Source organism: Amborella trichopoda, chromosome 12, assembly GCF_054954075.1.
Source record: "Amborella trichopoda isolate Santa Cruz 75 chromosome 12, AtrichopodaSantaCruz75HAP2 v2.0, whole genome shotgun sequence".
NCBI lineage: Eukaryota > Viridiplantae > Streptophyta > Magnoliopsida > Amborellales > Amborellaceae > Amborella > Amborella trichopoda.
In genome coordinates this window covers 46819375-46949579 of record NC_142347.1, presented here as the reverse complement: position 1 = coordinate 46949579, position 130205 = coordinate 46819375, and the positions used below count along the sequence as shown (strand labels likewise).

General features: G+C 33.5%; 10 protein-coding genes across 30 annotated transcripts; 4 read left to right on the top strand and 6 right to left on the bottom strand.

The window, feature by feature from the left end:
• Nucleotides 1-827: 827 nt before the first annotated feature.
• On the bottom strand, nucleotides 828-7939 carry LOC18435531 ((DL)-glycerol-3-phosphatase 2). 2 transcript variants are annotated; one of them, XM_006845575.4, is made up of 6 exons: nucleotides 7534-7628; nucleotides 4980-5204; nucleotides 4047-4107; nucleotides 3143-3290; nucleotides 2471-2550; nucleotides 828-1305 (listed from the first exon to the last, which is right to left on the bottom strand). In XM_006845575.4, exons 1-6 carry the CDS (start codon nucleotides 7601-7603, stop codon nucleotides 1179-1181), a joined length of 711 nt encoding a protein of 236 aa, XP_006845638.4. In that variant the 5' UTR covers nucleotides 7604-7628; the 3' UTR covers nucleotides 828-1178. The 2 variants fall into 2 exon arrangements, with proteins under 2 accessions (XP_006845638.4, XP_088709069.1); XM_088852943.1 differs by lacking the exons at nucleotides 828-1305; nucleotides 2471-2550; nucleotides 3143-3290; nucleotides 4047-4107 and adding an exon at nucleotides 4425-4848 and having other exon boundaries at nucleotides 7534-7939.
• A 4488-nt stretch (nucleotides 7940-12427) lies between these two features.
• On the top strand, nucleotides 12428-12995 carry LOC18435530 (histone H4). The gene has a single exon (XM_006845574.4). The coding sequence runs from the start codon at nucleotides 12480-12482 to the stop codon at nucleotides 12789-12791; it is 312 nt and encodes a 103-aa protein (XP_006845637.1). The 5' UTR covers nucleotides 12428-12479; the 3' UTR covers nucleotides 12792-12995.
• A 24459-nt stretch (nucleotides 12996-37454) lies between these two features.
• LOC18435529 (pentatricopeptide repeat-containing protein At1g03100, mitochondrial) lies at nucleotides 37455-42792 on the bottom strand. Of its 2 annotated transcripts, none has more exons than XM_006845573.4 (2): nucleotides 42573-42792; nucleotides 37455-40718 (listed from the first exon to the last, which is right to left on the bottom strand). In XM_006845573.4, the coding sequence occupies exon 2, from the start codon at nucleotides 40506-40508 to the stop codon at nucleotides 38091-38093; it is 2418 nt and encodes an 805-aa protein (XP_006845636.2). In that variant the 5' UTR covers nucleotides 40509-40718; nucleotides 42573-42792; the 3' UTR covers nucleotides 37455-38090. The 2 variants fall into 2 exon arrangements, with proteins under 2 accessions (XP_006845636.2, XP_088709068.1); XM_088852942.1 differs by lacking the exon at nucleotides 42573-42792 and adding an exon at nucleotides 42409-42526.
• A 4495-nt stretch (nucleotides 42793-47287) lies between these two features.
• Nucleotides 47288-47944, top strand: LOC18435528 (histone H4). The gene has a single exon (XM_006845572.4). It carries the CDS (start codon nucleotides 47421-47423, stop codon nucleotides 47730-47732), a length of 312 nt encoding a protein of 103 aa, XP_006845635.1. The 5' UTR covers nucleotides 47288-47420; the 3' UTR covers nucleotides 47733-47944.
• Nucleotides 47945-60374: 12430 nt separating this feature from the next.
• Nucleotides 60375-62115, top strand: LOC18435527 (uncharacterized). Its single transcript, XM_006845571.4, has 2 exons — nucleotides 60375-61078; nucleotides 61394-62115. Exons 1-2 carry the CDS (start codon nucleotides 60850-60852, stop codon nucleotides 61819-61821), a joined length of 657 nt encoding a protein of 218 aa, XP_006845634.1. The 5' UTR covers nucleotides 60375-60849; the 3' UTR covers nucleotides 61822-62115.
• Nucleotides 62116-71173: 9058 nt separating this feature from the next.
• On the bottom strand, nucleotides 71174-71822 carry LOC18435526 (histone H4). The gene has a single exon (XM_006845570.4). It carries the CDS (start codon nucleotides 71753-71755, stop codon nucleotides 71444-71446), a length of 312 nt encoding a protein of 103 aa, XP_006845633.1. The 5' UTR covers nucleotides 71756-71822; the 3' UTR covers nucleotides 71174-71443.
• A 7797-nt stretch (nucleotides 71823-79619) lies between these two features.
• Nucleotides 79620-81618, bottom strand: XRCC3 (homolog of X-ray repair cross complementing 3 (XRCC3)). The gene has a single exon (XM_006845569.3). The coding sequence runs from the start codon at nucleotides 80826-80828 to the stop codon at nucleotides 79881-79883; it is 948 nt and encodes a 315-aa protein (XP_006845632.1). The 5' UTR covers nucleotides 80829-81618; the 3' UTR covers nucleotides 79620-79880.
• A 1820-nt stretch (nucleotides 81619-83438) lies between these two features.
• LOC18435524 (uncharacterized) lies at nucleotides 83439-89078 on the bottom strand. Of its 2 annotated transcripts, XM_011625532.3 has the most exons (6): nucleotides 88658-89078; nucleotides 87402-87516; nucleotides 85896-86600; nucleotides 85191-85383; nucleotides 84410-84471; nucleotides 83439-83960 (listed from the first exon to the last, which is right to left on the bottom strand). In XM_011625532.3, exons 1-5 carry the CDS (start codon nucleotides 88732-88734, stop codon nucleotides 84446-84448), a joined length of 1116 nt encoding a protein of 371 aa, XP_011623834.1. In that variant the 5' UTR covers nucleotides 88735-89078; the 3' UTR covers nucleotides 83439-83960; nucleotides 84410-84445. The 2 variants fall into 2 exon arrangements, with proteins under 2 accessions (XP_011623834.1, XP_088709066.1); XM_088852940.1 differs by lacking the exon at nucleotides 84410-84471.
• Nucleotides 89079-96530: 7452 nt separating this feature from the next.
• On the bottom strand, nucleotides 96531-106146 carry LOC18435523 (SET domain-containing protein). 18 transcript variants are annotated; one of them, XM_088852929.1, is made up of 12 exons: nucleotides 105833-106143; nucleotides 104312-104407; nucleotides 103760-103902; nucleotides 103346-103634; nucleotides 101674-101792; nucleotides 101258-101390; nucleotides 100704-100780; nucleotides 100416-100613; nucleotides 99692-99881; nucleotides 98485-98681; nucleotides 97042-97136; nucleotides 96531-96943 (listed from the first exon to the last, which is right to left on the bottom strand). In XM_088852929.1, exons 3-12 carry the CDS (start codon nucleotides 103883-103885, stop codon nucleotides 96826-96828), a joined length of 1542 nt encoding a protein of 513 aa, XP_088709055.1. In that variant the 5' UTR covers nucleotides 103886-103902; nucleotides 104312-104407; nucleotides 105833-106143; the 3' UTR covers nucleotides 96531-96825. The 18 variants fall into 18 exon arrangements, 15 of the variants coding, with proteins under 15 accessions (XP_088709055.1, XP_088709052.1, XP_088709054.1 ...); XM_088852926.1 differs by having other exon boundaries at nucleotides 103760-103888; XM_088852928.1 differs by having other exon boundaries at nucleotides 100704-100752; nucleotides 101302-101390; nucleotides 103760-103888.
• Nucleotides 106147-125692: 19546 nt separating this feature from the next.
• On the top strand, nucleotides 125693-128078 carry LOC18435522 (beta-1,3-galactosyltransferase pvg3). The gene is made up of 2 exons (XM_088854490.1): nucleotides 125693-126568; nucleotides 127447-128078. The coding sequence occupies exons 1-2, from the start codon at nucleotides 125872-125874 to the stop codon at nucleotides 127764-127766; spliced, it is 1017 nt and encodes a 338-aa protein (XP_088710616.1). The 5' UTR covers nucleotides 125693-125871; the 3' UTR covers nucleotides 127767-128078.
• Nucleotides 128079-130205: the final 2127 nt, after the last annotated feature.

Sequence of the window (130205 nt, the reverse complement as noted above, 5' to 3'; positions counted from 1 at the left end):
AATTCAATTTTTTCACTACTTCTCAACTTTATTTTGATGTATTTTGTTTAATTATGCTTTTATTTTTTAAAAAAAATAAATTTTTTAATACTTTTTGGACCAACTGGGAATGGCCCAATGAGGGCCAATTGGACCCGCCGGTTTACTGGTTACTCATACCCAATCCTTAAGCCAGTTTCAAAGCCTGGTTCGATTTTTCAAACACTAGGACAAACTACAAGGGTTTGAATGCTTGCGTGGCTTATTGATCCAGGCCCGCCAAAGGTAATAATTGGGTCATTTCAACCTAGTTGTTCACCGGATCGACCTAGCCTGAGACCAAATTCAAACCCAAAACTAGTATCCATTGATGGGTCAAGTCCAGCCCAAAACCATCTAGGTTGGGTCCAAGTCCAAGTTCAACTCTAGCTTGACGCCACATAGCCAAACCATTTTTATGTGTGTGCGCGCATGTGTATGGACTTGGGGCGTCCACCAACTTGGGTTCGGGGTCAGATCTGGGTCTGGATCTAATCTGGATCCAACCTGTTTAGAGCCCTACACCCAATAAACCCACCGAATTACCTTTTTCTCAAAGAATACAATAGTAGTAGCAATTCAAGTAACCCTACCACCAATCCCTACTGCTCAATTTTGTGATTAACGCAACATTGGTTCAACCAAACACAACGAGGGCACCCCAAATCTCATTGTTAAATATTGAGATTATCATGAACATTTCATTCTACAATACAAGGAATGGCATCGCATTTAGGTCTTTTGGGGACATATACCATATCCCATAAAAGAAACATGGTCAAATACTTAAATCCAAGAAACAAGAGACATAGTTTAAAGTCAACTGGTAATATCAGGCTCAAAATCCTGACGAAAAAGTATCAGTTTTACATCTCTTATGTGTGTGCCAAATCAGAGCAAAATTCCGCACAAGCTATACGGGCCAGTAAATCTTTCAATAGAAGGATGATACGAGTTTTTCTTTTTTCTGAAAGATTTGTGTAAAAATAAGAAATCTACAAGTTTACCCAATTTTTACCAACCCTTGTGAACCAAATTTGCGAACTGATGCGAGAATTACAAATTCTCTTGATTTTTACGTGACAAATAAAGCATGAAAGATACCAAGAATCATTACACTATGGCTTCATTATCAATATAGTCGTCTGATATTTTTAGCTTCAAGTATCCTCAAAAGGGTGTAAACCCCAGTCACTTGGTCTGAAATCCAATAGGGAGGCAAGGACCTGGTCAGCGCCCTTGTGCAAATCATTGTCCAAATTGGGGTCCGGAACCATCACTACCCACCTGCAAAACCCCACATTAACAAAAGCCAATAAAGAAGAAGAAAGACATAAGCCTCCTAGGAATCACAGAAAATTCATTAAGAAAAAAGTGAAAACCTGGTCAGTCCTGAAAATTGGATATTTGAAATATTGTATTTTTCAAGAATCAGGATTTCATTGTCATACCACTCCCCCAATCTACAATCCTTTACTTCTTTTTGAGTATGTGGGATTTGAAGATGGGACGCAGTTTTGCATAGTCAATTCCACCATAGCTATTACAAAGATGGGACAAGGTTTTGCGTAGTCAATTCCACCATAACTAATCCAGCCATCAAATCCTAACCTCTTGCCTACAAACTGGGGGTGTCTATCGCTAGGCTAAAGCAGTGTTACGTGGATACCAACCCACATGTTGGTATCTAGTATGTGTCTAAACGTCTACTACGTAAGACTAATACTAAAAATATTATTATTCTATATACAATGTAAGTTCCTATAATTGTTCAACTAAATCAAGGTGTCATTCACGTAGCGTTGGTAAACTATTTCAGACGTCCCTTGTTGAGACATTCCATGACCAAACCTTACCAAGGGGGTCTCCTAATTTATGTTTTCTATTACCTAATATATATAAAGAATGCCTATTTCGTACATCAACACCAAAGGTGCGCTTTGGTAGCGTGTTGTTTTCTGCTTTTCAAGTGGTCGAGGGATCAAGCCATGGGGGGTCAGTTTGTTGAAGGTTGCTAGCTTTTTAATGGTACAAAAAAAAAATACTCAATAAATAAATAAATAAAATGAAAGGGTGCAAGGGTAGGAATTGGAATCCCATTGCAAGGTGGGTTGATATCCACTCTACCACCTAGACCTTGAGGTGTAAGTGTTTAAAGTAAGCCAGACACTTATATCTAACGTGTCAATACATACTCGAAAACTGATGAGAACATCATCATACATATACGGCCAAGAGTCGATATCATGCTAGGCATGTGAAACCAAAGAAAATGCAAAGTGTCCATGTAAAACACTAGGCTAAAGCCTAATGGATAATTTCTACATTACCAATTACCAAAACTTGAAAGCATGTAATAAAATTACAAATACACAAAATCCAATTGTAGAATGGAAACAAACTAAAGAAAAACAAGCTTTTATGGCAACATTAATAGACAATATCTACTTACATTCCAGCAGCCTTGGCAGCTGCCACACCAGATGGTGCATCTTCGAATATCAAAATTCTATCATTATCCAAGGGAGCACCCTGAACAAACCAGACTTTTACAATCAATAATGAAAAAGGTCAAAAAATAACTATAACAGAATGGATCGAAGCTTATATTTTTCTGTTTTAAAGAAAAAAAAGAAGACATCACTAAAAACAGGAGGAAATCATGGGTAAATATTTGATAAGTATTTTATTTTCAAAAGATAAAATTTTCAATGAAAATAACAATAGTCATTTCATTATGTTGAAAAATATTGCATGTTATTCCTTTTGCAGGCACTATTTAATGACTAAAACAGAAAACCTGATATCATGGGTATTAAATTGTCGCATAAAAAGCAATTTTATTGAATAAAGTAACCCACCACCCCCCCCCCCCCCCCCCCCCCACACCTTCATATAACATAGTAGTTGGGGTCCATCAGCATTATAGCAGCCAGTTATTTTCATGTCACAAAAAATTTTGTAAACCCTATAATATATGGTAAGTTGCGACACTAGCAGTTATCGACCATGGCATGAGTCTGCCAAAGCCAGTCATAAGCTAGCCAAACCATAGAAAAACATGAAAATACTATTCATAAGAATGGATAGACGTTTACCAAATATCAAAGAATAATTTCAATACCTCAAATTTTTTAGCTGCTATAAGAAAGATATCTGGGGATGGCTTCCCTTGTTTAACTCCTGGCTCATCACCACAAACCACATGATGCATCATGGAGATTGTATCCTTATGATTTGTTGTCTTCAACTCAAAATGTCGTCTGTGAGAACTGTGAAATTCATTATTTGTAAGATTAGGGAAAACCAGAGGGATTTATTTTCTTTATTATATAAGAACCCTTCACAACAACAAGAATAGTATGTATCAAGCCCATACGCTAGGAGGAGTTTTTGCCTTTTTCCTTTTTTTTTTTTAATCTGTAATATCCCTCGTGGGTTTCACATCTATATTAGCATGAAATGGGGTTTTATGACGTTGAAACATAAGACATTAAGCATCTGAGGCGTATTAATTTGCCAGACATTCACTTGATCAAATACAAAGTGTTTGACCATTCGTTGATTCACAATCACATGAATTATGGAAAGAATGCTGGTATGTTCTGATGAATTAGGGATATATTACTAATACCTGATATATGTAGAGTTTCTGTTTCTTAGAGTCAGACATGTTACATTCTACGAACTGTCTTTTCTTGCATAGAATGATAGCTAAGAAGTCTCACATATGACGAAGTATGAACCTGACTGAATACATAATTCAAGAATTACTAAATTTCCCTAGTCTTTTTGTGTATGTATGTAGATAAATGGATAGAGAAATATTACATTTCCATCATATAAAGGCATCCGTGGGCACAAACAACACACACACAAAGTCCACTCAAAAGTATGCTTTGAATGTGGAAAATTGAAATTAAATTAACAAAAAGAAGGATCAATCCAAATTCGTGTTTATATTATTGCGACAACAACACAGTATTTACACGTAAATATACACTACACAAAATTTAAAGAACAGTTACCTTGTTGCCACACACATCGGAACCCTGTGAGCATGAAGATGATTGATCAAACGGCTCACTCCTATCATCAAAATATAGGCATTAATACATTGAATCATGCATCACAAGTTCTTAATAATAGCGTCAATGAAGGCTCTAAGCAGATCTATCTCACTATGAAATGCTACCAAAAAACAATTGCCCCTCCCTCCCTCCCTCCCCCCCTCCCCCCCCCCCCCCACAAAACCAAAAACATTGGTATGTTTCCAAGTTGTGTAGGGTAGAGAAGTTTTCAAACAATTTAAGCTACAAAGAAAGTTAGGATTATTTTATTTATTTATAATTATTCTTTTTTCTGACAAGTTTCTAGTGGAATGTATTTGGATGAAGCGAAACTAATTTTTGTGCCGAGGAAGAACAGAACTCAGGGGTAATTGGTTGACCAGATTGAGCAGTATCGGAAAAGGGTCATCCCACATAAGAAACTCGCGAAAACTTATTACATTTACTAACACTTTATGAATTTATTAGAGGAATTAATAAGTTAGAAACAAAATAGTACGAATGGATCAGTTGCCCCTCCATTACATGCCTCAAGTTAATTGAAAAACAATTTACAGTTCTCAGCTAGGCCAGTTATAAAAATAGACTTTGGATGCTGGCTGAATCAACCTGCTACAAATGTTGTTTTAAAACACACACAATATGCAGACGCAAAATATCAAATAAATACCTTAGGAAGCATCAGGGAGCCGATACTCTAAAACAATGGGAAGTTCTAATGAATCCTCTAAAAGTAAGTTTGGCAAAATAGACTTCATATCTGTTATAAATGGCCATTCATTGTAAATAATACTTTCAAATAGATAGATATATGACAACTTAATTAAACCACTCATAGAATCAGTGGTGCAGGCATGAAAATGACTATGTTTAAAACTTAAAAAAAAGTACCTGGCATCAGTTTACAAGTCGGAAATAAGCTTTTAAGCATTTCCTCTCTTTCTCTAAGAAACTCCTCAGGGGAGAGAATGCCATCTAGTCCTGTTTCTCGAACAAAAACTTGAGCAGCCTCAGTTGCCTTCAGTCCAATCAATTTTGATTTCAATGACATGTCAAAATGTTTTCCGTATCTAGACAAGATCTTTTCTTGGACAATAGTATAAAATATTTCTGTATCTGCAACCAAACCAACATAAAGAGGTAGAGCTAATGGAACATAGCAAGAAGTAACCATGTCTAGAGCACAACAACATGGCTCATCTAAACAAGCAGAGTTGAGATGAATGGCACGAGTAAATCCAAAAAGGACTTTGCATTTTCCAAGTCTCAGAGAGCTTATTTCCAAGAGCATGCAACTTAAAGGAAACATGCACTTCTAGATGCCCACCAAATGAAATAAGTTCAACTCCTATAGAAGAAGGCAAGAAAGAGGAAATTCCAAACACCTAAGAGTTAGAAACACATTACTACAACCAATTTTACATCACTTAGATTACAATTATTTTCTAAAAGAAATAACACTCCAAGCAAGGAATGGACATTTTTCGACCTAACAAAACACATAGTAATTATATTTCAAGAAATGTAAACCGAAATTGTTCTCATAAAAAAAGTAAAATTCATTCCACGTGTAACTTGAAACAAGTTTTTGAGGCTTCCATAAAATTCAATTTTGGAACAGCAACACAAGTTCTTCATTTTCTATGACCCTACCATCCAACAACACTCACGATATTTCATTTGATTGTTCATTGTCAATACAGGATTTGAATTCATTCATTTGTAGCACCCTCATTTTTACAAATATTTTAGAGAAGTATCTTGAGTTTCTTCCATGTAGATTGGGTTATGGGTTACCAATATATTCCTTATTATAATAAATTTTAAAGCTGGACTTCTTGGTGGGAATCAGTTATCAATGCCGTATCTTGTCAAAGTACATGTAAGAAGGTGAGTGATAGAAAACCCAATGGAGAATCAATAGCAAAAAGGCTTGGGGTCCTCACATTAGGGAAATTTTCGGTTAAATTCAACAGATATAAAGATCAACCCTAGATGCATTCCTCAATGGGAAATAGATGCTCTCTAGGTCTCCATCAAGCAACCAACTATGGCATTCATTTTGCAAATTGGTAACCTTTAGGCATATAAAAAAATCTATCAGCACCTTTTGTATACTAGATATTTCTCATTTTATAAAGATATAATGGAAGGCATAGGCTAGCCAATCTTGGGGTGTCAAGAGTCTCAAGACCAATATCAGATATAAGAGATATTTCTGCCTAAAATTCATCCACAACCTCACTTGACATGATCTTTTCTTTTCCTTTTAGAAATATTACTAGATACTGCAAAATTCATGGTTGTCAACCATTTGACCATAATAAAAGCTCTCCAAATATAAATAGATGCCCTTTAGCCAAAATTCATTCACTATAGATCACTCCAGGCCAATGTTAAAAAACAAAGCTCTGACTTGGAACTTGGCAGAGTCCTTTGTCTGAATCGTCCATACAGACTCAACCAAGTCTGTACAAGTCATACCACTAAAATATAGAAATAGGCCGAATTTGGCCTGTTCCTGCTCGGACTGGGCACCTTACCGAGTTGGAGGAACTAGGCAAATCCGACAGGACTCGCCCCGGTTGTAGAAAAACTGCTCCAAGCTAACCATCTCGGTAACAGTTAGACCTTTGCCCACTTCGAAAAATAACAATCTATTAATTACTTACTTCCACATAATGATAATTCAGATATAAAACATATGAGCACCCCATAAGCAAATCATTGCCCTGCTTTTGGAAACAAAGATAGCAAACCAATAAAATATATTTCATTTATCAAAAAACCCAACAATATACATTTTGAATCAATTTGATCTCAGGATAGATTTTGCAAAACAGGCCCAATAAATTAATGTAAGTTTACAAATTTGACTGGAAGTAAAGGCCTAAAGTATTATGGATTCTAACTGGTAGATCACATGAATTATACACATTTCGAATCGATTTGATCTTAGGATAGATTTTGCATAACAGAACCAATAAATTAATGTGAGGTTACAAATTTGGCTGGCAGTAAAGAACTAAAGTATTACGGATTCTAACTGGTAGATCACATGAATTATACTATTCAAACATTAAAAAATACATTGCAGAACTACTTTGCTTGCTATTGTAGTAACTTTGATGAATTCTTTTTGGTTTGATGATTTCAGAACAATGGTTACGCGCAAAAAAAATGTGACCCAAAATGAGGAGGAGCTCTTATTAAATGTCCTCTGAAATCCCACCCCAACTCATAAACACTCCCCATATAGTGCAAACCTAACCATTAAAGCTAGGTTTAACAATCACTAAATCTTTTGAATTATGAGAGAGAAAGTCCTTCCGAATAAGGAGAGAGAAAACCCAATTGTTTCAAATAAGAATTGGACCAAGCAGTAAGAAACAGCAAAACAATGTTCATCAAGGAGAGAGAGAAAATCAGAAAAAGGGGAAGTTACCAAGTAATAGCCCATCCATGTCGAACATGACGTGGGTGATGGATTTTTCAGAGAGAGAAACAGTCCCCATCTTTGCTTCCTGCTTTACGCTGCACTTTGTGGAGCGATCAGTTGAAGGAGAAAAACTGAAAAAAAATGGAGGAATCTTCCTGGTGTGTTGGAGTGAGAAAAGAAGAGGGCGCTTTAGTTTGAGGCCTGCAGAAACACAGGAGAGGGAACCAATCCCCAATTGGCTTTTTGCACCAACATTGACCCCAAACATGTTTAAAGTTTCTCTCTCTAGAACTAGGTCTTCTCTCTCTAGAACTAGGTCACAGTAAAGTTGGTGAAAATCTAATTACTTTCGATCAAATTTTGGTAAAGTTTTATCTTACACCAAAATTAGCATACATTGCTAAATTAAATCTTGATAATATTAGTATATATAAGAATACGACTATATGGGAATATTCATGGTAACTTCACAAATGACAAGAATAAATTTTTATGGGTGTGGTTTGCATTAGGTCCAAAATAATCAAAGTAAGTTGCACCTTCGATTAGTACCGAAATATGCTGAGTCACTATCAAAAATCTTTATGAAAGCCTTAAAATTTCTTAAATTTTATCCTTAATTATAAAATTTAAGAATTATAAAATAGCGAATAGTGTAGATCAAATATGTATGTGAATAGTTGAAAATCTTAAAATTTGACAGTCTAGATATTATATTACAAAAGATAAATGATCCTATAGGACTCTCTCCTACTCATGTGTGTAGGATCCTTAAAAGATCGCCATTAAAGTTGGTATAAATTTTTATAAAAGTCGAATCCCACACTCATGGGATAACTTTTTTAGATATTTATGTCAACTGTAATAACAATTTTTTGGGGTGCTACACACGTGATTAAAGAAACGTCCTATAGGATCATTGCTCATTTCAAAATGCAATATTTCTAAAACTTAAAATCTACTTTTTCTCATATCCATACATCTAGAGGTCGAGATGATCGAATTGAGACTTTTCAGCATCAAAATAACTTCTTCAAATGATTTTTTACGATGTGTTTTAATTTTTTATTGTTCCAAATTTTTTATACCCATGAGGAAGCAAAATACATGCTTGCTTCCATGGATGAAAATCTATACCCATGAGGAAGCAGAATACATGCTTGCTTCTAAGGGTGAAAATCTATACCCATGAGGAAGCATAATATATGCTTGCTTCCATGGGTGAAAATCTAATGGGGCTTCGTTGGACCTCCAAAATTTGCATATCCACTTATTATAGGAAATAAAAATAAAAATAAAGAAATGCCCCAAGAGTGAATGCAGATAATCTATTTGGAAGATCAAATAGTTGTTTTAAGAAATCAAATTTCTATACTATTTGCTTATTTAAAAACAAAAAAATGTTAAAAACATTTCTAATAGGTGAAGTATTTAATATTTTGCCCAATTGCAACTATTTCTACTCAATGCCGTATGTTCTTTTGTGGATATTTTGAAATTAAATAAAAATATGTGGGAGTATCAAACTCTTCATCTATTAGGGCAATTTAATGGATTCCCCGACAAATTTGATATATATTTTTTTATACAATGTTCATCTCATGAATCAAATTCATTTTGCAAATTAAATATTGTCAAACTACAATCGGAGAGATATGCTACGTAAACATTTCATTTCAAAAAACCTCCCAAAGCACACAAAATAGAGGGTCCTATATTGATCTAGGGGCCGGTTCTTAAATTTCAATGGTGCCTTGGTGCAACATCTGTGTTCAAAACACCAATATCTCATCGGGTGACTCATTTTCTGACGTGCTGGTGCTGATTTACTGAAATACAAATACCAATATCTCAAAAATACCAATATCGTAAAACTGAAATATCGACTTAAAAATATGAATTGCAAGTTGTTTTAGTGAGATATTGGTGTTTGAGAATATTCATACTATGATATTTGTTTAAAGAAATATGATATATGAAACACACGAGTACCTAATGGGATGTTTAGAGTGGACATCCGTTTTTGTTTAGATTATGAGTGTCTTACATAGATTATTTTTTAAAAATTTTGTTTGTTTTGACTAGTGTTCGTAAAATCAAATAAGAACGGCTAACCGGACTTGAGGATTACAGCGGTTAGAATCGGAACCAAACTTACCGCGCGGCTAATCGAACTAACCGGTTAACATAGATATAATGTATATTATGTTATTATATGCATTTATCTTAATAGTTTTTTTTTTAGATAGTCAAGGTGGATTAATTACATCTTTTCTCGAGCCTGCCATCAAATCCAAATTCCAAAGTTTAAAATTCGAGAGGGTTTCATATCTTTTTGCTTTGAAAAATAGAATGACAAGTTAAGAAAGTAATAGGTAAATGAATATTTATTTTACAATAATTCAAACTAAAGTAGCATCCTTTTAGGCCATAATCAGGATAGGATGCTGCTATTGTTCTACATTTCCATATAACAACAGTTGAACAAATAATTTTATCAAAAAAATATTTTTATTAAGCAAAATAGAAAACCACTTCCCATATTCATTAAAAAATATTATTAATAATTTTATCAAAAAATAATTTTATTAAGCAAGATAGAAAAGCACTTCCCATATTCATCAAAAAACATAATTTTATTAGAAAAACATAATTTTATCAAAATTTTAATTTTATTATGCAAAATAGAAAAACACTTCCCATGTTCATCAAAAAATATAATTTTATTAAAAAACATATTATTTATCAAAAAAATAATTTATCAAGCAAAATAGAACATCGCTTCCCATATTCATCAAAAAATATAATTTTATTAAGCAAAATAATTTTTTTTTGGAAAAATTGATTTCTCAAAACCCCCTAAAATCAACCAACATTTCAAGCAAGAAACAACCATCAATGTTCGAATAATCGAACAAATCAACACACATGAATTATAAAAGCTTTAATCATCTTTCAAATGCACTAAAATCTCGTAAAAAAATATTTGGTATTTTGGATTTAATTGATAAAATGATGGAAATTTTAGATCTATGCAATTTTCATGATATCGTGCAACAAAAAAATTCATATAAAAAAATTTACTCAATCATAAATAAAAATACCGATTTTATTCGAGATACGAAGCCTTGATGATCAAAATACACAATTAAATTTGATAAAAAAATGACAAATACATAATAAAAAATATGTTGTTTTGGATCAAACACAAGTTCTTTGTGCAACAGCTTGTTAGGCCAAAATCAACCCACTATCAGTGTTTTGAAAAATTGAAACATGAATCTGATAAATACTTCGAATATATATCAAAACCTTCAAATTTCTTCAATAGGTATTGAAGATATTATTGAAAGAATGGCGGAAATTTTCATAAACCTAAGGAAACCGCCATTTCAATCCAATAAATTCATTTTTTTTCAATGTTTAAATCCAAATTCCTTGTTTTATATTCATTATATAGTGATTTTCAGCATTAAAACATGAAAAAAAGCAAAAAATTGCTGGAAAACGAATCAAAAGTATTAATACGAAACAAAAGTATTAATACTTCACCGTTATTTCATTAAAAACCTTGTTAAATCGGCTAATCGGACCAGTTAGCAAAATATAGGCCGGTTTGACCTTAACAGATCGGTTTTTGGCCAAAATTTTTTTGAGGGCATCTCATAAGCTACTAAACACACAAAATCGGCCATAATCGAAGTTGGAACCCTAAAGTTTGCGATCTAACTGGTTGGTTCCGATTCTAATCAGCCGATTTTTCTAACACTGGTTTTGACTGGAGTACAATTTGTAAGGTGCCCCTCCTACAATTTCTAGCCCATTATTGACCTATTATGATGATATCCTCGATCTATTTTGAAATTTGGAATAAAAAAGCAGTAATTGATGTGCATGGGCTCTCTTTCCATTGTTCTTGAACACATGAGTACAGTCATTCGCTATTTACAGTTGGACCCCTCATTCAAATTGGCTAATGTGAGACTGAAAAGAATATGCAATAAAATATATGTAAAGGTGTAGCATTAGATAGTAAAAGTAGCACTAAGAGATAACAAAGATGTACTCTCTCTCTGTCTCTCTATCTATCTCTGACGTATGAAATTGTATCTATCTCTAAATCCCTCAATGTTTTGGGGATAGAATGTGCCTCTCCCTTATGAAAGCATCGCTGTTATTTTGTTATTAAAATATTTTATAATATTATTTCACATTTTAAGCATTACTTCTAAATACATTTAAGCATTATTTCTAAATACATTTATTATAAATTTTAAGCATTATTTCTAAATACATTTTAAGCATTATTTCTAAATACATTTATTTAAACATTTTATAATATATGAAAGTATATATATCTAAATTTTTTTTTTAACCTATATCACTTTATTTCTCTTTATCTTTATCACTGATCTCCAAATAATTATAAATCTGTAAAATAATAAACAATCATTTTTTTTCCAATTTTTTAACTTACCATATTTCTTCTATTCTTAAAAAACTTATTTATTATTAGAAAACAAAAAATTCCTTAAAAAAGGCTTCACAGTAATTTGGGCACAATGCCAAGAGTTAAAAGGATACAAACGTCATATAAGAAAATAGACAAGGATATTCTCGTCATCCACAGAAAACAAAAATTCAAGGTGGGGCAATTTCGTCAGTCCCACAAACCGTCACAATTGAAAACACAAAAAGCGCGAAAGGAAAAAACACAACGCGCGCTTTCATTCGATCCAAGCCAAGCGCTCTCATCCAATCAAACTTCACCATTTCTAATCCAACGATCCAAAATCGAGAACTGCCTCTCCCTCAGATCGACCCCAAATCTTACGCGTCAAATTCACCCGGAAAGGCACACCAAATAGCTATATATACCCCTCCCATCACTGCCGTTAACATCACAAAGCTTTTGAGTGGGAACCAGAATTGTAGAGAGAGAGAGAGAGAAAATGTCAGGAAGGGGAAAGGGAGGAAAGGGATTGGGAAAGGGAGGAGCGAAGAGGCACAGGAAGGTGCTTCGTGATAACATTCAAGGGATTACCAAGCCTGCAATTCGCCGTTTGGCTCGAAGGGGAGGGGTGAAGCGTATCAGTGGTCTCATTTATGAAGAAACCAGAGGTGTCCTCAAGATCTTCCTTGAAAATGTAATCAGAGATGCTGTTACCTACACTGAGCATGCTCGCAGGAAGACTGTGACCGCCATGGATGTGGTCTATGCCCTGAAGCGTCAGGGCCGAACCCTCTATGGCTTCGGTGGCTAGGGTTTGGTTTCTGGCCTCTTGGGCCTTGTGCTGTAAATTCAAGTCATCCATGGCCCTGTATTTCTCCCCTTTATCTTTTTTTTTTTTTTTGGTGATGTGCGGTGGTTTCAGATGAAATTGTTTGATTTCATCCTCTTGGTAACAGTGTAAACTGTAATGAACTTTTAAGGAAAGGATATTGGATTAGTGGGGTTTTTACTGTTTCATTTCTCTTTAGTTTCTGATTTTTTTTAATTATTAGTAAGTAATCTGGTAATTCCATCCAAGCTTTTAATACTGGAAGAAAAAAGTCCATTGTTTGTTGTGCTGTAATATACGGATTATTAATGTCCATGCTCCAGTTCCCTTCTGATAGTTATAGAGCTAATGGTTGGATGAGCAGGAAAGAAGGTGAAGACGATGGCTGGCAACAAAATTTCAATACTTCTGTGTTTGTTTGGGTAAGCCATAAGATTACTTGAAACCCAACTCTGAGGGAAACAAAAATAAAAACTTATTTCATGCATTGGATCCACTTTGATCTAGCCACATAATACGTCACGTTGAATAACTATGATCTAATTAACTACATAAGCCAAAAGAACTTCGAACTTTTCCTTCTCATATTTTCCAGTTACTCCCATGAAAAAATTGATTTGATTAGTAGGCATAGGTGGCCAGGGTGTGGATGCCACAATATGAGTCCATTCTCACCAGATCCAAATGTAATGTTTGTGGCACCCAGACTCCATTCTCATTAGATCCAACTTTTCACAGTCGAAAACTGCCTCTCCCTCAGATCGACCCCAAATCTTCCGGGTCAATGGTCCGCCCTGCCCCCATTTTGGGGACCTTTAGGGGCATATTTCAGCCCAAATTTGGCTTCGGCCTCTCCCTATACATGAAAGATATGAACTATAGAACCTGATGATAATCAATAACTTATTTCGATAGTTTCTTTATATAAACCCAAGATCTTTCCAGTTCTAAAAGCATTCTAATCCTAGTCACTTTTCTTAGATTTTTCACCTTCATGAAAAAAATATAATACTAAAAGGAGTAACTCTATCGAATAAAAGAAAATCACCACAGTCATTATATGATATAATTGTCACACCATATACAGTTTTACCCAAAGAATTAGGGAAAAAACAAGAAATAATACCTCACATTGTGGAATAAAACAATTATACTAATTTGTATATGCAGTCTCTAAGAAAATAGGCAGAATGAATAGAAAGATTTGTTTCAAAGGAAGTAACTCCTTTCCTTCCAAAGGCAGTCCTGTTTAAACTACCTTCAGAATTAAATAAAAATAAATTTCATATAAGTTAAAATAATAAAACCTTAATAGATCAACTAATGGCCAAATTAACTCAATTAGACATAAAAGGAATTCCTTCTCCCAAAATCAGTATTCCTTTACCAACTATTCTTAGTCCATTACCAAAATCTTTTGATAAAAGAAAATCCAAAATATCAGAGCATGAGACAATGATGCTCCAAGAAGAAATAGAACCAATCATAAAAGATACTATATAAAACCAAGAAAATGCTTTTATGGATACTACACTTATTGACCTAAAAAGAATAGCTTATGGTAAAACTTGAAAATCAATTTCAGCCTTACCATATCATAAACGACCTACACCTGTTGATGTTCAACTTGAAGAAGATGCTATACAACAAGTTGTGTCATATTCAGGAAGATCGATAAAAAATATTAGATTTCATGAGGCACATGACAATGTTTGCTTCTGCAAACAAAATGGCAAGCAACCCAAACCAAGAAGTTGCCAAAGCAATAATCAATGGATTCACTGGCTGGCTAAGAGGATGGTGGGATTTCTATGTAGATGATGAAACCAAGATCAGAATTCTTACCAATACAAGACAATGGACCGCCAGGAATGAACAAAATCAAGAAATAATTTATATTGAAAGTGATGCAGTAAACACCTTAATATATACCATTACACTTCATTTTGTAGGCAGTACAGCATTAGTAGCAGCAAGATCAGAAGATCTGCTCTCTAATCTTCGTTGTCCTACATTATCTCATTACAAATGGTATAAGGATGTCTTTTTTTCAAGATTATTAATAAGAGAAAACTGTCAACTAGTCCACTGGAAAGAGAAATTTATTGCTGGTCTACCTTATTTATTTGCAAAAAAAGTCAAAGATAGACTTAGAAAGAAACATAATGGAATTATAGTATATTTAGTTTATACCCTTGGAGAACTCTCAGCAGAAATATGTGCTGAAGGATTAGCTTTACGCATTGATCTTAAACTCAAAAGACAGTTAGATAAACAACAAATTACCAAGAGAAAAGAACTTGGTGATTTATGTGAACAATTTGGATATTATCTAGATAGGAAAAATATGCTTGAAAAATTATATAAGAAAAAGAAAAAATATAAAAAAGACAAATATAAATCCAAATCAAATAAAGTACATAAACAATATAAAAAATCTAAGAAAAAGTTTATAAACAAATTTTCTCCAAATACAAAGAATAAAAAGAAGCTTCCAGTATGTTATAAATGTGGAAAGGTTGGTCATTACAAACACCAATGCAAATTAAAAAAGAAAATAGAATCATTACATTTAGATGATTTAATTAAATCAAAATTATACAACATAATTAATTATGATTCCATATCTTCATATTCTACTGAATCACATATAGAACATATTCAAGATGATGACCTTTTATGGACAGAATCATCTGATTCCTCAGACTCCTCAACAGACACAGAATCATCAAATCAAATGAAAGATACTACTTGTAGTTGTCCTATACCTACACATAAGCTTCATATGCTTACTCAAGAAGATAATTTAATATTAGATATTATTGAAAAAATTACAGATCCAGAGAAAAAAATATCTGTAATCACTAAATTTATTACATTAACCAAAACAAAAGCAAAAACACCTCCAATCAATAAAACACCTGATGAATACAATTTTGCTTCTATCATAAAAAGAGTAAGTAAACAACATACTTCTCAACAAAAAGAACCTTCAATTTCAGATTTAAACCAAAAAATCAAAGAGGTCAAAAAAGAAGTATATCAATTAAAAAATAGGATCAAAACTCTAGAATTACAACAAATATCTCAACCCGAGACTGATACAGAAGAAATAGAATTTGATCAGCTCATGAGATATGAGCCAGATCCACCAGAAGATATACCAGAAACTTCAGAAGCCAAACCTCATGTGGTAACAATTCCTTCTGTTAATTTAATAGATAAAATTATGATTAAAAAATGGTTAGTTCAAGTTAAGATAATTGTAGCAAAGGATTATAGTTTCGAAACCTCAGCCTTAATAGATTCAGGGGCTGACCTTAATTGCATCAACGAAGGTTTAGTACCTTCCAAATATTTTGATAAGACAACTCAAATATTAAATACAGCAGATGGCAGTAGACTCTTTATCAATTATAAATTATCTAATGCTTCTGTCTGTAATAATCATCAATGAATTAATACACCATTTATTATGGTCAAAGGACTAAGCCAAGCAGTTATACTTGGAGTCCCATTCTTACACTTCTATATCCTTTATCAATAGATCAAATAGGAATATCTTCGAATTATCAAAATGTACCAATACACTTTGAATTCATTCATAAACCAAAACTAAAAGAAATTAATAATGTAAAAAGTCAGTTACAAAATAAAGAAAAATTTCTTTGTACTTTAAAACAAAAAGTTAAATATAAGTATATAGAAGAACAAATACAAGAACCTTTGATCCAACAAAAGATTCAATCAATTCAACAACACATAGAAACCTGTATATGTAGTTAACATCCCAATGCTTTTTGGGAAAGGAAAAAGCATAGTATTAGTCTACCATATGAACAAGGATTTGATGAAAAACAAATACCTACAAAAGCTAGACCAATACAAATGAATACTACCTTATTAGACATGTATAGAAAAGAAATAGATGAACTCCAAATAAAAAAGTTAATACGACCAAGCTCTTCACCTTGGAGTTGTGCAGCCTTTTATGTAAATAAAAATGCTGAAAAAGAACGAGGAGTTCCTCGACTCGTTATTAACTATAAACCTCTTAATAAAATTTTACGATGGATTCGATATCCTATCCCCAATAAAAAAGATTTATTAGATAGAGTAGCCAATGCTTGTATCTTTTCCAAATTTGATATGAAATCTGGATATTGGCCGATACAAATCCAAGAACAAGATAAATATAAAACAACATTTAATGTACCATTTGGACAATATGAATGGAATGTAATGCCATTCGGTTTGAAAAATGCTCCATCAGAATTTCAGAAAATAATGAATGATGTCTTCAATGCTTATTATCAATTCATGATAGTTTATATTGATGATGTCTTGATCTTCTCTGAATTAAGCGATCAACATATCAAACATATTAATACTTTTATAAATGCAATCCAGAATGCTGGATTAGTTGTATCGGCAAAAAAGATAACTTTATTTAAAACCAACATTAGGTTTTTAGGACATATGATTCACCATGGCATAATTATCCCCATAGATAGATCCATACAGTTTGCTGATAAATTCCCTGATCAGATACTTGATAAAAAAGAACTTCAAAGACTCTTAGGATGTTTAAATTATGTAAGTGATTTCTATCCTAATCTTGCCATAAATGCGAAACCTTTACATGATAGATTAAAAAAGAATCCTCCACCTTGGACAAATATTCATACTAAAGCAGTTCTACTAATTAAACAAAAGGTCAAAACGCTTGTTTGCCTTTCTTTTCCTCATCCTACTGCTTTCAAGATAATAGAATGTGATGCCTCAGAAATAAGATTGGGTGGTATTCTCAAACAATGCATCGATAATCAGGAACAACTACTCAGGTATACTTCTAAAGCCTGGAATCCAACTCAACAAAACTATTTTATGGTAAAAAAGGAATTATTAGCCATTATTCATTGTGTTACAAAATTCCAGAGTGATATTCTCAATCAACAATTTCTCATACGAACTGATTGTAAAGCTGCCAAAGATATTCTGCAAAAAGATGTTCAAAATCTAGTTTCCAAACAAATATTTGCCCGCTGGCAGGCTATCTTGTCCGCTTTTGATTTTACTATTGAAAACCTTCCCGAGTCTTCCAATTCTCTTCCTGATTTCCTTACCCGTGAATTTTTGCAGGGGGGAAACACTGACGCCAACGACGAAGAATCACCCCTTTCACAAGCACTACAGCTTTTCGAAGCTAATAGAAATATTACACTGTCACCTTCACCTAATTCCATGGGTTCTGGTAGAAATTCGCGCCACGATAAACGCCAAATGAATATATTACGCTTCGAAGGTGAATTCCCGCCTTTGGCAACCCTTTCACCTTCAAATTCCCCTATTCACCAAATAACTTATCCTGAGGCTAATACCTCTAATCCTATATATTCTCCAGCCCAATCTAAATCAAATCCAAAGCCTAATATACCCAAGTCCTCATATATTGAACGAGCCTACCTTATGGACATCACCATCGATGAACATCACATCAATACAGACCCCATCAAACTTGCTCCATTGTATTTGATAAATCATTTAAACCCAACCAATGGAGTCAAAACCAGAGAATATTATGAAGCAATTTTATGGAAACAGGATCCATATTTGTTGTCCATTACTACCAACAGAATACTCGAGTCATTGCTTACTCAAAAGTCCAAATTAAGAAATTGCTATCTTATGATGAGTGGGGTTGCAATCCCGCTCAAGGAAAGAAATTACACAACCCCGATTTTTCATACAAATATTACAAATATGCCGAATATATAGAGGCCTGGCATAAATTATTTTATTACCAAAATCTAAATAATACTCATAGCTGGTATATCCAGTTTCGGTTACCTATTTTCGAAAGATTCCCCAATTGGTTTAAAAATTGGTTTTTAGTTTGGGGATCAACAACTGCAATTTTACCCCCTGCTTTCAAAACAGTGCAGGAACAATTTGTGCAATTCAATAATAATGATAATACTATTGACACTCACCTTTACTTTATGGCTTTATACCAACTCCCATGGATCATGAAATGAGAATATACCATCTCTGTTAATAATACAGCCGACCATACTTACATTCCTAGACTGGACAAAACCATCTCAATCAAATGGTGGGATATCTTTAACATGGATCCCACTACCATAACCCCCAAAAGAATACCTCCTCAAACACCTATATATCAACCAAGCCCAAACACAGCCAATACCTCCTTTGACTTTCCTACATATCTAAGAAACATGCTCCAATCCAACCCAAGTGCTTCAAAGGAAATGTTAGAACAACAGATGAAAGAAATATTCGCCGAAGCAGGAAGAAAACCGATTTCATCAGACGAAACCATCCAATCGTCACCATTACACACCAATAGATACTTGCAACTCAGTGAAGCGGATCCAGAAGAAGAAACAGATCCCGAAGAAGAAGATCCAGATGAGTTCAATCAGAGACCCTAAAAGCTCTACAGTATCACTGATAGACAAGACAATGCTCCACCGACATAATGTCAGATACGACAAAGCTCCACCGACAAAGATGCCCTGTCATTATCACTACCGACAAACAAAAGACTATTCAAGATGCCGTTACTATGCCCATTTCCGTAAACAACAAAGAAGTCACTGTACAAAAAGCACTGTTTACTGTGGCCACCTGCATAAGAAACCAAACAAACCACTGTACAAGATGCTTTCTCTTTTGCTTTTTCTCTTTTACTTCTTGTCTTCTTCCCCTTTCAGTGTCATCACCCCTTTGCTTCATCTGTCCTCTTCCCCTTTCGATCTTATCACCCCTTTGCTTCATCATGAAGCAAACTCATCTATAAAAGGGAACTCCCTCTCATTCACTCAGCAGGTCGAAACTCAGGTCTGAGATCAACAATTTTTTGAGAGCTTCTCTGCTCTCCTTTCCTTCTATGCTCTCCCTTCCTTCTCTGCTCTCCCTTCTTTCTCTTGCTCTCGGAGATAGGTTATCATCCATCAAAGCTATCTTGACCTCATAGCTTCCTATCCATCCACCTCCAGATTCTATCTCTTCTCCTTATTTTTATATCAGCATGTGTGATTGCAATCTGAATTCTCTTCCTTCATATTGCCCCAACACTGGAAACTCTTTTCCAGTTATTGCATATGTACACTGTGAGTGTATTAATTTTTTATCAATTGTTATTGTACTGTTTTAAGTAGTTACACTTTGTAATCCTTCTCAGATTAGTCTGTAATCTTGTACACTCTGTAATAAGTTTCAGTTTGAAATAAGTTTCAGTTTGAAATAGTGTGTATCAATACAGTTTAAATTATCAGTCTGTCATGAAAAAATTTCTATAGATCGAATGCAATTTAAAATATTATTTAGTTTTAAAATAGGAGATTTCAACCACGCACAGTGGATAGTTATCGATATATCCATTATACCTCTTATTTGTATAATTCTCTTCTATTGGTTGGGAAGAAGAGGGAAGTATGATGACATCAGGAGTAGTATGACATGATTTTCTAGAAGGTATGAATGATTTTTTGTTTCTTTTCCTATTAATGTCTATATCATCCTTTACTTTAGATTGTTGGAATTTTATTTCAATATTTCCATCTGGATGTTCAATTATTCGGTTTGGAATATTATTTTTAGGTACTTCTTGAGGTTGGTTGGCATTTTGTAATGCCCATGACTGAGGTAAAATAATACCTGACCAATGAATTGTTTTAGGTACACTCGCATGTGATTTTTCTATATTTGTTTGAAATAATATAGTCTGATCTTTTTTATCCATTTGCATAATATTAGGACAGAGAGCATTCATTACTTTGTAATAAATTATATATACTATTGCTAGATTCTGAGAAGCATGCATCATGTTGAATCCATGAGTTTTTAGATTTATAGATAGTATATCTAAGATGTTTGGATTTGTTAAAAAAACAGAAAAATTTGGAAAACAATTAAAGTATATTGGTCCACTACATAGGCTGGATTCGACCATACTTAGGACTGAATCTGTGAAATTTTTGTGTCTTGTATCTCTTAGGCATACAAGCACAGAAGTGTTTAACCCTAGTCGGGTTAAAGGTTTAATGGCTATTTGAATTAACCCAATGTGTAAATATTTATAACTATTTTCTTTATGTTTTTCAATAATTTTTCTTGAGAGTAGTTGAAAGTCTTCTTGATTCTGAGTTACAGATAAACTTTCTTCTACTGTTTTTATAGCATAACCTAATTTGAATTTAAATGATCTTTTTTGATAAATATCTTTTATTGGTACCTTAGGAATATTCCAATTTTGAATATGATCTTCAATATCATTTATAATAATGTGTTCCATATTTTTTACTCTTAATGTCTGAGGTTTAGTTGCAGTATTACCTTTAAGATTCCTAATTAAATTTGCCATCTGTAAGTTGCGGATAATGACAATCTGGACGATCAAGGATCCAGCGTGTTCCCCTAAGCGGCTCTTCCTGGCCTTGGCGGGTACTTTGCCTATACTTGTCCTTTCGTCTCTTGTCTTAACTCTCGGACTAACTTTCTTAGATGTAAATTTAAGTAAGTTTCTACAGTAATATTGTAACTTTTTACTTTAACAGTTTACTGTTTTACTGTTTGGCTCTGAAACCATAACGGGCCAAGATCTTCAGTAAAATTCAGTATTTCTTTAAATCGTTTTAGATTAGATATGTGAATATTAAACTGTTATATTTGATGATTTCCTGTAGGATTTTGTTAAAGTTTAGACATCAGAGAATTATACAAATAGAAGATGATATAGAAGAAGAAATAAATATTAATAATACATATGATGATAAGTATATAGCAGCATATTTAACCGCTAAATTAGAAAGAAAAAAGAAGAAAATTAATATTGATTATTTGAAAAAAGATTATCTTTTTGAAGAAAATCAAAATATTAGGCAATGGTATTTGTCATGTGCCTCATGACATCTAATATTTTTAATTCCGATAGACCATCTATTGTCCAATTGACTATCGATCTTCCTGAATATGACACAACTTGTTGTATAGCATCTTCTTCAAGTTGAACATCAACAGGTGTAGGTCGTTTATGATATGGTAAGGCTGTAATTGGTTTCCAAGTTTACCATAAGCTATTCTATTTAGGTCAATAGGTGTGGTATCCATAAAAGCATTTTCTTGGTGTTGTATAGTATCTTCTATGATTGGTTCTATTTCTTCTTGAAGCATTATTGTCTCATGCTCTGGTATTTTGGATTTTCCTTTATCATAAGATTCTGGTAATGGACTAGAAATAGTTGGTAAAGGAATACTGATTTTGGGAGAAGGAATTCCTTTTATGTCTAATTGAGCTAATTTGGCTATTAATTGATCCATTAAGGTTTTATTATTTTCACCTATATGAAATTTATTTTATTTAATTCTGGAGCTGGTTTAAACAGGACTGCCTTTGGAAGGGAAGGAGTTACTTCCTTTCAAACGAGTCTTTCTATTCGTTCTGCCTGTTTTCCCTGAGACTGCATATACAAATTAGTATAATTGTTTTGTTCCACAATATGATGAATTAGTTCTTGTTTTTTCCCTAATTCTTTGGGTAAAACTTTATATGGTGTGGCAATTATATCATATAATGACTGTGGTGGTTCTCTTTATTTGATGGAGTTACTCCTTTGAGTATTATACTTTTGTCAGGAGCGTGTGTACTAGCAGTAGTAGTACCATCCGTGCTTATATATGTTTTTTTCATCTAGAGTTTGAAGATTATCAAATGAACGAATAATTATTTTATATTGAATACATATTTCTTTTAACCATACAAAAAATCATTTTGTTTCTCTTTTTTTTTTGAGAAATTTGTTGTATTTTTTATGCATTAATTCTATTAATCTTGGTTGAAAGGTTTGAAGATACCATTGCCTAATATTTTGATTTTCTTCAGAAAGATAATCTTTTTTCAAATAATCAATATTAATTTTCTTCTTTTTTCTTTCTAATTTAGCGGCTAAATATGCTGCTATATACTTATCATCATATGTATTATTAATATTTATTTCTTCTTCTATATCATCTTCTATTTGTAATGTAAGTAATTGGAATTCTTCTATATTGGGTTCAGGAGTATATATGGGAAGAACCACATGATCAGCCGTTCTTCTTACTCATTGTAGTTGGAAGTCTGAAAATGATATTGGTTGGGAAGAAGAGGGAAGTATGATGACATCAGGAGTAGTATGACAGAATTTTCTAGAAGGTATGAATGATTTTTTGTTTCTTTTCCTATTAATGTCTATATCATCCTTTACTTTAGATTGTTGGAATTTTATTTCAATATTTCCATCTGGATGTTCAATTTTTTGGTTTGGAATATTATTTCTAGGTACTTCCTGAGGTTGGTTGGCATGTTGTAATGCCCATGACTGAGGTAAAATAATATCTGACCAATGAATTGTTTTAGGTATAATCGCATGTGATTTTTCTATATTTGTTTGAAATAATATAGTCTGATCTTTTTTATCCATTTGCATAATATTAGGACAGAGAGTATTCATTACTTTGTAATAAATTCTATATACTATTGCTAGATTCTGAGAACCATGCATCATGTTGAATCCATGAGTTTTTAGATTTATAGATAGTATATCTAAAATATTTAGATCTGTTAAAGAAACAGAAAAATTTGGAAAATAATTAAAATATATTGGTCCACTACATAGGCTGGATTCGACCATACTTAGAAGTAAATCTGTGAAATTATTGTGTCTTGTATCTCTCAAGCATACAAGCACAGAAGTGTTTAACCCTAGTCGGGTTAAAGGTTTAATGGCTATTTGAATTAACCCAATGTGTAAATATTTATAACTATTTTCTTTATGTTTTTCAATAATTTTTCTTGAGAGTAGTTGAAAGTCTTCTTGATTATGAGTGTTACAGATAAACTTTCTTCAACTGTTTTTATAGCATAACCTAATTTGAATTTAAATGATCCTTTTTGATAAATATCTTTTATTGATACCTTTGGAATATTCCAATTTTGAATATGATCTTCAATATCATTTATAATAATGTGTTCCTTATTTTTTACTCTTAATGTCTGAGGTTTAGTTGCAGTATTACCTTTAAGATTCCTAATTAAATTTGCCATCTGTAGGTTGCGGATAATGACAATCTGGACGATCAAGGGTCCAACGTGTTCCCCTAAGCGGCTCTTCCTGGCCTTAGAAGGTACTTTGCCTACACTTGTCCTTTCATCTCTTGTCTTAACTCTCGGATCAACTTTCTTAGATGTAAATTTAAGTAGGTTTCTACATTAATATTGTAACTTTTTACTTTAACAGTTTACTGTTTTACTGTTTGGCTCTGATACCATAACGCGCCAAGATCTTCAGTAAAATTCAGTATTTCTTTAAATCGTTTTAGATTAGATATGTGAATATTAAACTGTTATATTTGATGATTTCCTGTAGGATTTTGTAAAAGTTTAGACAGAAGAGAATTATACAAATAAGAGGTATAATGGATATATCGATAACTATCCACTGTGCGTGGTTGAAATCTCTTATTTTAAAACTAAATAATATTTTAAATTGCATTCGATCTATAGAAATTTTTTCATAACAGACTGATAATTTAAACTGTATTGATACACACTATTTCAAATTGAAACTTACTTCAAACTGAAACTTATCACAGGGTGTACAAGATTACAGACTAAACTGAGAAGGATTACAAAGTGTAACTACTTAAAACAGTACAATAACAACTGATAAAAAATTAATACACTTACAGTTTACATATGCAATAACTAGAAAAGAATTTCCAGTGTTGGGGGCAATATGAAGGAAGAGAAGTCAGATTGCAATCACACATGCTGATATAAAAATAAGGAGGAGAGAGGGAACCTGGAGGTGGATGGATATGAAGCTATGAGGTCAAGATAGCTTTGATGGATGATAATCTATCTCCGAGAGTAAGAGAAAGAAGGGAGAGCAGAGAAGGAAAGGAGAGCAGAGAAGCTCTCAGAGGATTGTTGATCTCAGACTTGAGTTTCGACCTGCTGAGTGAATGAGAGGGAGTTCCCTTTTATAGATGAGTTTGCTTCATGATGAAGCAAAGGGGTGATAAGATCGAAAGGGGAAGAGGACAGATGAAGCAAAGGGGTGATGAGACTAAAAGGGGAAGAAGACAAGAAGTAAAAGAGAAAAAGCAAAAGAGAAAGCATCTTGTACAGTGGTTTGTTTGGTTTCATATGCAGGTGGCCACAGTAAAAAGTGCTTTTTGTACAGTGACTTCTTTGTTGTTTATGGAAATGGGCACAGTAACGGCATCTTGAATAGTCTTTTGTTTGTCGGTAGTGATAATGACAGGGCATCTTTGTCGGTGGAGCTTTGTCGTATCTGATATTATGTCGGTGGAGCTTTGTCTTGTCTGTCAGTGATACTGTACAGCTTTTAAGGTCTCTGACTGAACTCATCTGGATCTTCTTCTTCGGGATCTGTTTCTTCTTCTGGATCCGCTTCACTGAGTTGCAAGTATCTATTGGTGTGTAATGGTGACGATTGGACGGTTTCGTCTGATGAAACCGGTTTTCTTCCAGCTTCGGCGAATATTTCTTTCATCTGTTGTTCTAACATTTCCTTTGAAGCATTTGGGTTGGATTGGAGCATGTTTCTTAGATATGTAGGAAAGTCAAAGGAGGTATTGGCTGTGTTTGGGCTTGGTTGATATATAGGTGTTTGAGGAGGTATTCTTTTGAGGGTTATGGCAGTGGGATCCATGTTAAAGATATCCCACCATTTGACTGAGATGGTTTTGCCCAGTCTAGGAATGTAAGTATGGTCGACTGTATTATTAACAGAGATGGTATATTCCCATTTCATGATCCATGGGAGTTGGTATAAAGCCATAAAGTAAATGTGAGTGTCAATAGTATTATCATTATTATTGAATTGCACAAATTGTTCCTGCACTGTTTTGAAAGCAGGGGGTAAAATTGCAGTTGTTGATCCCCAAACTAAAAACCAGTTTTTAAACCAATTGGGGAATCTTTCGAAAATAGGTAACCGAAACTGGATATACCAGCTATGAGTATTATTTGGATTTTGGTAATAAAATAATTTATGCCAGGCCTCTATATATTCGACATATTTGTAATATTTGTATGAAAAATCGGGGTTGTGTAATTTCTTTCCTTGAGCGGGATTGCAACCCCACTCATCATAAGAGTGCAATTTCTTAATTTGGACTTTTGAGTAAGCAATGACTCGAGTATTCTGCTGGTAGTCATGGACAACAAATATGGATCCTGTTTCCATAAAAATTGCTTCATAATATTTTCTGGTTTTGACTCCATTGGTTGGGTTTAAATGATTTATCAAATACAATGGAGCAAGTTTGATGGGGTCTGTATTGATGTGATGTTCATCAATGGTGATGTCCATAAGGTAGGCTCGTTCAATATATGAGGACTTGGGTATATTAGGCCTTGGATTTGATTTAGATTGGGCTGGAGAATATATAGGATTAGAGGTATTAGCCTCAGGATAAGTTATTTGGTGAATAGGGGAATTTGAAGGTGAAAGGGTTGCCAAAGGCGGGAATTCACCTTCGAAAGGTAATATATTCATTGGGCGTTTATCGTGGCGAGAATTGCTACGAGAACCCATGGAATTAGGTGAAGGTGACAGTGTAATATTTCTATTAGCTTCGAAAATCTGTAGTACTAGTAAAAGGGGTGATTCTTCGTCGTTGGCGTCAGTGTTTTCCCCCTGCAAAAATTCACGGGTAAGAAAATCAGGAAGAGAATTGGAAGACCCGGGAAGGTGTTCAATAGTGAAATCAAAAGCGGACAGGATAGCCTGCCAGCGGGCAAATATTTGTTTGGAAACTAGTTTTTGAACACTTTTTGCAGAATATCTTTGGCAGCTTTACAATCAGTTCGTATGAGAAATTGTTGATTGAGAATATCACTCTGGAATTTTGTAACACAATGAACAACGACTAATAATTCCTTTTTGACCATAGAATAGTTTTGTTGAGTTGGATTCCAGGCTTTAGAAGTATACCTGAGTAGTTGTTCCTGATTATCGATGCGTTGTTTGAGAATACCACCCAATCCTATTTCTGAGGCATCACATTCTATTATCTTGAAAGCAGCAGAATGAGGAAGAGAAAGGCAAACAAGTGTTTTAACCTTTTGTTTAATTAGTAGAACTGCTTTAGTATGAATATTTGTCCAAGGTGGAGAATTCTTTTTTAATCTATCATGTAAAGGTTTCGCATCTATGGCAAGATTAGGATAGAAATCACTTATATAATTTAAACATCCTAAGAATCTTTGAAGTTCTTTTTTATCAAGTATCTGATAAGGGAATTTATCAACAAACTGTATGGATCTATCTATGGGGATAATTGTGTCATGGTGAATCATATGTCCTAAAAACCTAATGTTGGTTTTAAATAAAGTTATCTTTTTTGTCGATACAACTAATCCAGCATTTTGGACTGCATTTATAAAAGTATTAATATGTTTGATATGTTGATCGATTGATTCAAAGAAGATCAAGACATCATCAATATAAACTATCATGAATTAATAATAAGCATTGAAGACATCATTCATTATTTTCTGAAATTCTGATGGAGCATTTTTCAAACCGAATGGCATTACATTCCATTCATATTGTCCAAATGGTACATTAAATGTTGTTTTATATTTATCTTGTTCTTGGATTTGTATCTGCCAATATCCAGATTTCATATCAAATTTGGAAAAGATACAAGCATTGGCTACTCTATATAATAAATCTTTTTTATTGGGGATAGGATATCGAATCTATCGTAAAACTTTATTAAGAGGTTTATAGTTAATAACGAGTCGAGGAACTCCTCGTTCTTTTTCAACATTTTTATTTACATAAAAGGCTGCACAACTCCAAGGTGAAGAGCTTGATCGTATTAACTTTTTTATTTGCAGTTCATCTATTTTTTTTCTACCAATACTTTTGTATTAGTCTAGCTTTTGTAAGTATTTGTTTTTCATCAAATCCTTGTTCATATGGTAGACTAATACTATGTTTTTTCTTTTCCTAAAAAGCATTGGGATGTTCACTACATATAGAGGTTTCTATGTGTTGTTGAATTGATTGAATCTTTTGTTGGATCAAAGGTTCTTGTATTTGTTCTTCTATATACTTATATTTAATTTCTTGTTTTAAAGTACAAAGAAATTTTTCTTTATTTTGTAACTGACTTTTTACATTATTAATTTCTTTTAGTTTTGGTTTATGAATGAATTCAAAGTATATTGGTACATTTTGATAATTCGAAGATATTCCTGTTTAATTTATCGATAAAGGATATAGAAGTGTAAGAAATGGAACTCCAAGTATAACTGCTTGGCTTAGTCCTTTGACCATAATAAATGGTGTAATAATACATTGATGATTATTACAGACAGAAGCATTAGATAATTTATAATTGATAAATAGTTTACTGCCATCTGCTGTATTTAATATTTGAGTTGTCTTATCAAAATATTTGGAAGGTACTAGACCTTCGTTGATGTAATTAAGGTCAGCCCCTGAATCTATTAAGGCTGAGGTTTCGAAACTATAATCCTTTGCTACAATTATCTTGACTTGAACAAACCATTTTTGAATCATAATTTTATCTATTAAATTAACAGAAGGAATTGTTACCACATGAGGTTTGGCTTCTGAAGTTTCTGGTATATCTTCTGGTGGATCTGGCTCATATCTCATGAGCTGATCAAATTCTATTTCTTCTGTATCAGTCTCGGGTTGAGATATTTGTTGTAATTCTAGAGTTTTGATCCTATTTTTTAATTGATATACTTTTTTTTTGACATCTTTGATTTCTTGTTTTAGATCTGAAATTTAAGGTTCTTTTTGTTGAGAAGTATGTTGTTCACTTACTCTTTTCATGATAGAAGCAAAATTGTATTCATCAGGTGTTTTATTGATTGGAGGTGTTTTTGCTTTTGTTTTGGTTAATGTAATAAATTTAGTGATTACAGATCTTTTTTCCTCTGGATCTGTAATTTTTTCAATAATATCTAATATTAAATTATCTTCTTGAGTAAGCATATGAAGATTATGTGTAGGTATAGGGCAACTACAAGTAGTGTCTTTCATTTGATTTAATTGAATCATCTAAATGTAATGATCCTATTTTCTTTTTTAATTTGCATTGGTGTTTGTAATGACCAACCTTTCCACATTTATAACATACTAGAAGCTTCTTTTTATTCTTTGTATTTGGAGAAAATTTGTTTATAAACTTTTTCTTAGATTTTTTATATTGTTTATGTACTTTATTTGATTTGGATTTATATTTGTCTTTTTTATATTTTTTCTTTTTCTTATATAATTTTTCAGGCATATTTTTCCTATCTAGATAATATCCAAATTGTTCACAAAAATCACCAAGTTCTTTTTTCTTGGTAATTTGTTGTTTATCTAACTGTCTTTTAAGTTTAAGATCAGTGCATAAAGCTAATCCTTCAGCACATATTTCTGCTGAGAGTTCTCCAAAGGTATAAGCTGAATATACTATAATTCCATTATGTTTCTTTCTAAGTCTATCTTTGACTTTTTCTGCAAATAAATAAGGTAGACCAGCAATAAATTTCTCTTTCCAGTGGTCTAGTTGACAATCTTCTCTTATTAATAATCTTGAGAAAAAGACATCCTTATACCATTTGTAATGAGATAATGTAGGACAACGAAGATTAGAGAGCAGATCTTCTGATCTTGCTGCTAATAATGCTGTACTGCCTACAAAATGGCAGGCAACCCAGACCAAGAAGTTGCCAAAGCAATAGTCAATGGATTCACTGGCTGGCTAAGAGGATGGTGGGATTTCTATGTAGATGAAACCAAGAACAGAATCCTTACCCATACAAGACAATGAACCGCGAGAAATGAACAAAATCAAGAAATAATTTATACTGAAAGTGATGCAGTAAACACCTTAATACGACGAAGAATCACCCCTTTCACTAGCACTACAGCTTTTCGAAGCTAATAGAAATATTACACCGTCACTTTCACCTAAATCCATGGGTTCTCGTAGCAATTCTCGCCACGATAAACGCCCAATGAATATAATACCATTCGAATGTGAATTCCCGCCTTTGGCAACCCTTTCACCTTCAAATTCCCCTATTCACCAAATAACTTATCCTGAGGCTAATACCTCTAATCCTATATATTCTCCAGCCCAATCTAAATCAAATCCAAGGCCTAATATACCCAAGTCCTCATATATTGAACGAGCCTACCTTATGGACATCACCATCGATGAACATCACATCAATACAGACCCCATCAAACTTGCTCCATTGTATTTGATAAATCATTTAAACCCAACCAATGGAGTCAAAACCAGAGAATATTATGAAGCAATTTTATGGAAACAGGATCCATATCTGTTGTCCATTACTACCAGCAGAATACTCGAGTCATTGCTTACTCAAAAGTCCAAATTAAGAAATTGCTATCTTATGATGAGTGGGGTTGCAATCCCGCTCAAGGAAAGAAATTACACAACCCCGATTTTTCATACAAATATTACAAATATGCCGAATATATAGAGGCCTGGCATAAATTATTTTATTACCAAAATCTAAATAATACTCATAGCTGGTATATCCAGTTTCGGTTACCTATTTTCGAAAGATTCCCCAATTGGTTTAAAAATTGGTTTTTAGTTTGGGGATCAACAACTGCAATTTTACCCCCTGCTTTCAAAACAGTGCAGGAACAATTTATGCAATTCAATAATAATGATAATACTATTGACACTCACCTTTACTTTATGGCTTTATACCAACTCCCATGGATTATGAAATGGGAATATACCATATCTGTTAATAATACAGCCGACCATACTTACATTCCTAGACTGGACAAAACCATCTCAATCAAATGGTGGGATATCTTTAACATGGATCCCACTACCATAACCCCCAAAAGAATACCTCCTCAAACACCTATATATCAACCAAGCCCAAACACAGCCAATACCTCCTTTGACTTTCCTACATATCTAAGAAACATGCTCCAATCCAACCCAAATGCTTCAAAGGAAATGTTAGAACAACAGATGAAAGAAATATTCGCCGAAGCAAGAAGAAAACCGGTTTCATCACACGAAACCATCCAATCGTCACCATTACACACCAATAGATACTTGCAACTCAGTGAAGCGGATCCAGAAGAAGAAACAGATCCCGAAAAAGAAGATCCAGATGAGTTCAGTCAAATACCCTAAAAGCTCTACAGTATCACTGATAGACAAGACAAAGCTCCACCGACATAATGTCAGATACGACAAAGCTCCACCGACAAAAATGCCCTGTCATTATCACTATCAACAAACAAAAGACTATTCAAGATGCCGTTTATGTGCCCATTTCCATAAACAACAAAGAAGTCACTGTACAAAAAGCACTTTTTACTGTGGCCACCTGTATAAGAAACCAAACAAACCACTGTACAAGATGCTTTCTCTTTTGCTTTTTCTCTTTTACTTCTTGTCTTCTTCCCCTTTCAGTGTCATCACCCCTTTGCTTCATCTGTCCTCTTCTCCTTTCGATCTTATCACCCCTTTGCTTCATCATGAAGCAAACACATCTATAAAAGGGAACTCCCTCTCATTCACTCAACAGGTCGAAACTCAGGTCTGAGATCAACAATCCTCTAAGAGCTTCTCTGCTCTCCTTTCCTTCTCTGCTCTCCCTTCATTCTCTGCTCTCCCTTCCTTCTCTGCTCTCCCTTTTTTCTCTTGCTCACGGAAATAGGTTATCATCCATCAAAGCTATGTTGACCTCATAGCTTCCTATCCATCCACCTCCAGGTTCTATCTCTCCTCCTTATTTTTATATCAGCATGTGTGATTGCAATCTGAATTCTCTTCCTTCATATTGCCCCCAACACTGGAAACTCTTTTCCAGTTATTGCATATGTAAACTGTAAGTGTATTAATTTTTTATCAGTTGTTATTGTACTGTTTTAAGTAGTTACACTTTGTAATCCTTCTCAGTTTAGTCTGTAATCTTATACACCCTGTAATAAGTTTCTATTTGAAATAAGTTTCAGTTGAAATAGTGTGTATCAATACAGTTTAAATTATCAGTCTGTTATGAAAAAATTTCTATAGATCGAATGCAATTTAAAATATTATTTAGTTTTAAAATAGGAGATATCAACCACGCACAGTGGATAGTTATCGATATATCCATTATACCTCTTATTTGTATAATTCTCTTATGTCTAAACTTTTACAAAATCCTACAGGAAATCATCAAATATAACAGTTTAATATTCACATATCTAATCTAAAACGATTTAAAGAAATACTGAATTTTACTGAAGATCTTGGCGCGTTATGGTAGTTGAGCCAAACAGTAAAACAGTAAACTGTTAGAGTAAAAAGTTACAATATTACTGTAGAAACCTACTTAAATTTACATCTAAGAAAGTTGGTCCGAGAGTTAAGATAAGAGACGAAAGGACAAGTCTAGGCAAAGTACCCGCCAAGGCCAGGAAGAGCCGCTTAGGGGAACACGCTGGACCCTTGATCGTCCAGATTGTCATTATCCGCAACCTACAGATGGCAAATTTAATTAGGAATCTTAAAGGTAATACTGCAACTAAACCTCAGACATTCAGAGTAAAAAATAAGGAACACATTATTATAAATGATATTGAAGATCATATTCAAAATTGAAATATTCTTAAGGTACCAATAAAAGATATTTATAAAAAAGGATCATTTAAATTCAAATTAGGTTATGCTATAAAAACAGTAGAAGAAAGTTTATCTGTAACTCAGAATCAAGAAGACTTTCAACTACTCTCAAGAAAAATTATTGAAAAACATAAAGAAAATAGTTATAAATATTTACACATTGGGTTAATTCAAATAGCCATTAAACCTTTAATCCGACTAGGGTTAAACACTTCTATGCTTGTATGCCTAAGAGATACAAGACACAATAATTTCACAGATTCACTCCTAGGTATGGTCGAATCCAGCCTATGTAGTGGACCCATATACTTTAATTGTTTTCCAAATTTTTCTGTTTCTTTAATAGATCCAAACATCTTAGATATACTATCTATAAATCTAAAAACTCATGGATTCAACAGGATGCATGGTTCTCAGAATCTAGCAATAGTATATAGAATTTATTACAAAGTAATGAATACTCTCTGTCCTAATATTATGCAAATGGATAAAAAAGATCAGACTATATTATTTCAAACAAATATAGAAAAATCACATGCGATTGTACCTAAAACAATTCATTGGTCAGATATTATTTTACGTCAATCATGGGCATTACAACATGCCAACCAACCTCAAGAAATACCTAGAAATAATATTTCAAACCAAATAATTGAACATCCAGATGAAAATATTGAAATAAAATTCTAACAATCTAAAGTAAAGGATGATATAGACATTAATAGGAAAAGAAACAAAAAATCATTCATACCTTCTAGAAAATCCTGTCATACTACTCCTGATGTCATCATACTTCTCTCTTCTTCCCAACCAATACCATCTTCAGACTTCCAACTACAAGGAGTAAGAAGAACGGCTGATCATGTGGTTCTTCCCACATATACTCTTGAACCCAATATAGAAGAATTCCAAATACTTACATTACAAATAGAAGATGATATAGAAGAAGAAATAAATATTAATAATACTTATGATGATAAGTATATAGCAGCATATTTAGCCGCTAAATTAGAAAGAAAAACAAAGAAAACTAATATTGATTATTTGAAAAAAGATTATCTTTCTGAAGAACATCAAAATATTAGGCAATGGTATCTTCAAACCTTTCAACCAAGATTAATAGAATTAATGCATAAAAAATACAACAAATTTCTCAAAAAAGAAAGAGAAACAAAAGGATTTTTTGTATGGTTAAAAGAAATATGTATTCAATATAAAATAAATATTCCTTCACTTGATAATCTTCAAACTCTAGAAGAAAAAACATATATAAGCACGGATGGTACTACTACTGCTAGTACACACCCTCCTGAAAAAAGTATAATACTCAAAGGAGTAACTCCATCAAATAAAGGAGAACCACCACAGTCATTATATGATATAATTGCCACACCATATAAAGTTGTACCCAAAGAATTAGGGAAAAAACAAGAACTAATTCTTCATATTATGGAACAAAACAATTATACTAATTTGTATATGCAGTCTCTAGGAAAACAGGCAGAACGAATAGAAAGACTCGTTTCAAAAGAAGTAACTCCTTCCCTTCCAAAGGCAGTCCTGTTTAAACCACCTCATAAAAGTATCTTCATTGACCATTGTAACAACTGATTTATATTAGGAAAATCAAGGTTTTGAACATGATGTCTGTAAAATCATGCAAACATGACTGACTTACCAAAGAAAACAAAAACGAAAAACGAGGGAAGAATGTCCATTTAGAATAATAGTGATATGGTCTGAACTCCAAGTGGAAGTCTACCCACAACAAAACAAAACAAAGCAAAACTATGTATAAAATCTTCACATTGCCCTTTTGTTGAAACAACCCCATCAAGTCCTACATACTTGGGATGCAACTGGAGCTTCTGTGAATTCCAATCATGAAGTCTCCATGTGTCTGTAAGGACCACCCCACCCCACCCCATCCCACCCCACCCCACCCCACCCCACCTAGGTGCTCATTTTGTGACAAAAAAACTCTTTTTCTATCATTATAATTTAGGAAAACGCCTAGTCATGCAAACACAACTGGAGCGCCTAAACTACGTTCCACCTAATTTTTTTCTCACCTTCCTAATCACAACCCTTCTCCATCATTCCCTCTTAAACTAATCCAGATGGTGAAGATAACTATTATGTCTTATCTAAAATTACAAATGATAAGCATTATTTAGAATGGAGGGTCTATTGCATGAATAATGGAAATAGAACTTAAGGCTGATCAGATGAGTCATGAAACACAAAAATATATGAGGGTATTGAGAAACCTCAGACTGGAATAGGGGGGAGCTTATTATTAGTTTCCCAAATATCATTTTGCTAAGTAAAAGAAGAAAAAGAAAAACCAAATGCTCACTAGATCATAAACTACTTGAGCATCCTTTTACCAAAATTAAAGAAGATCCCATTTCCATTTGTGATCAAGCTATCAACGTATTACATGAAACCTGACAGTCACAAATTTCCAAGTCTAAGATATAAATTACATAAAACCATCCACTGAAGAAATGCAGAAGTTTAAGGAAACTCACTATCACGGACTTCTTCAAAGAGTGAAGTTCAAAAGAAGAAAAAAACAAGAATCTAATATCTAGAATATTCAGATATTAAGAAGTCAAAGAAGAGACCTTTAACTAGAAAAACAGAATGCCCAACAATAAGATCAGAAAACAATAAGATCAGAACAAATGCATGCACAAGCATATATATCAATGTAGAGAGAGAGAGAGAGAGAGAGAGAGAGACAACTTGATCACAAATGGAAATGGGATATAGAGAGGAGAGCATATCAATGTAGAGAGAGAGAGAGAGAGAGAGAGAGAGAGACAACTTGATCACAAATGGAAATAGGACATAGAGAGGAGAGCCTGAGAGAGGGGAATCACTGTTTAACGTATTAGAGCTAGTTTTAATGTTGAATAATAGTAAAACGACAACTTGATCACAAATGGAAATGGGAATGACAACTTGATCACGAATGTAAAGGAAAGCCCGAGAGAGGGGAATCATTGTTGAACGTACTAGAGCTAGTTTTTATGTTGGATAATAGTAAAACAAATTTCAAACAGAAAAACAAAACAGAGTGATTTTCCATAACCAATCCTGCAAGAATATTTGAAGTCCAATCTTTAATCAAGTTTAATAAGATCAGATATATATATATATATATATATATATATATATATATATATATATATATATAGAAGATACTACAAAACATCTATAGACAAAAAATGAACAGTGATTTCGTCTACCCTCATCACCACCCAAACTTCATCGTACGGTCACAGTTGTCCGGTAGTGTTTTAATTTTTCATTTTTTTTTTACTGATCGGAATGATCTGAAATTTTGATCGGAATAATCTGAAATTTAGAACGTGTGTACATCATAGTGAGGAATACCTAATAAAAATATGAAAAAAATAATTCGCAAAATATAATCGTTTGATAATGGATTGAATTTAATTTCAATTTAATCAAGGAATAGAAAGGAGTGAATAGCTTGGACCATGTATCAACCGTCCATCTCCGGTAGAAGGTTCCGTAGGAACAATTCTATATTCCAAATTTCAGGATACCTCATTCCTGAAAATAAAGAGGAAGTGTGAGTAGAAATGGCAAATTTATAGGGGTATTTTGGTCAATTTATATTTTACGAATTATTTTTTCATATTTTTATTAAATGCGTCTCACTAAGATGTATACATGCTTCAAATTTCAAGTAATTTAGATTCGTAGAAAAAAATAAAAATTGAAACACTACCGAACAACTATAACCGTGCGATAAAGTTTGAATGGTGAAGAGCTATACATGTTGGGAAGAGTTTTCCTATATATATATAGAGAGAGAGAGACCTTGGAATGACAACTTGATAATAAAGGAGAGCCTGAGAGAGGGGACTCATTGTTTAACATATTAGAGCTAGTTTTAATGTTGGATGATAATAAGACAAATTTCAAACAGAAAAACAAACAGTGAGTGATTTTCCATTATTAAATTCAAAAGAGTTTGTTTTTCCATTATTAAATTCAAAAGAGATAAGGATAGTAAGTACAATGCCACTTAGAAGGTGAAGTCCTTCCAAAGAGCCCAGCCCAATTTTCAAATTCTATCACATATTCACAAGAATATGTGATTTGTATTCCCATCTGAATCTCCTCTAACAATCCCACAGTCACTCCTAAACTGCAGCAAGATAACTCATTTACATTCAATGTACAAGGTACCCACAGGAACTCCTGTGCTATAATCGGAAACTTCACTTAAATGCAATGTACAATAATAGTTGATCCTTACAGTCCATCCTAATCTCCTATAACAGTCTCACAATTATCCTTAACTACAATTTGGAACTTCATCTAAATACAATGTATTCAGAATTCAATTACCACCGCACGACACATAGTAATCCTGAAAGACATGGCCATCCATTTATTTGAAGTCCAATCACATCTCAGCTCTATTTATAAGAGAATAAAAAACAAACACCAATATATTCTGAACACTACATGTTACTTACTTCATCCATTTCACCATATTTAGACATTTGAATTCCAAAAAACAAGAGGGCATATATTTATTAGAACAATTCACAAATAATATACTGGGAAAATCTAACATTTGAAACAAACTGGTAGAATCACGGAGATTGGTTGTTGATCATATGGACAAGGACAATAGAGAAGAACCATGCAAAGAAACGGAAACATAGAGATAGAAAATGGAGAGAGAAAGAGGTACAAAGAGAAGAGTTTTGTGTTGATTTTTTTTCTTTAAAGCTTTTGTGCAATATATATGCAGATCTTAGACTGGATGGTCTTTGTTTTTTTCTAAACGGTCTTTTTTTTTTTCAAACAGTCTTGAATTAATAACATGTAGTTGTACATGAGAACCCCACATTTGCATTATAAAACATCTCTATAAATATGCATAATAATTTTCAATAGTGTTTCTAGAATTGTTTTAAATTTCAGAGTGTAAACTCAGTATTGGAAAAGGACTTCTTAAATTCCAAGGGGTGCACTCAATACTAAAGATATATCAGAAAAATCAGAGTTACCTTACTGGTTTTTCAAAGGGAATAAAAAACTCTCCTTGTACTATATCTTTGATTTGTACAAGGTCGACCGCAACTGGTTCAAATCTCCCAACCTTTTTAACATTAATATCCATTCGATTTAAAAAATCTTCTCTATGGCATTGCTCACAGCTTTTGAATCACCGACCTGCCCTTTTAAATCGTCTAGAGGAGTATCATCATCATTGTCTGAGCCTTTTCCCAACTTTTTGGAGTCGGCTAGGAGTATCTCATGAGCAATTCACCACATTCTCCAAGCCTTTGAAAGACTTAGTTGGCGAGCTTCTGAATGGCGGGTCCAGATTCAAGCCTATGCTCAGTACTGAGGTTGGAACCATTGATTTTGTATGGTAGATCTGGACCCAGCTCAAAGCATTTTACTAGCTTTTCAGTCTCAATCCAACAAATTCTACCTTTGCCTCGCCAAATTTCTCAGTCTAACTCTGTGAAATTTCTTTCAATCCAAGCCGACCCAATTCTTAAAAGTCAGAGCTTCTTCCCTCCTCTTGTACTGAGCCTCTGTCTGAAACTTGGAACCCTTCTTGTTCTTATATAAAGTTTTGTGATACTTTAAACACAGTTGCCTATACTTGTACTTGTCAATAAACATCCCCTCTCTCTCCATCAAATTAATGACCTCATTGGCCCTTTGGAAAAAACCACCTCTAACGAAGTTATACAACAAAGAATCCAAAAGCTCCTGGTCGAATTTCAATGGAGATGAACTAGATATCACTTTCATCACACCCCAAAGTTCTGTTATCTCATGGTACTTACCTCCAATGGCTGAGTAACCAGTAACCAGAGAATGGAAAGTCTGGGCATTGGGCTTGTGGCCTAAAGCCACCATCTTTTTAAATGCCTTCTGAGCATCAGGCATCAACCCTTTCTTGCAAAAGAAATGTATCACATGGTTCCAATCGATCACACCACAATCTGCTCCTTGTTCGCTTTTGATCTCCTCCAATAACTTGGCCATGAGCTTTGGCTCCCCATTTCCCTCACACCCCTTTACTAAACTCTCAAACCCATGATGGGTGGAAGGTGAAATATTCGCTTCCTTCATCACTTTGTACAATTTGTTGGCCCCTTTTGCATCTCGCTGCAAAACCCGGGATTGTATTAGAGCTTCATAGCAGCTCGCATCTAATTGGACACCACACTTTTGGGCATCTCGTAGAAGCGAGCCAACCTCGTTGGGTCGGTTAGCTTTACAATAGGCTTTTAGCAGTGACGAGTAAACCAAAGAGCCTGTTTTGAGTCCACTAAGTCTCATCTCATCAAGAAGGTCATGGGCTTGGTCGAGGAAACCGAGAGCTATGCATGTGTTTATCACTTGAACCATAAAAGAGCTATCAGGTGAGGCTGGACCTTCTTCCATATCAGCCTCAATAAGAAGCTCAGCCAAATCAGTAATCTTTTCTACCTCCAAAAAGGCCTTCACGAGTTTGGCACACATCTTCTCAGTAGGATACAGGATACCGTCTTGGGTTCTCACCAGTTCAACTCGGTTTTGCAACTGAGCTGAGAAAGAGTCAAGAAGCTCCTTTGCCTCAGCTTGAATTCTTAAGAAATTCTGGTCCTTTATAAACTCCATGATAGATAAAGCTGGACCTTCAAATAGCCGAACAGAACTGATAACTCGATTCTCGTCATGTTCTTTAGGGAGGAGACGTTTGGGTTTCTGAGCTGCAATGGCTTCCACCACTGATTGGGCAGTGGCTAAGGAGGTCTGAGCCTTCTTGGCCCTCCGAAGAATTTCTAAAACCAACTCAGTTGCAGCACCCAAGTCCCCAAAATTCAGTAGGCATGCGAGGTAACAGTTGTAGAATTGCTGGTATTGAAAATCACCCAAGCCACAGGCCTCATTAATATGCCTCCTAAGTTTCTTAATCTCATCTATCCTCCCATTCTTTTCATATATGTGTGCAATTGTGATAAGCAAGGAGGCATCCGGCTTCACCCCAATTCGTGGAATCAGTTCAAGAAGCTGCTCAGCCTTTCTGGCAAACCCATATACAAGAGAACCCATCAAAGAAATATTAAAAGCGAAAGTATTGGGTTTCATAGAGAGAAGGATACTATTACTTTTCTTTCTGGGATCCACCCTATTGTCCTTGAAGAAGTGGCCAAGCTCAAGAACTATCTCAGCAGCAAGAAAAGCACCAGGAGCTGTTCGAGACATGTGGGCTATGACCCCAAGCCAAGCATCAACAGGTGGGTATTCCTCTACTTGTACCATTTTCCTCAAGATGGTTGATGCCTGAACTGGCAGTCCAGCCCTTGCAGCAATAAATGATAGAAATATCAAAGACTCTTTATGCAACAGTTCATGTTTACCCTCGCCGAAAGCCATTTCTACCAGACTGTAAGCTTTATCGACCCATTGCAGAACACCACTCTCTGCTAAACTAGCTATGAGCTTATTTAGCACTGATTTTCTTGGGAACCCTTCCATCTGTTTGTATCGCTTAAAAGCCTTCCAAGCATCATCAAATCTTTTTTCATCAACAGCATCAGAGAGCTCTAGAGCTAATTGAGATGGGTTTTGAGCTTGAACAAGAATGGACTCTGCCATTGTAGAGTATAGACGATGGGAAAGATGAATCTCGGTGAACCCATATTCATAAATTGAAGCACCATTTCCTTTACTTAAGATGCACATAGTGGAGGGTGCATATTGATGAGAGAAAGTGTTGGAAATCACATAAGCAAAAGATTTGTAGTAAAAAGAACTTGCAGTGATGCTGGGCTTATCACCGGGCAAGGAGAATAAGTTAGCTGAAATTCGAGAAGTGAGTTGATATCTCAGGCTTCTAATTACCGTTGAATTAAACATAAGCCAAAAAATCCAACGACCATGAAAATGGAGCATCTGAAAGAGGAGATAAAAACTGAGGCTTATGGATTCACCACTGCAATGAACAAGGCTGCAAAATATGTCATCATGACATCTACATGATGTCCCAAGCTGAGGCTTATGGATTCATCACTGCAATGAACAAGGCTGCAAAATATGTCACCCTGACATCTACGTGATGTCCCTCATTACATTTCTGTACTCTTATTGCTCCAGTAAATTTGCCTATCAAGAACAAAGGTTATCATGAAGTTAAAAATAACGGAGAAAAATTACATAGAAATGGACGTGTATCTGAAGATGAAAATTAGATAGAAATACATATGCATCTGAAAGGGAAAACGAACTGCTATTAATCCTAGAGAAGGGAATAAATTCCAATCAATACAAGACAGACATTTGTGTTTCAATAAAAAAATCTCAATCATTTGATGTAAAATAATAACTCAATGAATCAAATATGAACTGTAATTTCTCCCAATAACTAATAACTAAATGAATCAAACATGAACTCTCAGCCAAGCTCGTGAAACAGAACTTTGTGCAGAGACTAGCTATTATGAACAGGCAAAGGAAAATAACCAACTCAGCTATCATGTTAAAAAATGGGGTAGACGATGACCCTCCAAAATGTCTACTGGAACGTTTTCATTATACCCAACTAATGGAGGTGGTGAACAATATAATTTACACAGCTTTCAATAGATGATATTTGGACACATCCATCTATAAAACCAGTTAGTGGTTGAACTTTTGGTTCTCAATAAAACCACACTCTCAAGTCTCAATCTATCCTATGTTCCACCATTACTGCATCAAGTCTCTAAACTCAAACCAGACAGACATTAAAACAAACACATTTGGGTCTCCTTTAATACCCCATCAAAATACACGACTGAGAAAGATAGTTCACATGTAGAGGAATATGACACACTACATTCAACTGGTTTCTAGTAATGTGAACAAAGTTCAAATTTATGGGAGGTAAAGCAGAGCAAGTTCTTGGATAATGTTAGTGAAAAGGAAAAAAATTCCCATTTTTCATCAAATAAAAGGGAGAAATTACAGTATTTTATTCATCCAATAAGGTAAAAAAGGAAGACATTTTTTATTCATCGGATAAGGTAAAAAAGGAAGACGCAAAATTAAAGTGGGACTAAAGCTAGAAAATACTTAGCATGAGACACAAAATTACAGTGACATAATTAGCAGTGATGTTTTTAAAGAATATGCAACTTCCTCACAAGATTTCCAGACAGAAAGAAATTCAGCCATATCTTATCATCTTGAAGAATGGTGTATCAATTTTTCTGTCTTGAAATATATCAGAGAGAGAGAGAGATCCAATGCTCTGCCTCTGAAGTCTGAATACGGCAGAACCCATTAAGATGTGGAGATGGGAAATCAGAGAAAGAGAGAGAGATGCAATGCTCTGCCTCTGAAGTCTGAAAAGGGCAGAACCCATACAGATGTGGAGATGGGAAATTGATGGTGTTAATATATATATCTTTTGAAGAAGAAAGATTATGTAGAAACTAACCCTAAACCAAGTTCAAGAGTGTGGCTTTAAATTTCTGGTTTGAAGCTCACCAAATAGGATATATTCAAATCAACGAAACGAATTTTCCAAGTATTAATTTTCAAGATTGAAATCGTCTGGAAATATATACATGCGCCCATATGTATCAATCTCTAACACATGCAAGATTTTTCAACACCAAAGATAATATATACATGCGCCCCTATGTACCAATCACATGTTTGTAGTACAACTGGCAAATAGCAGTATAAAAAGCAATACCAATCCTTAAATTAAGATTTTCAAAAACAAATCAGAAGTAAAACAAAAACGGAATCGTTATATCCATGGGAAAATTGAAATGAAAAGAATATTCAAGCCACTTCAAAAACTTACAATCTCTCAACCAAGTTGCAGAAAATTAAAGGAAGAAGAACCCACAATTATTGACACAAAAGAGTAACAAAACAATAGATATCTCTCACTTAAAATAGCAGTTTGAATTCCACATAAAGCGCTGATTTTCACAATAAAATTATACAGTTCGTATAAAACCCCACCTATTTTCTTTCTCCTTTGTTGCAGGTTTAAACCACAATACCTCAGCTGAGTTACCTCTATCTTGAACCTGAGAGAAAAACAGGAAAAATCCACACTTTTGATTTTTAACGTGAGACAGAGGGACCAATCCGCGCCTAATGTTTTGAGGCCATTTACCTTTACCAATTAATCTTGACAACTTGATGGTCGCATTTATTTCATTTACCAACTCAAAAGTTCAAAAAAAACAAAACAATTTTGAATTTTATGACCCAACCATGCTATTGATTTCACATGGATAGTTGTACGTAATTGTGACATTTATGTACCAAATATAATAATCTCATTCTATAAAATCTCATTCATGTTTTTTTGGGGTGATATTCAAAAGGTTAAGAGGCTTATTTTTTTGTTTAGATATCTATATAATTATTGATTATAATAAATAATATAAAAAAAATTATATAACGTTGCAATATTCAAATGTAAAAGTAAAGATGCACTAAAAAAATCTATCGAAAAAAAGTTGTTTTTCAATTAAAAAAGTTCAACTACTTAGACTTATTTCTTTGTTTGGATGTCTACATAATCATTGATTATAATAAATAATATAAGGAAAAAGTTTATGTAATGTTGCAACATTCAGGTGTAGAAGTAAAGATGCACCTCAAAAATCTATCGAAAAAAATTGTTTTAATATTGAAAAACCCTCTAATTGATCATCTCAACATCGAAATACATGAATATCAATAAATAAATAAAATTGAGTCCAAAAAATAGTGCATATTGTAACACATTATCTAGACCGTCCATTTTCAAGATTTTCATATCTTTATTGATCTACTTGATTTTAATCATTTTTGGAGTTTAAAATTTTATAATTAGAAATGAAAATAGATTTTTAGATAATCTTAAGAATTTTTTACACCAAAATTATACGTTATGATAAAATTTAGAGGTGCGCCTTAATTGGATTGTTCAAAGTTGAAACTTTATATAAACCATACCCATACTTTTAATATTACATCAAAATGATTAAAAAATATTAATAAATCCTTCCATATTATAAGATTAAAAATAATAATACCCTTTATAAAATGAAATTAGTATCACATCAAACATGTATTAATTCTCTTTATTCATCCAAAATTATCATAAGCTAACTATAATGTTATATGATTGTCGACAACAAAGACCTTGTCCATTAGATTTCTAAATGGGTAGTTGTAAGAGTGCTATTGATTAAACATAAAGTTTCAAAACATATATTTTCAGATTTACCCCAAACCATCAAATTTGACATTTAATGAGTGGGAATAGTTTGTCACCTCATTGTACAAAAGGTATGGTCTCTTTGTAGACAGTCTCATATATTATATACTAGAATTGGAATTATTGGATTATATTTTATAATTGTTTTAGTGTATAAATAAAATAAATTTAACTTTGTCTTATAATATCATGTATTTAAAAAATATTAATTAAAAATAGCTTATAAATTTCAATGTTATAACTTATGACGTCAAAAAAATATTTAAAAAAAGTTTTTTCTCTTAAAAATAGAATATAATGATATCAAATTTTTAAAAATAATAAAATATCAAATTATACACCATATACATCAATGAACCATATCCATAAGCTCCAAATATATTAGAAAAAATTAAATTTCACAACACGATTTCCCAAAATCCCTAAAACCGCTTCACATGAATGGCCCAAACTCCATGCTCATTTATATTTCTATCCATTGCAATGGATCTGTAACATGAATACATGTTGACTACGCTCATTCTAAATCAAATTTCAATAATTTTGATTTAAATTTCTGGAAGAGCATATTTGTATGGCGGAATCCTAAAATTTGTGGTACATTTATGAAGAAAAAGAATTATGAAATGAAAAATAAATGTACCTGATTTATATGAGAATTAAATCTCTATAGATCATATATCCCACTGAAACTGGGGCAAAATTGACCCAAATCTACAACTTTTGGTCGATTATTAAAATTTCAAGAACTCTTCGATTTATTGCCTTTGGAAGCAAAATCGATTGGGAGTAGTAGTTTAATCGAACAAATTTGAACAAGAATACTATACAGCATTCAATTATCTAAAAAAAGAAACAAATTTTTAAAAATTTAATTTTCCAAATCGATGCGAAAATCTCAAGAATGCGGATTTGTTCTAAACCTTCAAAAAACCCATTTTTTCCAATCCACAAATCTCAAATTGTTAGCGATTGATTTGAGTATAGATTCTATAACCATTTTTCGTTGATTTGCTAGCAATAATTCTCTAAAAAAAGTATTGCGAGTTGATAAAAAATCTACCAAACAATGAAAACCCGTGCACAAAGTGCATTGTACACGGTTGAAAAGTGGAATCGTCAATTCCGCTATAGAGAATCGGTGATACACTACAACGGAATCGCCGATTCTAGGAAGGGTGACACGGCCTGTTCCCAATAGAATGCGGGAACCAGTTCAGGTAAGACAATTCTCGATCCAAATAATAATGGATCGGGAGACTTCGATCCAAATAAGAATGGATTGGGGGATTTCGATCCAAATCGGGGATACCTTGGTTGTATGTGTCAGGGAATGCATTCTTATACTTAGGTCCCCAAGGCATAAAACATCAATTTTTAAGAAAAATGCGAATGGGTAGTCCATACAAAAAAAATTAAAATCAATAGTTTAAATATTTACTTCATGAAGATTATTATTTTCAGTTTTTTAAATTTATTACTTTTATATGTGGAAAATGATCTAATGTAATGGTTATATAGTAGTATAATGCAATCACACATCTAGAAAACCTTATTGTTGACATTTATATGACCCAAAAATTTGCACACACAGTTTCTTCATCCTCAAAATCAATCTTATGAAAAACAAATTTCAATTTGCACCCTAGATATGGTCAAAATTAGTACCTATCCAACAATGAATCTTGACCATCGATTTGGTGAATTTGAAGATCTAGGCCTTAAAAATTCAAACTCACTTTTTTTCTTTTTTAGCATTATTAATCTAATGGTGATAACTCTATACAAAATTTTTGGGAGTAAAAAAAATCCTTTTTAAGGCTTGAATCTAACCATCTCAATAAAATGGTTGGGCTAGAATGAAAACTTTTTAGAGTATTTTTTCAAAATTTTCCTTTTTGTACTTGTTCTTCATAATGAAAAAAGTGTACATTTAAAAATTATTGTTAAACAAATATCTCTAACATGATTTTTTAAGTTGGTTGCATTATACTACTATACAACCGTTGCTTAAATCATTCCCCTACAAAGTTACCTTTGGGCAAATACACTTTAACTTAGAATAAAGATAAATAAAAAAAGACATATACTCCATTCTTTATAATTTTAACATTAAATAAACCATAACTCCAAGTTAAAAGAAAATGACATTTAATTTCCCACAGACCTTTTCATTTTTCATATTATAATATTTAAATGCTCTCCCTCTCTCTCATGTTAATTTCCTATATACTTCATTCATATTATAATATTTAAAATTTAGACATGGACAATGGTTTAATAGGGCTGCAACCTTACCAAAGTAAGTGAAGCCTCTCCTCATAACTGAGTGGAAAATGCAATTCAAGCATTGAAAAAGCTTGATATCGATCATCTCAGCTTGAACATTATGCTTGAGAAAATAAATTAGGATTTTAAACTCTAAAAATGGTGTATATTACAATAAATTATCTAGACTATCCATTCCGCTATAAAAATAAATGTTTATAGATCCACAAGATTTGTGTCATTTTTTAAGTTTCAAATGTTACTGTCAGTCTTTAAAATTGATTTTAGAGCCATCTTGGAGATTTACAACAACAAAAAATGCTTTCCAGACAAAGATTTGAGATAGGTTTTTTTTTTTTTTTTGTTCTCATAAATCCTAGGCCTTATGGAAACTTATTTTTTTAGATATCGTTGGATTTTCCATTCTAGATTGTTGATAAAGAGACCATTTATCTTTGTATGCAATTTGTATAGAACCGAGGCTCTAAACAATCAAATAAGAGCACACCTTCAAATAGTATCAAGAAATGTGTTTTTAATATTGGAAATCTCTGTGATAGCCTTAAACTATATTTTCACATCTAATTATAAATTTTAAAGCTTAAAACCTAGTGTAGATGGAGTAGATCGATGAAAAAATATTGAAAATTGATAATCTAAAAATGCATTACAGGATGTACTATTTTCAAAACTTGAAATGTATTTTTTTCGTATGTCTATGCATCTTGATGTCGAGATGATCAATTTGAAGATATTTAAACATCAAAACGATTTTTTATAGTGAAATTTTTGATGTGTGCTCTAACTTTGATTGTTTAGAGCGTCAGCTTCATATGAATTAATTTTTTTATTTTTTATTCATGGTGTGTGATCATCATTAGATATTGAATTGGATCGCTTGGTGTGAGACATAAATTCGGATAATTTTTTTAAAAACTTTGTGTAAAATCGAAAATCCTGTGGAAGCGCCCTTTCGCCATCCGCGAAAGCCAACGGATTTGAAACATTGAGAAAGCACAAGCCCGCGAAATGTAAAAAGCACACCGCGCGACCAATCAAATTTCGCCAAATCAATCCCGCGGCTTGGAATCTCCAGATCCCATTAACTCGGATTGACCCGAAATCGTCCGGCTCAAACTAACAGCGAAAGTCACAGAGGAGGTATTTATAAATGTATCCGCACGCGTTCGATTCCAGCAGTCGCGTTTCGGTGTCCGAGTGAAGGAGTTCTCGAGCGAGCGAGAGAGAGAGAGAGAGAGAGAGAGAGAGAGAGATTTGTTGGGTAAAGTTTTAGAGAGAGAAGGGTAGCATTTTTTTAGAGAGAGAAAATGTCAGGAAGAGGAAAGGGCGGAAAGGGGCTGGGCAAGGGAGGAGCGAAGAGACACAGGAAGGTGCTTCGCGATAACATTCAGGGAATCACTAAGCCTGCAATTCGCCGCTTGGCTCGAAGGGGAGGAGTGAAGCGTATCAGTGGTCTCATCTATGAAGAAACCAGAGGCGTTCTCAAGATCTTCCTTGAAAACGTTATCAGAGATGCCGTTACCTACACTGAGCATGCTCGCAGGAAGACTGTGACTGCCATGGATGTGGTCTATGCCCTAAAGCGCCAGGGCCGCACTCTCTATGGCTTTGGCGGTTAGGTTTTGGCCTTGATTCCTGGGGTTAGTGATGTAAATTTTCATGGATCATGGCCCCTTGTCTTTCTCTCATCTTTTCTTGCTTTAGGCTTTCTTTTGTGTTGGGGGTTTGGTTGTTTGAGATGAAATTGTTTTGATTCAGTCATTTTGACGATGGAAGCAAGGATTCGTGGACTTTAAGTTGAATGAATACTAGATTGGAGGGCTTCAGTAAATTCAATTCGCTCTGAATTTGTGTTACTTAATTGTTGGAAATGGCCATTGTGCTTCCATGATACTTTTGTTTTACGGGTTTTGTATTCTTTAACTTGCAATTTGCTTCTTGTGATCACGGTTTCTTTAACGTCCTTTTACTCTGTTTTTTTTGAAATGCTAATTTCCTGCTATTTTTCTTTTCTTATGTGCTTTAATCGTTTTCTCGATGACTTTAATTTCCATCCTCTTAATGGAAAATCAAGGCATCTATGTTTTCTGTTTTTCTTTTCATGTGGGATGAGGTAAGATCCAACTACGGTTACTCTCTCTCGCACTCACTTTTTGTCCTTCTGCTCTGTCGTTTTTCTCTCTATAAAATTGATATGAATATTTTCTTTTTGGAACTCCTAAATGGACGACGACTTGATCTAAAGTCATTTTATAAAAGTACATATACTATGCTCCTTGATGCCACATCACTGAAACAATTTACTTCTCACTTAGTGTGACAATGTTTTCAAGTCTCACAAGCAAATGGAAAGAAGAAGAAAGTGGAAAAGAAACTTCATTACTGTACAAACTTAAAAGTACAACCTCTACTTACTGTGCAAACTTAAAAGTGCAACCTTACTGCATCACTTATGATAAATTAACATAAAAACTAATATACTTTCAAAAAAATACACTAACATTTTTAATAGATCGGATAGCAAATTTTATAAATATTTTAAAGCATTTGATCAAATTGGACTGAACCAATTGATATTTTAGATGTTCATTGTGATTTTAACTAAACAATCTTTAATTATTATTATTATTTTGGAAAAAGTACACTATAAAATTCAACAAACCCATTCATTTCTTCCTCGTTTTTGGATGGACATTTGTCAGATAGAGTTCCAAAACCTTGTTCAAGGATCTACTAGATGCGTAAATTGGTGTCATTGGATTGAATTGTGCATCACAAAGATTTCAAGTATTGAAATCACATTTCTTGACGCTATTTGAATATGTGTTTTATTTTGATTGTTTAGAGCCTCGGTTCTATATAAACGGCACCCATAATATGATAGATTGATGGAACTGTTATAGTGAATGAATTATTATATTGATTGCAATCATGTTAACATTGCCAGTTAAAATATTTTTTTATTTTGATGTCTATATTGATAAATGATAGCAACATAATTTCTTGATGATTATGGCCTCTTATAGATCCATGTCACTGTTATTGATTACATTTTAAACTCTACTTTGACTGTCAAATCAATGTAATGTACATATTATTGTTCAAAATCATGATAATCTATAATGTAAATCTCTCAAATTGTTTTGGATACTTCAAATATAGATTTTTTAAAAAAATTTGCTATTTTGTGAAATTTTTTAAACCCGTTTTTGCACGAGTTGGCCAATTTGCTGATCTGGGTTGTCGGTTTGCCGGTTTTGATCGGTTATTGACATGGGTACGTCACCTGGTGGATTCGTTTTTTAAATCACTCATTTTAACTATACACATCCTAGGTGCTGTTGGTGTTGCAGCAGAATGGATGATTGGATCTGTTGCTTATGAATAGTATCGCAATAGATGTGGTGTACTCACTTAAGAAATTCATAATGATTTAATAACAAAAAAATTTATATAAGGTTGTAACTTTAAATTGTAGAATTAAGGTGCAAAAGTCCGTAAAAAAAGACTATTTTGATGTTGGAAAACCTTTTAAATTGATCATCTTGACAAGGGATATCTAGAAATGAAAAACACACTGATTTTGAGCTCCAAAATGGCACATTTTACAATACATACTTTCGACTGTCTATTTTCAAGATTTTCATATGTTTATAGATCTATTTGATTTGAACCATTTTTGGAGTTTAAAATTTTATAGTTAGAGATGAAAATAGATTTTCAGATCCTAAGAATTTTTGAGCCAAAATTGAAAGTATATAATGAGACAATTTTCTTTTAGTGCAAGGTGGTCACAATTAATCTTGACCATTGGATCTTAAGAATTTTTTCGAAATTTGTAACACACCCAAGCTATCAAATTGTACGTCGGATGGTTGTAACCAGTGTTTAAAAACTCGTCGAGTCGAGCTGGACTCGCCCGGTTCGATACGGGAATCGTCCGCTACCGAACTGGTTCCACGAAATAGCGAATTGCGAGTGGCAGCCTCACGGGAGCAACACGTAGCACTTAAAATTCCTCCACACGTGGTAACTTACCTCATATGTCTGCCCCCTCGCGTTTCTACATGCGCAATGGAGTGTCTATTACATAGGACTTTATAAAGAACCAAGCGACACTCATCCTTCGATGTGAGATAATTCCCACAAAAAATTATTAAAGCAAGAAAATTGAATATATATTATTATAGAAGTTACTAAAATTATATTAAGCGATGTGGCCATGTTGGTTGACAACACCGATTTTTTGGTGGACGTCTAGAGTTCGAACCCCTTAACGCACAATAATAAATTTTTTGAGTTCGAACCCCTTAGCGCACAACAAAAAAAATTTGTTGTCAAAAAAATAAACGAAGGCAGAAAATACTGTTGTAAAAAAATAGAAAAAATATAAAATAAAAGGCTTTTCAAGATAAAGATAAAAAAGACAATACAACACTTTTTTTATTTTTCTTGTATAAAAAATACAATTTGTTGTCAAAAAAATAAACAAAGGCATAAAATACTGTTGTAAAAAAATAGAAAAAATATAAAATAAAAAGCTTTTCAAGATAAAGATAAAAAATATAATACAACAGTCTTTTATTTTTCTTGTAAAAAAAATACAAGGTAATAAAACAAGTATTTCTTGCAAAAAAATAAAACAAAAGGCATAAAAAAATAAAATATACATTGACAACATCATTTTTTTATTTTTCTTATAAAATAAAATAAAAAGTAATGCAACAAGCAAAAAAAAAATGTCGTACAACATCTACTTCTTTTGTCAAAAAACGAAGAAGAAGATAATCAACAAGTATCATATTTTTCTTGTAAAAAAAAGTAAAAGATAACACAATAAGTATTTATTGTCAAAAAAATAAAAGGTATTACTTAGTACAACCTAGGAATAAATGGTCTAATTATATTTTTTATTTTTATAATATGATGGTCTTTAACATAAATTTAGTAATATTAATTTAAAGATAGGATTCATACAATGAGGCCATTTGAAATCTCTCTCTTTCTACTAACAATCTCTTCCACTAATTTATTCAGGAAACATAAATAATTAAAGAAAATTGGCATCCATTCTAATAATTTCTACATTGATAACTAAATCTTTTATTTTAATTATTAATTTTTGTATTATAAATCATGTAGTGTACTATTTTTCTTATAGTTGTCAATAATGCATCAGGAAAAACCCTTCACGATTTTTTGGACCTGAAATTTATAAGTGAAAGGTTTCTATACTTCTACTGTATACAAGACATATACTCCCTTCCCCCAATCTAGCCCTAATTTAGATCAAGTGACCATTTGATCTAGATCCAACGTGTCAATATGCTTTATTTTTTTTTTTATTTATACAAATTATATAAATATAAAATTTGGTATGTATCATCATCTCAATGAGATGCACCTAAAAAAATTATTTAAAAATTATTTTTAATAAAATACAATAACTAAAATACCCCTAAAATTTTAAGGGGCATTTTTGTCGCTTATTTTTATTGAGAATTTTTTTATATATTTTTTACACGTGCAAGTTTAAGAGAGGAGTGGACGTTCAAAATTTGGTGTCAAAATGTATTGTTTAAGAAAAATAAAATAGTATAGAGGCGTGACTTTGTGATTGGGGCCATTTCAACCGTCAATTCATAATTGATGGTTGGATAGGGGGAAGTATATAAATTTTATAAGTAGAAGAAATATAAAAAGCTTGCTAGAATTACTATACAAGTATTTTCAAAATAAAAAAGAAAATTAGATTTGAGTTCTTAATACTTATTCCAACAGTCCAAAACACGAATAATATATTTTCAATCTTATGATGTTATTTCTTTGTGGAAAATATATAAGGGGCATGAGTATTACTTTTGCTTTTTCATTTGAGGTTGGTCGATGTTGCATCCTCATATTTTGTGATTGCAAAATTATTCCTAACTAAAATTTAGCTCACGAAAGTGACTCTAGAGTGGGTGAGGTTCGTATAAGGTGTCCATCCTTAAAGATTCAAAGTTAGGTGCACCTCCGAATCTTGTTGGAAAATGCAAATTTGGTGTCGAAAATTTTACGATGGCCTCAAAATCCAATTTCATCTCTAATTATAAAATTTAAAATTTAATAAATAATATAGATTGCGCAAGTATATAAATACCTAAAAACCTTAAAAAATGGAAGCGCATTGCCTACACTTAAGCACAAACGTTGTGCCCGCGCACTGTGGAATTTGCATTGCGTTGCCCAAAACACATGTGGTCGAAGCACTACATAAGTGCACTTAGTACTTAGTCATGTGTATTGTGCACTGTGCACCACACAAATCATTCAATGTGCAAGATACATGTGCAAAACGTAACAATGTTGCCCCCACTTATGTTGAGCGTTGTGTGTCTGCACACCCTACAATTTGCACTATGTTCCCAAAGACACATACGCACAAAGCACTACATAAGTGCACTTGTTACTCAGTCTTACATGTTGTGCACCGTTCACAACAAAAATCAGTCAATATACAAAGTGTAGTCACGTTGGCTGTATGCACAACGTACAATTTACACTATGTTCCCCATAACACATGTGCAGGAAGCACTGCATAAGTACACTTAATATTAAGTCTTGTGTAGTGTTAGAGCAAACTTTTTTTTGATAAGTTTTCGAAGTGCACATCACTTCAATTCTATAAAATTAACACCTCATACAAAGTTTTTCCTTCTAAAATACGCTCCAGCTGGAATTGTTAGCCTCCAGTGGAGCATATACTAGTTTTGCCTCCATTAAATTAATCACACAGGGAGTTGGGTTTGATATGGTTTAGGTATACCATTCATATACATGCTGGACCGCAGTGGATTTTTTATTGATTATACACAGTCAAAGCGAACGGTCTATGCGACTTTGGTGTGACTAAACCCTCTTGTCCTATGGTATGATTAATTGGATATTTTTTTTATTGTAATAAATTATGTGGTTTTATGTGTTGTGTTGCCGCATACTTTTGAAACTGAAGGAGAAGTTTTGTAGTTCACAGTAAGACCGGCCATGTTTCATGAGATGGAATTTTGGATGGTCAAGAAATAACATATCTATAAGATGAATGTAGCTGAGCTTAGATTGTTTAGATGAATAAGCGGCAAGATAAGAAATGACAGAATTTGAAATAAATTCATACGAGACAACTTTGGTATAGCTTCAACAAGGGATACGATAAGGAAAAGTAAACTTAGGTGGGCTGACTATATGTATCGTGTAGTTAATGCAACACCAGTTACGGGGTGTGATTTGATTCAAATGGAAAGCTCTAGAAGAGCAAAGAGAAGGCCCTAAGGATACGGACAAAAGTATAAAGAAAAAATATGGAGACTTTTGGTCTTATTGAGTGTATGACTTTTGATAAAAAAGAATGAAGGAATATGTTTATGCAGCCGACTCCAATAATTAGTATAAAACTTGGATGATAATGATGATGTAATATATCATACGAAGAGCTCATATATTATGTTTCTCTAGGGGTGTACTTCACATCCAATCTCTAGTTAAAAGACATGCTTTGGAAAATTTTCATTATGAAATTTTGGGAACTACCTAGGAATAACTGGACTATTTTCAAAAGGAGAAATTTGAATATTGAAACGTTTTGGCACTTACATCTCGCCCTTGTCTTATTTTTTTTAATACATGGAGATTTCGAGTGGGATTTTTTTTTTCTTTTCCAAAGTCAGTCTACATTATTTTTTCTAATAGTTGGAGATTCCCAGTGGATTTTTTTTTTTCTTTCTCCAAATTAGTCTACAGGTTGATTCCCCCCCACCCCACCATGTTAGAGATTAAATGTCTTTAAAATTTAAATCCAAAAATCCATCCCAACAAAAGATTTATTAAGAGGCCGGCTGGCTTGGCTGCATAGAAATCTCGTCCTCATAATGTGACTGGAGTTTGAATAGTTACGCAACTGCATGGCTCATTCTCCATTTGACATAAGAATTATACTCGAGAACGTTCCAATTCAAGATAAAAATTCTTGAGGTTAAAGTTATCTTAGTAAATTGCTATACCGCCCTAAACTTTCTAGTTGTTGATTTAGAAATGGCCTAAACCAAAAACAAAAACAAAAACAAAAATCCCCATCCCTTAACTCCCTACTATAAATTTTATTTTATTTTTGTTTTTAATATTTTCTTGATTGTCATCTGGGACCAATCTAGATTGATGATCTTGCGATTTGACATGGATCTATAAAGTGGACGAGCCACTAAATCCACTCCCCCGATCTGGATTTTAAAGCACTGGTATAAAGAATGTACATGAGTTAATAATTACAATTCTTGTCAACAAAAAAAATAAAGGAATTAAGAATTACCATTAACAAAACACAATGGTTTCTTACAAGCTCTCTAAATGCAGACTTCTCACAATGAAAGGAACCCGTGGTTTCTTTAGGTGACCTTTTTCGTAGTAAAGTTGGTTTTAAATTTAGAAACCAAATTCACATTTTTTGAACTAATAAAAATATTGTCCAAATTATATTAAATAATTTTGGTTATAAAGAAGTTATGTTTTTGGACCCTATTTTTTTAAGGGCAAGCTTTTTATGTTTCCCCTACAACATAAAACTTATATACTTCCCTTCATCCAACCATCTATTTTGAATGGAGGGCTAAGATTGCCCCAATCACAATGTCACATCTATACACTATTTTATTTTTAATTTTTTTCTATAAACTATTTTGATACCAAATTTTGTACATCCAATCCTCTATTAAACTCGCACTAGCAAAAAATATAAAAAAATATTTTTAATAAAATAAAATAACCAAAATACTCCTGAAAATTTCAAGGGAGCATTATATTGTATTGAAAAATTATTTTTAATATTTTTTATAGGTGCTCCCCAATGAGAAGATGGCACGTACCAAATTTCATATTTATAAAATTTGTATAAAAAAAAAACTAAAAATAAAATATTTTAAGACGTCGGATCTAAGATCAAACGGTGAGTGGCTCTCTTGATCAAAATTGGATGGTTGGATAAAGAGAAGCATACTTTGTCTATGCTATAGGGGAAATATAGAAACCTTTCCCATTTTTTAAAATGAAAAATCAGTTAGAATGGACTTTATAGCCATCAATGTGTGAACCATAATGGGCAACATATGCTTAGACATTTCAAGCTAGAAAGTTTAGAGAGGAGAGAAGCATTTTTGAAAAAGGAAAAGTATTAAATGTTCAACCAACTAAAATTGGAAATTTTGTTTCTCCAATTAATGTGTGGTTGTGTGACTTTTGAGGCTATTTCCATCGACCCACCAATCATATTCCTTTTGATTTTTAAAGCATGGATGGATTCCAAAAATGGGGTTTCAAAGAAATATGGATTTCCAAACATTATGAAGGGATGGTATTGCGTACATACGTTGTCGCAGTTAAAAGGTGTACGAGCATCTTTTTAATGTTTCCCATTGAACCTAGCTTTATTCAAGGGTCAAAAATTAATTTTACTTTTCAGTTTTATTTTTTAAATATATTTAATTAAATTTAGGTTTTTATTTTATTTTTATAAGGATAATTAAATAAAAATAATACAAAATGTTTTAAACAAAATATATTAACCTAAATGTAGTTAGATGTAGGAAAATTATTAGAAACATACATTAATTTTTGTCTAATCAGAAAAAAACGTTCAATTATCATAAACCTCATCCACACCTTTTTTTTTGACATTGTTTTAAACCAAAATAGCCTTCACAGTAATCTTATTATTGTGAAGCCCTAGCATTACGGTACTTTAAGTACCGTTATGACTGCGTATTTTACACGGCATTTTAAATGTTGTGATAACTCGAAGTATTTTAAATGCCAATATTGAGGAAAAAAGGGTGTGGACTAGATTTATGAAATTTGAGGGTTTTTTTTTTATTTGTCAAAAATTAAAGTATATTTCTAATAATTTCCCTTAGATGTATTTTGGTTTTTTATTTGAAAAATTTTTAATTATTTTTATTGAGATTTCTTGTAAAAATGAACTTATATTCCAAATTTCAGATGAATGTAGCATTTAAACAAAGGTAAAAAAAAAAAAATACGAAATTAAATTTTTGGCTATTAGATATAGCCTTGTGAAACCTCAACTATTGGAAGGTTGATTGTGCAGCCGTACAATTGATCCCATGATGTGGAGGGGATACTTTTCCTACTATAAATGCCAACAAATATGTATTATTTTGATTCTACATTGGAACATGGGGCTTCTTGTGTTCAAATTGTTGAGTCTTGAAACTTGCACTGGAAAGATAAGTTAGTAGGTGCTAAACAAGTTGGTTGAACTGACATGGGCTGGGTTTGCACGGGGGATGAACCTGACAGCTAGGTTCGGGTCAAACAAACATGGACCTGACCAAGCCTTGGATCCAACCCCATATTTTTTTTTGGTATATGTCCTTTTGTATAATTTAATATATGGGGAATTTATCCAAGTACCCATGATAGATTAACTATTTAGCATTCTACCTACGAGTGTTGATTTAATTCACAATGCCTATCAAAATACACATGATCCTGACTTGCAACTCTATAAGATTTAATCCATATCACAAATGTCCTTTTTCCAAAGCAAGAGCTCTTAGAAATCTCACAAACAAAGATAGAGAGCCATGGATCCTTGAGTAATGCATCAATTCAAAGAAAAGGAATAGGAGTTTTTAGTTTCCATTCCACTTGAATTTTGACATGTTATAGAACTTAAAGCACAAAGCAATGTCTCTATCGATTTTAACCCCCTTTCATAATTTCCTTTTTATGAAGAGACTTAAGACCTTATGTTTGCAAATAAAATCAACAGGTAGATTTATAAATGCCATAAGAGAGTTAATTTTACAATTATTATTGAGTCTGGTTTATTAAGGATATCAACCTTAAATAGCATAAATTGCACCTCTAAATTGTGTCAAAAGATTAATTTTAGTAACGAAAACCCTATAATTGCTTGAAAATTTATTTATATATCTAATTCTGAAATTTAAAACTCAATAAATAATAAGAAAATTATCATAAATATACTTTAATTTTCACCTTATTAAAAAAAAAAGAAGAAACTATTTTTGGTGGTTTAGGGTCTCCATTCTTCCCCTCTAGCGCTGAATTTCTCAGGGGCTCTTACTCTCTGGGGCAAAATTTCTCAGGGGCCTTCTGTTTTTTCGAATAGATTCAATTTTAACAACACCATTTTCGTTTCCTCCCTCTATGGGTTCGATTTTAGCCACACCACTAGTATTTTCTCTTTCTAGAACCTCAAACTTAATGGGGTTTCAAGTCTTTGACGGTCAATAAAACCCCCCATTTCCTCTGGTTTTTTAACTCTCCTCATTCGAGTAATTTTTGCTCTGCCCATTAAAGAATCCCTCCTGAGAAGCACGGAGACTCTCATACATGATGCATAGGCATTTTCCATCCCCATTCTTTTGACTGCATTTACATGTTACAGCCGAACAGCCTGGTTTCGGATGCTTCTTAGCAATGATAAAATTTCTCTTTCTAAATTTTTGGACATTAGGTTGGGTTATTTGCGCTTTCCCTCTTTGATTTGCTTTGGGAGCAAACATTAGGTTGGGTTATTTGTGCTTTCCCTCTTTGATTTGCTTTGGGATGGGAGCGTGTAGTTGCTGGTGTTTTTTGTTTCTTCTACTCAAAACCACCAATTTTCTTTGCCGAAGAGAGATTCGGGATCGAATTTCCCTTCGAGTAGTCATGCTATTTTTTTAGACTATCACCGTTTTTTAAGTACCGTGATACTCATTTGAGTAGACGTTGTACTTTAAGTGCTTTATAATATGTGAAAGCAATGGTTTAAAAAGACGGATCGGTGACTTGGATCGGGTTTCCAAAAAACCGATCCGGATCAGCGAATCGACGATCCGGATTGGAAATCGGATGAATCGGTTAAAATAAAATTTTAAAAAAATCCAAAAAAAATCCGAAAAAATTATTAAAATTCATTATAAATATTATTTTTTAGGAATTCACTAAGAAATGAGGGTACTCCATTAAGAATTTTCATGTTTTTGAATAAATATGTGAATATTGATATGTTCTTTCCCTGCATGAACCGTCATTCAGCATTTAATTTACATCACACAAAAGGATAAACATATAATTATCATGAAATGAGTATATCAACATACATGGACTACAATAAAGCATAAAATTAGTAACATATGATCTAAAAATAAAATGATAGACGACGTTATTGTTCTTCTTGGTCACGCTGGTGCCATTGATTGAATTCGTTTAACAATTCATTGATTCGATCTAAAAACGAATCATCGATATTAGCAGGCGTCTGACTATTCTCAAATCCCTAAATATTAGTGTTTTGTTGTGTTCCCAATCTAAACTCCCCGAAGATTGTTCATCCTTCATGCTCACCTGCACTGTCGTGCTCATCCCTACACTGTTGCTGTTGGGACTCGATATGTGAATAATATGGCTGGGATAGGGTGGCCTCAGAATCATCATCTCTCTCATTTTCTCTTTGAATAATATGGATTAAAAAATAATAATAACAAATTTTCAAAAAAATCGATCATGGATTAAAAAAAAAAATCACAAATTTTCAAACAATTCTATCATGGATTACAAAAAAAAATTTGATCATGGATTAAAAAAAAAGATCACAAATTTTCCAAAAATTCTATCATGGATTACAAAAAAAAATTCGATCATGGATTTAAAAAAAAAAATCACAAATTTTCAAAAAATTCAATCATGGATTACAAAAAATTCGATCATGGATTACATAAAATTCGATCATGGATTACATAAAATTCGATCATGGATTACAAAAAAAAACAAACAAAAAAAAACAAAAAATTCAATCGTGGATTACAAAAAAAAAAAAAAACAATTCGATCATGGATTACAAAAAATTCAATCATGGATTACAAAAAACTCTATCATGGGTTACAAAAAAAGCAAAAAACAAAAAATTCAATCATGGATTACAAAAAAAAAACAAACATTTCGATCATGGATTACAAAAAAAAAACAAACATTTCGATCATGTATTACAAAACATTCGATCATGGATTACAAAAAATTCTATCATGGGTTACAAAAAAAAAAAAAAAAACAAAAAATTCGATCATGGATTACAAGAAAAAAAACAAACATTTCGATCATGGATTACAAAAAATTCGATCATGGATTACAAAAAATTCTATCATGGATTACAAAAAAACAAAAAATTCGATCATGGATTACAAAAAAACAAAACCAATTCGATCATGGATTACAAAAAAATCGATCAAGTATTACAAAAAAATCTATCATGGATTACAAACAAAAAAAAAAAAAAATTCCGTACGGGACTCGCCGATTCCGTACAGTGAATCGGCGAGTCACTGTACAGAGTCGTCCGGTTCTCTCTAGAACGGGATGATTTCCGATTTTAGCCGATACGTTCCACTTTTTGCGATTTCCGAGTCGAACCGGGCAAGTCCGGTTCGACTCGGCGTTTTTTAAAACACCGTGTGAAAGTCATCCTTGCATTTAAAGTACATTGATGCACCATGTTTTTATTGTAAAGGTTATTTTAGTAAAAATAAAATAAAAAATGAGAAAAATAAGCTATGATCGAGATTTAGAAAAATGAGGTTTTTTATTTAAATAAAACAAAAATTAAGATATATTTTTATTAATTTACCTAAATAATATACATCTAGCAATTCTATAAACACAAGAAAAATATTAAAAATAGATAGTCTAGATAGAGTTACAAGAAGAGTAGCTATAGTGTTACCAGAAGAGTAGCTGGGACTAGAATTTTTTATTTTTTATTTTATCTGTACAAGGTTGAGATATCCATTGCAGGATTTTTCAATATCAAAAGAACTTTTTTTGAGACTTTTTTAAACCGTTGTATGACAAAAAATGCTAACTTCTCGTACCAAAAAAAAGGGGTTTGGTCTTGTTAACATTAAAAAAAAAGGGCAAAAAAAGAAAAACAAAACTGTCGTTTGGTCTTCGAAGCCACAACACAAGGGTAGTTTGGTCGATTGAGGGGTCAAATACTAATATGTCATTTCTAGAATTGATGGGGGCCGGTTGCTATAGAAAGAAACGGTAGGGTACCGTCATGACTCACAAGGCAAGACAAAATATCCGTCAATGAAAAATAGACAAAAATAAAAAAATTATTAAGTTTCAATTAAAAAAAGATTAAAAAGGAAAGGGCCATAAATTCATAATCAATGAAAAGGAGGGAAAAGTGAGCCTCACTTCTTGAAGGAGATGCAAAGTTTGGTTCATCGATTTTTAGAGAGAGAGAGAGGAACCGAATCATAGAATTTTTGAGAGAGAAATAAGTCTTAATCTTAAAGGAGAGAGAAAGACGCCTGAGTTTTTTAGAGAGAAAGAACAACTCTTAATCTTAAAGGAGAGAGAAAGAGACGTGAAACTCTCCATGTTTCTTAAAAAAATCTGTCTTCTCGCTCCAGAAGGTCCAAAAGCAAGAATCCCATTATAAAAATCCAGAACTCTTGAACCCCCAAAGAGTATCAACCTCATGACCCATTGTTTTCATTCTCCACAACTTTGCTCCATTTCGTAAAGGTTCAAAGTTTGGATTTTGAGAGGATTCCTGCAAGTCGAAGGATTTTCTTTCTTTCGCTCTCTAGGTGAAAAGGTTAGGTTTTTTATGTTCTGTTCAATTTGAAAGAGCAGAGGACGTAGGACGGTGCAGAGGAAGGAGGAGAGAGCATGGAAGAGATTAGGGATTTCGAGGATGATGTGCTTTCTCTCTGTGATCTCCCAATTGAAAAGGGAGAAGAGAGAGAAAGCTTCTTGAAAGAACGGAGATCCTGTAAATCTTTAGCAGAGATGGAGTATTTTGAGTTCTTTAGAGATGCGACGGCAGAGATGTGTGATGCAGAGGACTTGTTCTTCCATGGTGGGTTTCTTCCATTGAGAAGTAACAGAGAGCTAGCAGGTACGGATCTCTTTCTCATTCAGAGCATTGAAAATGGAGTGAAAAAACTAGCTTCATGTTTCTTTCGTCCTCAGAAAAGTAAAATTTAGAGTTAGAAATGGAAGCACAATGCTTGCTCTCTCTCTCTCTCTCTCTCAAATTTAGAGCAAACAATGGAGGCTAAAAACTCTCTCTCTCTCAAAAATTCAGAGTAAACAATGGAGGCTAAAATCTCTCTCTCTCTCAGACACGCGCGCACTATCTATCTAACGATCATTGAGACTTTTTTTTATTTAATCAAGCTGAATCCATTTGTTACTCTCTCTTCATTTACAGGGAGCCATCAGAGTAGCTTCGAGCCCAGAGTCGAGAGACCGGTTGATCACAGGCGGCTTAGAACCTACAGTTATCCTTCACCGAGTCACCGAAAATTGCACAGGAGTTCGACCTCCATTCCCCCCTTTTCGGGCACAAAACCACGGGAAAACCGAAATTTCCCGGAGAAGAGTGATTTTCCGACGAGATCAAGGGGGCAATTTTTGATGATTGGTTTGGTAAAAGCGCCGGAAATTCAATTGAGAGACATTAAATTCCGGCAAAGGCGCCGGAATCCGGCGATCTTTGAGAGGTCGAATTCGTCTAGAGTCTGTGTAAGGGAAGAGAAGGGTTGTAAAGGGGCATGGAAATTGCTTAGAGCTCTCAGTTGTAAGGGCCATGCTCGGGACATGGTCTCCGCTTCCCTTGGCCGCATCCGCCACGTCTAGAGATAGAGAGTGCCCTTTCGGTTGATTGGGGCATTATTCTTTTAGAGAGAGAGAGAGAGAGGTTTTTTAGAGAGAGAAAGTTTATTGGGCTGATTGGCGCTTAGTATCTGGAGTTCCATGAGAGAGATCGTTGGTCATTGTTCTCTTAGAGAGGGAGAGGGAGAGGTGATGGGTTGGTTGTAGTATTTTCAGTTCCATGAGAGATAAGGAAGTTAGGGAACAGTATAGTTGGGGTTTCCTTAATTATTGTTACTATCATTTTCATTAATATGTAGTTATTTGTTTGGTTCTCAATTTTCCAACTCTGGGATGCTTTATCAAATCTCAATTACTCCATCTTTTCATTGCTCTCTTTCTCTCTCTTAAATTTGTATCCGTGTTGCTCTCTAAAATTGTTATTACAAACTTTATGGCGCTCTCTCAATAAATATATTTTTGAGATGGACTTTAGGACTTAATTTTTAATTTTTAAGGACATGTAATCCCTAACATGGAGATCATGAATATGAATAAATAAATAAATTTTAAAAATTCAAAATAATAATTCTAATTAAAAAACATTTGGATTGTTAATCACTATTGTTTTTTAGATGAAACACCTACTCGCATCCATCTTTAGAATGGATGCTTTACACTTTCTGGACCGCATATGTAGAAATGCGGTCCAACTATAGTATAATGTGTAACGATTTAAAAGCGGCTCCAAATTTTCACGTTGGGATCTAAGAAAACTCAAAATTGGAATCTTTTCTTTTGAAAATAAACATTTAGTGACTACTAGATAGTTCACAAATTTGAGCATTCAAAAACAAAAGCGAGTCGACCTTCGGACCAAGGAAGTAGATGTGCACCGTGCTCCTGCAAGAGCATAGTAGATATGCTCCTCTCTCACTTCTCATTTACCACCTAAAATGTGATGTTTATGATATAGTGTTATCAACAGGCTACTGAAACCGTGAGGGGTCGATTCTAAGTTTTGCTGGATGGAGGTATTGGTTGGATTGGATAAAAAAAAAGTATAAGAAAAACATAGAACAACTATTGTAAAACCTAAAACCCATTATAATTTGTTGCAATTTTTTTTTTTTTTAGTCAAAACTCTCTTTAGCTAATTCTAATCAATCAAAATTAGCTAATCTCATGAAAAAAAAAAAAGAAGTCAAATATTGATTTTTTGCTTATTTATTATCCAATCTAACTCCTATTTTAGATAAACCCCGTCGGTGGTCCTACCAGTCGAAAGGGCTTATGATAGAAAAAAAACATCTTTAGTCAAAACTCTCTTTAGCTAATTCTAATAAATCAAAATTAGCTAATCTCATGAAAAAAAAAAAAAAAAAGTCAAATATTGATTTTTTGCTTATTTATTATCCAATCTAACTCCTATTTTAGATAAAACCCGTTGGTGGTCGTACCAGTCGAAAGGGCTTATGATAGAAAAAAAACATCACTAGTCTATGGTCCAAGTGCTTATGTTTTTAAAAAAATAGCACACTAGTCGATGGCCCGGCCATTGGAAAAAGGTGGTGCACTTGGTCTTGATAACTAGATTCTTTCCATTTATGTTTCTTTCCATATGACATTGATATTTGGGTGCAGTTGGCATATAGATATGTATATGTAGGAGTAGAGGTAAGGTGTACCTTCAAATTTTATCATGGTATATAAATTTGATGTAAAATATTATTAGGATTATCTCAAAATCTATTTTTATATCTAATTATAAAATTTTAAATTTAAAAAATGGTTAAAATCAAGTAGATTTATAGATATAAAAAAATCTTGAAAATAGACGGTATAGATAATATGTTGTAAATGCACTATTTCTGAGACTTACATCTTTTTACTTTTTATAGTCATACATCTTGATGTCAAGATGATCAATCAAAGGGTTTTTCAACATTAAAACTGCCTTTTCGGATTGATTTTTTAGGGGCATCGTAGTTCTACGTTATAAGGTAGCATCCTTATACAAACTTTTTCCTAGATATTTTGATGATAAAGTACTCCACTACGTAAATTTGTGATGGGGAATATGCAACCCCCCTGTCACATGACGTGCATCAAGAGATATCCGTGCAATTGTGTTTTATACACCACATAGGGAATTTGTATTACTTACGCCCAAGAAAAAACAGGAAAAAGAAAAAGTAAAACTATATTTTTCCCTTGTACGTAAGGTATACATCGAAAAAAAAACGGGCAGATTTTATACAAGGCCACTCCATTATGAGAAATGGCAAGGCCAAGCCTCAATAAGATTGGAAAAGGGCCCGGGCTTAGATGCTTAGCGCTTAACGATTTGCAACGCTACATCGTCGAATTTCTATCAAGGGTAGAAGCTCTCTCCTCACTGACTCACCCCCCAAAAAAAAACCTCTATAAGATAGTTCGAGCGTCAAATATCATCAAATTGATTGACAATTATAAGTATGAGAAAAAAATATCAGTTCTTTAAAACAGTAGACCTTGAAACATATTTAATCTGGTCTCTCATTTTAATTATCCATATAACTACAAAATATAATTGAAGGAGAAAAGGACAATGGTCGGTTCAAAATGATATGATTGGAAGTAGTAGAAAGATATGAGGACTTATTAATAGAACAGAGTGGCAGATCAGGATTTGTGAAGCCATCATCCCAATTAATTGAGAAAGGCTATAATGATGATGATAATAAGATATGTATCAATTTGGAGCTTAAATTTTTCATATTTGGAGATGCAAATAAATTTTCAAGCCACCATAAAGATTTTTGGTGCCAAGATATTATTTTTTTGGTTGTATTTGGAAGTGAACTGAAGCCCAACTCGCATGAGGCAAGTTGCCTTAAATTGCACCTAATTTTAACATTTTTAAATTGCCTTAAATTGCATTTTTAAATTGCACCTAATTTAAATTGCCTTTAAATTGCCTTTTTTAAATTTCACCTCCTTTGAATCAAATTTTTAAATTGCACCTAATTTAAATTGCCTTAAATCGTATTTTTAAATTGCCTTAAAAATTGCACCTAATTTTTAAATCGCATGAGGCTAGGATTTGGAAGAAACAAATAATTTTGGATTTCAACATTTTAAGTACTGTTCAAATGGCAAAGGTTCAACTCGAAAGATTCCTAAACTGAATCGGCCTACCTAAAAGAAAAACTAGAACATTGTGAGACTTGAGCAGTTCTTGGTCTTTAAACCAACAATTATCAAATCCTTATACCTATTCGATTTGGCCGATTCCAAGTTAGGTAAGTAATTTTTGAAATATTGACATACATTATAAAGGACATAGTTGAAAGTAGTAAGAAATGATATAAGACTTATCCTCTCACTGAAAGTACAATCCCTTAATAGAGCTAAATATAGGACTAAAATTCGTGTAGCAAACCCTAGTTAATCAGAAAAAAAAAGTTGAACTATGATGGTAGTCTAAAGTCTAAAAATATTCCCAACAATAAATGATAAAGGAAAAAGTTTATATAAGGTTGCAACCTTAAAATGTAGAACTGCATATGCACCTAAAATATCAATCAGAAAAGGTTGTTTTAATGTTGCAAACCCCTCTAATTGATCATCTTGACAACGAGATGAATGAATATGAAAAGAAAAAGATTTTGAATCCTAGAAATAGTTCATCTTGCAACACATTATCTAGACCATCCATTTTAAAGATTTTCATATGTTTATGGATCTACCTGATTTTAACTATTTTTAGAGTTTAAAATTTTATAATTAGATACAAAAATCGATTTTGAGATAATCTTAGGAATGTTTTATACCAAAATTATATGGTATGATAAATTTTGGAGGTGCGCCTTAATTGGATTGTTTAAAGGTGCAACCTTATAGAAACCACACCCAATAATAAATGGCCTGTATTATTTTCCCCATATACAGCAAGCGTACAGTCCAAATACGTACGGATTTACGATATTTTTGTGCGGAAGAAATATGGAGATGTTCAAAACAAGAGTAGAAAAACACATTACTTTTGAAGTTCTAGAAAGAAGAAAGATCCATGACAAATTGCATGAAGTAGTTGGGAATATTGAAATATGACTATGCATTTTCATAACATTTAATATTCATTTAATAATGGAATTAATTGGAGGATAGAGTATAATTATGAATATCACGAGAAGCCCGGCGATGTGGGTGTTACATAAGTTCCTATCAGACAAATATTTAAATCTCTTGCCATCCTTCTAGAAATCCCAAACGGTATTATACTCCTACAGGATTATATTATTCATTTACTCCCTAGGATAAAAGCCCATCTAGGTTAAAATTTTAGGACCCCAAAATTTTGGGGATGTAACCTCTTCAAATCCTAGATTAGCCTCAAGAAATTTTTTTTTTTTCTAAATGCACCTTGCATGCACTTCGAAGAAAAAACCGAGTGTGAAGATTGAATTGAATCTTCCCAATCTTAAGAAAGCGAGATGTAGGCGTTGGAAAACTCAAAATTCAATCTTTTTCCTTTTGAGAATAATAGTCTGGTGATAATAAGAGGGGTTTCCATTTAAAATGTCCTTTCAAATAGTTCTTCTCGCCGAGAGAGTAGATGTACACGTTGCTCTTGCGGATAACTAGTCTAAGTGGCCCTTAAGGAGTGAGAAAAAAAAGAAGGAAAAATGTCGGGTCAAACCGTCATGCTGACTCGAAGTGGGTCCAGATATGGGGTATGATAATGGCAACGTTTCTGAAGGGGTGCCTAGTGGCGGCAATTCCTGGTAATTTAGATGTCAAGCCAGGTGTACATTGTGGTCCCATGGGACCAAATTTCAGATGTGGCTCACTTGCTCCCATGAGCAAAACTCCTGATTAGGGGAATCCTCTCTTATTCATTGAATAAAGACAAAAGAAAAACAATCAATCTTTCGAAACACGAACTTTAAACGGATGGATCATAGTCCATTTGGGAGTGTGAATTGAATGCACAAAATTTTTAGCTCCCAATTATTATTATTTTTGGTTAAATTGATCTTCAGGATGAATGAGGGTGATGTTCAAAGTTTTCGGGCTAAACAAACCCCATTAAAGTCACCCTAAGCAGTAGTTTATTTACGATGGAACACCTAATATTTGTCTTGGAATGGAATTCGACAAAAAGTCAACGCATAACTCATAAGATTAAATATGAAGAAGAATTATAATATATGACTATTTGTAATATCACACTCATTATTGGCCATTAGATGTGAAATTAAATTGAGCAAAGTATTTCATCGATTGGGCTCAAAGTTTTTTAAAAAAAAATAAATTAACTTTGTAAAACTAATTTTACATCTCACAACAAAAAATAATTCTGCCCTCCTTCCATTATAAGTGAATGGTCTTGTAATGTAAACTCCAAGAGCTTAAATTTTCTTACTTTTTATTTTTTATTTTTTTTATCTTTTGTTGGTTGAGGTGTGGGTCATGGAAACTATGCAAAGGAGCCAAAGTAACATAGTTTGTCGCCTGCTTTTCTTCTTTCTCCCCTCTACTCTTTAAATAAAACGCTCTTGCCTCCTATAGTTTGAGAGTGATGTATAAGGCAAGTCTACACTAGTGTAGTGTGCTTTAAGGATTCTACAAGGCAAAAGTGAGAACTCTTCCAATGTAATTTTTTGGGCCCTACCCTTTGCCATCCTTTCCACTTTCTATTACCATATTTTTCTCTTAATACATTGTTACTACAACCAAACATGGTAACTAATTAGATAGGAGCATGTCTACTATGCTTCCATAGGAGCATATTATACATTTGCTCCTTTGGCTAGATGACCTACTTGGAAGTACTTTGTCAATATGAACATTTGGGATCTATCAAAAAATCACCCGATGATCATTTTCAAAAGTGAAATTTTAAAATTTGAGGTTTTTAAGACGTGGATGTTTATGTCTAAAAATCCGTTGATCTTTTTTCACTCATAAGATATTATTTTTTCAAGATAATATGTAGTAGTTTATGGAAATTTTGTTTTTGATTGAGGTTTGTCTTACGAGTCAAAAAGTTTACGTCTCCAAAATTTGGGGTCCTCCGTTTATTCCTAAAATGGGTTTTACTCGAGTAAGTAAATGGAAAATATGCTCCCATGGGAGCATGAAATTTTGTGCCCTTAAGTGGAGCGTGTATATTGTGCTCCATGGGAGCATAGTATAGATTTACACCATTAGCTAGACGACCTATTTTGAAGGACTTTCTCAATTCTTAAAATTTGGGATTAAGATTTTTCAAAAGAGAAATTTTGAATTTGGAGTTTTCTAACACCTAGATCTTAGCCTCAAAAAATTGGATGATTTGAGTTCAATCTTGACCTACAATTAATCATAGATTGGGTTTACGGAGTAAATAGACAGTATGCTGCTTTTTATCTCTTCAAAAAAATGGTTTGCAAGTATACGTGAAAATTTTATGTCATTTTTATTGCATTAGAGAATGAGAAAGTGTATAATGAGATCATTTACCTTTGGTACAAAACGGTCACAATTAATTTTGAACATTGGATGTGAAATTGGGTGACCCAGCGTTTTAAAAAACGCCGAGTCGAACCGGACTCGCCCGGTTCGACTCGGAAATAGTGAAAATGGAACCGGATCGCCCAAAAATCGGAAATCGTCCGGTTCTAGAGAGAACCGGACGATTCTGTACAGTGAATCGCCGATTCACTGTACGGAATCGGCGAGTCCGAACAGTGAATCGGCGATTCCGTACGGATTTTTTTTTTTTTTTTTTTTTTTTTTTTTTTTTTTTTTTTTTTTTTTTTTTTTTTTTTTTTGGTAATCCATGATAGATTTTTTTTGTAATCCATGATCGAATTTTTTGGTTTTTTGTAACCCATAATAGAATTTTTTGTAATCCATGATCGAAATGTTTGTTTTCTTTTCTTGTAATCCATGATCGATTTTTTTGTTTTTTTTTTTTTTTTTGTAACCCATGATAGAATTTTTTGTAATCCATGATCGAATGCTTTGTAATATATGATCGAAATGTTTTTTTTTTTTTTGTAATCCATGATTGAAATGTTTGTTTGTTTTTTTTTAATCCATGATTGAATTTTTTGTTTTTTGCTTTTTTTGTAACCCATGATAGAGTTTTTTGTAATCCATGATTGAATTTTTTGTAATCCATGATCGAACTATTTTTTTCTTTTTTTGTAATCCACGATTGAATTTTTTGTTTTTTTTGTTTGTTTTTTTTTGTAATCCATGATCGAATTTTATGTAATCCATGATCGAATTTTATGTAATCCATGATCGAATTTTATGTAATCCATGATTGAATTTTTTGAAAATTTGTGATTTTTTTTGTTTAATCCATGATCGAATTTTTTTTTGTAATCCATGATAGAATTTTTTGAAAATTTGTGATTTTTTTTTTAATCCATGATAGATTTTTTTGAAAATTTGTTTTTTTTTTTTTTTAATCCATATTATTCAAAGAGAAAACGAGAGAGATGATGATTCTGAGGCCACCCTATCCCAGCCATATTATTCACATATCGAGTCCCAACAGCTATAGTGTAGGGATGAGCACGAAATACTGTAAATTAAATGCTGAATGGCGGTTCATGCAGGGAAAGAACATATCAATATTCGCATATTCATTCAAAAACATGAAAATTCTTAATGGAGTACCCTCATTTTTTATTGAATTCCTAAAAACCAATATTTATAATGAATTTTAATAATTTTTTCGGATTTTTTTGAAGCTTTATTCTGACCGATTCACCCGATTCCGATCCGGATCGCCGATTCGCCGATCCCGATCGGTTTTTGAAAAGCCCGATCCGGGTCACCAATCCGGTTTTTAAACCATTGGGGTGACCGCATTTATTTTATTGACCAAGCTCAAAGTTCAAACAGAATTTTTCGAAGTTTACAGCACACCCAAGCTATCTGATTTCACATCAATGTTTGCAACACACCCAAGCTATCTGATTTCGCATCGAATGGTTATAGCTTATAAATAATTGTAACTTCCATGTACTAAAAGTAAATGGTTTCATTGTATACGATCACATAAAATACTACGAGAGACCAATGTTTCAACTACCTCATTGTAAAAAAATTTCAATGGAAAAGTATATTAAAGGCTTTTTACCTTTGGTACAAGGTGGTTATATTTAATATTGACTACTAAATGTGAAATTGAGTGTTTATATTTATTTTATTAACCAAGCTCAAAGTTCAAATGAAATTTTCTCAAACTTTATGAGACAAACATTCTCTTAAATTTCACATTAGAAGATTGTTAGTAATTGTGACCCCCCTATACCGAAGGTAAATAGCCTCATTGTATACTGTCATTTTGAAAACCCCTTTAACACATATTAATCTCAATTGAAAAACAATTCCTAATTGCGCCGCCCTCCAAGCACTTAAAAAATAAAACGTTTTATGATTGAAAAACTAATCCCAAGAACAAATGGAATAGATATTAAGAGTCCCAGATTTTTTTAAGTCTTCTCCAATAAAACAATACGTATCATCATCAGCCTTCATAACCTTGCAAACATGAAAACAATGGCATAGCTAAGTGAAAAGATTGCACACACCATACGGTCTGATTCCTGTGCGCATTGCCTCAAAGTCTTCGACAAAAGTAGTGTTGCATGATATGAAGGTTTAATTACCAAATCACATTTCTTTTTTGGTTAGTTAATAACAAAATCACTTTCTAGCATATTCGTGGTCCTATAGGTTATGTTTCAGGAAGGATCAAATAATGTAGTTTTATATTCTAAGAGAGATTCAGCAAGGGTACTTATCATTTGTAGGCTAAGTAACAAAGATAAAAATGGTTAGGCTGATTCTTAAAAGCTCCTTCCATTTACTTCAAAAGAATACCTTAGAATATAGAGGCTCAAATGTTCAAGAAACTTCTTTTTTTTTTTTTTGCTTCTAAGGAATAAATTCTAAATTATTACATGGAAAATCTTCTTAACATATCTGATTTTAATAAAAACGAGAAATTTATATAGAGCCTAGGCTCTAAACAATCAAATTTGAGCCTACCTAAAAAAGAAGATGTTGATTTGATACCCAAATATCTTCAAATTGATCATAGTCTATTTTAGGCACTGATGATTTTATTTTATTTCTTCATAGTTCATCAGTGCATAAAATAGACAGCAACACAAGATTGAACAATGGTCAAGATAACAAACAATGCAGGTTAATCTGAGGTCTGAGCAGAGTTTAGTATAGTAAATTAATCAAAGTCACACATTAGATGCTCCACTCAAACCGTCTTAACTAAAAAAAGGCGAAATTTGCACAAACCTAAAAGTTTGAATAAAACCAGCACCCCCAATTTCACCACAACGTAACATAAATAACAGATATAAATAAGAAAAGGGAAGTTGGAAATGAATTAACAGGGCCTTCAATCCAACAACTTCATTCAATATCCCCAAAATCAATTAAATTTCGTTTCTTCAATAAACCACCACGAAACTCCAAAACTTTTCAACCCAAAATACAAAAGCCCCAAATGTACCTAACCTCCATCACAGAAACCCTACAAAAGGTCAAAAAACCAAGAAACAAAGCTAGAAATAGGAGAAAGAAGATATGAGCGAGATACAGTGTTATAATAGATGAGAATTTACATCACTAAAATCTAGGAACCATAGACCAAACCCTAGCCACCAAAGCCATAGAGGGTGCGGCCTTGGCGCTTTAGGGCATAGACCACATCCATGGCGGTCACAGTCTTCCTACGTGCATGCTCAGTGTAGGTAACAGCATCCCTGATAACATTTTCAAGGAAAATCTTAAGAACGCCTCTGGTTTCTTCATAAATAAGACCACTGATACGCTTCACTCCTCCCCTTCGAGCCAAACGACGAATTGCAGGCTTGGTGATCCCCTGAATGTTATCGCGAAGCACCTTCCTGTGCCTCTTCGCTCCACCCTTTCCCAGTCCCTTACCTCCCTTTCCTCTTCCCGACATTTTCTCTCTCTATAAACCTAGCTTTCTCTCTCTAAACTTTCAGAAATGGCGAAGGGAAAATGATATTGGATCTGGTTTTAATATGGCGAGTGAGTGATTTGTGGCCGTTGGATTGTTAGTCAATCCAGGTGAAGACGAGGGGCTCTTTGGGGACTGTTGGATTGGTTTTGGTAGCCTGTGATTGGTGGGTTTTGGTTTCGAGAGGTGCTACGGATTCAGTTAGGGTGCTTAAGGTAGCGATTGCCCTTGTTTTCTTCACTAATGACGTTTTAGTCTATTTCTGACAATCCTTGGGGCTTAAGCGGGTGTGTTTGTTCGCTGCGAGAGATTTCGAGTTTTTTTGGATTTTGTCTCGTCAAAGGGTGGGTGTCGTTAAAATGGTATTTGATTGAATAGATAAGGGTAGTTTGGATCTTGTGCAGTGGGATGGATTTTGTGATTAGATGGGATTTCGGCCCAAATTCGTTTAAATGCGGAACATCTAAAATTTCGGTCGAAATCAAGTGAACGGGATTATTGGTTTATATAACTGCGAGGCTCTAAACAATTATTCACTCTTTGGGGTAAAAATGTGACCTTCAAAAAGTGAATAATAATTTCAAAACAATTATCTCGAGGCTTTTAAATCAGGGTTTAAAAAATCGTCGAGTCGAGCCAGACTCACTCGGTTTGACTCGGGAATTGCCTGAGTCCGAGCCGGTTCCACTAATAAACCGGAATCGCCCGAGTCCAGAGAGAACCGTGCGATTCCCAACGGTAACTCGCGAGTCAGACCGAGTCACCTGCAAGAACACGGGCTACACAGTATTCTTCACGGGATTTCAATATTTTTTGTTATTTTGTCATCGATTTTCAACTTTTTCAGCCGTATGAACGAATCTTGCAGGCTTTAATTCAAATTTCTCATTCATTTGAGTCAATAAAACGAATTAAAAAGCGCCGTTTGGTATCAACATATTTGGATCGAAGAGTGAGTTTTAGGGTTTCCGCCATTTCACTGATTTCAAACGAAATAACGCATCACTTTTTGTAAAATTTCAAGGTGAGTGGTCGTAGGAGTGTTGGTCAAAATTTTTGTTCATAATTTGTGATTATCTTGGAGGAATACATATCAATTTTGAGTTTGAGGGCACGGGTACATGACAAACAGGTAAGAACTATTTTTTTTTTTTTTTTTTTCAGCCATGCGATCAAATTCAGTCAATATTTTTGCAAATCCTGTATTAAATTTATAGGGTTTTGATTTGTTGCAGTGTTGTTTATCGTCACATGTATTCAATTTGATTATATTTATTCAATTTGAGTTGGATTTTTGAAAAAAAAACTTTGATGTCTGTTAAAAAAATATGGACGGACTTTTTTTTTTTTTTTCCGCCATTCTCTCAATTTTAGTAAATATTTTGCAAATAATGTGTTGAATTTATAGGGTTTTCATTCGTTATAGTGTTGTTTATCATTACACGTATTTAATTTTATCTGATTTATTTAATTTGAGCTTGATTTTTTAGATTGAATGATTGATGTTTGTGAAGAACTGTGTTTTTTTTTTTTTTCCTCAATTCAACCGATTTTATTTGATATTTTGATAATAATGTGTTAATATTATAGGGCTTTGATTTCCTATAGTGTTGTTTATCAAAACATGTATTCAATTTGATGTAATTTATTCGATTTGAGGCGGATTTTTTAGTTGAAATGACTGATGTTAGGTTGGTATGTGAAGAACTGGGTTTTTTTTTTATTATTAATGTTTTTGAGAAATATTGATTTTTCGAAAAATTATTTTTGATTATCATGAAGAATTAAACAATATTTTTAATTTTTATTTTTAACTTTCTAGTTCAAAAAATTGCATGTTGATAGATTATTCATGCAAAAAAATACATGCTATTATATTTTTAATGCAAAACTATATTTTTTAATTTGTTGTTAATACAAACAAACACATTAACAAATACATGCTGTTAAACTGTATTATATTTTTAATACAGTTTAGCATTAAAAAAATATTTTAAATTTTTAAACTTTTAATGCAAAAAATACATGTAGTTAAACTGTATTATCATTGTAAAAAAATCGTGGCATGTTATTACATTTTTAATGCAAAATTATATTTTTTAATTTGTTGTTAATGCAAAAATATATATTAACAAATACATGTTGTTAAACTGTATTATATTTCTAATGCAGTTTTGCATTAAAAATGTATTTTTAATTTTTAAAAATTTTAATGCAAAAGATACATGTTGTTAAACTGTATTATCATGAGGAATTAAAGTGAATATCATTGTAAAAAAATCATGGTATATTATGCTATTTTTAATGCAAAACTGTATTTTTTAATTTGTTGTTAATGCAAAAAAATACATTAACAAATACATGTTGTTAAACTGTATTATATTTTTAATGCAGTTTTGCATTAAAAAAGTATTTTAAATTTTTTAAATTTTTTAAATTTTTAATGCAAAAAATACATGTTGTTAAACTGTATTATCTTGAGGAATTAAAGTGAATATCATTGTAAAAAAATCGTGGCATGTATGATAATTATATTATATTGCAATTTTCAATTTTATTATTAAATTTTCAATGCAAAAAATGTATGTTCTTGATAAGTGAGTTGTAGCCATGTTTGGAGCTTGCATTTTTTATTATATTATCTTGCATATTTGTAATTGAGATTTACGACTATTTGTGATCATTTCAATCGAGTTGGATTGTGCCGACTATATCATTATAAATTTTATTTGTAGCATTGTGAATGATTATATCATTATAAATATTTTTTGTATCAAATATACGTGTAGTGGCATTATGGATGACTATATTAATGTAATTTTTTTCTTGATTCTAAGTGTGACTTATACAAACTTTTTTTTATCTATAATATTGCATAAATATTTTCTTTTTCTCTGTAGGAACTAATTCATGTTTGTTGAAATGAAGATTTGTGACAAGTCCATATGTATTAGCATTGTGAATTACTATACCATTGTAAATATATTTTTTATTGATACTATATCAATGTAAATTTATTGTTCTATATGTAGTGGCTGATACAAGATATTTTTATCTATAATGTTGCATAAATAAATTATTTTCCCAGTGGAAATTAAAATATTTTTGTCAATAGAAGTATTTGTATTAACAACAAATATAACTTCATGAACTACCCCTACATATTAGCACTACACATGGTGATTATTTTTCATGTTGAACTGTCAGGTTAATTTTTAACATTTTATATTTTTAAGTTGAACCATGGCAAGATCTGCGGAAGACCCTGCATGACAACACGGGGTCAAACTTGATCCCAACAAAAAAGACAAAATTATTTGTAATTACTGCCAAAGAGTGATAAGTAGTGGGGTACATAGGTCCAAGCAACACTTGGCAAGGGTTAAGGGAGATTTTTCTACGTGCAATAGTGTTCCTAATAATGTAAGAAAGCAGATGGCGGCATTTCTCAAAGCTACCAAAAGTAAAAAAATTGCAAAGCAGATGATGGATGAGGAGATAACTAGTTTATATACGCCATCAAGCGCGAATGATCCAGAAAAGCAATATAATAATGACTTGGAGATGACTACAAGAATGAGTTTACATGAAACATATCAGAGGAAACGCTGGTTTAGAATGCCTGGTGGTTATGACATGGGCATGCATGGTGGGCCCAGCTCAAACATGCATGGCGGGCCCAGTTCGAGCATGGATGGCGGGCCCAACTTAAATATGTATGGAGGGGTTGGTGGCAATATGTATTAACAGGAATCAGACGTTGAAAAAATTGTTTCTAGCTTACCTAGGAGTGCCAGTATTGCAGGTCATGGTCGTATAGACCCATTTCTCTCAAAGCCTAAGTCAAAACAGATAACCCTCAAAGGCATGGTGAAAGATACGAGAAACATGTTGAGCAGATATATAGGAAAATGGTTCTACAATAAAGGGATCCCCTTTGATGCAGTCAATAGCCCATATTTTCCACCTATTGTCAATGCAATCCAGAAAGCCGGGCCCGGGGTAAAACTCTCGACGGCATGTGAGCTCAGTGGGTCAATATTGGATGAAGAGGTGGAGGAAGTTAGAAAGTAGATTGAAGAATATAAATAGAGTTGGTCAAGAACAGACATTACTCTCATCAGTGATGGTTGGTTGAATAAAATTAACAAAAATGAGTTTATAAACTTCTTGGCCTATTCCCCAAAAGGTACAGCTTTTTTGTGTAGCAAATACATATAAGGGACGAAGAAGGATGCAAACTTCTACGTACGACTATATGATCAGATAGTGGATGAGGTGGGAGATAAGCATGTAGTTCAGTTTATTACGGACAATACGCGTGCATGTGTTTCTGCAGGCAGCAAGTTGATGGATAAGAGGAAGCATCTAGTATGGACCCCGTATGCAGCACACAACATCGATTTGATGTTAGAGGAGATCAGTGAGATCAAAATTATGAAGGAGATTCTACAGGAAGCGAGGTTGGTGTCCAGATTTGTATATAACAATTCTAAAATTTTATTTTTGTTCAGAGATCAGTCTAAGAAAAAAGAGATAATCAGGCCTGCCATAACCTGCTTTGTGACAGATTACGTGGCTGTGGACTCCATTCGAGAATCTGAAGGTGCAATAAAGAGATTGTTTACCAGTGAAAAGTGGTTAAATGACCGCCTTTCGAGGTCCAGTACCAGGCTAGAAGTGGACGGCATAGTCTCAAAGAGGAGGTTCTGATCTCGATGTTCCAGTATCGTAGAGGCCACTGCCCCTTTGGTCACGGTGTTAAAAATAGTGGATGCTGACAAAAAAGCTACCATTGGCATCCTTTATGAAGCTATCGAGATAGCTAAATCAGTTATTAGGGAGAAGTGTAGTTTTGCTAGTAAAGTGATCGAGCTTATAGAAAGAAGGTGGAACACCAAATTTGGATGCCCAATTTATTATGCAAGTAAATATATATTTATATCATTAGAATGTTTCATTGTAAATTATTTTTTTATGAAATTTTAAATGACATTTCTCTATCTATATATTTTCCAGGTTATTACTTCAACCCAAAATTTTTCTATTTGACACCTGAACATCCCCACAAGATTATGGAAGGGGTCAGATACATTATTGTCAGGTTGGAGAGAAGCCATCGAAACCAGGTAGCAGCAATACAAGATGTATTATTTAATATTTCGGTAAGAACTTGATTGAGTTGTTATATTTGTGAGGAATAATGCACTAAAACGAAATATTTTGTTTTAGCTTGCTATGTATATGGATGCTATAGGATCTTTCATAACTAAACTTGTCAGGAATTCTCGAACTAAGATGGATCCAGGTTATCCCCTAACTAATATTTTGTTCATTCATATATTTAATCTTATGAATTGTTCTTGCCCTTATAATGCTTTTTACATTTTAATCCAGTTGAATGGTGGGAGATATATGGTAGTGATGCACCTCACTTAAAAAAGCTAGCAATCAAGGTGCTCTCCCAAACATATTCTGCTACTGGCTGTGAGCAAAACTAGAGTACGTTCAAATGGTTGCACACTACTAGAAGGAATCGACTCGCTTCGAAAAAGTTTCATAAACTAGTCAACGTTCATTACAATTTAAATCTCCGAGAGCGACAAATAAGAAAGAAGCTTGAAGACTATGGGCCGATAGATTTGGAAACAATATTTGTCACAGACACGGCAAAACAATGGGTAGTAGAAGAAGAGGAGCCAGTGTTGTACAAGAAAGCGTAACTTGAGGCTATCGGTGAGGAAGATCTTGAAGAAAGTGATGAGCAGCATGAAAGAGGAAGCAGCCCGCCAACATATCCACAATTCGTCGGAGATATCGGTAATATTGCAGCTAATGAGGGAGAGTGGGAAGGGGGTCTAAAGGAAAATGAGAGAGATGATGATTCTGAGGCGACCCAATCCCAGCCAAATTATTCACATATCGAATCCCAACAACAAGAGGGTAGGGCTGAACACGATAGTGCAGATGAGCATGAAGGATGGACAAGCTTCGGGGATTTTGGATTAGGACCACAACAAAACACTAACACTCAGGGATTTGGGTATAATGAAGTGCCCACTAATTTAGATGATTCGTTTTTAGATCGAGTCAATGAATTGTCACGCGAATTCAGTCAATGGCACTAGCGTGACCAAGATAAAGAACAACGTCGTCTGTCATTTTATTTTTAGATCGTATGTTACGAATTGTATGCTTTATTGTAGTTCATGTATGATGATATACTTAATCCATGATAATTCTATGTTTATCCTTTTGTGTAATGTAAATTAAAGGGTAAATAGTAGTTTATGCAGGGAAAAGAACATATCAATATTCGCATATTCATGCAAAGAAATGAAAATTCTTAATGGAATACCCTTATTTCTTATTGAATTCCTAAAAAACATCATTTATAATGAATTTCAATATTTTTTTCAGATTTTTTTTAAGGTTTAATCCTACTGATTCAGCCGATTCTCGATCCGAATCTCCGATTCGCCGATCTGGATGGTTTTTGAGATGTCCGATGCGGGTCACCAATCCGCTTTTTAAACCACTGCATTAAACAATCAAATTAGGATGCACTTCAAAAAATTTATTAAAAGATGTTGTTTTGATGCTCAAATATGTTCAAATTGATCATCTTGATCTCATGATGCATGAACATGAAAAAACAATCGGAAATAATGTATCTTGTAATGAAATTTGGATCGTCAATTTTCAAGATTTTCAAGTTTTCATAGATCTGCTCAATCTATAATATTTTTGAAACTTTAAATTTTGTAATCACAAATAAAAATATATTTTAAAGTAATCACAAATATTTCTAATTCAAACCACATTTCTCGATACTATTTGAAAGTACACTTTTACTTTGATTGTGTAGAGCCTCAGCTCTATCCAAACCGCACTTTTTTATTAAAAGAAACCTTCAAAATCTTTTTTTTAAAGACTTCGGCCCTTCAATGAATGTCACTATTGCGTATTACTATTTAATGTAAAATTTGATAGCGTGATATAAAATTCAAAAAAATTTCATCCCGGTAATCCATAGCCATGAGATGTCAAATCTAAGAATTTGGCGTAAGGACGAGAAATTTCCATTCAATTTTTTGGACAAGTCAATGGGACAACCCCGAGCTTTCGATTTCAAATTATATGGCCAAGAGTGATTCTGATGCCTTTATACAAAAGGTAAATAAATCTTCTTTTATATTTCTCTAAAGAAAATTCCTTGTTGATAACATACCTTATTTGAACTATATACATGTGATAACATACCTTATTTGAACCATATGGGATTGGATGAGAAATACATGTGATAACATACCTTATTTGAACTATATGGGATTGGATGAGAAAAAAGGCCGCAACTTGGTGAGACGGTAAAAAAATTGGCTAACAAGGGCGAGAAATCGGTGATCACTTTGTGCATAAAAAACCAAAAGTTAAAACTGTTTCCCATTCATCCCTCTCCGGACCCTGCGTGAGCGGGGATTGGATGAGAAAGCAAGCAATGGTTCCTAGGCAGATAAAGCATTCCACATAAAACCCCAATGCCAACATTCTCCATGATTTATACTGTAAATTATGGATGACAAATAATTCTTTTGGGCAGTAAAGAATTACTGTTGATTTTTTTATTGGTCTGAATTTACCACTATAATTATCTTTTCCACTTCACATGATCATGTGAAAAAGAAAAAATAAAGTATTTGGAACCAATCTTTTGTCTCTATCTTATTTCTCTGTTTTTGTTTATTTCGAGTGCTTGGAATTTGCAAGCAAACAAACAAGATGAGATCAAAAAATGCTAGGGCCCTAATTCAATGGATTATATTTTCATTTAACAAAAATGCAATTCTGAGAAGAAATCTATCAAAAATTATATTGAAATTACATTCTTCAAATTTTAATTTAACAAAAATGCAATTCGTGAAGAAATCTCTATATTGAAATTTAGAATCTTCAAATTTCTGCACAAATATATGCCACAAAACTAACAAATACCCTCAATTCCCCTCCTCTTTAGCCTCTTCTTTAAATAGAGGAAGCACCTCACATTTCACTGGTAAGATCTTATAGTGCTTTCAGCTATTTCCTCAAAAATATAAAACCAGAGGTTTCACGGCTTCACCCCAAAAACCCCATCTCTCCTGATCTCAAACTCACAAGAAAACTTTGGCAAATGGGGGGCAAAAACAACCTGCATTTTCCTTCTGGTTCGTGTTCGAAAATCACCATAACCATCCTCAAAACCACCATTCTCTGACAAAGCTTGACTATTAGAACCCCACATTTTGTTGTCTGCAACTTTCTCCTCATCCCTCGAGAGAAAAACCCTAGAATTGACGCAGTTAGCCCAAGATAAGCCCAAAGCAGGGCAAACCTTTCTCCCTGACGAGAACAAACAACTGTAGTTCCCAACCTGCACTTCATTCAAACCCTCCAGACCCACTGAATCAACCACCTGGTTTGTAACAACAATGGCGACCTCGAATTTCGACGCTAAAGCCTTGAGCTTTGAAGCGATCTTGAAGAAGAGAGAAGACCTTCGAGATAGATCAGCTAGGTGGTTGTCGAACTCAGACCTAAAAAGGGCAGCAACGGAGTCCAATACAACCAGCTTCACAGGCCTTATCAGAGGCTGAGAAATTAGGGTTTCAACTCGATCCAGGAACTCTAGAAGCTCTTCAGAAGTCTGGACTCCATGAACGAGGATGTGGTCACAGGGGTCGAAGCTGGGGCTAGGGTTTGGGTGCTTGAATGTTGCAGAGAGAGTTTTGAGGCGACGAAAGGGGAAAGGAGGCTCTGAGAAAATGTAGAGAGAGGTTGAGTTGAGACCACCATGAGAGCGAGGGAGGAGAGAGCAGAGAAGAAGTTGCAGAGAGAGTTGGGTTTTTCCACACGAGCTCTCTGAAACAAGCTCAGTTATAGAGCCACAAGGGATTCCGCCATTGAAGAAGGAGTCAAGGATTGGGCAGCCTAGAGTGCACTTCTGAAAGGAGATTAGGGTTAGAGGAATGGGATTCAGGGTTTCTTCTCCTTCTTGCTCTAAAGCATAAGAAGACATTGGGTTATCTCATGATTCTGCTTTGCTGTTTTAAGTTCACAATGTCCTCTTAATAATTAGAAGGACCCGATTTTTATGCGCCCAAGCCCGCATATATGGTAATGCCGGCCTATTAATAAATCGATTTTGCAATAAACTTTTAAGGACACGTAATCTCTAATACGATGATCATGAATATAAAAAATAATTATAATTTAAAAACAAAAATAATAATTTTAACAAGAAAACACTTGTACCGTTAGTTTCATGATTTTCATGTTAGAGATTACATGTCCTTAAATAGATTTATTAAGAGGCCGGCATTTCTAAATATGCGAGCTGGGCCACGTAGAAACCGGGTCCTTCTAAAAAAAGAGAGAGAAAGAGAGATTTAATAGTTTAAATAGGGTTTGGAATTCATAGTTTTTAAGGCGGGAAACAGAATAGGCGAGCATGAGAAGTTAAGTAATTTTTATTCATATGTCCCCGTCTTTTTCCTTTAGAAAATCTCCCTCCATAGTTTGATTTGAGGTTCATATTCATCTTTTTAGTTCTTTTTCTTCTTTTCTTTTTTTTTAAATTGTGGTTATTTCAGACCTCAAAGTTCTGAAGCCTAAAACTTGGTACCTTCAAGGTCCAAATTTATTTTTAATTTATTAACATGAGTTTCAAGTACCCAAAGGGCCATCAAACCTTCAAGATCCGAAGTCAATAAAGTTTTTCTATTCATTTCTTTTCTTTTCACATGCGAGAGATGTGAAGTTTTAACCATGGACCTTGAAAGTCACATATAAAGGTTATTTCGAAAAAAAAAAAAGTATGGCCAATGATATTAAACTTTGAGAATCGATATTTTAAGCAACAATAAGTCAATAACTTGGAGGTACATATGCCTAAATTTCTCACTGAATTCTTGCACCCAAAAAAATAAAACCCCGAAAGGAATACATGCTGGAAATTCCTTTGAAACTATGGTCGCTTTTTTGAAAACTGGCATATTTCTTAATCGAACTTTTCAAACTGTATTGGTGTCTCCTAGTTTCAACTTGTTTTTTTAGCTTTGTTGGGGCGTCTCTTATTTAGTCAGCTCTAGAAGCCAGGCAGCCTGGTCTTGAAAAACTTGAGCCAATCCAATCAGCTCCAGCCCAGAGCCGGTGGGGTCCCGAGCCAAGCTAACCCATCCCATGTCCGGCCGGTTGCCTACCTTATTAGCTCCCTGAAGTATCTGCATATACACTGCCGCGAAGGAATTTCGAGAATCGCCCTACTGGCGATGCAACTAGCCCTATCCGTTCGATCAGGCGGACATATCGAAGACCTAGGAATGAGAGTAGACTGAACGAGCTGGGGAGGGAGAAGGAATGAATGGGCTGCTCGCTGGAACAGCTTCAGAGGTGAACGCGGAGCCCAGCTGGCCCAAGAGTTTGGACTTGCAAGTACATTCCAATAGAATTATGTATTCTATACCTTTTTTTCTCATTTATCTCACGATGACTATATCATCATCATCAAAATCTTTTTTTAATTAATTGGAGTCAGCTACACAAATCTCAGTTTATTTTTTTACTTTATTAAAGGTCACATTTTAGTGAGGTCATAAATCTGTAAATCATGATATGTTATTTTACTTTATTAAGGTGTATATTTTTAGTGAGGTCATAAATCTCTATATCTTTTGTCATGACTTCCAACTATATCATTTTGAGCCTACCCTTACTCTTTTTTAACCTTCCCTTTAAATTAGCTCGCTCATACTTTCCTTTTAAACTAACTCGCACATCCAACAAATGTTGGACTGAGTATGCACCACACATGCGCAGGCCACCTAAGTCTACTCTCTCATCTTATCGCATATTAATTTAAACTAATTCACACATCCAACTAATGTTGCTCTTGAGTATGCGCCACATACCTAGGCCACCTAAATTTACTCTCATCTTATCGCATATTAATGTCACCTAGATTTCTCCAAATATATTTATTTCGAATTTTCACTCTCACATATCTAGGCCACCTAAATGTACTCTCTCATCTTATCGCATATTAATGTCACCTAGATTTCTCCAAATATATTTATTTCGATTTCTCTCTCTCACGATGGCTGGATATAGATATGAAATTACTTTTGTGCAAGAGAAGTTCTTAAGGGGATCCTACAAGAGATCTTGATTTCACTCACTAAAAATCCCAAATAATGTAATCAGCATCACTCGAAATCCCAAACGAAATAATTAAAGGACCCAGTTTCTATGAGTCCAAGACCACACATATGTAGAAATGCAGGCTTATTAATAAATTTATTTTTGAGATGGATTTTTTAACTTAATTTTTAAGGACATGTAATCTCTAACATGGAGATCGTAAATATGAAAAAATAAATAAATTTTAAAAATGATAAATAATAATTTTAGAAAAAAAACATTTGGACTATTAGTTTCCATTGTTTTTAGATTGAACACTTACTCTCGCATCCATCTTAAAGATGACGTTGTAGACTTTTTAGTCAGCCTATGCATTGATGCGGTCCAGCCCGCATGAAACAATTTTCCATAATTAAAATCCAACATCCGAACTATGAAATGGTCATACATAGAAGATAAAGAAGCAAAACTTAACCCACACTGCAACATAGCCTCACAAAAACAATTGGTCCCTTCCATTTAGAGACCAGATCAATACATCAATATCAGTATGCCCAAGAAGAAATGCACACGACAATAGTTCATCTTCACCAGAAATAAACTTGCCTCAAAACTCCCATCCATACCATCTATGCCCTAATCTGCAAGTCTCAAATATACATCAAATAAACTTGCCTCAAAACTCCCATCCATACCATCTATGCCCTAATTTGCAAGTCTCAAATATACATCTGACCACCGATGCAGGCATACTAAACTAATATTTTGAACATACTATACAATGCGTGGTATAGTTTTCACTTTCTAGACCAACGAGACAGGGAGAGCTCGTGCAGCATCATTCTCCAGTGATTCTTCATCTCATTGCCAGTTACCCCACATGATATCATCTTGGATGGAACAGATTTGAGAGAATGAAATGGGCAAATCACAAGGATTGATATCTAAAGAGAGCTGGCCATGGTAAGTATAAATGATCAAATGTGGTCTTACTTCATGCCAATCAATGAACCTACATTATGACAAAAAAAAGAAGTTAATATTTGATCCATACATACTAAAGATCATGAAATAATTGAGACTTGGATTCAGGAATTTTCACAAGAAAGGGATCTTAAAAAATCGACTAAAACCAGAGGTACATTTTTAAGAGGCAGGATTTTCAAGAGCTTGAAAATACCGCTTTTCAAAGCCCAAAAATAATCCATCAAAAAGAGCAAACTGATAATATTTTCACTCAAAATAATTTATTTCACGAGCATATGACTGTAAAAATATGAGCATATTAAATTTGTGGTATTTTTCAAAGCCACTGAATTTGCTCTGGATGACAAGCTTGTGAACCTGGTGAGTGATCAAGTTATCAATGGAAATATAACTCTTGTATGGAAAAGATAAATAACTTAAGAACAATATTAACGAAAATGATTATATCCCAATAAGATGTGGGGGATTGAGTACCTTTGGTCCTAGCCATCAGTGGTGTATGAAGCACCTTCAAATTGCATAAAATATAAACACGGCTGTAAATCAGTGAGAACCCATTAGCTTCTGCTAACTTGGACTATGACAAATTAAAAAATTTAAAACAAGGCAAATGCCTAGTATTCTCCATTTACGATATAATGACCTAAAGTCATATAGAATGGTCTTGTTCTTCTGATTTATACTTTAGACTGAATAAAGATAAATAAAAAAATACAAGTCACAGAAAATAAAAGCCCCGTGCAATGATTGTCTTCTTACCCACTATTTTGCCAATAAATTTCGACAATAAGAAAAAAGAAAAAAGGAACCATTGTCAAAGGGTAGCTATTGAACATGTGAGTTTACAAATTCTTCATAGTTCTTAATTTGCTTAATTACTCCAGTCTAATTGATTTCAAAACCAATTACTTCATAAATAAGCAGCAAACGCTACGTTAAGCTACATAAGAAAAGCAAATGAATGTTTCTGTACAAGCTTAAAAGACTCCTGATTCTTAGTTGGTATTGAAAAAGAAATCACAACATATGACGTAAAAACCTATGATTATACAACTAGAGATGCACACATGACAACCTATAATGATACAACATTCACATGGGTTACGAGTCAATACCATAGATGGAGTTCTACTAACTAATAAAATACCAAGATCTCAAATCATAAGCTGAGGTCTTCACCTCATAAATTTAAGGATAGTAAATCTGCATGTATAGAAGTAAACTAAAAGTTCCCAACCTCACAAATTTCACTCACCAATACAGATAATTGTTAGCAAAAGCTTGAAGATATGGCGAGAAGAGCTCTGCTGGACACTATAATGAGACCGTTGAAGGCGTTTCTGAATTCCCCCGCACCACCCAAGAAGCTGCTTAGCCCGATAATCATTGAAATCATTTCGGCTATAATCAAAACAATTCCTACTTCTTTCGCAAATCCTGTTAATTCCCTGTTTCAGTTACAAATTATATGAGACCCAAAGTCCTATAATAAAAACAAAAAAAATCATACAGCTGAACACATTGAGTGAGCCCAAGACCAATAACCATCGAATCTAGTGCTCAAAACTCACTCCTCATTCGAACAATGAGAATACCAAGTCAAATCAAGGACCCATTTTTCTTATATTTTTCTTATATTTTCTTATATTCATCAATAAACTCACTCAAAATGAAAAACCCAGACCAAAACTGACCTATTCATTGATAAACTCACTCATTTGCAAAACGGATTACATTCGGAAAATTCAATAGACCCAAAACAAGTGTATTCATTGAGCGAATCTGAGTTTGTTTAAAATGCAAACTAGAAAACATCATCTCGGAGAACAACATCACATATACAATCAACAATGATGTCGTACGACACTGTTCTAGCAATTGGAATCCAAAGAATGTAAAGCTATTGAAAATATTATGGACCCTTAAAAAGTAGCCAGATTTTGAGAGGATGTGCACTAACCTGAGTCAACTGTTGAGGACCTCTCCAGACCTGAGAACTCGAGCTCACAATATCAGCCTCATAAGGATCTCCATCTTTTCCTTTTCCAAACCCACTTTTGGACCACTTTATTTTGGTTCTAGATTCAATACCCTTGAGCAAACCACAGAAGCCATGGGTTTGTGAAGATGTTTCTGCGAGTGTTTCCGATCTTGTCTTTTCATCCCCATCTGCAATTACAATCTTCCAAGCCCCAATATCTGAACCCTCGCTTGTAGTTCTTCTATGCCCATTTATGCTCTCTCCATGACTGAAATTTCCATCTCTCGTTCCATGAAGTTCTTTGGCTTCAAATTCAACCACAAATTTTGCGTCATTGTTTATGGTCACTATTTCTTTGAACTCTTTTATACGGCACGGTTCTCCACAAGGAACAGGTTTCTTTTCATGGGAGACCTCTTTGTCCAATGGAAGAGGATTGGACTTATCAGCCTTTCCTTGTGGGGTACCTGAGAGAAAAAGAGCCAAATCATCTCTCTCTTCTTTATCTAACTGTACCCATCGAAACCCTTCCTTCCCTTCCTCAATAGCAGACTCCATCAATGCCTTTTCAATACGAGCAATCTGGTTTTCAATCACCAGCACGAATTGCTTGTGTCTTGATGCACTATCATCAAGCATGGAATTTTGTTGACATGACTTGACAGCCCTCTCAAACTCCTCCAACTGCATAAGAAAAGAAGCAGCAACCAAAACATAAAGTTCAATTCCGCATTTCTGCTTATTTACATATTTACCCCAGAAGCTACCATCTTCCCATGTCACCAAGGCAAAGGAACAATAAAATTTCTAATAATTGATAACAAAAGACAGCTATAACTTTGTTTCTCTGATAAGCAAATGGAAAATGGTTTGATAGGGCTGCAGCTCTATCAAAATAAGTAAAGCCTCACCTCATAACTCATCGAAAGTTGCAATTCAAGCATTAGATGACCTTTACATCAATCATCTTGGCTTGAACATTATGGTTGCGTAAAAAAAAAAAAGATTTCAAGTTCTAAAAATAGTGTACATTGTAACATTATCTAGATAGTCCATTTCACACTAAAAATAGGTGTTCATAGATCCACATGATCTGTACCATTTTTTGAGTTTCGAATTTCATTGTTGGTGTTGTTGGAAATTGATTTTATAGCTATCATGGAGATTTCTGTTGTCGAAAGTGCTTTCCAGACGAGGATTTGAGGTGAGGGTTTATTTTCTTTTCATAAAGCCTAGACCTTATAGAAACCTCATATTAAGTAAATACCTTCTTATGAAAGAATATAACAATTAATTGTAAGTTTCAATTGGAGATGGCAAAGGGAAAAATCTAACAAGAACCAGACAAAGAAGAAACAGGTATTAAAGAAACCAAGTTTCTAAAAAAAACTATAGAATAAAAAACTCATAGTTCAACCAAAAAACTGAATTTTTTTCTTGATTAGTAAATCTAACCCCCATGCACGAACCAGGACAACAAACTACCTGCCACTTCGCAGTACCAAGGGCAGTATGAAGATCCCTTCTAAGCTCATCTGAATCATCTGACCGCGATCCCTCTCTTCGATCCTTTAACCACGTCCTATAAACCGATTCCATTCTGAAACATTCAAAACCCAAAAGTTCCAAGAATCATCTTAGAAGGCCAACACTTATTTTAATCAAAATAACAGAAATCCTTCCGCATACTCTATAAAAAAAAGGACATAACAGTAACTATCTAATAAGTAAAAAGAAGAATTTTAGAAGGTAAATTGACCAAAAAGCAATTTAACATTTCAAAACAATAAAAAAATGGAAATCCATTTAAAAACCCACGATGCTTTAAATTGCCCCAACATTTCTAACACCACTGTGAAATCAAAATACCACACATCGCCCCTCCTCAAAAACCAAAGCATAAAAGAACTGTATAAAAAGCTAAAGCAGTGAATTAGACGGTGAACCAACAAAAAACACAATGGAACAGTATACCAGAACAATGGAAATCTATTAAACCCAAAAATCTTTTAACATGGCCCCAAAAATTACAATACTATAAAGCAAACAAATCCAGCACAAAAAGATTGTTGGATTCCATTGAAATGTCAAAATATATCAATCTACCCAAAATCTCTATTCAAATGGACACGAAAAGCTCCTTGGGAGAACAAAAATCCCATGTCAAAATACCAGTAACAAAGCCACAACACATCAGAAAATCAGAAAAATTCTCACAAGAGTCACCGATTAGAGAGGAAAAAAATAATTTCACCCACCAACATAACAAAGATCACAACCACATGAAAAATACCTTGGTGACAAAAAGAAATCATTTTTCTCGAAAACCCAGAAAAATATCAGAGCATCACAAATCTCTATCTAAACCACGAAGTTCAAACTTATACAAAAGAACATTAAAAAAATTTCGCAACCAAGCAAGGGATAAAAAAATTTAGAAAATGAACAAGGATAATTTATCACAAATTGAAAACAATGACCCATCTTCCCAAATTTTCATGAAAAAAATGGAATCTTCTCTCAAACAAGTTATCAATAAAGCAAATAAGCCAAAAAGGATTGATCTCAAACCAGGCATCACCATCCATTCAATTAACCCAATAATTACAATAAACCATCGAAACTCTCCAATAATCAAAACACTGTTTTTCTTTATCGTTCATATTTTTCTATCACATTCCCGCTTTGGCACCATTAAATTAAGAGAGAGAGAGAGAGAGAGAGAGGTGGCATAAACATACAAATCAGCCGATTCTTGAACTTCCTCTGCCGCCGAAAAGAAGACATCCTTCTGCCACCGATCAAAACTGGTTGCCATCTTCTTCTAATCCTTCCTTCTCTCTAAAAGAAACAGAGAACAGGAAAAAGAAAAAGAAAACGCTTTAAAGCCCTCTGCACGAACTTGCAAAAAAGAAACCCTAATTCAATGGATTCAAATGCTTGGGCAGATAGGCTCTCATACTTCTTTGCAAAGGGAAGATTTGGGAAATCTTCCCTCTGCAACTGCAAACACGGAACAATAATAAAGCTGTCAAATTTGTTCTTCGCTAACTCTCTCTAAAACTCCTCGAGGTTTTACTCTTTAAACACCCCCCTATCTCTCTCCTCTGTTTCTCTCTCTTGGGCCAGCTTTTGCATTGCGTGGCCGCCACCGCCAACCATGAAAAAGCTAAGCATCCCCGCATTTTTATTTTCACAATAATTAAAATGATTGAACAGATGCCCATGCCTTTTTCAGAAAAGACATTTGAGAATAGTTGTTTAATTATGTGCGAATTATGAGGAAAAATATAACGAAGAATCACTCTTTCTTAGGAATCGCCGTATTGGATCGGCTGTTTCGGATCGAATATCATCTTAGGAATCGCCGTTTTGGATTTGCTGTTTCCGATCAATTTTGCAGGTTCATGAAACATGATTTAATATCTATATCAGGGTGTAAAAACCTGGCAATTTTGATCTGGATCGCCGCAGGCGTGGATGGGAATCCATTGTGATCGAACTTGTTCTGCTATGGGTCACAGCATGTTTCCCTGAAACCCTTTATTATATATTTTTTTTTAAAAAAAAATTATTTAATAATGTTTTATTGGGTCCCCTTAAATCCCCACTTCATAAATCCTTATATTTATATTTATTTTATTTATTTATTAACATTTTTCGAGATTACTGATTTAGACAATCTAGTGACCTGGCACAGATATGTGGGTGAATGGTCTATACGACTAATCCGGATTTTGAAACACAGATATAATATTCCATTATTTTTCTTTTGGTCCATTCTAATCTCCTACTTGACCTATTTGGATCCCGATTTGGCCAATTTGACAGGTGGGTATACGATTCACACCACCAATTTGTGGATAAAGACACCAAGAATTGCTACATTGTTTCAAAATGGGGATCTTTTGGGTGGATCCGTCCACATCTGATTAGCCATATAGACAAAAACTTAAACACTAATAAAAATAATATTACTTATTCAAAAGGAAGCTTGGATCGACCTCTTTATTTTGGATCTGAATCAGCATTTCACAATACAGATCGCCCAATTTTCAATAAACTGAAACCTTCAATGCAAAAAAAAAAAAAAACAAAAAAAAAACCAATACTTAACCAGTGAATAAGGATGAGCCAAACGAAGGTAAACTAAAGATTAGCCGACAGTGGGGATATCTTTGAAAAGTCATGACTGAACTTGTCTTAAACAAAAGATTTGGATAATTTTTTAAACACCTTCCATATTTTTATGCATTTTTCTCCTATTTTTTATTTTGTGATACTTTTTAACGTGAAGAATGATGGTATCCAAAATGGCACCGGTGCCACGTAACGTCATACGAACCACCGGTTGTTGTCACAAACTTTAGAGGGGGACGTGGGATTGCCCTTGCTTAATAACTTATTTAGCGGTTTAAATTTTGGAGAAATTTCCCTATTTAAAAAATTTAAAGCGAAAAAAGTTTTGCCTATTTTTTTGGAACGGTTATTTTTTAAAAAAAATTGGGATAGTGAATTATTAACCGGGCCAAATTATCCCAGATAACATTTGAGATGTTTTTTTTATTTATTTTTCTTTCATTTCAACTTGTTACACCAAAAAATTGAAAAAAAAAAAATCTAAATTTCATATGTTTTGTAACTAGAATGAGGAACAATCAAAGATATTTTAGTAGTTTTATCTTGAAAATACCTTAGTCGTTACTCAGTTTAAATTAAGAATATATTGTTTAGGTTTTTGTAATGAGGAATAACTAGATATATTTCTATTATTGATTAATACAGTACTGTATTTATATATTAATTCTACAAAAATATCTCATCGTGATTGGTCATCAACAATATGTTCCTTATTTCTACTAAGGTACAACTAGGTTGTAATTGGGGAACAATGGGTTTTGAAACCCAATGCAACAATAAAAGAGTAGGGCTGCATGTATAAAATTAGGGTGTGGTCTATATCACCCCGAGGCCCTAAACAATTAAAGTAAGTGGCACTGGTAATTAGTGTACAAAGATGTCATTTTAGTATAAAAAATATTTATGATGATCTGAAATTTTATTTTCATATCTAATTATAAAATTTACAACGTAAAAAATAGTATAAATCAAGCAAATATATGAAACACTTGTAAATTTTGAAAATTAACGGTTTATATAATGCATTACAAGATGCATTATTTTCAAGACTTGAAGTCCTTTTTTAGATGATTTATTTGAAGGCTCTTTAGCATCAAAACAACTTTCTTCGGTGAATTTTTGAGGTACGCCTTTAGTTTGATTGTCTAAGGCCTTAACCTTATATAAACATTTGTCATGAAATCATATTCTAACTCAGCAATTTTTATTTCATTTTTTCTTTTGCGAATGTCAGGCCCTTTTTAGACTTATTACTATTTTTGAATTTTGAGATGGATACAATTCTCGTGCATGAAGTATCATGCCAGTGATAGATAGGGCAAAAATGAAGAGAGAGTCAATCCCATTTTCAAACCAAAAATAGGTATAACAAACGAGTTTGTGGTCAAATTTCTAGAAAGTACACACGCCCCAATAAATCATATATATATTTTATTCCAAAAGTTGACTCTTGACAACTTATTTACTACATATCCAAGAAAGAAAGAGAGAGAGGTCTGACTACTAGAGGAACAACTTTCCAACCTTCAAAATTGAATATGTAAACAAAAAGTTGATGAGAAAATTTGCATCAGAAGTTCACTACTACTAATCGGTCAAAATACAACATTCTATAAAGACACGGTTTCTACGAGTCAATGTAGAAATGAGGCGCCTCTTAAATATTTATTTTTGAGATGAATTTTTTAACTTAATCTTTAATGATATATAATCTCTAACATAGAGATCATGAATATGAAAAAATAAATAAATTTTAAAAATTAAATTTAATAATTCTATTAAGAAAACTTTTGGACCATTAGTTTCAATTGTTTAAGATGGATACCTAGCCACATAAAATAAGTTTCCTTCTATAAATCATCCAACTACCGGTTGGTAAAATAAATGCCAATATACTCTCGAGGGAGGATATTATACATTGAATCCCTCAAATAAAGCCCTTACAATAATGAAACAAGAGAAATGAGACTATGAGACATTCCCACACCTATGTAAGTAGGACCCCAAATGATCACCATTAAATTTTGACATAGATATTTAGAAAAGTTATCACATGAGTGTGGAACTTGGGTGAATAGGTTTATTGATAACTTTTCTAGATATCTGTGATCCTACTCACATGGGTGTGAGAGGATCTCATAGTATCATTACTAAAAAATAATAGGAAAAATATAGAATGAAACCATTTACCTTTAGTACAAGGTAATCACAATTAATCTTGATCATTGGATGTGAAATTGAGTGGTTGAATTTATTCCGTTGATCAAGCTCAAACTTCAAAAGGATTTTTCACGTGTGTGACCACCTTGTACCAAAGATAAATAGTCTCATTATATACAATTCCAAAATAATATCCCCTGATTCAATATTTTTATTGCCAAATCTTAAGTGCTTGAAAACTCAAATTTATCAAAAAAAAAACATAAGGGCAACTTTTTCTAAAAGTACTCCATTACTTGTTCTAAAGTCAAAATTTCAGGTGAGGGTAATCCAATCCGTTTTAAGTGTTTTGCCTGGGGGAGCAAGTGAATAGCCTGCTCCAGAGGGAGTAAGCAACACGCACTCTAAAATAAATTTGGCGTTTACTTGAAGTTTCGAAGAATCCGGCGATGTTTCAGTAACATTATCCCGACCTTTTCTCTTCGGCGGCGAAATTTCACAACCGGCTCGAAAGTCAAGGGGCATTTTGGTCATTCACTTAAACTAAACAATCTCGCCCGCTAATCGCTTACCTACCGTAGTGCCCGCTAAACAAACGACGAAGAGAATCTACTTTCCACCATTTAAGCGTGATCAATTATAATTTAACAATTTAATTTTAAATTACCGATTAATCTTATTATTTATTTATGGGGATTAGGATAATTTATGAATGTACCCCATTGAACTGATTTTATAGTGACATCCCTTTTTTATAAGAAAAAATACTGGGAGCAAGATTCGAACTATGATTCAAAAAAAAAATTTCTAGTCTTCAGATTTTTTTTTTTTTTTGTTTCCCTCGTATGTATGTCTTTGTTGGGACTTATAGTGACATCCCTTTCTTTTACATTGTTTTTGTTTACTTTGAGCTCTACTAGTTACTCAATAAAAATAAGTGCTACATGTTCAGAATTGGAGTTCCAAGCCGGTGAGACTTAATTAGTCACTCCTGATCTTTAAGTTTGGAACCAAGAGAAACAAAGGCTGGTTTGGGGTTTGAAGATCTAAAGCAGAGATATTTTTTTAAAAAAGGCAAAAAAAAGCTAAAAAATAGTCTATATATAGATTATATAAAGGAAAAAATTTATATAAGGTTGCAATCTTATATTATAGAAATAAAGTGCCCCTAAAAAATTCAATAGAAAATAGTGTTCAAAAGTTGGAAAATCTTCTAATTAATCATCTCAAAATCAAAATGTAGGAATATAATAAAAAAAATTCAAATCCTAAAAATAGTACTATCTTATAACCGTTATTTGGACCGTTTATTTTAAAAAATTTCAAATATTTATAGATCTATTAGATTTATACCTTTTGGTATTTTAAATTTAATAACTAGCGTAAACATGGTTTTAGAGACACCATAAGGTTCCCTAAAAAGAAGTCTTTCAATAAAATTTAGATCTACGCCTTACTTGTATTCGGTGGACACTTTATGCAATCCTCAACTTTATGTAAAATTGAAAACATTTTTAATATGTTAAACAAAAATAAAAAGAACATTAACATAAATTGCCCTTAGTAATTGACAAACTTATTATATTTCCAACCAAGAACATTAGGGGGTGGGGTATCAGAACACATACGGTGGCAAAATTATATTTTTCTACGCGTTTGGAATGAGCGGTTGAGATCCAAAGACACGAGAATTATTTTTTAGGAAAATGGACAGTGGGTTGAAATTGATAGATTTAATAGTACCAAGAAAATGGGTCCCCACCCATTTTGGTTGCAACCGTTCCCAAGTGCCTTGTCTCCAATGAGATTATTAAATCACTTGCTTCTTGGAAGTTATGTCTGTTGTTTCAGACATGCATTATCCCTCTTTTTCTCTCTCTAGATTTGGTCACTTGCTTTTTGCAAAGTTGGGTCCACTATCACTCCTCTTTATTACATTACTTTCTACTTAAAAGTTCAGTCTAATGGTAAATATGCAAATCCCCTCTCTCTCTTCTTGCAAGTTAGGTCTATCCACTCTCTTGATTACCTCTTTTTTTTTGCAAAATCAGGTATATATCTATATCTATATATATGTATATAGAAAGATATAGACTAGATAACATGTATGAGCAAAAATGAACAATATTTTTGCTCATAGACTCGACGCCGTTTGATTTTTTTGAACGGCGTGGCTTAAAGATCGTCATAGACATAACCCATGGCGGTCTATCACAAACATAGAATATTCGTGATGGGAATTTTTTTTACGCAAAATTGACTACCACCACGACTCCCGTAGGTCCGTTGCCGTTTTTAAGCAGGCGCAAAACATTGTAATAATTCGTCATTATAACAATTCGTCTATAGAGTGCTCACACTATAGAGTAATTTATCAATGTACTCAACAAAGTTTAGATATTTTTATACCCTTGTTTTGTATATGGAGTACTTTTTTAATATGGATATTTTAGAAAAACTATGACATCATCCACATGGAATATGACTTCAATCACATTATAGCATTTAATGTTTCATGTAGATGACGTCACACCTTTTCTAAATGACAAAAAATACTTTTATTAAAAAAATATCCACGTACAAAACAAGAGTATATTGAGTACAATGCTAATTTACTCCAAGCACCCTAACATTTTATATATATATATATATATATATATATATATATATATGAGTAATTATCCTATGAGACTCCCACACCCATGTGTGTAGGACCCCAAATAATTACTATTAAATTTGACACAAATCTCTATAAAGATTATCACATAGGTGTGAGACTTGACTTTTATATAGATCTGTGCCAAATTTAATGGTGATTATTTAAGATCCTATACATATGAGTGTGGGAAGGTCTCATATAATCATTACTATATATATATATATATATATATATATATATATATATATATATATATATATATATATATATATATATATATATATATAAAGTTTATAATGAGACTATTTATCTTTGATATAAGGTAGTTACAATTAATCTTGACCATTAAATGTGAAATTGGGTGGTTACATTTATTTCATTAACCAAACTCAAAGTTTAAAAAAAAAAATTTCAAACTTTGTAACACACCCAAACTATCATATTTAACATCAGATGTTAGAAGTAATTATGACCGCCATGTAGTAAAGGTAAATAGTCTCATTGAAAAATATATATACATAATTTCTCTCTAATGTTTAAAATCATGTTCTATCTCACCTTGCAAGTTAGGTTCTCTCCTCTTGATTATATCACTTGCTTCTAGCAACTTAGGTTTATTGTTTAACAACACACACTAACACACATTATTTACATCACTTAGCATCTTGCAAGTTAGGTCTACTTTTTCTCTCTCTTGATTGGACACTTCTTGCATATCTATTCTGCGAAGGTCTTGATTTATATGCCTCCAATCCCGAGAAATGTGGGCCTATTGACAAAGAGAAAGCTTTCTATGCATCTTTACAGCGTAGTTCTATCCTCTCTTTATCCAAATAGAAGAAGGTTAGAATTGCCCCAATCATAATGTCACGTTTCTACACTAATTTATTTTTAATTTATTATTTTATAAATAATTTTGACATCAAATTTTGGACGACTATTATGCTATTAAACTCGCACCAACGAAAAATATAAAAAAACTATTTTAATAATATAAAATAACCAAAATACCCTTAAAAATTTCAAGAGGTATTTTGATCATTATTTTTTATCAAAAAGTTATTGTTAATATTTTTTTCGCATTCAAAAAAATTATATTAAAAATAAAATACTTTGAGACGTTGGATCTAAGATCAAAGGGTGAGTGGCTCTTTTGATAAAAAATGAACGGCTGGATGGTAAAAAGAAGATAGAACTTCTATGCGTTAGGAGTATAGAAAGCTTTCCCATTGATAAATCTATTTTTGAGCTGGATTTTTTTATTTAATTTTTAAGTACATGTAATTTCTAACATGGAGTTCATGAATATGAAAAAATAAGTAAATTTTAAAACTATAAATAATAATTCTAGTAAAAAAACATTTGAACCCTTAGTTTCCATTATTTTTAGGTGAAACACCTACTTGCATCCATCTTTAAAATGGATGCTGTATACTTTTTTGACTGCATATGTAGTCATGCGGTCCAGTCCGCATGAAACAATTTTTCTTCTTCAAAACCGTCTGTCTCATTTTAAACTCTATTTTTCTACTGCAATCAAAAGAATCAGATACTGCTCTCCCACAATTTCAACTCTCTCTCTCTCTCTACGAAAGCAATGGAGATTTGGAATCTACAACCCAAATTAATTTGGACCTCATAAACAACACATTCCATAGCAAAATACGAATCAGCATAATTGCATCAGATATGCACATAATCAAAAGTTCCTAATCATATACCCAAACCTTCTAATTAAAATATAAGCCAAATATAACCAATCCCCCTAAAGGAAAGGGCCAAACACATCTTAGAGCACACACAAATCAGCAGTAATAGTTAATAAACACTAAAAAATTTCAATTATGGTTTGATTAGGAGGCTGCTACCATATATATATATATATATATATATATATATATATATATATATATATATATAGCATTGTTACTATCATGAATATTTTATCGGTTAAATATTGCTAAGTGCCTGGAGACCAGCTGTGCAGGACTCCAACACAGAGGACACAATCCTTCGCTGCAAATCTTTGAAATCCAACGCCAGCTGAACATCCCAACTCAGATTTTCCCTGCAAAAGTTAATTTCTTTATTAATTTCAAGATTATCCCTCTCCAAGTTTAGAATTTAATCAGGGTTCTTTTCAACATCTTGCTGAAAATATTAAACCTGTCAAAATCATCAGGTCCACCAAGCCCCTCCATCATGGGACTGAAGATTGAGAGAATTGTTTCAAGGACTACTGCTTCATCATCCTTGCTTATCTGCACATGATGGAGAAAAAATAGCTCTCTCTCTCTCCACTTAATGGTAATTTTACATGCACCACAGTGACACCATGCAATCAATTTAAATAGATGATTCAAATTCAGTATCCATCGAATGCATGGTCCAGACTGCAGAATCATCTAAATACAAGACTAGTATATTAGTACAGATCTGAAAGACTACAAATACATTTCTATGCCTTTTTTATTGGCTAGATGTATGGTATTATAGGAGAAAGTAAAAATTATTTACATACATTCTGAAGCCACAAATATGTAATACACAAGTGGATAGTACAGGCATGCATGTGCACGAGTGTTTGTGCATGTGTGTGTGTGTGCTAGTGAGAGAGAGAGAGAGAGAGAGAGAGAGAGAGAGAGAGCATCATAGCCATTGACATAAAACTCCACTTCCTTTAATTAGATTAGAACCCACTACAAGGCCTACCCCAAGTTTAGAAAAGCTAAATTCACAGATAAGACAACACTATCAAATAAAGGCCAAAAGTTGCCATCATCCCCTTATAGTGGCCACTACGTGACAACCACCCCCAGATATTAAAAAAAGAAAAGAAAAAAGAATTACACGACTATAGCATCTTATTTGGCTCAAATATGTTAATAATCAAAATTTATTAAAATAAAAAGCCTACCATGGTCACACAGTGTATGCAACTGACATAAAACTTCCCATGGATATTTTCTATGTGATGTGAATCTCCTATGAAATAAGAATACCTTTCCAATAAAACATAACATCCCCACAAAACCTGAAACACAAAACTCCCATGGTAGGGGGGAACCTATGTCCCATCCCAAATCCCTACGGAATGATGCCCTATTAAATCAGATAATCTCTCCCAATCCAATCAAATCAGGTAAACTTTGTCTTCATTTTACTGATTGGTTTTATACACTCTTTAAACGACTCCAGAATTAGGCAGCTTAACATAAGGTAAACCTTAGCTAACCACATGGTATCCTTTTTTTAATGATATATTTGTGAAATGCACATCCCATTAGTTAAGAGTGCCTGCCTCTCTCTCTCTCTCTCTCTCTCTCTCTCTCTCTCTCTCATTCACACATACACAGACACACCCACACACACACACACACACACACACACACACACAAAAAGATATCAAGGAACAAAATAGTTAGTAGTGAAAAGGAAAAATTAGACCTGATTACTACAATACACTTGGCCCACTGAATGGCCTGATATATCACCATCACGTTTCAACACTCAAAAACCAGTTGTGTTTCAGAAGCAATGAAAGATGGGTATTACAATATAGATGGTCACAGTGACAACACTATTGTAAGTGTAAGGAGAGAGACTCACTTGGGTTTCTTGAGTTCGAGTAGGTGAGTTGACATTCTTGTTGTCTAGCAAAACACATCGGAGATGCACCAACAAAGGAGATGGCAACCCATAATTGAGCAGTTTGTTTTTGCAAAGCCATGTTCCTCGAACCATGTGAGTTATGCGATCACCGTCATCAACCACATCCAAATCAGATTCTTGAGGGGCATCAATATCTGCAAAAACAATAAATAAATGGGCAAATAGAAAATGCCTTCCTTGCTTTTACATTTCAATTTATTCTCCATAGTTTTCATTATTAATTGACTGAGTTTGAAATAAGCTTTACATGGGCACATGGCCCATCACAGGAAAATAGACCACTGCCTAAATAAAACCCACCCATCAAATAATAACCCATGTTTATGAGCCTAACAGGTTGCATTTTCATTAATCATGTACATTGTGCAACACGAAACTCCTGTATATACCTTGATTTCATCCCCTATGTTCATTAGGGAACAAAAAACACTTTCTTAGCATTGATATTTAGGGAAGTGTAAGTCCAATGGACTATGGAAAACAACAGTCAACTGGGATCATCACCATCCAGATAAATGATGGATGGCAATGACCCCAATGGACTCTGCTTTTTGGCAGTCCATTACATTACAGTGCATTTTATGTTTTCAAAGCATTCATGTGGGATTGCATACAATCCTTGCATGTTGTCATTTGTACATATTTATTTTTAGCTGGTATGCTTTCAATAAGAAGTTCAATAAACCAGGCATCCATGTATATATAGACCTAATTGTTAGCTCATGAGATATCAATTATGCTATATCAAAAGAACCACATGGATAAAGAAGAGCGTTTTGATTTGTATGCCATATCACATCACTCCCTATGGTGGTTCACCACACATGATAAGTACGTGCCAATTAAGATGATCTATTCATGGGCATCGTTCCATCAAAAATCATACCATATATAGCAACCTGTGTACAGTACACAGTACACAGCCAAAACATTCACCATTTATTTAAACATGGATGGTAGAGATTAATGGTGCCGTTGTGACTGTTCGTCATTGGGAACTATGTCCAGTCTCACCATCCATCATTAAGAACAGATGGTGAATCCCCAGATGTGTACAAATACCCTACATAGGTCGTGGAATGGTGTACTTTCCATTACTCTCCTAATGACATCAAAGCAGAACAAATGCCACTCAGAAAAATACCCAGCGGAATGACATCATAAGGGTTGTTTCCTCTTGGGCAAAATCCATAAAAGGTCACAAGATGAGAACTAGCAAATCTCCCATAACTAAGATGACACTGGTCCCCTTTGTTGCATGGTCTTGATAGACAAAATCTTAAGGTGTTTATCTCTGCATCTACTTTACCATAGTGCAGGATGTGCGGGTACAGCTGCAATATGAGATCATGATAAAAAATAGTGAAAGATGAAGTATGTTATAATCAAATAAGCTATCACAGTCCATTGGGGTCATGACCATCCAATGAAACAATGGAGCATGGTGGAGACTGTGGGAACACTAGGACTCTCTCTCTCTCTCTCTTTCTCTCTCTCTCTCTCTCTCTTTCTCTCTCTCTCTCTCTCTCTTTCTCTCTCTCTCTCTCTCTTTCTCCCTCTCTCTCTCTCTCTTTCTCTCTCTCTCTCTCTCTCTTTCTCTCTCTCACACAAACATGGGTGCACAGTAGCATCTCTCTCTCTCTCACACACACACAGGTGCACAGTAGCATCTCTCTCTCTCTCTCATACACAGACAGATAATAGTATCTCTCTCATACACCGGCAGATAATAGTATCTTTCTCTCTCCAATTCATTGAACCGTGATGACCCAATTGGATTTTTCCATGGTCCATTAGATTATAGTATACTTTCCCTAAATTCAAATTTGGAAAAGAAAGCAAAAGGGTACTAAATAAAGAACATGTACCGAGTGATTGAGGAAACCAGCGACGGGAATCAAACATGTCCTCAACTTGCCATCAGGGAAAATAACTTTCATGCTGTTGGAATACCATAGCTCACAAGCCCAAAGAAATTGGTCCCAAGTATAAAACTCCGGTTGGAATATATTGGGATGACTACTGCATAAAGCTGGACATAATGCATCATATTGCTCGCGTATATGCTGAAATGAAAGAGTACAATTACCATCACGATGCAGGGGTTACGTCTTCCTTAGAGGTCAAATGTTCAAGTGTAGAGCTCAAATGACAACCTCTTTCGCTTGCAAAATCTCTTCAAACAGCAGAGTTCCCTGCAATGCACTAAGGGCATCCACCCCAAAACTGAGCCCTAGGCATACAGATAAAAGTAAAAAAAAGATTCGTAAATAGCATCTGGAGTTTGATAGTTTCAACATTTTATATATATTATAAATCCCCAAACAATTTCAAAATTAATAACACGTGCTGGAGGACCAAAGAAAATCGAACCCCACTAATTGAGCACATAAAATATGGGACAAAGGCAAAAGGTCAACAAAAGGAAAAAACTTGAGGTGTCAGGTCTAGATCATCTTTTTTCTTCTTCCCAATAAATTGGCATCATGCTACCAATGAAAAAAAAAAAAAAAGGTATTATTCTTAGTTTATCAGCAGTTGGCACATTGATCAAGGAAAGTTCTTATTTTATGTCGGTGCCTTCCCCTAGGAAACGAATCAGTAAACAATCCACTATGAAGTATTGGATTTTTGGACAAATTTTTGCAATGAGGAAAATTCAATAGGTACAGCCAAGAAAGAGAGAAACTTCTAGTAAAGAATAAAATACCAGTATTAAATGTTTTTGGCAATGATTCAAAGTAAAGCTTGAACCTTGAGCTGGCATCATGCTTCTCTCTCATGCTCCACAGCAAGAGCATTGTCTCAGAAGTTACCCCATCTATTTCTTTCAGCACCATAAACTGCAGGGAAGGGAACAAGTAGTTTCACAATATAAACAACTAAATCACAGAAAGTCTCCTAGAGAAGGTTCAAAAGAGTACCAAAAATTTGTAGGTTTATTTTCATCCTTTTTCAAAAACCTAATAGCTTGTAGCAATTTAGTCTGCATCCGAGCAAAGATTACATGCTGACAGTAACATCACAGACAAATGGGAAGTAATTTGAACATGAAGAGAATGGAATAAAGCACGAAAAGGAGAAAAGAAAATCTAATTTGTTGCTAAATAAAAGGCTGAAACATACCATGTCAGAATCATAAACAATGTCCTCGCATATTATGATAGAGACGGGGATTTCCAAGGCAGCATCCCCAATATCCATGTTTTCAACAGCTATTGCACCTCTTCCCATATCTTCAAATTCTACATAGTGAATTAACAATATCCATTCAAATTTGGTGGCTAAATTCCTTAAAAGATTCCATAATAAGTATACTATAAAATTCAATAAGATTTCCATAAAATTCAATACTTGCATTAAGGGGCAGTTCACTGAATTCAGCGATGAGTAGGATTTACAAAATACAGGTACCATAAGCTTTGTTTACATTGTGCACAACTGTTTAAAATAATAAAATAACACAATCTAGTGGGCTTCCATGTGACCTCGGTATCAAGGTCTACGTCTTGTGTTTCATGGTAAACTCCAAATTGAAGTTTTTATTGATTGGTCTAATAAGGGTGAGGACCTTAAACTTCCCTTAACTAGTCCCGGGCTCGGGTAAAGGAGGTGGGGTGCGTTAAGTAGGCAGCCAATGTAAAACTTTGTCACATCTTATCATGAATACTGAACCTATTTTATATGAGTATAGCCCTTGATAGAGAAGAATGGAGGAACATGATTCATGTAGCCGACCCCAAAGCATTGGGATAAGGCTTGGATGATGATGATGATAAAGATGAATCTAGGGGAGCACTTTTGGAAGTGAATGTAATAATTCATTCCTTTTCTAAAATACAAGCCTAGGTAGACACAGAATACAAACTCAAATTTCTGATGTTTAAGCTATATCATGTTTAAGTTGTGATTTCTATTGAGCATCTTCCATTATTGGGCATATAAATTGCACCATCTAATATTCTTACATGATAAATCTGTGTCCTTGTGTTTAGATGATTTTAGGGAGTCCAACATGCAGTGCCTTGGGAACTATGAGGAGGCCTTTTATTACAGGTCCTACTTTCATGGAAAGGAAATCCCTTATAGATTAGAAAGGGCAATGATCTAATGCAACAGTTGTATCATAGTATAATGCAACCACACTTCTAAAAAACCTTGTTTGTGGTAATGTATAACTTTTCTTACATATGTTTGTCTGTCTTTAGATCTCGGAATCTTGCATAGCCTCAGAGATGGTTCATTTCCAGTCATTCTATATGTCATCAATTCTCATTGATAATCATTAATTTTTGCTATACCTGTACCACTTTCTCGAGTCTTGGAACATGAAATACCAAACCAGATTGCAGATCGTGTTTGTTCATAAGGTTGCCTGGCCCTCGCAGCCATATTATTCAACCAGTAATTTAGGTCTATTCTGCTGCTTCAGTTTTTCGCTTTTTTAGAGTGCATGAAAACTCAATCTCTCAAACATAAACATATGCACCAAAATTGACTATCAATATGGACTTTGTTTGCACATGGACAGTGACGTCCAATACATTACATCTTGGACGACGATGTCATGCTACTTCACATATTGAAGGTTATGAAGTCTCTTTCATGTAAATGTTTATTGTTCCAGTTCTTTCATGAGCTTATCATGCCAACTTTAGATGAAATTAAAATTGTTAAACGAATCTTGGTTACATCAAAAACTGATTTATTGGCACAGGCATGTCCAAATTCTCTTAGTTCTTAACCTTCTACAACAACAAAAGCATCAATAGACGTTACCATATGTGAGAAGGCATACCAGCTATCTGCAACTTTGTTTTCACCCCCAGGCTTCTTCCCCACTCTAGAAGCTGCATCTCCGGTTTAGGAGCACATTGCTTGATTTTGCCTCCGTTTGTGGCCTCAGTTCCATAAGACGCGATATTGTCGACAATTGCATTCCTTAAGGCAACTAGTACTTCCTTTTCATTACCGGTAACACTGTGAAGCAAGTCATTTATTACTGAATATACCAAATTGAGAGATTCGAGCTCATTCATAGGGCTGAATGGGCCTAAGTCATCATCCTCAACAAAGTACAGCTCGGTCTACAAACAAACATAAAAAAATCCAAGAGAGCTGTTAAAAATTTTATTACTACCAAAAGGCGAAGAATAAATACGAGTACAACAGCATGTTCTATGAACATCAGTCTTAAGGTAAATAATTGCACCTCATTCAGTGATAGGATCCTTGCTGCTCGAATCATTTCATCCAAAACATTGAGCTCTTTCCCGGGAGGTGAGAAAGCCAACAATGGGATATGAAACTGAAGAGGAATACTCCTTGAAAGTAACATGTTCTATCCAAGGGGAACTGCCACTTAGAAGTTTGTACATTCTTTAGTACTATTAAAGAAAACTAGTATATGAATGCCGTTGCATATTGGACTTCAGGCACTTTTAATTGCAAGTAGATAATGAAAATGGCAGGAATAGCTACATTCAATTATTTATACATAAGACAAGACATGAATGCCCATGATAACACCCACAAGACTGAAAATGCTTACACCATGTGCAATTAATAACAAGTAGAAACAGATATGTAGTTATTAGTAGACTTTCAGATATTATGGAAACACAGCTGCTATTTTGCCAATGATAACACATATGACATAACATTAAACCCACAAGACTGAAAATGCTTACACCATGTGCAATGAATAACAAGTAGAAACAGGTATTTAGTTATCAGTAGACTTTCAGATATTATGGTAACACACCTGCTTTTTTGCAAACAACGGATCACTTTTGGCAGTAGATGGAAGGCGCAACAAAATACTGTTATCTTTCTCACAATTATCCAAAGGTGGCTGTAACTGTAAAAAACAAAAGTAAATCCATGTGTTAGTGTCCAATTAACATCCATACATTAATGAGTAAACTAATCAATTTCCATCCATATATAAGAGATAAAGAGAGATCGTAAAAGAATACAAACACGTAATGAATTATTTAACAATTCATGCACTGACCATGACATCAACAGTCTTTATGAAAGCATAGTGACTTATGCTAGCAATTGATGCCATTAATAATGACAATCTTACAACAAATAATTATAGATAATTATAGACAGTCCAGTGTTATCTTGCCTTTTGTTTTCTGGAATCACTACATATATAACAGCTGCAAAAATGTTAAAAGAAAAAGAAAAAGAAAAGCATGCCCAAATAACGCTCACTAGAAATAAAAGATCTATGATGTCAAGCTGAAGCAACATTTTCAGTCCAGATAATGAAAACATACAGTACTAGGAAGTAAAGAGAGAACAGGTATATCCTTCAAAAGATGACAAATTAAAGAAAAAGGGTTTTTTTAATGTTAATTTTTTAAAATATTTTTTTTTTTTTTTTAATGCTAATTGTCTTCAGTTTCATCAATTCCCTCTCTCCCCCCCATCCCCCTCCAACCCCTCTCTTCCCCCCCCCAAAACCTAAACAAAAAAACCACAAAATATCCTCATTACACCAAGTGCTTAAGAAGACCACTAGAACATCAAGGGGGGATCGAAAGACTGCATGGATGAATAAGCACATTAATTCACTTGTAAATTTGACAAAGTAACTTTCTTTCCCAATTTTATCAGATGTCCCCAGAGAAACCAATGTCTTACTGATTTCCTTAAATAATCTTTGCTGGAGGGATTTTTCATTACGTAAATAAGTGAAAACTATCATCTTAGTGGAGTTCTGAACTGCTAAAAAATGGTGGGACAAACCCAATAGCTTCCAAAAAATTATAGTTCTACAAAGCAAGAAAAAAAAAAAAAAAACATATCAAAGCTAATAATTTAGCTATTGTAAACTTAGGACCCCTGCTTTGATCACTGCAAATATGTTTCTGTCACTCCTCGAGAAAATAATTAACAAAATGAATCGAAACAAAAGAAGCAATCCTCTTTCATAAATTGAAATAACAAGAAGAGCGGATTCATTGGAAGGTTTCTTGATCATTTCTCCATTGCTCGTAGATTACTCCTTTACATAACTAAATAATTATATAAACAAAAAAATACTCGAATTTCATGAAACACAGTCATATTTCAGTATGAACGCTCCGCAAAAAACGTAGAGAGAGAAAGAGAGTCTGAAATACTATTAGGAGTTTCAGAACCATGAGAATAACTTCCCCGGAGCAAACAAATTGTTATTTTATTTACTTTGGCATTGATGAAGAGAGAGAGTGAATGAGTAAGTAGTGAAATAAAAAACCAGAACAATGCATAGGAAAATAGCATTTACCTGAGATGAGTTCAGGGATGAATTCATGGTGACAAGAACCAGAAAGAAGAGGCTTCCTTTGCTTGTTCCCGCTCAACTAAAATGAAACCTCCCGCTAAAATATGAATCCCGCGCTAGAGAGAGACTCGTTCTCTGCGATATGAAAGTCCCGCGCTTGAGAGAGGGAGGGAGTCTTTCTCTCTCCTTCTCTCTGTCTCTGCAAATGAAGAACCCTAACTGGGCTTCTGAGCTCTGGAAAGCAAGTTCAGTGGAAGCCCGGGTAGAATAAGAAGTAACTGTTTTTCTATGTAAAAAACTAACAACTAAACAATGCAAATTGAGGCATATCAAACATTAAGAATCACCATCGTCATAGCTTTTTTCCAAATATTTGGGGTCCACCATTGAATACATTCAAAATACAAAAACATATAATCTATCCATAGTCCATTACTCTTTTATTGAACACATTCAAAATACAAAAACATATAATCTATCCATAGTCCATTACTCTTTTATCTATGTATTTCATACAATTAGTTCATACTCCACACCATAATTCATACTCCATGCATATCATACATATAATAAAATTAGAAAAATATGATTCAACATTCAAAATTTTTGAATTGAGTCGTCAATTCATCATCAAGAAAAAAAAAATAACACAGTCAAATGTTTATACTTCATAGTCCACGTACACTCCAATAGTCCATATTCCATATCCATAGTACATCTATACACATAAGAGGAAAAAAACTAAAAGAAAAGAAATATAAACTTGAAGATTCAAAGATTCTTTTGTATCATCAAAAAAAGTAAGGTCAGCTGTATGATGTGCACCGTAGTCGAGTCCATTATCATCGGAATTATCTTCCTCCTCAACATAATGGTCGTCATCGTTTTGTTTCTTTTGAATATGCCTTTGCTTCATCCTCCTCCTCCGCCACCCTCGTCCTCTGTGAAGAATATCTAGTGGCCCTAGGATAGTCTTTTGTAGTCCCTGAGGCCTCCATGACCATATTCCATGTCAATCCCTTGTGCTTCTCGGCCTCATCGTCATCAACCAACCATTCAAAAGCATTATCTATGCTTTTTGTTATGAGGGGTCTCTCTTAACAAATCTCTCATTCAAGTATCGATTGAACTTCACATAAATTAGGTCATTGAGCATATTTGATTCAAACTCATTTAATTTTTTTGTATGAGTCCATATGAAAAATGGTAAACACATACAATAAAATCAAGTTAAATAGTTAATGTTATAAATTTACAATTTACATAGTAATCATTAAGAGTAATGATCCTATTAGACCCTCTCACACCCCTGTGTGTAGGACTCAAAAGGATCACCATTAAATTTGATACAGATCTCTAGAAAAGTCAAGTCCCATACCTATGTTATAACTTTTCTAGAGATCCGTATCAAATTTAATGGTGATTATTTGGGGTACTATACATGGATGTGGAAGAGTCGTATAAGATCATTACTCAATCAATAATTACTAATATAAATTTGTAAACTGTAAATTAATAAAATAAATTACCATATAAAAAATACTTCAATTTCGCTCATAAACGGATAAAGTAGAGGTTACACTCAATATCCAGAGGACTAACTTTTGTAAGTTTGAAACACGTGTTGGTTCCACCCATTAGCCGCAAATTGGTTATGGATTACGATTGATACATGAAATATAAAAAACAAACAACGACTATGAAACTTGAACTTGAAAACTAGAGTAAATATATTAAACTTGAAAAAATACCCGAGTGAAATAAAAATCTAAAGGTAATGGTCTAAATATTAATTTGGATTTTTTGACTTTTTATTAATTTTAAAAAGGGTTTTGACCCCGTTAAATGCGTTTCCCTTTTTTTTTTCCTCAATCCCTCGCGTAATTGTGAACATATGGGTTTGGGACGAGGGAGATCAAAGGTTTCGAACCCACGAGATTTGTCCCGTAAAAATCATTAAAAAGTTTGTCCTAAAGAGCTCGGACTAACTAACCCAGCCTTTTGTTCAATTTTGTGTTCGAAAAGGTTTAACGCAATGGTTTAAAAAGTGGATCGGTGACCCGGATCAGATATTTCAAAAACTGATTTGGATCGACGAATCGGAGATCCGGATCGAAAATCGACTGAATTGATCGGATTAAAGCTTAAAAAAAATCCAAAAAAATTATTAAAATTCATTATAAATATTGTTTTTTTAGGAATCCAATAAGAAATGAAGGTACTACATTATTAATTTTCATTTTTTTCCATCAATTTGTGAATATTAAGATGCTCTTTCCCTATATAAACTTATGTTGACCATTAAATTTGGATCACATAAAAGAAAACTCATAGAATTATCATAGATAAAATATATAATTATACATGGACTATTATAAATAGTAGACTAATCAATGAAAAAATGGCCATTAAAAACTCGTTTTGGGGAAAAACCCTAATCCGCTAAAAAAATCCAAATTATTACAGCCTAACTAACTATAATCCAAAATTATTAAAACCTAACTAATTATAATATTATTTACTGACATTATAATTATTAGTTTACATTTTATAATTATTTTATTGACAAATAATAACAAATTAAAAATATTTTATAATATTATCTAATTTAAAATGTATTATTGACAACTGTAAGAAAAATAGTACATTACATGATTTATAATGTAAAAATTAATAAATAAAATAAAAGATTTGGTTATCAATGTAAAAATTAATAAAATACGTACAAATTTTGGAAATAAGACTTTAAGTTTTCAAAAATTTATTTTTTTAGGTTTCTATAATAAACTTAGTGAGAGAGATTGTTAGTAGAAAGATGAAAATTTCAAATAGAAGCAAAGGTATTAACCACCACGTCACCTCACCATATATGGTTATAACTTGATGATTAATAGAATATATTTAAATTCCCTTTTCATTTAATGATGTTTGAGAATTGTCCCACATCGAAAGATGGGTATTCCACTTTGGTATATAAATACCTATGTAATATAGATTAAAATGTTTGTGTAGAAATATTAGGGTAACTTCACACATGTCGCACGCGTGCACGGAAGGAACCGGGTTGAACCGGACAGAACCGGATTTGAACCGACGGTTCTCCTCTAGAATCGGGCGGTTCCTGGTTTTGTTTCGGAACCGGCACGGGCTGTGCCGGTTCCCAAGTCGAATCGGGCGCGTCCGATTCGACTCTCCTATTATATTATTAAATTAAGGTGCATCTCAAAAATTCTCTAGGGGAGAGTGTTTAGACATTGGAAGACCTTACTCAAGATGTGTGGATATGATTAGGCTAAGAATTATGATACTTTAAGTACCGTAATGACCATGCTAAGTATTACAGTATACGCAGTGAGCATTACAGTCGGTTCGACTCGTCGATTTTTAAAACGCTGGTTTAACGTAAGGTTACAAACTTATATTATTAAATTAAGGTGCATCTCAAAAATTCTCTAGGGGAGAGTGTTCAGACATTGGAAGACCTTACTCAAGATGTGTGGATATGATTAGGCTAAGAATTACGAAACTTTAAGTACCGTAATGACCATGCTAAGTATTACAGTATACGCAGTGAGCATTACAGTATTTAAAGTACGGTAATGCTTAGCCTGGTCATTACGGTACTTAAAGTATCGTAATACTTAGCCTAGTTATTACGGTACTTAAAGTATTATAATACGGTAGTTATTACGACTATCGTGAAATCTATTGGTAAAAAAAATATCAAAATTGAAAAAAAAGGGTGTGGATGAGGTTTATAAAAGTTGAGGGTTTTATTTTTATTTTTTTCTTAGACAAAATTTAAGGTATATTTCTGATAATTTCTCTTTAAACTAACGGTCCAAAATTATTATTTCTAATTTTAAAAATTATTTATTTGTTCATACTCATGATCTCCATGATAGAGATTAGATGTCTTAAAAATTAAGTCCAAAAATCCATATGAAAAATAGGTTTTTAAGAGGTGACTCATTACATGGACTCAAAAAAACCGTGTCCATATTATATATTAGATTATCACCGGTTGCAATGAAATATATTCTCTCTTATGCTTATACAAAGTCACATTTTGGATAAGCCAACATTATATATATATATATATATATATATATATATATATATATATATATATATATATATATATATATATATATATATATATATATATATATATATATACAACATAGAAGATCTATGCTTCCCCTACCATCCAGCAGTCCAATTTTGATCACGAGAGCCACTCACCTTTTGATCTTAGATTCAACGTCTCAAAGTATTTTATTTTTAGTTTTTTTTATACAAATTTTATAGATATGAAATTTTATAGAAAAAATTAAAAATAAAATAGTGTAGAGACATAACATTGTGATTGGGGCAATCTTAGCCCTCCATTCAGAATGGATGGTTGGATAAGGGGAAGTATACAAGTTTTATGTTATAGGGGAAGCATAAAAAGCTTGCCATATATATATATATATATATATATATATATATATATATTCCATATAGAAAAAAGATAAAGTGCACAACCTAGCTTAGAATAAGCTAAACGCACCAACGGCCCAAATTGAATCTTGGTCGATGTGACGATCACATATGTCTAGTAGTGTTTGAATTTTAATTTTTTTTCTACAAATCCAAATCACTTGAAATTTTAAGCGTGTGTTCATCATAAAATAGGTAAACATTCGAAAAATATTTTACATGAAAACAATTGACCAAAATACCCCTGTAAGGTTATAAGGGTATTTTGGTCAATTTATTTTATGAATAATTTTTTTTATATATTTTTATTAAGTGCGCCTTGATGAGAAGAATACACATCTAAAATTTCAAGCCATTTGGATTTGTAAAAAAAATTTTAAAATTCAAACACTACTGGACACTACCAACTATCTGTGATAGTCAGATCGGCCCATATTCAATCTGGGCTGTTGACGCATTTAGCTTATCTAAGCTAGGCTGCGTACCATATATTTTTTCATATATATATATATATATATATATATATATAGGGATAATCTAAACTTCACAACCCTTCAAATTACAAAGGTTAGAGATAGAGAGACTTGTGAATGGTGGATTTACTAATTCTATAATTTTTCTTTTTAAAAAAAAGCTACTTTTTGTGAGAGCAAGGGGTACTTTTATCATCTCCATAAAGGGTAAAGTTGAAATTACCTATTAAAATAATTTTTTAAATGATATTTTTGATAAATACACTCATCACAACTCTTTCTAACTGTAACCTTTGTATTTTGAGGGGTTGTTAATTCTAGACAAACATATATATATATATATATATATATATATATATATATGAAAAAGTTTAAGTTTATACAAGGATGCAAACTTATAATGTAGAAATACGGATGCACTTCAAAAATCCATCGAAAAATGTAGTTTTAATGTGGAAAAACCCTTTGATTGATCATCTTGACATCGAGATGTATGACGATGAAAATTAAAATTATTTGAAGTCTCATAAATAGTACATTTTACAACATATTATCTACACCGTCAATTTTCAAGATTTTCATATGTTTATAGATCTACTTGATTTTAACCATTTTTGAAATTTAAAATTTTATAAATAGAAATAAAAATAGATTTTGAGATAATCTTAAGAACATTTTACATTAAAATTATATACCATGTTAAAATTTGAAGGTGCACCTTACCTCTACACCTAGGGATGCATCTATATGCAAATTGCACCCATATATATACATATATAAACCTTACAATAGCTGAGTAGCTATGATGAATCGTAATATAAGTAGAATCTCAGCTGTCAGATCTTATCATGTGGTTCAAAATGCATATCACTCTATGAATTTTAATTTTTTTTCTACAAATATAATTAAGTTAAAATTTTGGGTGTATATAGCTAACACTACTGTGTACCATATAAAAATATAAAAAATTATTTTCAATAATTTAAAATGACCAAATTACCCCTATCACTTTTCAGGGGTATTTCAATTTTTTTTTTTTTTTGGGAATTATTTTTTATATATTTTAAATTGCGCGCCCTATTTTTTTAGGATACACGTCTCAAATTTTATTATGATTCGATTTTAAAAAAAATATTAAATTTTAATTATGAACCATATGATGAAGATCTAACGGTTTTCATTCCACCTATATTACTATTCAGTATAGCCGCCCAGCTATTGTTAACTTTTTCCTATATATATATGGGTGCGGTTTGTATAGAGCCTAGGCTCTAAATAATCAAATTAGAGCCTACCTTCAAATAGTGTCGAGGAAAGTGGTTTCAATACTGAAAATCTTTGTGATAGCCTTAACATGTATTTTCATCTTTAATTATAAAGTTCAAAGCTTCAAAAACAGTGTAGAACAACATATCTATGAAAACTTGAAAATATTGAAAATTGACAGCAACAAAATGCATTACAAAATGTACTATTTTCAAAACTTGAAATCCATTATTTTTCTCATGTCCATCCATCTTGATGTCAAGAAGGAATAATAAGAGATCAAATTAGAGCCTACCTCAAATTAGAGCCTAGAAGAGATTGTTTTGATGCTCAAATATTATCAAATTGATCATCTCGACATCAAGATGCATGGACATGAGGAAAAAAATGGATTTCAAGTTTTGGAAATAATGTATCTTGTAACGTAGTTTGGACTGTCAATTTTCAATATTTTCATAGATCTGCTTGATTTACTCTATTTTTTTAGCTTTCAATTTGATAACTAAATATGAAAATATAATTTAAGGCTATCACAAAACATTCCAGTATTGAAACCATATTTATTGACTATATTTGAAGGTGGGCTCTAATTTGATAGTTTAGAGCATAAGCTCTATACAAATCGTACGCGCATGCCTGCACACACACACACACACACACACACACACACACACACACACACACACACACACACACACACACACACACACACACACACACACACACACACACACACACATATATATATATATATATATATATGAAAAATATTACAAAACGCCTATAGGTGAAGTTTTACAGTACTACGACTTTATCACCGTTCAAAGTTTATCATACGGTCACAGATGTCAGATAGTATTTGAATTTTAATATTTTTTTTAATAAATCATAATGATCTGAAATTTTGTAGGTGTGTGCGCCTTAGTGAGGTGCACATGAATAAAATATTTAAAAAAATAATTTGAATGATAAAAATTATGCAAAATACCCCTACAAATTTTCAAGGGTAATTTCATCATTTTATTTTATGACTATTATTTTTTTAATAGTTTATTTTGGTGTGACTGGCTCATATGTACACACACCCCAAATTTTAAATAAATTTGATTAGTACAATAATTATAAAATATCAACTACTACCGGATAATTGTGATCGTGTGATAAACTTTGGATGATGATGAGGTGTAGGTGAAGTACTATAGAACTTCACCTATAGGCGTTTTGTAGATGCTTCATATATATATATATATATATATATATATATATATATATATATATATATATATATATATATATATATATATATATATATATATATATATATATATATATATATATATATATATATATATATATATGAGAAAAGTTTATATAGAGCCGAGGCTCTAAACCATCAAATTGGAGCTTACGATAAAAATTTCAAAAATTTGTGATAGCCTTAAAATATGGGTGCAGTTTGTATAGAGCCAAGGCTCTAAACAATAATAAAAAAAAAAGCACTTTCAAATGGTGACGAGAAATGTGGTTTCAAAATTGGAACTATTTGTAATAGCCTTAAAATATATTTTTATCTTTAATTATATAATTTAAAGTTTCAAAAATATTGTAGAGATCTTGAAAAATTGAAAATTAAGAGATCTTGCAAATTTGAGACGGGCTGTAAAAGATAACATAAAAAAGAAAGGACACAGTTTTGGTGAGCGACTCCCCAAAACAAACAACTGCATCTTCTCATATCCAACTTAGAGATGGACGTTAAAAAATGGTGCTCCCCCTTATCTCAAATGGATAGTGGAAAAACAGTTAAAAAAGAAAAAAAAGCACATGTTTTTTATTTTTAAAAATTAAAAATTCCAAGTTCTTAGTCTTCATGTAGTGAGATTAACAATCCCAAAAAATTTATTCAAAAATCATCTTACAGATGAATTTTGAAGGCGATCGCAAATCTACAAGTGAGTCGGCTGCTTTTCTAGAAGGGAAAAAACACTAGTTAGTTCTAAGCAATCAACCAATACCTATTCATTGAAGGGTGAGGTTTGTATTAGGTGTAAACCTTACCCTAAAATTCCATTATAAGATGTATTTTAGGTGTCGAAACTCTTATGATCGTCCTAAAATGTATTTTTCGCCCTTATTATGAATCAAAAGCTCAAAAAATATTGCAGATCTGACAAATCTATGAACACTTAAATATCTTAGTAATGAACCGTCTAGATAACATGTTACCAGATATACTATTCTTGATATTTTAAATTCAATTTCTGTTTCATATTCATACCTATCAAAATAGAGATGATCAATTGGAGGGTTTTTTTAATAAAGAAACAACATTTTCCAATGAATTTTGAGGTGTACCTTACCTGTACAGTGTAAGATTGACACCTTAGATAAACTTTTTTCCTTCATTGAAACACTATAAATCAACCAACCGAGTAGAAAATAAATGAATTTTAGAAAGGATAATGTAACAATCCTAAACTTTTGAAAAAAAAAAAAAAAAAAAAGAAAAAGAAAATAAACTTTTAATACATGATGATTCGTTTGAACATGATGGTCCTTAGGGACCATCTCTACTTTTCAAAGCTTTTCGTTTAAAAGCTTTGTTGCTTCTTTGCGCTTGCCACGTCCACTAAAGGACGTGGGCTTTAGTAATTTAAAGCTTAAGCTAACGCTCACACCTGTAACGTAATAAAAGAATAAAATAATATATTAGTAGAATTTAAATTCAGAGAGATGATGACTCCTACCTTAGAAAACTTATGAGATTTTTCTCTCTGGTCGAAACACAGTGAACTCCTCTCTCTAGCCGAATTTTTATCGAAAGCTCATTCTCAAGTATTTGTGGGTAAGTGACATCGTCTCCCCGAAAATTAGTCTATTTTTAATAAATAGTGATATTTCCGTCCAAGATCTTTATTTTATAAGTTTTGTGTATAAGTGACATCGTCTTCCTGAAAAATAGTATGTTTTTAATAAATAGTGATATTTCCGTCTAGGATCTTTATTTTATAAGTTTTGTGTGTAAGTGACATCGTCTTCTTGAAAAATAGTCAGTTTTTAATAAATAGTGATATTTCCGTCCAAGATCTTTATTTTATAAGTTTTGTGTGTAAGTGACATCGTCTTCCTGAAAAATAGTCTGTTTTTAATAAATAGTGATATTTCCGTCCAGGATCTTTATTTTATAAGTTTTGTGTGTAAGTGACATCGTCTTCCTGAAAAATAGTCTGTTTTTAATAAATAGTGATATTTCCGTCCAGGATCTTTATTTTATAAGTTTTGTGTGTAAGTGACATCGTCTTCCTGAAAAATAGTCTGTTTTTAATAAATAGTGATATTTCCGTCCAGGATCTTTATTTTATAAGTTTTGTGTGTAAGTGACATCGTCTCCCCGAAAATTAGTCTATTTTTAATAAATAGTGATATTTCCGTCCAAGATCTTTATTTAATAAGTTTTGTGTGTAAGTGACATCGTCGTCCCGAAAATTAGTCTATTTTTAATAAATAGTGATATTTCCGTCCAAGATCTTTATTTATAAGTTTTGTGTGTAAGTGACATCGTCTTCCTGAAAAATAGTCTGTTTTTAATAAATAGTGATATTTCCGTCCAGGATCTTTATTTTATAAGTTTTGTGTGTAATTGACCTCATTGTCTCAAAAAATAATTCATTCTTTTTAAAAATGAAATGGAATAATTATTTCTGCTTATTATCATGAATTTTAGGCGCGATAAATTTTATGCACGTGACCTCATTATCTTGAAAAATAATCTTTCTAATAAAAAATGTGATATTTTATCTATGTTAGAAATTTTGAATGCCGTAAATTAGAAAAATAAATTTATTTATTTTTATTGTCTATTGTTAGAAATAAATGTGATATTTCTGCTTTTAGTAAAATTGTGATATTTCTTTCTACTGTTTTGAATATTTAAACATTGTAAAATTCATGTGTAAATGACTGCCTTATTATTTAAAAAAATTGACATTTTTGCAATTGATTATAGTATTGTTGTGAAATGTTTATTTGTGGATTGATATCCCATAAATTGTGATAATTCCGTATTCTTGAATTTTTATAAGAGTTTTTCTATACATATTAAATTGGCAATTATGCTAGAATGCCTTTACAAACTGCTACCTTTCTAAATTTGAGCCCAAAATATTTGATTGGTTATTTTTTTAATATTATAGAGAGTGACTGTTATTAAATGGTTTAAGTGAAATTCATATTAATGATTTCAGTGATATGTTGAGTACATGATATTGCTGCTTTCGAATGTTTAAAGAGATTTAGAAATAATTTAAGTATGCAAGTGGACTCATCCGGTTCGCCGGTGAGGTATAAGTGGACCTATCTGGGACGTCGGTAGGGATTAAGTGGACTCATCCGGTACGCCGGTGAAGTATAAGTGGACCTGCAGGGATTAAGTGGACCTATCTGGGACGCCAATAGGGATTAAGTGGACTATCAGGACGCTGATGGGGTATATAGGTGACCTACTTGGGACGCCAGTAGGGTATTTTGTGAAATCCTTTGAATTATGTACTGCCGTTAAAAGTGTTATAAACATTTAAATTACTCGGATTATACTTAATTATGCATTTATTGAAAGTGAAACTGTTGATGCATTTCTGTTAATAGATCTTCTTTTTGAAAATATTGATATCTTTCAACCATGATTATTTTTAGGATTATGATGATCACTTACTGAGTAGCCAAACTCATCAAACTATGGTAAACATTTTTCAGGATAACTGTGGTTTCATTTGTGTCCTCGTCAAGATCAACTTTGGGAAGATATTGTAGTTTTCTTTAAACTTTCTTTTGTTACTTTGTAAGACTTTGTCACTGTAAATTTGTCCTATCAATAGATGTATATATGTTTTGTCTGTCACATCTCGAGGTGTCACAAATAAAAAGCTATTTTCATGCAAAAGGATGACTATCCACTGCACATGAACCCACTAACAACCAACAGGTTCCCAAAAAACATGGATATAATCAAATGATTAAAGGCCATCATACATTTTTGTTGATAAAGTGACGTACGGGTAAAGAGGATAAAGAAAGAACGATGTTTCTCGCTATAAAATGAGCCAAATAATTTCATATATAAAAGGAAAATAGTTAAAGACTGGTACAAAGCCGTAAACCATTTTGAAAAGCAATGATCTATTCGACCTCAAAATTTGTACACATGTGGATGTCATCTAAATAATTCAAAAATAAAAAATAAAAATGAACTCTCACAGAAAGGGGAAATGAATCTATTTTGTTCGATGAATGCGCATCGTCTAATTAGTGGATTGTGAATTTAGATCTTCATCTCAAATCGTTTTTCTGTTGAAATTTTTGTTATTCAAACCAAAGATGTACAAAACTTCAGCCAAAAAAAATTACTACAGCTACTTGTTTAAGCACGACTTACATTGTAGCTACAAGCCCGTTGTCTTCGTAGAAATTTATTGATAATTCATTTGTTTTAACAAAATTAGTAATCATAATGATTTATATATTGTTTGGTATTGTCACCAGCATAATATCTATGATGAACTAGTAGGCAGTTTCACATAAAACGTTTTTTCTGAAAAACTTATTTTGCTTGGTGTAACTTTATCCAGTTTCACATAAAACGTTTTTTCTGAAAAACTTATTTTACTTGGTGTAACTTTATCCGGATGCGATCATATAGGAGATAAAAGGAGCTCTCTTTATCCAAACAATAATTGAACCAAATTTTACACAATACAAGGTTGTGTACGAAATGGCTAAAAAAATTTATATTACGCATAATATATTAATTTTCGATGAGGCTGTTTATTCCTGATAGAATTAACTGTCATTCGGATAAGCCCTAAAATAATTTATGAACCTTTTACCTGTTGGATATGGTCATATCCAAAATCATCTACATTAGAAAATTCCTTATTATGTGGGATTGAGATTGATATTAATAAGTTTCCTAAAGAAATAGAAATCTAAAAAGATTAGGATTTTGGAATATATCTCTTGGTTCTTGAGATATATATAACATCTATAGGAAGTTTCATATTTGATGTAGATTCCTAACCTTCTACATATAAGATGAAAGTGCAGAGAATTTATGTGCCCTATTTGGGTCACCAAATGGGAAATCTCTCTTCCTCTAGAGAGAGAGGCAGGGGCATCTTGTGCATGAGAGAGCAAGAGCTAGGCGAAGCCTACCCTTAAAGAGCGGAGAGCTTCCTACGGAGAGAAACACGAGAGCTTCCTACAGAGAGCAGGTCTAAAAGCCGAGAGCCAAGAGCTTCCTAAGAAGAGAAACACGAGAGCGGGTCTAAAAGCCGAGAGCCGAGAGCTTCCTAAGAAGAGAAACACGAGAACTTCCTATAGAGAGCGGGTCTAAAAACCGAGAGCCGAGAGCTTCCTAAGAAGAGAAACACGAGAACTTCCTATAAAGAGCGGGTCTAAAAGGGTTTGCTCGATTGGGTTTTATCGAGGGTTAAAGAGGTAACTCTATATCACAAAATCTAGGATGTAACTTTCAATGGTATAGTGGAATTCAGTTTTAGCCCTATTGGGATGAATCACATAAATCTTTGTGTTTTTGTGGTGTGTGTTTCATGCTTTATTTTTCGTATTATGACTCGTGCTCTCTCTTATTTTGTTTCTAGTTGAATAAGTACACAATATTAGTGGAATTCTTGTTCCCACATCTAAGAAGGTTCTTAAATCCTAACATTACCTGCCCTAATTACAAGACCCAAATGAATATCACAATTAACCATTGGAAACTACTAATCTCCCACCTCCTTGCAAATCAATAATCACAACTCAAGCAAGCAAACAAATGGCATTTTTCTCTAAATTCCACCTTCATTGACTATCTCCCAAACAAGAAAACGGCTCGAATAATTGGACCCTAAACAGTTTCAAGCCAACACCTAGTTTGAGTTAATATGCCCCCATGACAAAAGCAAAAGAATTGGTTTCAAATGCACTTGGGCAGTTCCAAAAGAGCCAAAACTGCTTTTGCAAATGCACAACCGAATCAATTAAATGAAGGAATAGATACCTAGTTACTTTTGCCCTCATATATGCAGGAAGTGTTAGTACAATTCCATAGCTTCTTTGGGGTGGAAATGGAGGCCATGCTTAGAACAATGGCACGAGCCGTGTCCTATGCCAAGAAGGCCAGGCTTACAAGGTAACAAATTATGGCTTTATTGGTATATTTTTAAGTATTAATGAGTAGGAATGGAACTTAAGATGTCATGGTATAATAATGTATTTGGTTTTCTTTTACCACAATATATCTCATAAAATAAAGTGAAAATTATAAATACCCCTGAAATATACTTTATAGACATCCAATCCCTTGATACTTTTCATGTCATACTCTTAAGCCAATTATTGTTTTTCTTTACTTACTCCTAAGTAAACAAGAAAGCCATACTTACAAGGTAATAAATTATGGTTTTACTGGTATATTTTTAAGTATTAATGGGGTAGGAATGGAACTCAAGATGTCATTGTATAATAATGCATTTGGTTTTCTTTTGCCACAATATATCTCATAAAACAAAAGGAAAATTATAGATACCTCTGAAATGTATTTTGTAGACATCCAATCCCTTGATTCTTTTCATGTCACACCCTTTTGCCAATTATTGTTTTTCTTTACTTACTCCTAAGTAAAAAAAGTCATAATTTTTATAACAAAACTACCCTTTTTTGCCACATACTCTCACGTTTCCATCAACTCACGTGGCACATCGAAGCAAAAATGGGAATTGATCCAACACAAAATTTGCCCAAAAATATGGTCCGGCATATTCATAACAAAACAAGTGCCAGATCGAAAGATTATGGCCAAAAATTTGGTCTAGCAGGAACGTGTGCAAGATTGGTCATCAGAAGCTACAAGCCGGTCCGGCAAATTTTTTGTCTGACAATGGTAAAAACAATAAAAAAATACGGTCCGGAACAAAAGTGTACTGGATTGATAGTAAAGCTTTTGGAATTCAAAGCCAGAAGGCGATCCGGCACACTTTTGTGCCAGCAACAATCTAGGTTTCACCCTGCCTGAGCCTAACTTGGGATCCTATAAGGCTAGCTAGGCCTTGGCGGGCCACTGGCCCAAGCCCTGATCGGAACCCTAGAGGGCACCGCTTGGCTAGGCCGTGTTAACGGGTTGGGGCGAGCTTGATATTATATACTTTTTGAAGTTCATGAAGAACAATGGAAAAAAGAAAAGGAAATGACCCCTATTTCCGGTGGGGCTGATTGGGCTGCTGCCATTGCCACCCCAACTTTATGAAATTCAAAAACTTCAAAATTATCATTCAAAAAGCATTCTTGCTTGAAAATTGTCATGCTTGAGGACATGTTCGAGTTTGATCTGCACAATAAAATATCTCGAGCACTTTTGCAGGAACACCTACACGAACAGGTACCAAAAGGAAAGTTGCATGGAGGACCTAGTGGGAGAAGTGGGTAGAGATAGACAGAGAGAGGATTTGGACAAGGCCTACAATGAAGTATGCTGGATTCCTGATCAACGGTCCGGCATCTATTATCCCAAGGGGCAAGAGCGAATCATGGTACAAGTGCCTGTAAATGCTGCGATGATCGATGAGATTCATTGGTTTGGCGGTTAAGATGATTTCGCCAAGCCTCTCTAGAATTGATAATTCTTTAGATGGAAAAAGTTCATATAAGGTCGAGGTCCTAAACGATCAAATTAAATTGCACCTAAAAAAAAAGAAATGTTGTTTTGATACTTAAGTATCCTCAAATCAATCATCTCGACCTTAAAATGTATGGATATATGAAAAATGAATTTTAATCTTTAAAAATAGTGCAAAAATAAGGGCAGAACTGGAATTGGAGCTTACATACATAGTCTAATAGGGTGCTATAGACACAAAATCAAAGTGACGCAACAAAAGTGTGTTTGGCCCATAACCCTCATGTCTCAAGATTTAAAACATGGCTTTGATAGTTTCCTTTCTTCCCCTTACGCTTTATTTACTCGAAAAAAAAGGACAAAAAAGAAATATGGTGCTATAGACTATAGTATGTGCCTATGGATATTATAATGTATAAAATGTGGTCCATAGGGTCATGGTAACAGCATTAACATGTGGATTATCACCGTCTAAACGATTAGACATGTTGGACGGTGATGATGGCATAGGATGTAAAGATAAATTAATGCTATATGTGGTGGGACCCACTCCCTACATCTTCCAATCTAAAGATGAGAAGATAATAGCCTCATAGTCAAGTTGCTATCATGATTTATAACAATATGTAGAGAACCCAACATGTACGATGTTTGTAGATTATGACTCATCACATCGTACAGTATGGTCATAGGGTTATCACTATCCCATCAATGGGCTCTGTGGCGGTGGACTCAATCCCCATCTTCGAAATGCCAATAGATTTATTGGGATCTATTTACCAACTATCACCATTCATACCTTTAAAACCCAAAGTTGGGTTTTAGATCGCCCACCTACTATAATTTTTATCAGTTTGATCTGAATTGGTTGAATCAATAAAAATTATAAAAAATTAATAAAAAACAATATAAAGCAATTCCCAGGGGGAGATCCAGATCGCTGACCCATTGAATCAGATCCAAATCAGTGATTCCCTATCTTCCCTATCTGGATCTATGATGTGAACTTCAGTTGTTAGAGAAGTCTTTAACGTTTTCTTTTGGGGAATTCAGTTGTAGGAATGAACTTGGACATGGTGTTGCAATTAAACAATATAGTTACTGGTGTCAAAAAAAAGTTTTTGGATTGGCTTGTTTGTTTAACCTGTAGTCTATCTTCTATGCTCTCCAGTAATTTATATGTATTTCATAGAGGCCCACGTGTGATAAACAAGTGAAAAGAAAAAAAAAATCCTATGGGGATTAAATTAATTATTGGCTCATTGGCTAAAAGGATACTATTCAAAAGACAGCTTGGTTTACTATACTATTATAGCTCTCCTTTGAAATCCCTCCTTTTTTGCATAAATTTATTAGGTCAAAGACAAGATCTGACCATCCAAGGTTAAAAAAATGACTGCAAAAGAATGGACATATTATTGCCAACGGTGATACATGTGAAAAAGACTTATTTTCTTGCAAAAGTTTATATAAGGGCGAGGCCCTAAACAATCAAATTAAGGCGTACCTCAAAAATTCCCTAGAAGAGGTTGTTTTGATGCTGAGAAAATCTCAATTCAATCATCTCAACCTCAAGATGTATGAACATAAGAAAAAATAGATTTCAAGTATTGAAAATAATGTATCTTATACAAAATCTAGACTTTCAATTTTCAATATTTTCAAGTGTTTGTAGATTTCCTCAATCTACTCTATTTTGTAATCTTTAGATTATACAATTGGAAATTAAAATAAATTTTCAAGCCATTATAAAAAATTATGATACTGGAACAATGTATTTCACACTAGTCGCAGCCCTTATATAAAATGTCTCCTAGCTATGACACAATGTCCATCTTACTCAACATAGCTCGAGTTGGATTAGGATCGTTGGCTAGGCGATTTTGGTTTCAGGATCTTGAGTTGTTTACCCCAAATAGGTGGAGTAAAGCTCCGATGATGATGATTATGATTTCAGCTTTTCGTTTTATTTATTTGTTAAATGCAACAAATTTGGCTTGAGAGTCGCCTGACTCAAACATTTTGAATCAGAATTGGACACGAACGAGTCAGTGGCCCGCTTCAAATGTTTGAAACGCTTGATTGGTTCTTAGTTTGTAGTTTGTAAACTTTGTATTAATAATACAAGGGAAAACAATAAGGAAAGGATGCTACCTTATAATGTAGAACTACGGATGTCTCTCAAAAATCTATCGAAAAATGTAGTTTTAATATTGAAAAACCCTTTGATTGATCATCTCAACATCGAGTTGTGTCTATAAAAAAAAAATGATTTTAAATCTCAGAAATAGTGCATTTTACAACATATTATCTACACCGTCCATTTTCAATTAGATATAAAAATAGATTTTGAGATAATCCTAAGAACATTTTACATCAAAATTATATACCATGATAAAATTTGAAGGTGCACCTTACCTCTCTACCTATGGATGCATCCGTATTCAAATTGCACCCAAACAATAATTACTCAAAACAATAAAATTAAAAATTAGAGTGGCTATTTTCAAAACATTAGAAATAACTAATGCTATTTGTATAAGGCACTCATTTTCTAAAAGCTAAACCAATCTAATTTTCAAATGCATCCTTATGATTTATTTTATTTTTTTATCCAATCCTCATTTTTTTCATCTTTCAAGTTTTGCCCTAATTTTTATTTTTTTCTCTCCAATTCAAATTTCCTCCTATGATAGCCGTCGCTGTTATAAGACCGACATGAACTGCCTTAGAACAGTTCCATTATATCCGTCTTTGAATCTTGTCCCCGTCATTAAATCAAGGTTAAGGTTTGTATAGGGTTGGCGCCTTAAACAATCAAAGTAAGGCCCATCTTGAAATGATGTAGGAAGATGCATTTCATGTGCAGGAAATCCTTATGATGGTTTGCATATCTATTTTTATGTGTAATTATGAAATTTAATGCTTCACAAATAGTATAGATCGAGCAGATTTACCAACACTTGAATGGACTGTTCAAATAATAAATTATAAAATACATTATTTTCAAGACTTGAAATCTTTTTTTTTCATATGTATACATCTCAAAGTAGAGGTCAATTGGAGGGATTTTGGCGTCCAAGTAGCCTTTGAAGGAGTTTTTGAGGTGGGTCTTATTTCTACATTATAAAGTTGCCATCGTATATGAACTTTTTCCCTTTTTGGGTTCACATATAAACTTTTGGGAAAGTATTGGTACAAAATAGTCACGATTAATCTTGACCATTAGATGTAAAATTGGGTTGCTGCATTTACTTTATTGACCAAGTTCAAAATTCAAAGTTCAAAAGAAAATATTTTGAACTTTACGACACACCCAAACTATCAGATTTCTCATCAAATGGTTATGAGTATCTGTAACTTCTATGTAGCAAAAGTAAATGGTTTCATTGTATACAATCTCTCAAAGTTCTCCCTTTTTTTGTTTGAAATATAAACATTTTCTTAAATCAATGACACCAAAATAAGTAAAATAACCTTATATTCTCTCTTCCTTTGTTTTTTTTAATTTATTTTTTAATACAAAAGACCAACATAATGCTTCAAGGTGGCAAGCAAGCACACGCGTCTTCAAAGTGTTGATGAAATCAAAATTAATTACTCATTAGGTCATTATAAAGTGGATTCTAAAATTTTTGGATGGTCAGATCTAAGTGACCAAAAAATTAAGATTACCGTTCCAAAAAGAATTTGGTTTTAATGGTTAGCCCACCTTCAAAAATCCATCTTGATTCAAAGTTTTAGGGATTGATAATCTCGACCACGAAGAACATGAATTTGAAAAAAACTAAGTTTGAAATATAAAATTAATATTGTTAAAAAAATTATTTGGCACCATTCATTTTACATTTTTATGGAGGCTCCATATTTGTTGGAAGTTAATTTAATGGATATTTGAAGTTTTGGGGATGTAGCCCAACAACTAGGTCTTCTAATTCATCAAATACTTTCTTTTCTAATTTTAAGCCAAATTTATAAAAATGCCAATAGGAGAGGGACTTATTCAACATTTCATCGTTTTCCAAGTATTCTAACCCATGATCTTAGATGGGTATTTTAAAATTTTAAAAAGAAAGAAAAGAAGAGAGAAAACATTAAATAATTCATTGCTCAATGATATTTCCCCAAATTTCCGTAAAATAATTGCCCATGCGGTTATTATAAAGTTAATACTCAGAACTTATGATGATTAATAAGTAGACCCCAGAATTTCGTACAGAGATATGACCCAAGAGAGTAAATATACAATTTGCTCCCGCGGAGTACGCTATAGTAGCTCAAAAATTGTATAAAGGATAGTTTGACATAAATTAGAAGTACAATACTTAATTGGATGAGAAAAAAGATGCGATGAGAGATTTTCAATGCCTTGGAAAGCAACAAAATGGGGGCGGGCAAATTTTCTCTCCTCGAAACTCTCACACAATGCAAATACAAATACAAATACAAATACAAATACAAACCTCGGCTCAAAGCAAAGGTCTCACGTTCTAGCGACCACATCGCCACCACTAACGCCCCATTTCCCGGCCTCTCTCTAAATAACTCTCTTTCTCTCTCTTTTCTCTCTCTAAAATAACGCTCTTTCCCTCTCTTCTCTCTAAATAACTCTCTTTCTCTCTTTTTTTTTCTCTCTCTCTAAAATAACGCTCTTTCCCTCTCTTCTCTCTCTAAAATAACTCTCTTTCTCTTTCTTCTCTCTCTAAAATAACTCTACTCTCTTTCTCTCTCTAAAATAACTCTCTTTCTCTCTCTAAAATAACTCTCTCTAAATTAAGCTAAGGATTCAAAACAGAGACCACGACCACAAAGGCTCATGGACTCTTCAATGAACCCCCCTCTTCTCTCTCTAGTCTCCAAAACGATCATCTTCTCTCTCTCTATTAATCTTGGGAATTAAACCAAAGGCCATGAAACAAATATAAAAGCTCACAACCTCTTTAGTGAACCCCCCTCACCTCTCTCCTTAGTCAACCAAAAGATCTCTCTCTCTCTCTCATTTGATTTAGTTTTGTTTGTGATAAAAAAACAAAGGCCATGAAACAAGCATAAAAGCCCATGAACTCTTCAGTGATTTCTCTCTCTTTACTCATCCAAAACAGGTAACTCCCTCTCTCTCTCTCTCTCTCTCTCTCTCTCTCTCTAACATGAAGGAGAACCAATGGGAATGGAACTCCATCCTCAAAATCACTCTCATGGTTTCTTCCTTCCTCTTTGTTGCCTTGGCCTGCGTCTTCATCTCCATGGACCAAGTCCAGCTCCACTCTCTCATCAATGCCGGTCGCTCTGCCTTCTCCTCTATCACAAACCCTAACCCTAACTCTCTCTCTCCAACCCCAAACTCCACAAATTCCTTCTGCACTTGCCGTCCTACTGCAAATGACAGCGAAAATTTCACCGAAAAATCTGAACTCTCACCACCTGAATTCCGACTGTTGATCGGAATCCTTACCCTTCCTGGCAACTACTTTCGCCGTTATTTGCTCCGCTTAGTCTATGGTACTCAGAGCACCGGCCGGGCACAAATCGACATCAAGTTCGTCTTCTGCAACATAACCAACGAAGACGATCGTGTGATCGTAGCCCTCGAAATCATGCGACACGATGATATCATTATCCTCAATTGCACTGAAAACATGAACGATGGGAAAACATACACTTACTTCTCTAGCCTGCCTGAGATCTTACCTGAACCGTACGATTACGCAATGAAGGCCGACGATGACATATACTTCAGGCTTGACAGATTAGCAAAGTCTTTAGAGCCGCTACCTAGATTTGATATGTATTATGGGTTTGTTATTCCTTGTGAAAGCATGGACCCATTTTTCCAATATATGTCAGGTATGGTCTCTTTATTTTTGGGAAATATCACTGAGGACTTCAGAATTTATTACAAAATCATATGTGGGTTGGGTCGAAACATTACAGGTTATAGAGGGTGGGTCGAATTATTAAAATGTTTTTATTTGTTCAGGCTTCTCTACATTAAATTAGCTAGTCTTGAAAATATATTTTGAAGAAATACTCGGTGAATTGCAATTTGAAAAGTAATCCTTTGGATGTTAATAGGATCTTTTGACCCCTTGTTAATTTTTAGAAGGGGTTTTGACCTGTTAAATGCTATTTTCCCTTTTTTCTTTGTCCCTTACGTAATCGTGAACATTTATGAACATTTACGATTGGGGCGAGTTTCATACCCTTTTGAGATTTGTCCCGGAAAACTCATAAAAGTTTGTCCTGAAGAGCTGAGACAAACTAACCCAACCTTTTGTTCAATTTTATTTTTTAAATGGTTTATTTAAGGTTACAAAGTTGCATTATTAAATGAAGGTGCACCCTAAAAATCCTCTGGAGGAGAGTGTTCTGACATTGGATGACCCTACTCGAGATGTCTGGATATGAAGGAAAAAAAGAATTTCAAGTCTTAACAATAGTACAACTTGTTACGAGTTTTCTCCAAGTACATTTTCAAAACTATCAAGTGTTTATAGATATGTTGGATCTGTACAATTTTGAAAATTTGAATATCATTACTAGGAATGAAAATAAATTTTCAAGTCATTTTCAGGTTTCCAATACCGGGACTACATCTCCAAATAAATTTTAGAGGTGTACCTTACTACTACACTATAAGGAGGACACCATATGTAAACCTCACCTTTTTATTTTTCATCAGAAAGAAGCTAATCATGCTTATTTATTTATTTATTTATTTTCAGGTATGGGATTTATTTTATCATGGGACTTAGTAGAATGGGTAAGAAAATCCAGCATAGCAAGAAATCACAAGGATGGGCCTGAGGATATGGTGGTTGGAGATTGGTTAAGAGAGGGAAATAAAGCTAGGAATAGGTTTAATAACAAGCCAGCAATGTATGATTATCCAATACCTGTGCCTATTGATACTTGCTCTCATGAGTTTATTCCTGATACAATAGCGGTTCATAGGCTCAAGGACAACGATAAGTGGGTTCGGACCCTGAGGTATTTCAATGCCACAGATGGGCTCAAGCCTTCAAAGTTGTACCATTTGCCTTAGTTGCTGGTTGCTGGGGTGTGCACCCCTCTCTCTCTCTCTCTCTCTCTCTCTTTACACCCCCATTATCTAAAATATACCTGGAATTTATGAGGTCTCTCTCTCCAAGAGCCTATGCCAAGTGAGTTGCATTTGTCTGGGGAAAATTTTATAAAGAGATTTAGCAAATGATCGACTGTATATTCTTGGTATACTTTAGTTTCAATATGCCAAGGTTTTTTGCTTGCTCATATGTAAATAATTAGTAGGTATGAGAAAGAAGCCTTTTGCCAATATTGTTGCAATAATAAAATAAAAAGTTCTTCTATCGCCTAAGGTGCATGTATTTTCGATGCATTCAAATTTTTATATTTTCACACAGGAATGATCCATTTTCATCCCTTATATTTTGGGCATCGAATTGGACATAAGAAAGCATGGACCATCACCTTTCAATTATATGTCCTCTTTTATTGTATATCCAATACATTAGGGGTGGGGAGAGAGAAAGAGAGAAATATAGAAGAGAGAGAAGGCATCAAAGAATGATCGAAAGGTTTATATGAGGTATCAATCTTACACTGTAGAAGTACGGTGCACGTCAAAAATCCGCTCGAAAAGGATATTCTGACCTTGAGATAAATAGTCATATGGATTTATATTCAAGTCTCAGAAATAGTACATCTTATAATATATTATCCGGACCATCTAGTTTTAAGATTTTTTCAAATGTTTATATGGATTTTCTTGATATGTACCCTTTTTAAGCTTAAATTTCATAAATAGGATTGAAAATAGATATTCAGGACCCGCAATAATTTGTCTCTAAAATCACATCTTCTACAAAGTTTGGAGGTGCATGAACTTTAATTGTTGAAGGATGACACCTTATATAAAGAATAATAGACTATGGGCTTTGTAAACCCCATCCCAAATCAACACATCCCCTATGGACCAAATGACTTGACAGTGCTTTATTAGCTTCTTTCCATCTTCTTAAACGTGGAGCTTTGAATTTCTTAAGGTTTGGGAAAATTTTGATCTTTCCCTCTGCATAAGAATCCTATTGGGCCTCTTCTCTCTAGCACACCCCCCTAATGTTATCATGTGATATTGACACATAAATAAAATGAGAGAATAGAAAGAGCAATTTTAAAGAAATCCTCCCATTGACTTAAATTTATATGAAAATTAGATACACTTAACCCTAGAAAAAAAGAAAGATCAGATACCATTTAGAAACCGTTTAAAATAATCAGAAGTTATTGACTTAGGCCTCATACGCATCATAGAGAAGAGTGCAGCAAACACAATGAAGGCAGTAACTAATAGGTATACTAGCAAATATTGACCAAGATAATCAAAGGCAAAAATGGAAATGAAGGGCCAATTAAGATCCCTTGCCTAGAATCAGTGTTTTAAATCCCGGGATCGCACCCGAACTTGTCCTCTACTTATGTCAAGTCATCTCAGTCAGGTTAAATGCAAGTTGCTGAGTTTTATCTTAAGAAAATCACAGTTTTTTAAGAATATACGCTCAATTTTTTGAAAAATCTGGTACCCTCGTCCGATTCTGATCAAACTGGAATCATTTGAGTCTGGCTCATTAGGAACTCACATATGCCCGTTCCGAGTTCCGAGCTCCGAGTGATTGAGCCGACTCCAACTTGATAAACATGAGCATTAGCAGTTTGCTTATATGCTATGCTCCTGCGAGAGTACAATGTACCCTCAATTGGAATAATTACTTAGGGAGATCTTTTTTCAAATCCGAAATTTTCGGAATCACTTAAGAACTGCTAGATGACTATTTTAAAAAAATAATAATAATTTTGAGTTTTCAAACAATTAGATCTCTCTCTAAAAAGTGGGATGATCTGCATTCACTCTTGAGACATCATTTTTTCAAGTGCAACTCGAGCACAATTAGGATTCTTTTTTCTTTTTTCTTTTTACTATAGCTTAAAGACTTTATATTCTTAGTTTAGGTTTTACTTGAGGGAGTAAATAAACAGTATACTCCGAGTATAAACTATTTTAGCTTTTAGTTTTTCTCCAAGTAGAGGGGAGTCATTGTTTATGTGGGAGAATGGGAACGACCTTACATATGAATAGTCAAGCACACCAAACGATGTTGTATTTCTCCTCAAGAAATATTATGAATATGTGTCGGAAAAAGTTTGTATAAGGATGCAACCTTATAATATAGAACTACGGATGCACCTCAAAAATCTATCGGAAAAGGTAGTTTTAATGTTGAAAAACCCTTTGATTGGTCGTCTCCACATCACGATGTACGATCATGAAAAATAAAAAGATTTTAAGTCTCAAAAATAGTGTATTTTACAACATATTATCTACACCGTCCATTTTCAAGATTTTCATATGTTTATAGATCTACTTGATTTTAACCATTTTTAAAATTTAAAATTTTATAATTAGATATAAAAATAGATTTTGAGT

What these genes read in the sequence shown, in the direction of transcription:
- LOC18435531 (XM_006845575.4), bottom strand. Translation starts at nt 7,603, where the DNA reads ATGGGGACTGTTTCTCTCTCTGAAAAATCCATCACCCACGTCATGTTC. An exon ending in GACTTGTAAACTGATGCCAG is followed by an intron (nt 4,108 to 4,979) that starts GTACTTTTTTTT and finishes TTTTGATGATAG; the next exon opens with GAGTGAGCCGTTTGATCAAT. An exon ending in GCTGCCAAGGCTGCTGGAAT is followed by an intron (nt 1,306 to 2,470) that starts GTAAGTAGATAT and finishes GGGGTTTTGCAG; the next exon opens with GTGGGTAGTGATGGTTCCGG.
- LOC18435530 (XM_006845574.4), top strand. Translation starts at nt 12,480, where the DNA reads ATGTCAGGAAGGGGAAAGGGAGGAAAGGGATTGGGAAAGGGAGGAGCG.
- LOC18435529 (XM_006845573.4), bottom strand. Translation starts at nt 40,508, where the DNA reads ATGCTCCATTTTCATGGTCGTTGGATTTTTTGGCTTATGTTTAATTCA.
- LOC18435528 (XM_006845572.4), top strand. Translation starts at nt 47,421, where the DNA reads ATGTCAGGAAGAGGAAAGGGCGGAAAGGGGCTGGGCAAGGGAGGAGCG.
- LOC18435527 (XM_006845571.4), top strand. Translation starts at nt 60,850, where the DNA reads ATGGAAGAGATTAGGGATTTCGAGGATGATGTGCTTTCTCTCTGTGAT. An exon ending in AAGTAACAGAGAGCTAGCAG is followed by an intron (nt 61,079 to 61,393) that starts GTACGGATCTCT and finishes CTTCATTTACAG; the next exon opens with GGAGCCATCAGAGTAGCTTC.
- LOC18435526 (XM_006845570.4), bottom strand. Translation starts at nt 71,755, where the DNA reads ATGTCGGGAAGAGGAAAGGGAGGTAAGGGACTGGGAAAGGGTGGAGCG.
- XRCC3 (XM_006845569.3), bottom strand. Translation starts at nt 80,828, where the DNA reads ATGTCTTCTTATGCTTTAGAGCAAGAAGGAGAAGAAACCCTGAATCCC.
- LOC18435524 (XM_011625532.3), bottom strand. Translation starts at nt 88,734, where the DNA reads ATGGCAACCAGTTTTGATCGGTGGCAGAAGGATGTCTTCTTTTCGGCG. An exon ending in GTCCTCAACAGTTGACTCAG is followed by an intron (nt 85,384 to 85,895) that starts GTTAGTGCACAT and finishes TAACTGAAACAG; the next exon opens with GGAATTAACAGGATTTGCGA. An exon ending in GCTAACAATTATCTGTATTG is followed by an intron (nt 84,472 to 85,190) that starts GTGAGTGAAATT and finishes ACTGATTTACAG; the next exon opens with CCGTGTTTATATTTTATGCA.
- LOC18435523 (XM_088852926.1), bottom strand. Translation starts at nt 105,859, where the DNA reads ATGAATTCATCCCTGAACTCATCTCAG. An exon ending in TTGTTTATGATTCTGACATG is followed by an intron (nt 101,391 to 101,673) that starts GTATGTTTCAGC and finishes CCTTCCCTGCAG; the next exon opens with TTTATGGTGCTGAAAGAAAT. An exon ending in GCCAAAAACATTTAATACTG is followed by an intron (nt 100,781 to 101,257) that starts GTATTTTATTCT and finishes CTGTATGCCTAG; the next exon opens with GGCTCAGTTTTGGGGTGGAT.
- LOC18435522 (XM_088854490.1), top strand. Translation starts at nt 125,872, where the DNA reads ATGAAGGAGAACCAATGGGAATGGAACTCCATCCTCAAAATCACTCTC. An exon ending in ATTTTTCCAATATATGTCAG is followed by an intron (nt 126,569 to 127,446) that starts GTATGGTCTCTT and finishes ATTTATTTTCAG; the next exon opens with GTATGGGATTTATTTTATCA.